Source organism: Podarcis melisellensis (genome assembly GCF_964234715.1).
Source record: "Podarcis melisellensis genome assembly, chromosome: 2".
NCBI lineage: Eukaryota > Metazoa > Chordata > Lepidosauria > Squamata > Lacertidae > Podarcis > Podarcis melisellensis.
In genome coordinates, this window is record NC_138529.1 from 54046364 (window position 1) to 54187171 (window position 140808).

The following is a 140808-nucleotide window of genomic DNA, read 5'->3' on the forward strand; positions in this document are numbered from 1 at the left end:
TATACAATAAAAGGATGGGGAACCTCTGGCCACAGATGAAAACTTCCCTATGACAATACATCTTTAAACAAAGAAAATGGTTTGTCAGGAGAAGGCTAGATAAGAACCCTTGCCCCTGACCTCTACTTTTCTGTATGCCCATTTTTGCTTTGTTTATGTAGAGGAATAGTCAATAAAACCCATGGTTTGAAATGGTGCAGAATGCATCCTACAAGCTGATCTGTGCTTTCCTTGAGCTGAGACTTTATTCTGAGTAGATCAAAGCAATACATGTATGCAGACTGTAGGCATGTTTTGAGGGGCTGGGAGCTGGGGGCACTGTCCTACAGTGGTTCCGCTCCTTCCTCCTGGGCCGTGTTCAGAAAGTGGTGGGGGGGGATGAGTGTTCAGACCCCTGGGCTCTCACTTGTGGGGTGCCTCATGGTTCTGTCCTCTCCCCCATGCTTTTCAACATTTACATGCAGCCGCTGGGAGAGATCATCAGGAGGTTTGGGCTGGGTGTTCATCCGTATGCAGATGATACCCAGCTCTACCTCTCTTTTAAATCAGAACCAGTGAAGGTGGTGAAGGTCCTGTGTGAGTGTCTGGAAGCGGTTGGAGGATGGATGGCGGCTAACAGATTGAGGTTGAATCCTGACAAGACAGAAGTACTGTTTTTGGGGGACAGGAGGCGGGCAGGTGTGGAGGATTCCCTGGTCCTGAATGGGGTAACTGTGCCCCTGAAGGACCAGGTGCGCAGCCTGGGAGTCATTTTGGACTCACAGCTGTCCATGGAGGCGCAGGTCAATTCTGTATCCAGGGCAGCTGTCTACCATCTCCACCTGGTACGCAGGCTGAGACCCTACCCGCCTGCAGGCTGTCTTGCCATAGTGGTGCATGCTCTAGTTATCTCCCGCTTGGACTACTGCAATGCACTCTACGTGGGGCTACCTCTGAAGGTGACCCGGAAACTACAACTAATCCAGAATGCGGCAGCTAGACTGGTGACTGGGGGCGGCCGCCGAGACCACATAACACCAGTCTTGAAAGACCTACATTGGCTCCCAGTATGTTTCCGAGCACAACTCAAAGTGCTGGTGCTGACCTTTAAAGCCCTAAACAGCCTCGGTCCAGTATATCTGAAGGAGCGTCTCCTCCCCCATCGTTCTGCCCGGACACTGAGGTCCAGCTCCGAGGGCCTTCTGGCGGTTCCCTCACTGCAAGAGGCCAAGTTACAGGGAACCAGGCAGAGGGCCTTCTCGGTAGTGGCGCCCGCCCTGTGGAACGCCCTCCCATCAGATGTCAAAGCGATAAACATCTACCTGACATTCAGAAGACATCTGAAGGCAGCCCTGTTCAGGGAAGTTTTTAATATGTGACATTTCAGTGTATCTTTCATCTTTGTTGGAAGCCGCCCAGAGTGGCTGGGGAGGCCCAGCCAGATGGGCGGGGTATAAATAATAAATTATTATTATTATTATTATTATTATTATTATTATTATTATTATTATTATTAAATGCTTAAGCAGCAAAAACATGAATCACTTCATTCAACAGTGCAGTTATTTTTTGGCTAGAAGACTTACATCAGGACACTTGTGATTGTATGAATATGCACCTGTCGGTTCTGCAGTGCAGTTAGAAAGCAAGTATCCAAATATCTTAGCCCTCTTGGATATGAGCCATCCTTCACATAAATGACTTAGCATTTAACTCCATAATTCATTCACCTTGATAAGGTTCATGTCCATTAACCTGATGCCGGAACAGCTTAATTTTGATGGATAATAGCTGGAAGCCCTGGGATTAAAAGAAGTGCAAGGACACAGCAGCAGCAACTTTCGCAAAGGACCAAAACTGTGCACTAAAATGCAAATGGAACTCTTGGTGCCACAGGGAAAAGGCAAAGGAAAGTGCAAGGAAGTCTTTATGAAAGGAAGATACAGTAGTAGTACAGAGGTTAACAGATTTGGAACACGGCACGAGAAACTGCTAGAACTAGTTTATGGGCCATCTACAGCTAACCAGCATATATAGTCAGGTTTTGCTACCATCTCTTTCTCTCTCTCTCTCTCTCTCTCTCTCTCTCTCACACACACACACACACCTCTTTCAAAGAACCAGGTTGCCAATTGGGTGCAAACAGAAATGTCTGTGTGCACAGGTGATTGGAACTTCTAATTAAATCCGAAAGCTGGAAAACGGTAATATCGGATTTAGTTCTGCTGTTTCCCAGCACCTCATTAACCTCAGGGCATTCCTTTCATTAGACATCTGAAGCCTGGCTATTGCTAACCTCACGTGTATACTTGACACCCAACTGGGGGGAAATGTCAACACTCCTGCCTGAAAAATAATCCCCAGTAATTGCTCCAGATGGATGAACAGGAGAGAACAGCACTGCCAGCTAAAGCTATAGGCCACAAATTATCCAAAACGGACTTAAGCCTGCCTAAGCCCATCAATTTCAATGGGTTTAAGGCTGCTTAAATCTGCGCTGGAATATGGCCATACACGGTTTTAAGGAGTTTATCCCTCCTCCAGCTCAGATGAAGAGATGAAAGATGACAAAACCTTCCTTTTAAAAAATTGATTTAATAGATTATCGGAACTAAATATCTGTTAACGATGGAAAATGGGGGTGTGGGGGGCAGGATAGTTCTCAAGCTGCTGGGCTGAAGGGGGAGGTAAGAAAGTGAGTATATTTTGTATGAATGGGGCACAGGAGGAGGGTGTTGGAGGGTAGAGGATCTTCAAGCACCTGAAGGGAAAAACCTGAAGAGGACTGCAGCAGCACAGGATGTTTGGAATGTAAAAGCTCTTGCAGAGAGGTTAACACATCCTCCCACAGCCCCAGGATAGAGAGGGCCCCTCGGTGTAATAAAGAAAAAGCTGGCTGGACATATAAATTGCAGCTCTAAAGCCCATGACAAGCTGGTAACTGAATAATGAGGATGAAGAAACAATCCGTAGAAAAGGAACACAGAGACAGAATTACTGGGTCCTATACTCAGAGAACTTCAAGCGGATTGGCATGGGGTGGGTGGGATTTCTTACAGGTCAGCTTTCTGCAGTCGGATGCACACAAAACATCCACATAAATGGAGCTGGTCCAGATATCTGTTCAGCCTATATATGGGAGGCTATCTAGGGGGAATTTAAAAAGAGGCCTCTTTTTCTCCAACTAAGCCTTAGGAGTTACATTAACCCTAAGCTTGGAATGGGTGTGTTTCCCTTACCTGCCCTTGAGGTAAGGTTACCAGACGTCCCCGTTTCCAGGGCACAGTCCTCAGATTTACAAATCAGTCCACCGACAAAACCATATCATTCCAACTTATTTCAATGACGTGTTCCCAGATTAATTGAAAGAAATCTGGTAACCTTACCTTGAGGACCAGTTGCAATGAAAGATACGGGTTGCTGACTTTTTTCTCTCAGGGCTCCCATGCCTTTAGCAGTTGCTTGGCAAACAGAAAACCAATGTCTGAACCCCCCTCTCCCCCCTCCCCCGGAAACTGTAGCAGCTGAATTGTTCTGTGTCTCATGTACCTGTTAAAGGCACAGGAGCCATTTTAGAAAACAGCTGGCAACTCACAGGGCTACTCAGTGAATGTGCACATAGGAAAACTGAATTACCTTCACATGCTATGCCTAGGTAGCCAAGTGTTTGAACTCATGTGGATGTATAATGAGTCTTCCTGCTCTTGTGAAAGTGCCTAACATGTGTACATGCGTAGGTCCCTTTTCACAAGAGTAAAAAAGCATGAATGGGTGCATGCATTCATACTGAAGGGGCAATCCATGAATGTACTTGTCCCTTACATGTGTAAACATATATTGAACTAATCATGGTTTCACAAGCAAGTTACCAACTAGTTTATGCCTTTAAGCACATATTTTGCCACGATAAAGAACAATAATAATAGTTGCATCTCAACTGATGACAGCATTAATTATTTCCTACGTTGAAAAATTCCACGTTACCTTTTCATTCCTAGCAAATCAGACCTTCAAATAGTCCACAAATAATTCTGGTGGTCTGTCAAGAGAAAATTTTGTCAGGTGCTGTATGCCAGCTAATAGACAAGCAGGTGAAGAGAAAATGTATTTTAAGCTTCCCGATAAAACGTTTTGAGGGTGGGAAAGAGATATGACTGATCATTACTGGTAACAACACCTCCACCTACAAGGTGATTCTCAGTCCAAGGAAGACACAATCTGAGGTATGGTGGTCCACATATTACAGTCGCTACACTGAGATGCTGCCTGCACAGTGGCTATTCCATTACAGTGGGTTACATACGCTTCAGGATACATACGCTTCAGGTTACAGACTCCGCTAACCCAGAAATAGTACCTCGGGTTAAGAGCTTTGCTTCAGGATGAGAACAGAAATTGTGCAGTGGCACGGCAGCAGCGGCAGGCCCCATTAGCTAAAGTGGTGCTTCAGGTTAAGAACAGTTTCAGGTTAAGAACGGACCTCCAGGACAAATTAAGTATGTAACCAGAGGTACCACTGTATATGGAAAGCATCAAGCAGTGCATGCAACAACTGTAACACCCAGGTCAGCTCCAGGAGGAACTAGAAAGGGGCTCCCTCTACTTTCCCTAGAGAAGCCCTCTATGGTTTTTTTAGGGAAATGAAGGGGAGTTCCTCATTCAGTTCCAAAGCTTCTGTTTTCTGTCACACACAATAGAGAGCTGAGGAGCTAGCAAGAGTCCACTCCCACCCACTTCATCACACCTTTTTACATTCACAGCCTACTGCCTCCCCAAAGCAGGAAGCAAGAACCTTCACATTTCTTTTTCAAGTCTTCCAGGTTTTAAGCAGACTTTGGAAGGGATGGAAACCAGTATACAGTCTCAGCTGTCAGGAGGAAAGAAAATTAAACAGGCCCAAAGACCACATGCAGAAAATCTTGGGAGGAGACAGAGTGTTGGGTCAGTGCTTGCATTCATTTTTCCTTCAGACACATTTCCTGTGGCTTGTAATATTCCCCTAATGCTACTTCTACCAGCCCAGCAATCTCCTACCACAATCTCCCAGGTTTCCTCTCATAATATCCACACACTCCTCCCAGTATTTTTCTCAATGCCTGTCAACCTTATCCCCCCAATCTGTCTTTTCTACCTGGACTCCCATGAGCTTCTTTCACTCCATCCTTCCCAACCCATCTCGTTTCCCCCCAGCCTCCCTTCTCCTCGGGGCCCTGTGCCTAAGATCCTGTTGCTCTTGCATCTGTTGATAGTCAGACCTTTATTTTCAGCCTTCCCTTCTCCATATCCATGCCTCTCCAGTGGGAACAGGCTGCAATCTGATAAGCAACACCCAAATTGTTTCAATGTAGGGTACCACACCACCAGAAAAACAGAGAGTATCTTCCAGATCTGAAAATAAAAGCAGTGATGTGCTTGGGGTTAGAGCAATGGAGGCTGGCTGGAGGGCTATGCATCAAATACACAAAATTCCCCACATCAAATAAGGAACTATGGTTCTTTTCTAATATTTCTTGATTTTATTTTTATTGATGTTATTGCTATTTGGATGCTCTGCCACTGAGCTACAGCCCTTCTCCTGCTAGTGTAGAACCCTCTCTCTCTCTCTCTCTCTCTCTCTCTCTCTCTCTCTCTCTCTCTCTCAGATCACATTTCCTCTCCCAATCTTTGCTGAAGGTGGTCCAGTCACCATTCCACTTGCAAGACAGATAGATTCATAAGAATATGGTGAAGGCAAGCATTACATTAATCAAACAAACATGTTGTGACCCCTTTTTTATATACCAAACCCATCTACCAAATCTAAACAAGGAGCCTAACATAGAAAGAGGTTTTTAAGACAGCTATGGGATTTCAGTTCTTTGGAGAACTAAATCTATGTTGCTGGATTGAGTTAGTTGATCATCTAGGAGCAGAGGCTGACTTGGGCATTATGGTACCCTGTGTGATCCCAAAACTTGGCATGCGTCCCCCCCCAGGCCCCTGGCTTCGGGAAGGAGATATGAGGGCTCTAGGACCCTGTCAGAGCCCTCATGCCTCCTTCCCAAAGCCCAGCACCCTCTGCTCAGTGCCCAGTGCATGCACACCTATCACACAGCCCTAAATCTGTCCCTACTAGGAGGATGGCCATGTTTTCTACTCTACAGAGGACAGTCCTCTGTTTGAAGTTGTCCCCTATCTGAAGGTCTGCTCTATTTAAGGAAGCCTTCTATTTTAAGGACTGTCTGCTTCAGTTTAAAGATAAAGAACCACAAGAAAGGAGGGCAGCAGCCTTGACATTGCTCACCCAGTTAGCAACTGGGCAGGTGACTAAGCAGCCACACAAGTCATCTCTACTCTTACCCACTATGGTGAGATGTATTGTATTTCTGTTTAAATTATAGGAATTATTTCTCTTGTTTGGTGAGACATTTCCTCTCTTTTTTTGCAATGTATAACTGACCAGCTGTCCTCTGATCTGAGGAAGAACACACAACTGATTCCCCTCTCCCACCCTAATCATGAAGAACTTTTCATTGTGTGTGTGTGTGTGTGTGTGTGTGTGTGTGTACATATGAGTGTTTGTGTACATATAACACTCTCCAATATGTGTATGTGTGTGCGCATGTGCGCATGTGTTTTTACACAAATGCTGCCGCTAGTTAGAGAAGAATGTAAATTTGGAGATAATAGCTTCCATGTGCCCATGTTACCGATATACAGGGAATGGCATGTTGAATAGCAGACTGCAGATCAACCTCTTTGGATTCACAGCTTTTGCCATGACATGGTTTCTGCAAAGGGAGCGATCCCTGGACGCCACAACGTTGCTCTAACAAATGCATCCCTTGTTGTGGGTGGATGAAGGTCTCCCAGGATTCAACCTACAAAACTGAACTGATAGATTTTGCAGTCCCTCCATATTAGCTTCTCTGTGCTGCATCGAAAGTGGTCAGGGGAGTGTTGCGGACATCATCATCATCATAATTTTATTATTTGTACCCCGCCCATCTGACTGGGTTGCCCCAGCCACTCTTGGTTGATGCTGATGATTTCATTATGGCAAGTAAAAAAAGCCATGAAATTTAGCAACCTGTAACCACCCGCCAACTCTCTCTTCTCTCTCTCTCTCTCTCTCTCTCTCTCTCTCTCTCTCTCTCTCTCTCTCTCTGTGTGTGTGTGTGTGTGTGTGTGTGTGTGTCTGAGTGCCTGAAGCAGCTTCTTTGATTCTTAGTGGGGTGGGGGGAGCTGAAACACAGACCCATCACAGCATTAAAACTGGACTGGCGTCCGCTGGCAAAAGGACTCCATGCAACAACAATAACAACAACACACAGAGACACATTCAAATCCCTCATCACCATAAACTCCCTAACAAAACATAAGGCCCTTGTCAAAAGCAAAGCAAATGTTGCAAGGAGCTGGTGGTAAGTGGGGGGGGGGGAGGGGGAGGAAAGGAAAGTAGTTTGTTCAGCAGATAAAATAGTATGATTGTCTCTGGACTGGGTTTATTTGACCTTCTAACTTTCAGCCAAACAACATTTTCCTATTAAAGCCTTCCTGCTCAGCAGGATTAGGGGGCCCTGAAGCCCACCCTCAGTGCCAGGGCTTGAAATCAATTCAAAGTGATTTAGGAAGCTGCTGCTGCTGCCTGAGGCTGCCATCGGGACAGGAAAGGGCCTATTAAGCGCAAGGGAGGGAAGAATTGCTTCCTCTCACATGAGAACACTGGGAGGCAGGGCAGGAATGCAAGCAGGATGCTACTTAACAAAGCCGGCTGATGGGCCTGTGTCAGTCTGACAAGGGCATGGGAGTGACACCGCTCCTTCCTATCGCAGAGGAAGAAGCCTGTGATCCTGCAATTGATTATCTCAAATGGTTCCGGCACGAAGCAGGAAGCTGCCTTTCTCTTTCTAGTCATTCTGCTTTATTCACGGCTCTCCTTGCTGGGAATTCCATACGCAGCAATGGGGGGCAAAGGGAGATCTAAATCTTAAACAGATAAAGCTAGAGTAGACCAAGCTGTGTGTTGCTTGCGTGCATGTGTTGTATGTTCTTTTGCTTTGTAGTTCAGAATATTAGGAAATATAGGAATCCTAGGAAGCTACCTTGTACCACAGTTAACACCTTGGTCCATCTAGCTCAGAATTGTCTACTCTGACTTGGCAGCTGCTCTCCAGGATTTGAGAAAGGGGTTTCTTCCTAGTCCTGCCTGGAGACACCAGAGATTGAACCTTCTGCATGCAAAGCAGATGCTCTACCTCTGAACTATGCCTCCCCCCGCCCCCCGCCGTCTGCCTCTATACTTCCAGAAAGACTGTGATAAACAGGTAATAAACTCTCTGAGCAGATTAGGGAGAAAATTGGTTTGTAGGCAGCTCAGAAAGAAGGTTTCCCAAAAGCTGAGGAGAAAGGAGGTTTGGACCTCCCCAAGGGAAGAGAAAACAGAAGACTCTAAGGTTGCCACGTGTTCTGTATAATGCAGGATTGTCTCATATTTCAATGTAGAATGCTATGTTCTGTATTGTTAACAGTTTTGTCCTGGCTTTCAGGTCTTCTCTCTCCCCCTCCCCAGTTAGGGACACCCTGTTAGGCTGCAATAGATTGTAATGGATTGCTTTGAAGTCACTTTGGCACCAGATGATGAAGAAGAAAATCTGGTACTAGTACTGGTGTGGCTTTTCTTGTGAGATCTTACCCTTCTCTCACAGTTTGCATAACTGGAGTGATGTGGGATGCCTAGCACCATCTCCAATGAGCATGAGAAATGAAATGGGATGTTAACAGCATACTCATGGTACCTTAGCCCAAATCCCCATGACCTCATCCAGCAGTTTCAAGGGAAGAAAATAGGACCCTGCGCAAACTCCATGGCACAAAGGTTAAGATGCAGAGCGGCAGTCCCTAAGCAGGACCTTTGGGGGCCAGCTGCCAGAGCACAGTGCCTCCAGTTCCCATTCCAGGCCAGTGGCCCAGAAGGATGGTCAGTGGTGAAGAAAGGCGCTGAGAGACGCAGGGGAATTAGCAGGATTGCACTCCCTCCTATCCTTCTCCTAGTTAGAGTGACCAAAGTGGTTTCAGTGCCGGACTCAGACATAAAGCCAGATTAAAACTAAGCCAGATATCAATGCCAGTTAAGAATGTCTGGACATTTATTTATTTATTTATTTATTTATTTATTTATTTATTTTGTCCAGTAGCACCTTAGAGACCAACTAAGTTTGTTCTGGGTATAAGCTTTCGTGTGCATGCACACTTCAATCGCTCACTTGAACACCGGCTCAACAACAGAAGACTTCCAAAAGATAAGATGGCAAAACGAGTCTCCAACACACATCCAGAGTCAGTTTGCAAATGCAAACAGCTTTTCTGAATGAAACAAAGCTGGTTGTGTTTGACCATGTAGTTCTGGCTGTGTATATTTCATAATGCAACATGATATCATTGATCGAGATAGTGTTAACATCCATTAATATTTGATATGCTCTCTTTGTGAGGACTCTATTTTCTATAGTATTATTATCACTTTACAAGAGGCCTGCAGTCAAATGCATGCATTTTGTGCATTAGCAACATCATCATCATTGCATATTATATTTTACTAGAGTCCCACAGAAGAAACCAGCTTATTTCAGCTCAGCATGTGACTATCCCATCTCAACTCTGCCATTCCTAACTCTATATGCCCTTCTTGCACTTTTCCTCCCCCTCTCAGACATCTAACTCTTGACCTTCATTTCTCCCTTTCATTCTTCTGATCAAGTTCTCTTCCTTCCCACACTTCCCACTTTCCCTGGCCTACTAACTTCTTAGAATGGTGAGTCCCGTCCCCCAATTCTCAAGTCTGAATGGGTTTGTAGCAAAACCCTGGCAGACCCACAATTCACAATCCAGGACCCTGTGAGCTGCAGAGCATTTTGATGTGCCACAATTCAATGATGTAGCATTGCTCTGAGGTAGGCATAGCCAAAGCAGTGTTCTCTGAGTGTGGATGGACTCCAACTCCCATCAGCCCCAGCCAGCATGGCCAATGTCCAGGGATGATAGGAACTGTGCTCCAATGGCATCTGGAGGACACTACTTTGACTATCCCTGCTCTGGTGCTTTTGGGGGAATGCCAGAATTGCAGCTTCCTACCTAACCACGGAGGGACGTAGGTGGTGCTGTGGGTTAAACCACAGAGCCTAGGACTTGCTGATCAGAAGGTCCGCGGTTCAAATCCCTGTGACGGGGTGATCTTCCGTTGCTCAGTCCCTGCTCCTACCAACCTAGCAGTTCGAAAGCATGTCAAAGTGCAAGTAGATAAATAGGTACCACAATGGCGGAAAGGTAAACGGCATTTCTGTGCGCTGCTCTGGTTCGCCAGAAGTGGCTTAGTCATGCTGGCCACATGACCCGGAAGCTGTACGCCAGCTCCCTTGGCCAATAAAGCGAGATGAGCGCTGCAACCCCAGAGTCGGTCACGACTGGACCTAATGGTCAGGGGTCCCTTTACCTTTTACCTATCCACGGTAGCTGTTCCTCAATTTATTTGAGCCATGGACACCGGGTGCTGTAGTTCCTTTCCTGGTGGGATGGGGACGGGTGGGGGGTTCATTATTGATGTCCTCTTTTTCTTTTGAAAGTACTATTTTGCTATTGCTAGAGTTAAATTTTGCCATTAAAACAGGGGGGGGGGGAGAGAACAAACAATGAAGCTAAAGTCAGTAGTTAAAGCTTCCCCCCACCCACTCAGCAACACAGGAAGAGAAAATGACACGGGCCAATTTAGAGAGGCCATTCAAGGGCCAAACTGGGGTGGGGAATTCATCACTATTTCCCCAGCTGGATCCACACAAAAAAGAAGAAAGTACTAAGCAGCAGCTGGATTTATAAACAGGAGGCTTGGCATTAAGAAGGACATTGGCTGAACTGGACTTACGTATGAGTAGACCTTACTGAAAGATGCACCCATGGGGGAAGGACATTGCGGTGTGCTATTAAGTCATGTGCAGGACATCCACTTTTTTCATTCCGCTTCCAGCTAAATGGAGAAAAGCAATGTCTCAGCAGCACTAAATGGATTCTGCCCTGGAATCGCCCTAGGGCAACATAGCCAGAGGCTCAATTACTACCATTAGGATGAATTCCCACAGTACATTGATGCATAAGCCCTTTTTCGGGCAATGGGAACTGCTCCCAACTTCGAGTGCATCCAAATAATATATCTGTAAGGCTAGGGCTTGCCGATCAGAAGGTTGGCGGTTCGAATCCCCGCGACAGGGTGAGTTCCCGTTGTACGGTCCCAGTTCCTGCCAACCTAGCAGTTCAAAAGCACGCCAAACTGCAAGTAGATAAATAGGTACCGCTCCGGTGGGAAGGTAAACGGTGTTTCTATGCTCTGCTCTGGTTCCCCAGAAGTGGCTTAGTCATGCTGGTCACATGACCCAGAAGCTGAACGCTGGCTCCCTTGGCCAATAAAGTGAGATGAGCGCCGCAACCCAAGAGTTGTCCGCAACTGGACCTAACAATCAGGGGTCCCTTTACCTTTACCTTTAAGCACACATCAATAATGGTGGTAATGTACATTTTTACATGTACACATGAAACATTTTAAAGGCCTACCTTTATGTTGTAAGGTGCAAAGGGACACAGAGTCACAGTAGCTTCCTAGCATTTGCTGGAGTGGAAAATAATTTATATTTTTGAAGTAAAGCAAGGATGAAGATCCAGAAGGGGGCAGTACAGAGGCAGTCACCAGCCTTGAAAAAGACATTTAGATTTTTTTAATATATTTTTTTTGGTACTGTCATGCTTAACATCTCAGTAAGTCAGAAGCCTTTGGATTAAGCCCAGAAGAGGGTGCTGCCGACCTCTAAGATGTTACAGCAGAGGAAAATTTATACGCTGTAAGGTTTACCACCTGCAGTACAGCTAGCTGGTACATAAATAGAAGGCTTCCTTCTCAACACCCTTTCTAAAGGAAATGCTCCACGCCCCCAGGCAAACAGCAAATCCACTAAGCAAATCTCACCAGCAAGGAAGCTAAACAGTTCTCCCATCCGATTTGGACGGCAAAGACGCAGCCCGGGAGAACTGGAAGAGGAAATGACACATGTACTTACATTTGCTGTGACAGCTTTTGCTGTAGCCTGGATGCAAACAAATCACAAGAAAAGCCACGTTTAAAAATAGCCAGCATGGGATGCCATCGCAATCAAAAGATGCTAGGTGACAGTTACTGGAAATGGACAAAGAAAGCAGATGGGGAACACCTAAGCGGGGGGGGGGGGAGTGGAAAACAGAAGCGGGAGTCAGTGCCAGTGGAAGACAGAGTAGAAAAACTCTACCCATAATTCTGAGTTAGGGGCAACCATGAGACTGAGGAGGAGGAGGAGGAGGAGGAAGAAAACTCTAAGTAAGAAGCAGGTAGGTGGGGGCTGGCTGGGCACACAGTTGACGCAGTGCCTCATTTGCCCCACTAGACCAGCCCCCACGATGGGCTCCAGATGTTGTGGCAATGCCCATCTGCCCCAGCCAGCATAGCCAATGGTCAGGAACCACAAGACATTTCCCAGATAGGGATGAGAAGGATGAAAAGCTGGTAGCCTTCCAGAGAACAGAGTTTCCTCTCTGCCAGCGGCAGAAAATCAATACACTGGAGAAAATCAAAGGCATGTTGCACACTATTTCAAAAACAGCATGTTCTCCCGTTTCCCAAACGATGAGCCAGACATGACTGTAGCTTTATACTTCAGTAGTCTCAGTCAAATCTGCCCCTTCTTCCCAGTCCACTGTGCTTCTGTAATGATAAGGGCAATGGCAAGAAGCATACCCTTCTCTGACGCAGCAGAAACCTCATTTCTCTGGGACTTCTTATTGACACACACTGTTTTGTCAGGACTGTGAGGGCCTCTCAGTGGCTTAGTCCCAAGTACATGTGCATGGCTATATTGATCAGTTGCTTCAGCGGATGAAATGGAAGGGGGAATTTTTTAGAGTTTCAGAGGAGAGCTCACAATGAGCGGGGCACAGGAACCAGCCTTGTGCCCAGTCTAGCTTGCTCAGTGCTACTGTAGGCTCTACTTTGACTGGCAATGGGTTTCTCCAAAGTTTCAGGCAGGGGATGTTCCCAGGCTTCCTTGGAGATGCCAGGTGTTCTACTGCCACTATCAGAGGCATCTTGCCACTGAATACCATTTGCTGGGAATCACAGTTGGGCAGAGTGCTCATGTGCTCAGGTTGCAGGTTCGAGCTCCGTAAGGAACAACTGCATATTCCTGCATTGTAGGGGGTTACACTAGATGATCCTCAGGGTCCTTTTCAATTCTATGATTCTATGATTTAAAGCATATGTTCTGCCTCGGAGTGCTAAACCTTTGTTTATGAAACAATACGCCCTTTCACGCTTCCTTCAACAACAGCACAAACTTATGCAAGTCTTCAAAAGCATGAGTACAATGAGAATTATTCCCATGTAACTGGTTATAGGAGTGTAGCTCGTGGATGATTTACTGCGGGAATGGGCAAATTTATTTAAATGCAAATTAACATAGATGGTTAAAAAGATAAAGGACCCCTGACAGTTAAGTCCAGTTGCAAAAGACTTTGGAGTTGTGGTGCTCATCTCGCTTCACTAGCCAAGGGAGCTGGCGTTTGTCTGCAGACAGTTTTTCCGGGTCATGTGGCCAGCATGACTAAGCCACTTCTGGTGAAACCAGAGTAGCGCACAGAAATGCCATTTACCTTACTGCCAGAATGGTACCTATTTATCTACTTGCACTTTGACGTGCTTTCGAACTGCTAGGTTGGCAGGAGCTAGGACCGAACAACAAGAACTCACCCCGTTGTGGGGATTTGAACCGCCAACCTTCTGATCGGCAAGCCCAAGGCTCTGTGGTTTAGACCACAGCGCCACCCACGTCCCAGTAATGTAGATGGTTAGTCAGTTATAATTAATCAGCTGTCAACTCTTAAAAACTATCTGCTTCATTTCAGCAAGACGGTGAGTAGACTTCTGAACTTAATAGGTATGTCCCCACAACTTAGAAGGTTGGGGGCACATGCACACTCAAACACAGAGACACACGTCAAAATGTGTCATTGGCCCAGCTGATTTGCCCCCTTCTCCTACACATCGTTTTTTCATAAAACATATCCAGTTCTCAGTCCAACTTCTTCTCATAAGAGCAATGGGGTTGTGTGAACAATGTATTTATTTCCTTGTTTGTTCCATTAATTAGCTGTTCTTCATCGGCCAGGATTGGAGAATGACATACTACATCTAAAACAACATTTTTTGGGGGGCGGGATCCTGATCCCTATGAATATCTCAGTTAGGCTGCAATCCCATACACAGCTGTGAAAAATCCCCACCGAAATCAGCGAGGTATTGCTTCTCAGTAGCCACACGTTAGATTCTGCTGTGAATGTCTAATTCAGAAACACCACCAGCTTATATTCTCTTTTATTTTAATAAGACATTTCAATTGTGCCTCATGGTCTACAGCAAATCTTCCTATAATACCTTTTCTATTCGTAGCTAGATATTATCTGTCTTAAACTCCACAGGCCAAAGTTTTCCTGAATGTCTTCAATCCCAAACATTTCCCATTTTGGTAATCCTTAGTTACACTGCTCAGGATATTATTCAACACAATGAGAGTCTCACAGGAGTGTCATTCCAGCTATGATGGATAATTACAGATGTAAAATTTTGCAAAACTTGTTTTCAGCTGAATTTGATTTATTTGAATGCAGCTACATACCAGGGAGAGAAAATAAATGTCAAACCTCAAGTTGCTAAGATCTGAGATATGAGGCAGACCTTGCATTACATCTGTGTAGCACCAGACTGTGAGAAATATATAGCACCAAATCTCTCAGGAGTCAGTTGGACTTTGGATGTTTTCTCTAACAAATGTCACTGGCAAAGGAATGTCCCACTCCACCTGGAATATTAAAATGTGTGGCTAAAGAGAGGAAGGTCTCATTCAAACCAAACACAAAACCATAGTTTAGCATTATGGGAATGAGAATGAATGAGCCTTGGGTTTATGTATTCTCCCTTCCCCTCTCTCCAGTACATTTGCGAAGAGGAATCTAGAGGCATTTGCTCCCCAAAACTAACTTGGGACAAACTGTAGATAGCTTTTAAAACTGTGGTCCAATGTCAAACCATGATTTACAGTCCTGGTTTGTTTGGGTAAATTATCATTAAAACAAACTAAGGTCCCTGGGACCTTACGTTCAGCTACGTTTTACTCACAACATACCGATTGAAATTAGTCATGTTCATTCATTTCAATGTTTCTACTCTCAATAAAACCTAGTTGGAAATAATTACAAACTGCAGGTAGTTGAAAACAGAAGTAGATGCTTTCAATTTCCTTCTGACAACTGTGCTGGAAAAAGAGATGGTATGAGGAGCATGCAAGACCAAGGTTCACCCAGGCCTGTTCCCATAGCAGGAAATTTTGATTTAATGTTATGGTTAAACTCAGCCTAAATGGCTGGCTTGTGTTTTTGTACAGTATGCACTAGAGAGACAGCTAGCAAAAATCAGTGCTACTCAAAGTGGAGGTCCAAGGACCAGGGTGCTGGTCCACAAGCCATTAGCTGTGAGTCCACAGCAACTCCACCAGGACCAAATATGGTTCTGTTCCCTGGCACATTGGGGAAAGTGAATTGCTGGGCCACCACATCAGATAGTTTGAGAAGCACTGGCATAAATGATAACACTTCTGTATTGGTTCTAATTGTTCAGGGTGCGAGGAGGAAGAATCCTGTGACAACTACATGTTCATCTGGCCTTTCCAGCCCTCAGGAGAGATGCCATACAAACAGACGAACTGCCAGTCACAGCCATTACTCTCCTCAAAAGAAACTTGGGGGTAAAGCAAGAGAGAGCAACTGCCCACGTAATCCCAACAGAGTGGGGTGGCTTTATATAATGAGTTTACCTGCTTATGACTTAATGACCGTTCCTGCGGCTCTCACTGCTTAGGGGTTTTTGTGACAGCTTGTGACAGGAAATCCTGTTTTCCGCATTAGTTGGGATATATATATACAAATAAGACATACATGCACACACTTATATGGTACCAAACACCCCAAGCATTATACACTGGAATTTCCAAGGATATGAATCTTCTGATAGCCACATCCTCTCTGACTGTGTTTCCTAATTGGGAATCTATGCAACTGGTCCTCTGGGAACAGGGCATTGACCTTCTTTCCTCCCCTCACCCTGGCTTCTCTGTAGACATCCCATGCCCATCACTGTCCAAGGAAGCAATCCACATTGGCATTCTTTGCACATACTTGCCCTAAGCCCCATTTTAAAAAATACAGTTTTAAATCATCGTCACCATCCCTATTTACATAATATTTAGAAGGCATATGGAGAGCCCAGCTGGATCAGACCAAAGTCCAGATCCATGCTCTTGGGACGTGAAGGCAGTAACACTCTCCTATTGCTTCCCTCCCCATGCCCTGCCCCACTGAATAGCTCCAAAACTTATACCTGGGGGGAAACCACCAGAACATAGGGAGCATCTAGCTCAAAAAGAATAATATAATGGTGAATCTGTACACCCCTGAACCTGGGGCAATTTGAGGAAATGCTTCTTATACATTACATTGTTGAAATCCTTAAAACAACTGTGTAAGGTTGTAAGTATTAACGTTTTAAGTATTATCGGCTGATGGAGGGAATAGGATGCAGAGATTGAGAGAAAGCAGTTGGCCTATGGTCACCAGGTGAGATCAAAACAGATGCATGCAATATCTCAACTGAGAACCTTCTGATTTATAGCACAATCTCATAGTCACTGAGTTACAGCCATGCTTGAAAGACACTCTTGTGTCTAAAAATGTAACACAGGAAGGATTCGGTCTCAATGAATCAATGAATTTTTAGCTGATCAGCCATCTGCCTTTAAACTGATCAATTCATCCATCAATTAACTTTAATTAAATGTGTATATTACCAAAACTTCAGCATGGGTGACTTTGAGATTTTAGAAAAATATAACTTCATCATTTAATAAACAAAATCTACCACTCTTTTTTAGGAGGAAAAGTCATCATTACTATTTTAAACTTTACATCCAGGTTTTCTGAACACGCGAGGGCAACATTAGCCTCAAAAATAAGTGAGGGGACCTTTAACATGCATGCTCTCCAATTAAAAATGCCCCCAAGCTTTAGGCGACTCATCTATCGATTGAACTGATAAAAGCTTGCAGCCCTGCCTGCCTTGCTTGTAGACATCCATCCTTTTAAGCCAACACAGAAAATTGGATGCAGAAAATCGGAACTAGTTCCAAAAACCCAGCCAGGCTTTTCTTGTCTGGCTCCTTTTGTTATGTACTATGGTTATTATTAAAACATATTTTATTTGTAAGCTTTATATAACACCCTTCAGCAAAGCTTCCGGGGCAGCACACCAAAAAGATAAAATGCATAGATGAAATGCAATAAATGGCAGCATATTTTTAGAAATAAAGGATTGGACAAATCTGGGAAGGGGAAGGCTGTCTGTGCTTACTAATCCTGATGCCTGTGTTCTACCTCCACTGTCAAGAAGCAAAATGCCTCTGAGTACCAGTTGCTCGAAATCACCAGGGTTGTGTGAGAGAGAGAATGCCGCTGCTCTCAGGTCTTGCCTGTGGGCTTCCCACTAGCATCTGGTTGGCCAGTGAGAGAACAGGGTGCTGGGCCACTAGCCTGATACAACAGGCTTTTCTTACCTACTTATATACCGTATTTTTCCGTGTATAAGACTAGGGTTTTTCCTAAAAAATAATGTCAAAAATTTGGGGGCATCTTATACACGGATACATCACTCCCCCTATTTTCTTAAATCGGGGTCCAAAAAAATAGGGGGCGTCTTATACACGGGGATGACTTATAGACGGGGAAATACAGTAATTTACTATGTTAAAAGCATCTTTGCTTAGTGCTGAAAGGATAGCAATGCTGGTGCCAGGCAGATCTCTTTGGGGACAGAATTCTGCAAATGGGGTACCACTACTGAGGAAACACACACTCTCACTCTCTCTGCTTGCCACTAATCTCAAATGGTGTGGCGCTTGAGTACCTCAAAGAGGGCAGGTTGGTATGGGAGCTCTCAGGTGGCTTATGTATAGGGCTTTAAAGCCAAGAACTAGTGCTTTAAATTAGCTTTGGAAACAGACTAGAAGCCAGTGAAATTATTTAAATACCAATGAGGTATGTTTCCACTGACTAGTTCCTGTAAGCAAGTCCCGTGGCTGAAGTTTGAACTAACTGCGTTTTCTAAACACTGCTCAGCTTTGTACAAAGTGTTAACAATAGCCAGCCCTAAATGTAACCAGAACATAAATAACTGTAATTGCCCTTAGATGCATTTGATTCTGGTTGGAGCACTCCTATGCCTTAAAAGCAAATGGTTTTCAGACCGTCTACCATCAGGGAATTCTCCAAACATCCACAGGTCTGTGGAGGAGCTCCCTCAACTTTGTGGTGGACACGTCGAGGAGGGCAGATTCTTAGGCCTCACCATCACCCAGCATTGAAGTAGACGGTACATTTGCCAAACTCTGTTAAATGTACCAAGAGGAACAAGCTGTGCCAATATACTTTTTGAATTCAGGCTTCCGGGCCTCACAAGTCCCCTTTCCTCTCCCCTCCGCCTGCCTTTCTCCCATTTTGATTTACGGCGTAGAAAACTCAGCATTTTCAGACTAGCAAAGTTAGTCCCATTTCCTTTCTTTTGCGGGTAAGGGGGAGGGGGAAGTCATATATCCCCAGATACCCAAGCAGTGTAAGAGGGAGGCCGCTTCTAAAAGCAGGCTCATAAATAAAACAGAATTTCAAATCCAGATCAAATTAGTGAGCTCTGTGCAAACATAAGAGGTAGTGGCTCTGTCAAATCGCTCCTAGTGCATGCAAGCTGTCATTCCCCAGTGCAACAGCCTGCCGGGCCTCGGCACTGCCTCCCTTCCAAGTTTTCATAGGAAGCACTACTCCCACCACAGCGTTTTGTATTTCAGACATATCCTAGGTCTCTTGGGGATCACAGCACTAGAGCTCTCCTCCAATTTGCCCTTCCTAAACCACTTGAATCTCATTTATCCTGCAACTGATTTAGGGTTGGGGGGTGGGGAGCTAACAATTTCTGTGGATCCATCTGGATATTATTAAAAATATGTTTTCAATGCACTGAGGCTGCTGGCAAGAGACTCGCTCCTCGCTTCCTCTGTCCTGGACATCTGAGGCTTAGGAGCTGACTCTCGCAAGGAATTTGGAATATTAGTTTATTTTTCAAAAGCAACAGTCAGTATTTTTCAGGTGTTGAGGCCTTGTGGGTTCTGTTCATCTGCCCTCCAAGGACTTCACATTTGGAGTTGCCATCTCCTGTTCTTTACCTTGCTTGGGCAGACAGCCATCTGTAACATACGCGGGTCACTAAGAACGAACGGCTACATGACACAAGGCCTGATTTGTTGCACAGGGCCATTCATTACATTCAAGTGTGCTCTTGCGGCGACCATTTACGCATTGCCAGTAAAAGAGGAAGAGCACCACCACCACCCAAAATGGATGCATAAAATCTGCAGGTGCCAACTGATATGTATAGGTGCAAATTTAGAAGTAATTGTTGTAACTGAAATAGAAATAAAATCCATCTCATCACAGCAGGAAAGACTGGGAGCAGGCAACCTATGGACCTCCCCCTAGTCTGCTAACTGTGGATGAAACGCAACAAAAACTGAGACCCTCCAAAGGAACTAGAAGTAGGAACAAAAAGCAGTGGGGTAGACAAAAGGGATATTGATTATTCTAACACGTTTCAGACTCTACTGGTCCTTCAACAGGGACATTCAGAGAAATAAGGACTCAACATTTAAATATGTTCGCTCCCTTCTTTTCTTAGGTTGTGGATGGGCAGCTTCAAGCCCCTCACCCCAACTCTCCCTTCCTATTTTTCTTTCTTTTTGAACAACACAAGATCAGGTGGACCACCCTTCATATTATGGAGGATGCCGTCAAATAGAAGAGGGTCCTTCAAATAGAGGACGTCCCTCTGCAAAAGGAGCTCCACACATGACCAGCCTGTGCATTCTCTTCCCACCCTTTGAAATTAACTAGTAGCAACCATTGTCCTTAGTGAGCAGGCCCCAAATGTCTTAACAGGGTGTGATGGAAGCAAGAGAACTGTGGAGATGACGGAAGCTCTGAAGTGGTTATCTAGTTTCTTCCCCATTCCTGCCTTTCTGTCAATGGAAGTCGGGCTCTTGCATGTCAAGCTTCTTGGAATCATGTCTTTCCATTGAGATGTCCAATTGCATTTATCTGGAAGGATAAGACAAACACATACACAAACCAGCACACAAATATTTAACTCTTTTGCACCTTGGCTGCCTAACCAATTGCTTATACATTTCACTTACTATATTCATCACCACTACAGAAAACGGCTTGAGGCATCTGGGTTTGCTTTTAGTGAATAGATGGATTATTTGCACAATAGGCATTTCTGACACTACACCTTGAACGTCCCTGCTCTCATTGCATGACCTGAACCCTACACTCTGCATGACAGTCATAGGCATTATCCTGTTATTTGGCTTAATGGTTTTGGTGCTGATGGTCTTGCCTAGGTTTAGATGTCTGGGTGCAAGGTAGCTTTCAGATCCCCTCCATTGCCACATTATGTGATCCATATGGAAACAATATCTTCAGTCTTCAAAGAATAAGCTTGCTAGCTGCCTTTTGCTGAATCAGAGGCCTTCAGAGTTGCAAGTTTCCTGCAACGTGACTGTATGCACATCAAGGGAAAACACACACTTTGCTCTGCTCTCCTTCAAAATGACTACATGGGGGGGGCTTTTCTTTATATCCTTTGTCATGTGGACTACTCACACAAAGAGGAAATTACACTTTTTATGACAGGCAGGAAGACTTTTATTATTAGTTCAGATAATAACTTCTTCCTCCACTCATGCTCACTTCTATGTTCACTTAACTCAATAGATGTCCTTTCCTTCTCCACCTTCTCTGTACAATGATTTGCAGCAACCATCAGGATAATAGAATACTGTTCTCTCCACCCCAGGCAGCTTTCAAAGATTTTAACCTCTTCTACTTATCCAATGCATCTAACTTCTAAGTAAGGCCAATAGATACATAAAATATTTTAAACTCAATGCCAGATCTGTTTGTTTTTATATTATGGATTTTTAACTAGCTTAAAAATATCCGCTACTCATCTCTTGAGTTTGCTTCGGATCTGCAAAAACTGTAACATCATTTAATTTCTTTAAGGATTGCCAGATCCACAGTTCCTTATATCTGGGATCTCCAATTTTTTACTTTTACTTTTTTAAGGCAATGTTCTGGGGAGGGACTACTAATCTCCCAGCATCCATGACTGCTGCCCTTGCTGGCTATGGACGATGAGAGTTTTAGTCTAACAACATCTGGGAACCCAGGATTGAGAAAAAGGCTGCTTTATAATAATCTTTGTTCCATCCAGCAATGAGAGTTTCACCATGAAAGATCACATACATTCAGGCATAGCAGTGGTGTTATATAAAAGCAGCAAAGAGAAAGGTTTCGTGCTATAGTTTGGATTAATATCCCTTACAAGACTTACTTTCCTTCTGAGTAAAATTTCTATTACCTCTTCATTAACATTTGGTAGAGCTACCAGGGGTTAGATAAAATGGTTTGGAAAATCAGAATCACCTTGCAGGCCACATTGTTACACTCACCTGCCCTGGATTCTGCTTCTCCACTAAAACATAGGCAGTTAACATTTGTCCAGTTCTTCAGGTTGATTATGATTACTTGGTGAGGAAAACTTTCCATAAATTCCTAACAGTACTCAGTATCAGATCATGTGGGCTTGAATTGATTGAGAGGAACCAATATTCTTTCCCCAGTTCACTTCCAATCAGTGGCATAGCGTGGGGGGTGTAGGGGGGGCCGGCCGCACCGGGCGCAACATCTGGGGGTTAGGGTTAGGGGGTGCAAATCCACTGGTTAGGGGGTGCAAATCCACGGGTTAGGGGGTGCAAATTACTTGCCTTGCCCCGGGTGCTGACAACCCACGCTACGCCACTGCTTCCAATGGCTTCCCCTTCTTTCTTTGTGTTAAACTTTGCTCATCACCTGCTCAACCAATGCAGACAAAATCACTGAACAATTCTTTTCATTGTGTGCTCTGCGAGTAATGCAACCACCCGACTGACTGTCAATCCTGCAATTGCCTCTTCCTTTCTTTTCTTTCTGACATACGAGTAGGGCTCCCTTATTGTTACTAGCATCTTTTGATAGATATATAACTCACTCTTTGGCTTTTGAATTTTCTTCCTCTAATATATGACATATCCTTCCCTGCAACATCTCCTGTATGATTTTCCTTTTTCTTTAGAACACTGAAAGACTTCTTTGCCTTGCATCTCCACTTTTCTTTGTCTTCTCCTGATGTTAGTCTGCAAGGTTGTATAATCTATACAAAACTGTCATCGCTCGTAGATCCATCCTTCTTGTAATCTCATATCCCAGGGACCTTATCCCCAAATTAACTTCAAACTGACATCTAAGCCTGTTCACTATCCTGTCAACAGTATAACTATCTCAACATATAGCATTTTTATTTATGTATCTTATTATATGTACGTATTCCATCTTTTTTCCCCTATCAAGGGATTTAAGGCTTTGTTTCTCACAGATCTTAAGGATCCCAAAATCTTATAGAGTCATAAAAAATGCTCAAGGCAGAAATGTTTAAAGCAGCTTGGGAAAATAAAAAAGATCTTTACCTGGTGCGGCATTAAAGAAACCAGATCATAGATGGCAGATGAATCTCTCTGATGAGGGCATTCCATAACCAGGGAATAGCAACTCACTGCAACTCATTTGGTGGGGGCACCCTTATTGGCAAGACTAGAAAGAGCATGGCTGGCTCAAGGAATTTTGTAGCCTGAAGCAGAGCAGCAAACAATGCTCCTAAACATGTCCCAAACCAAGGCGCATGGCACCCACAACCAGTCCAGTTATTTTGGCACCTAAAGAAGAAATTCCCACAAGAACCTCTCTCTTCCTGGCAGGGGGGAAAATGCAATAATAATAAATTACCGTATCTTTCGTTCCATAAGGTGCACCAGACCATAAGGCGCACCTAGTTTTTAGAGGGGGAAATCAAGGGAAAAATATATGCCTGATACATATAAACCACTCTTATACAACTTTAAAGTCATGGCTCTCCAAAAGAATCCTGGGAACTGCAATTTGTTAAGGGTACTGGAAACGGTAGGTCCGTTAGGGGTCTCCTAACAATTCTCAACTACAATCCCCATGATTCTTTGAGGGAAGCCATGATTGTTAAAGTGGTATAAGACTGCTTTAAATGTATGGTGTCCATATGACCTGAGGCAGTCATCTCACTGCCTAATGGTAGGATTGACAGAAAGTATATAGAACTTCTGTCTCATTCTTTCTTCTTCTTCTTTTAAAGGAAGGTAGTTGGTCCCTGTTTTAAATGCCTGCATTATGCATTGGCATTGCAGATTCAAGAATACTCCACTCTTACAAATGCTTTGAGGGGGCTGTGATTCAGAAAAGAGATTATTGCTGTATCCAGAGCACAACATCTGAAAGGTTAACAATCCACTTTGTTGTTATCTGTGCTCTGCGAAAGGCAGACTCCGTGTTGTCAACGCCATGTAAACAATCCAAATGGCATTTTCAAAGGAGATTAATCAGAAGGGAAATGCACTTGCCATCATGTCCACATCCACGTGCACAGGCTCACTGTCACTAGCAAAAAGACCACATTTGAAAAGTAATCCTTTAAAATGGCCCCATTGTATCCAAAGCAGAAGAAAATAATGAATTGTTAAAAAGCAATGCATTATTGAAGGGCCATAGCTCTGTAGTAGAGCATCCACTTTACATGCGTAAGGTCTCAGGTTCAATCCCTGGCGTCTCCAGATAGGGCTCTGAAAAACTCTTATCTGAAACCCTGGAAAGCCACTCTCAGGGATGGAGAAACCTGGCGTGCTCCTGATGGTCCCAGGGTATGGTTTGAAGGCACATTAAGCAACACCTTGCTGAAGCTAATCAGATTTGGATCTGGTGCCTGAATAGGGGACCATCTGAGAATCACATGTACACTACTTTAGGTTCCTTGACTGAAGAAAAGTGGAATTATAAATGTAAGGAAATAAAGCAATGCAACTCCACTGGTCAGGCTGGCTGGGGCTGATGAGAGTTAGTTGGGAATCCACGTTATCCAACAAAATCTGGAGGGTCCCAGTTACCCACCGCTGCTCCATGCTAAGGTTGGCCTTGGCAATGAATGTTAAAATACTAGTCTCCACTTCCCCAACTACCAAGATCTGAGTTGGGGAAATTCCAAAAGAAACTAACAGTTCATCTTGGAGGTCCTTATTGAGTGATATGAATGGTTTCAAAAAGGGGAGGAGGTGGACTGGGAGATTTAGGCTCTGACATCACCTGTGTTGTTCTTGGCCACTGCTTTATAAACCATTGCTTCCTGCTCTGCACTTTATTTATCCCACATGTTTATCTTCCAATACACTTTATCCTGAAGGATGTTAATATGCATTTCTTTCCAGGCTGTTACATCCCATTGGGATAAACCCTAAATATATCAACTATTGTTGCGTGTTTCTGACTTTAAAAAAAATGTACTGGCTTCTTTGGCCTATGCAAGAATAAAATAGATGAATCAAATGCATGAGGCAGTCTACTAACTTCTGAGTTTTGTTATCTGCTGAATTCTTCAATCCGGATTCTCTTTTTATAATTCTTCAATGGAAAAGTAGCTTGGAATCCGTTCAGGTAGTGTTTTTCAAACAACTCATGGAAAATCCTAAGGTTCCTTGGAAGCATATCAGCAATTTCTCTGGGACAAGATCAGTAATGGATTAGAGGAACGACCATAGGCTGCTGATAGCACATCCACTTTGCACGCAGAAGGTTCCCCTGGCACCTTCATGCAGGACTGGGGAAGGCCTCATTCAGAAACCCTGGAAGGCCACTGCCAGTCATAGATAGATGGCTGATAATACTACATAGATAATAGTAAGCTATATGGCAGCTTCCTATGATCCTTGATTAAGGTTACCAGATTTTTTTCAATGAATCCGGGGACACTTTTCAACTTCAATGGATTTTGTATGAGGACTGATTTGTAAATCCAGGGACTGTCCCCAGGAAACGGGGACGTCTGGTAACCTCATCCTAGATTCTCTGCAAGACTGCTGATCTTTTCCATTACAGTGCATCCCTGAGCAAGAGTGTTGGGGGGTTTTCCCAGGCACACTCTCAATTCACACAGAGCAACTGAGAAGCCCAAGAAGTCCTGGCCTACATGAACTGAGTACATGCCTAAAACATCTCTCAGAATCTTAATCACCTAAGAAGAGCCTGCTGGATCAGGCCAAAGCCCCATCAAGTCCAGGACCCTGTTCCCACAAAGGCTAACCAGAGGCCTGTAAGAAACCCATAAGCAGGATTTGAACACAAGAGCACCTTCCCTCTCATCTTGCTGCATGCTTCCTGTGCATCCCTCCTTCCTGTGCTCCAGAGGGTTTGACAGGCACATGGGAGAGGAGATGTAGTCTGGTTCTGCAGTGGTACTTGCTCTCAATAAACCTGTATAGAATTGCAGCCTAAAATATTTTTGTCTAAATTACAGATTGCAGCCTAAATTACAGAGTCAGGGAACACAACATTGGACTGGGGAAAGCAGGGTTCAAATCCCCACTCAGTTATGAGGTTCCCTTGGCCTGTCGTTCTTTCTCTGTTCAGCCTACCTCACAGGGTTCCTGTTATGATAGAGTACATGGGGGAGTGAACTGCACATAGTGCTCCTCATAACAAGAAACAGGCCGACAGTGTCATTAATTTAACTGTTGCAGACCTAATCATATTTATGAGAAAGTTACTCTCGCTGGAATCAGTGGGACTTACAAGTAAACATGCTTGTAAAGCATGCCTTGAGACTGACATCAAATAAGGGATTATTCAGAAATGATGTTAGAAGCTCAAAGAGTAAATTTCCCTTGGAAGCTAGATTACACCGTATATCCAAGGGCTGTATACTAATCCCAGGGGAGGCCACTCTCCCTTTGGTTTTTCCCTTTGTTGACATTATATCAATACCTCCTCGTGCTTTGGAAGCAGTGACCAAGAGTGCCCTGTAATGCATTCCGAGTCCCACTTGACGCTCTGGAGGCCCCACAGGCCCATATTTCAGCCAGGCCTCATTCTGCATGCGATCCAACAAATGTAGAGCCATGGGTCTGCAGCAACACTTCCTATGAGCCGTAGTATATTGCCCAGAAACTCAAAAAGAAACTAAAGCTTTGAATTTTTTTTCTTTAACTGAACAAAAATTGATCTCATGAGCTTGAAAACCACAGACATAAATTTGGGTTTGGCTAGAGTCTGTGTTTCCTTTGGGCTCTTCAGCATCCCATATGAAACAAGTTTTAAAACCATTTGCAAGGCTAGTCCAGCATATTACAAGGAGTGGCATGCGTCAGGCAGTTCAGCAAGCACATTGCTGAGATAGCTGTTCTATTCCCACTTCCACCCACCAATTGACATGTGCTTACACACCTTGCAGTTCCAGGAATGGATGCCTTATATATATTGTGGAGCTTGTCTGGAGTGCTTGTTACTCTCCAGGAACTAAAAGTGCTAGCGAGTGGCACGTGCCAGTCTTAGGTTTATCAAGAGCATTGTGTCCAAGACTCATAAAAAAGTAACACAGCTCTACCTGAGTGCTGGTAAAATCTTCTTTGGTGCGTCCTCCATCCAGTTTTGGATAGCACAAACCATGGAGGATGTATCAAAATGAAACTAACTCGGAAAAGATCTGTAAGGATGCTGTTGCCATTGAGATGAAATTTCACAGTTGGCTAAGTTGAAAAGGGAAGAAGCCATGACTAAGGACAGACGTCGTTGCCATTTAAAATACTTAAAAGCAAGAAGAAAACAGAGATCAATTACAAGTGGTCCAGAATGAGGCAACCTACATTGTTAAATACAATAGACTTCATGCTGGCTTTCTCCATTGGCTTCAGTCAGTGACGTGCGGTGAAATTTTTCATAGGGGAACAGTTAGGGCCAGAGGTGCCAGCTTGCGAGGGCAATTGCAGGAATGATGTTGCATGTGTGACATCTCGATGTCTCAACGTTGCACTCATGAGCATTGTGCCTCCCTCCCTAAGCTGGGCAGAAGCTTCCCAGGCTTCCCAGGGAAGGATGCACAAGGCTTTAATACTTTAATACTCTAATTTACAAGGAGCATTTAGAGGACTAGCCTAGTCCCCCTAGTCCACGGACCGCACACCACAGGCTTCAGTAGGTTTCTAGACCTAACTCAAAGCTCTGGTTTTGAACTTTAAAGCCTAAATGATCTAGGCTCAAGATACATCTCATATGAACCTATTAATACATTCAGATGTTCTTCAGGGTCCCTGCACTGTGTTTCCCCACCATCTGAATTAAACAAGTTTTTTACTCAGTAGATAGGACTGTCTCAGTAGCAGCACTGGGATTATGAAGTCCATTCTCCAGGGCGTTCACTCAGCTCCATCTTTGTTGTCTGTTAGACAGCAGACACCAGGCAAAAGCCATTTTATCCAAGAGATCTTTGAGAGGTATTTGACAGAAATAATGGCTCTGTTAGCTTCTTATGTTTAACTGCTATGTTTTGTTTGCATTGTTTTTGTTTCATTTTAGAATTATGAGTTTGACCAAACTGCGGGAGGCAGTGGAAGACAGGAGTGCCTGGTGGGCTCTGGTCCATGGGGTCACGAAGCGTCAGACACGACTAAATGACTAAACAACAACAATTTTCATTGAGGATTTTACAATTTGTGTTAGCTTCCTTGGGTGTTTTAATGATCAGGTGGTACATATATTTTGGGTAGGATTCACCTCACCAGCCCCCCCTCCCAGCAGCATAAATCCTGCCCAAGGATTCTGTTCATGCAGCAGGGTTTTCCTCCTCCCCCCTCTCCTCTCCTCCCCCCACCCATCAAAACTGGCTCGGGGGTGGGGTTTCGGGAGAACCACCAAGACAACACACAGAGGAGAAGGCAGATTATTCCATCCAGCAAGCTGCAATGCTTGCACAGACAGAACAACTGGATGAGTGCAATGCTGAATTTCACCCATTATAAATATTCACCAGACCCGCTGAGACAGAATAACAGCTTCAAAATTTGGAAAGCTTCATAATTCTGAAACCTGTTCAGCTTTAGAATGACTCTTCATTCTTGCGAGCTTTGAAGGAATGGCCAGAGCCTTAAATTTGGAGATGCTTTAAAATATTCTGCCTTGAGGAAAAAATTGAGCTATTTCTGCATCACAAACAGGTTAAGCAGGTTAATGGACATTCCTATTCCACAATTCTGTGAAAGGAACACTGGGTTTGCAGCACTGAAGAATCCATGGCAATTAAATTGGTATAAATCTGATGTGTTGTTTGTATAGCATAAATATGTTCTTGGTGCTTTCTTCCATGACATATGTTGGGTCACAGCAGATACCTTTTCTTGTCTGAAAGGACACTGCTATACCATTTATGTCCAATAAATGCAACATTCTATTTTTTTTAAAAAAAAGAGGAAAGGCCTGTCACATGTAGAACACATGCTTTGAATGCAGAAGGTTGCAAGTTCAAGGCCACACACACACACCCCAGTCCCCAGATAGAACTGGGAAAGACCCTGTCTGAAGACCCTGGGCTGCAAGTCAGTGTCAACAATTCTGAGCTGGATGAACTAATGGTCTGAATCAGTGTAAGGCAATTTCCTATATTCCTAGAAGGGTGCATAGGTGTCAGTAACTTGGAAGGTATATGAAAAACATACCAAGATGTTTTAACTGTTTGCCACAAAAGGAAAAACTGCTAATCCTCCCACTTTTTCTTTTAAAGAATATGTCTGCCATTTCTTTCTCCACAGCCCTGGTGGCCAATCAGCCATATGGACTGATAAACAGCTCAAGGTAGAATTTAGGTGATCATCCATTTGGGGATTGTGTGTGTGTACATGTTTTCTTCAACGCTCCCTCCCTCTAAGTTGTTCCCAGGGGATTTCCATCATTCCCTTGAAGAGGCAGCTGGCTATCATTTTACGAGGCAGGAAGCAGCAGAGGAGGAAAGAACGCAGACAAATTACCAAAGGACAAGGCAAATTAGGTGCTGTGAATACATGTGGCACTTTAAAGTGTCTCCTCTGGTTTGAGCCGTTCTTTGTGTGTAGCTTTCAGCGGAGGCACAGCCTGGGATTGCAGATGTGTGTCCAGTTATGTATATAACAAACAAACAAAAAGGTCATTTTATGCATAGTTCCAAGAAAATGTGGGGCACCTCTTCTCCAAATTCCCTAGGACTCTTCCAGATGATAGGAAAGGGCAAATGTCTGTCAGCAATAAAGACAGAGCTAAGGCAGACCTAGGTAAGCACAGGCCATCTCTCCCATGCTGGATGTGCATTGGGATACCCTCAGTTCATTTGCAGGGAGGACTGCTGTACAGTGGTACCTCGAGTTAAGAACTTAATTCATTCTAGAGGTCCGTTCTTAACCTGAAACTGTTCTTAACCTGAGGTACCACTTTAGCTAATGGGGCCTCCCGCTACTGTCACACAATTTCTGTTCTCATCCTGAAGCAAAGTTCTTAACCCAAGGTACTATTTCTGGATTAGCGAAGTCTGTAACCTGAAGCATCTGTAACCTGAGGTACCACTGTACTCAAAGGAGATCAGCTCCTCTCCCCTCACTCCCAATTTAAAGAGCTGTGTTTTCATTTTTAAACCGTGTAGTGTTCTTGCTGGAATACTCTACTGGTCAGAAGCTGGCCTCAAAGAAAGAGAAATAAAAACGAACAAAAACAAAATATCCTTTCTCATTCGTAGATCACCTTTTCACTTGAAGTTCTACTAAGCAGTGCATAAATTTTAAAACTAAATAAATAAATGCAAAACAATGCAAATGATAAGATCAGAAGAATACAATAATGGATCAAAATGGCATCGGCAAGTGTTACTGGGGTCCAGTGATATTACTGGCAGTAGCCAATACCTGCTTTTGACACACACTGCCCAACACACAGAGCTGCTGTCTGTATAGCACCCCTAGTGTGGTACTGCTAGCAGAGAGAGGGGGAATCTTATTTTCCAGGTGACAGCAATTTGCAGTTTGAGTGCCGGCAGCCTCCAGTTTGGCTCTTCCTGTGAAGGACTCTGCATTTCCTGTGCAATTAGCCATATGTCTAAAGAGGCTTCTCTCAAACGTGGAATGAGTTATGGGAAAACCAGCAAACAGCTGACACTGCTCTTCACTGTGCAGGTTTGACAATGCTTTATATTCATATAGGTGAAAGGAGCCTTCTGGTAAGAGTCTCAGTTGAAGACAGGGTTTGCAGGACTCACCATGGCTTTGGTGTCATAGCTTTGAGGGCTTTTTCTTACAATCAAGTGGTATATAAATGTTATGAAATAAAATAAATAAGTAGCTTAGATGAAGAAGAGTTTGAATTTGAAATCCCACTTTATCACTACCCGAAGGAGTCTCAAAGCGGCTAACATTCTCCTTTCCCTTCCTCCCCCACAACAAACACTCTGTGAGGTGAGTGGGGCTGAGAGACTTCAGAGAAGTGTGACTGGCCCAAGGTCACCCAGCAGCTGCATGTGGAGGAGCAGGGAATCGAACCCGGTTCACCAGATTACGAGTCCACTGCTCTTAACCACTACACCACGCTGGCTCCAGAACAAGGCACGGCTAGTTTTATGGGGGAAGGGTGGGTGGATAGTTCAGTGGCCAGGAGGACACACACTTTCCATACATCCAGTCCCAAATACATCTTGGCATTTCTCCTTAAAGGATCTGAGAGGTTCAGACTGAAATCCTCTGCCTAAGAACCTTGAAAGTTGCAGTTAGTCATAACAGAAGTACCAACCCAGATGGACTAATAGTCCATACATCTACCCAACAGCTCCTAAGCTTCAGAAGGAGTTTTTGTACATTTTTTAAAAAAGTTTCTAACCTTTGTCTGATAGATGTTTCTTACTCTTTGCTTCTCCTCACATTTCAGTTAAGTCAGCATTGCCAACAGCACATGCTTAGAATATGCAAAAGCCATCAGCACTGCTGGTATTCTTTTCTTTTTTTAATTCTGAGAAGAAATGTTTGCACGAGGCACATTTTACAGTGAGTGAGAATTTCTTTCTTAAGTTCCTGTTCCAGACTTGCCTGCCTGAGCTACAGCCCAGGAGGGAGATGATCCAGCCAAGTGGTTTGTTCAGCTACCAGGAGGAACATTTCCAAGAGGATAAAGCTACTGGACGGAAGAAGAGGAAGGAAAGGCGGCAGAGGATCTGCTTGATGTCAAGAGATCCAGCTGGAATTGGAAATGGGCGCCACTGGCTAATTCTGGGGAGAGAAGTTGCAGGCCTACAGCAACAGACTTCCTGAAGCTCCTTTGCCTGATCTCTACTAATGCAAGAGAGGAAACAAGGAATGGGCCCCTGGCACCAAGCAGGAGTGGGCAAACTTGGCCTAATTTCAAAAGACCTCTGCAAGCCATCAGTTCAAATCTCTAGCAAGATCATATCTCTGGCAGCATGCTGGGTCGAAAGGTTGGGAGGGAGAGACAGTCATTCTATACATTAAGAGTATGTCCAATGCACATGACTTTCCCCAAAGAATCCTGGGAACTGCAGTTTGCAAAGGGTGCTAGGAATTTAGTCTCTACTACAGTTCTCAAGGGTGGGATGCGGGTGGCGCTGTGGGTTAAACCACAGAGCCTAGGACTTGCCGATCGGAAGGTAGGCGGTTCAGATTCCCGAAACGGGGTGAGCTCCCGTTGCTCCGTCCCTGCTCCTGTCAACCTAGCAGTTTGAAAGCACGTCAAAGTACAAGTAGATAAATAGGTACCGCTTTGACGGGAAGGTAAACGGCGTTTCCGTGCGCTGCTCTGGTTCGCCAGAAGCGGCTTAGTCATGCTGGCCACATGACCCGAAAGCTGTACGCCGGCTCCCTCGGCCAATAAAGCGAGATGAGTGCCGCAACCCCAGAGTCGGTCATGACTGGACCTAATGGTCAGGGGTCCCTTTACCTTTACAGTTCCCAAGATTTATTTTTGGTTTTTGGAGGAAGTCATCTGCAGAAAGACCTAGATAAGGGGATGTCCCTGTCCAGTTTTGGCCACTGACAGCATGCAGCTCCCACCGGCTGCTCAAAAAGACTGCAACTCTTAACGGGGGGGGGGGGGGGGAGATTGCCTGATCCTCTTCCAAGTGTTCCTTTGTGCAGTTTGACAATACATATGGGCTAGATTCACAGCTGATGTTGCATCTATCAGGTTATCTGTAAGCTCTACACCAAGAAAGCAATCTGAGTGTCTGAACCTTTTTGCTGATCTGCAGGAATATGGCTAAAAAACCCCCACCTTCACCTTCATTCACAAGCACCAGATTCATTCATATATATATATATATATATATATATATATATATATATATATATCCTCAAAGATTTAGTGACTAGCAACATGAGCTCTCGGAAATAGAGTATTAACTCTAGGAAATCAAGAGCTGAATGAGTTATATCTCGCATGGAAATGAGTTGGATTAAAGAGGCAGGCTTGCTGCAGCTTGGTGATTGCAGCCCAAATCCTTCAATATCCTGCCGTTCATTGGTAAGGACTAGAACATCTCAGCAAAGCCAGATCTTTATAAGGTGACAAATCTGAACCGGGAGGTGCCTGGTGACAAGAGGAATAAAAGAAAAGCAAGCTAGCAAAATAGGAGACTTCAGGTGGGGGGGGGGAGGATTTCCTTTCCAAGTAATGGAGCAGCATGCGAGAAAAACATGGGTATCTTGAAAAAGGAAGCAGAAATTCCCACTGTCTACTGCCATGCCTTCTTTCTTATTACATTTTGGAAATCCCCAAAATGGCATTGTGTGCTGGGTAACATGCCAATATATATTCATTTCTTATCAGTTCTGTCATCCTAGCATTACAAAGTAGACTGTGAAGCCCAGTGTTGTTGTTTTAACCCAAAAATGCAATATTATATGTGTCTGCTAGGAAGTAAAGCCCCATTGAGTTCAATGGAACTTGTTCCCAAGATAAGGGTCTATAGCAGGCTTCCTCAACCTCAGCCCTCCAGATGTTTTGAGACTACAATTCCCATCATCCCTGACCACTGGTCCTGCTAACTAGGGATCATGGGAGTTGTAGGCCAAAAACATCTGGAGGGCCAAGGCTGAGGAAGCCTGGTCTATAGGACTGTACCCTACAACACTGGTCCTGTTTGCAGGCAGCTCATATTATTTTGAAACAGCCAACAAATCCCAGTTGAGAAACTGGCGAAAATGTGGGTAAAGATTTGAGAGCATTGCAGATATTCCTCATATTGTCCAACTTTTTCAGATAAAAAAACAGGATTATGTGTCTTCTGGGATGTGCTCCCATGTGAGTCATGTGACCTGCACCACAATCTCACCCTGATAAAACACTCTTTTGGGATGAGATTGTGGGTGAGATTGCAGCACCCAAAATGGCCACCATGATACTGAGCAACAAAACAGGATGTCCCATTTTTTTCTGGACATTTGGTGGGTACATCTTCCTTTGATTAGATTGACTTCACGTTTATTAATCTGGCCTAGTTTCTGAGTTGAGTTGGCTGCCGCAATGCTGTATGAAGTGGACCTAACAATAAATCAAAATATGTTAATTTCTCACCTCTTGTTCAATTTCAGTGGCTTTTAATATCCGTCAACTTATTTGATGAAGCCAGAAATGATGTATGTATTTTTAAAATACATTTTGGCACTGTGGTTCCCATTTATTTCCTTTCTGGAAGTCCTTCAAGCTTCTGATCAAATTCCAATCAAATACAGGTGCCTATATTTTTTTCCCGACTATGATGTAAATGCCATGTTTAACTTATATACTGTAGTTAGGGAAAATTTCCTTATGCTGTTTCACTCTAGCTGTTCCAATGCTAAGAATTGTGATAAGTGAGTTTCTTTATTGCTTTACTGGTCTTATATTGTTGTGCATGTGCTTCCTTGCCTGAAATCAAAGCAACATACAAAAATAAACTTTAAAGTGAATATAAAATAATAATAAAAACAACCTAAATGGTTCATAATAATATGCATAATAGAGCAGCTACAAACCTACCCTCTATAATAGAGCAGCTACAACTCTACCCCAACCCTACTAACAATATGTGGAAATTAAGGTCCAAGGCCTAAGTAAATAAAGGTGTTTTTGCATGACACCTAAAATTAGCATTCTGTAAATGGGGAGCCACCACTAAGAAGACTTTCCACACCTCCCTCGGAAAGGAGCACATAGAGAATTTCCTCAGATGATGAACACAGGGTATGTGTGGGTTCATGGGGGGAGAGGCAGTACTTGAGGCAGCGGCACTTTGGGGGCCCCCCAGTTTTTAAGAAGAGGGCTGAGCCCCCTAAATATCCAGTGGTGATGTCATGGCATTGTGCAACATCATGTGTGGGACGTCATGTGACATCAGTCCCCTCAATTGTGGGCAAAAGCTGGTGCTAATGCCTTGAAGTATTAGGGTCCTGGGTTGCACATATATATCATCTGAGGATCACAGGACGGTTCAAAACCAGGAGGTGTAGCTTGACAAAATGTGTCTGCACTATTCCCACCCCCACCTCCCATTCTTCATTCCTCATCCACCTTCCACTACCTTTTCCTGCTCTGAGTAAGTGTGCAGATATTTCTTGTCCTGTTTGTGTGCACTTTAAAAACACACACACACACATTACTAGGAATGTGCAAGAGTACAAGACCAAGTGTTATTAGCTTTGGGCTACAATCCTATACAGTTACCTGGGAGTAGTGATGGAAGGATTTGTCCATTTTGGTTCTCTAACTTGTTCTATTTTTCAACCTTAAATATTGTTCTCTGCATTTCTGCAGCATTTTTTCCCAAAAATCCTTAGGAAAATTCATTGGCATTTTAGTGCAAACTCTCCTAATACACACATTTTTGAATGCAGAATTTTTATTACGATATGTGGGTGCTATGAAAAATGCAGGTATGTAACAATACTGATTCTACAATAAATTCTCAACTGACAGCACAGGTCCTTGCTGAGCCATAAAGGTCACTGGGTATGGGGATGGTTTTATAGCTTAGTTCCTGGGTGGCACTGGACTTAGTTGTATCTGAATGGAGGCAGGAGTTTTCTGTTGTTGCTCTGCTCTTGTTTAACAGGCAACAAAGTTCCGACTTGGTGCTTTTTTCTGACCGGTGCTTTTATTCGGGGAGGGGGTACTCAAGGATACATAGTACCGGCACCTCTTTTTGTTGTTGTTTAAAAGTGTAGCACTTATTGTAACAACTTCATGGGGAGTACTGGCACCTATTTTTCTAGAAAAAAAAGCACTAAGCCTGACTGATATGTCCTCTCAACTTTCCATGACACAAAGTGTCCAGTCACTTCCACACAGCACTTCCGCACAGAAATTTACTGTGCACAGTACTCAGTGCTGCTCATGCATGCAGGTTTTTCACAGCATCCTCACAATGTCATCCTCATCAAATGTCATCCCACTTTCTCTCCCATTTCATCCTGATTTGCCATTACTACAGGTTTTTTGTTTTGTTACCTAGTGGATTTTCCTTAGAAATATCCCCCCCAGATTAAATGGGAAAATAATGTGGAACAGCCTTTTGGTGGCGGCTGTGCATGAGATGCACAAAGTCAACAATAAAACTGCCATGTAAAGGCGCCCTCAGTCTCTCTCATACTACTTCACATACTGTAGTTCTAAATAAGTATTTTAAAAGCCTTTACAGGGAGGGTAAGAAATTAAAAAAATGTTGGGTAAAATGTCCATAACAGAACACTGATGAGTGACAACCTTTTCCCAACTGCGCTCCCTTTTTGAAAATGACACTCAGGACCATATCCTTCCCAATATCTCTTTGACAACACCTCTAGGCAAGAAAAATCTGCCATGCAATTCTCCTAAATACGTAAAGCAGAGAAAGGCACCGCAGGTTTTTCCACACAGGCAGATAGTGATTTAAAGAGCAGACATGATTGTCAACATTGCAATCATTGCTTGTAGTCTATAATCCTGTAAAAGAAATCTTTGCTGCAGAACCAAAAACCATGGTGTGCCTGCAGTTGTTGAAGCTTATGCTCCCTAAAGTATCATTTAAGTTCCTCTCCATAAAGGATATTATGAGTAATAAGAGTAACTGCAACTGTGGCTTTAGAAAGTGTTTTTACCAGCCAGTGCTAGAAAGGATATTTTAGAGGAGGCTGTGTTGCTTAACTTGTGGTTTGCTGCCTTGGCTAGCTGGTATATAGTAAGTGCATTTTTGTTGGCATCTGGCTTCAACTCCCCATTTTAATTTATAAAAATTGAAAAAAAAAGTATATACCTGGAAGAATTCCACAGACTACAAAAAAATGTTCCTCTTGAAAACTAGTTACCAGTTAATGATAATTCCACTTTGGGCAGGAAGGAAGGGTTTAGACTTGATGTCCCAGGGTAAATCAGGAGAATGTTAATCACAGACATTTCTCTGTTACTCAAGACCAGTTTACAATGGCTTCCTATAGGAAACACTCAAATTCCATGAGAATGTTTAAGAATATTTCCTTAGAAGAATGACACATTTATTTCAGATATGTTTTAAAGTATTTTAAATGTTTTGCGGGCAAGGAAAGAGATTCATTCTGCTAAATTCCTTTAAAATAAAGTTTAATTTGTTACATTGAAATATCCTGAAGGGTGAAAGACAGCTCTTGCAAAGACAGATTATACCTCCTGATGGCTTCACACACATTATGGAGATGCAGAAGCTACTCTGCAAAAGCAAAATGTTGAGTGGTCCTGATACAGCTTTACAAAGTAAATACAAACATTAGAACACAGAATATGTTCAAAATGTAACTGCTTTTCTCCATGTAATGTACAATTCAGAGTTTTGTGTTGCATTAAACAAAGGCCAAGTACTGTACCAGTTACAATAGCAGCAATAGCACTTGGGGAGCTCTGCGTGAAAACAGCATACTAGCATAGGTGCAGAGTGCAGACCTAGGTCCAAAGGTATTATTTCCAAATCAGAGCCATTAGGTAATGCTACTTTCTGACTGCTGTTTATTGAGGGTTTGGTTGGTCCTCATGCATTCAAGTGTTTTTGCAGTGTCCACGTTCTTCAGCCCATATTTCTCACTTAATCTGCAACCTGTCTGCAATATTAAGGCCCACCTGTAAGCACCCTGAGCCCAGAAACATAGGATCTTCCTGGTTTCCCTGAGGAATATGTCTCCAACAATATGACAGCAAACTCTGAAGATCGGTTCCATCTCCAATGTTGTTGTGATAATAACAGCTAAGGGAAATCTATTTTCCTTGCCTGCCTGATGCTAAAAAACTGACTTTATAGTTTATAGATTGTGATCCTTGTTAATCATGGCAAAATAGTCAAAACAAAAAAATTTCCTTCCAGTAGCACCTTAAAGACCAACTAAGTTAGTTCTTGGTATGAGCTTTCGTGTGCATGCATACCAAGAACTAACTTAGTTGGTCTTTAAGGTGCTACTGGAAGGATTTTTTTTTGTTTTGACTATGGCAGACCAACACGGCTACCTATCTGTAAATGGCAAAATAGTGTTAGTATTGCCAGTCATGGGGATGTGGGTGGCGCTGTGGGTTAAATCACAGAGCTTAGGACTTGGCGATCAGAAGGTCAGCGGTTCAAATCCCCGCGACGGGGTGAGCTCCCATTCCTCGGTCCCTGCTCCTGCCAACCTAGCAGTTCAAAAGCACGTCAAAGTGCAAGTAGATAAATAGGTACCACTCCGGCGGGAAGGTAAACGGTGTTTCCATGCGCTGCTCTGGTTCGCCAGAAGCGGCTTAGTCATGCTGGCCACATGACCCGGAAGCTGTACGCCGGCTCCCTCGGCCAATAAAGCAAGATGAGCGCCGCAACCCCAGAGTCAGCCACGACTGGACCTAATGGTCTGGGGTCCACCTTTACTGCCAGTCATGCACTCCAAGAAACCATCTGCCTTCTACCTGAGAAACAGGGGAAACAAGTTGATAGCAATAAAGCCAGCTAACTGGCCTCCTTTCTGAAGGCATTTAGGCTTCGTTCAGATGTAATGGCCAACCACAGATTGCCACTGTGTTCATGACTTGAGCTGCAATGAACCTTGGTGTTGTGCCCTCCCTCTTTCCATTACTTTCACCTTTGTGTGTGAAGGGGAGAGATGAGATGTTTCTGTCAGTGTGTTGTGCTGCTTTGTTTGAATAAGTGAAGCTGTTAGCTCACAAACCAAGTATCAAATCAGAATGAGGCAGTTGATACGAAACCAGAATTTGTTCACAAAATAGGATCTGATCCTGGTTTGATACCCTGTGACAAAACAAGAGTTTGTACAAGTCACAATTCCACATATTTAGGCAAAACAGGAAAGTGGTTTGTTGCAAGTCAGAAGCATCTCATTTCCCCCTTTGCACATGAAAAAGTGCAATTCCAAGGCTTGCCATGGTTTAGCATTACATCTAAAAGAGGCTTGTTCATTTATTCTCCTCTTCGTAGCTGGTGAAATCTTGCTTACATCTGGTTCATGTTATAATTTCAAAAATCATGCTCTTCACTTAAAAGAAGATCTCAAAATCATGGTAGGATTGTACAGTCTCTTGTGACATAGTAGCACTAGTGCTGTTTGAACACTTACCGTAATTTCTCCTACCACCATAGGACTGTTTCTGTTCCCCAGAAATGTTTTGATAGCAGAGCAGTGATGTAAAATCCAGTACCGTATTACTAAATAAAACTTTATTGCTATGAAATATTGGTAATGTAATGTAATGTATGATATGCCAATATTTAAAGTTTTAAATGATTGCTTTTCCTTGAACAGACCAAAACAAAGTATAGCAATGCAGGAGCCAACATCTGTGTTTGGTTACTATCTAACTGGCATTATTGCATACTAATTGATCTAAATTCATCAAGTCTTGGTAAATGTGGAGTGTTATGTGCAGACTTGTATGTGCGTGTATGCATGTTTAAGTGACAGGTCCTGATGGGTGGAGATTAATGGCCAACGTGAAGAAGAAGGAGAGAAACACCAAAACCTGTATAATTTCTATAATAACCAGGGCAGCTCAAACACCCTGAGAATTTAACTGATAATAATCGCAAGAGTTAGCATACTAATTTTTAAAGTTTAGCAATCCAATCCAGTAAAACGGGCAGATGATACTGTAAAAAAATGGATGAGATAGGAAAACCAGGAAGTAAGATAATAAAATGTAAATGAGCGGGAAATTATAAAATGCATAAAGCTGCACTCCCTAAGGGAACAGCTGTGTATGCTAATCCCTCCTGGGCTGCTCCTTTTGGATCTCCCTTCCTTCCTTCCTCCGGCCCTCTCTAATAGCTCCCTTGTTCCTCATGGACAAAACTAGCCCTTTGTGGCTCCTCTCAGAACAACATTAAAAACAGGAATAGGGAAATTGTAAACAGGAGGCTTTTGGCCTAGAGGCCAAGGCACACACAGGCCTCTGAGGCCTACTTCATGCTAAGCAAAGAAACAGATCTTTGTTGCTAAAGGGATTAGGGCTGCAGGGTTTCTGAGGCACTGTTAAGGCATTCAGCTGGCCTGAAGTAGGGGCTTTGTAAAGAGATACCTCCATTATATATCTGTGAGCGGAAATCATTCGTACTCTTTATACAATCTGAGTCATGTGATATTGCTGGACTATTGAACGGCTCTGCTGTGGCAGGGTCCCCTATCTGCTGAAACGGTACATGTTTGATCAGCTAAATGGATGGCTGTATAATTAGCTGAAGTAACTTTATTTCTTTTTTTCTAAAAAAAAAGAAGGAAAGAAATAGGAGCCTCTCATTAGTTCTTAACCAATGTACTAAAGAGCAGCTTACATAGAGATAACACGGCAGACTAAATCACAGGTGATAGAAAAGTTAAGATACGGGCAGAAGACTTAATTAAAATTCATGGGACAATCTACAACAATTTTTTAATCACCATCATAAAATTTGCTGTCCAGGAACAGGACAGGACAACCAATGAACCATGCAATTATTGGGCTCCCAGGTCTTCCCGGAGTTTGATGGAGATTGCATGGCTGCAAAATAGAGAGGAGGGGAACATAAAAACAGCGGATGGCTTTTGTGGATCATTCTCATAGACTCTGTACCTGAAGTGCATTGCTAAAACATTTCCACCAATTCATTTAGTGGTTTTTTGTTTTTTTTATGCTGGAATTTGATGTGCTCTGCTTTTTGTTCTGTTATTGATATTTACTGCTTTATTTATTGTTATTATCTTTGTAAGCCACACTATAGCTTGGGCTAATAACAGGGCTGGGGAACCTGTGGTCCCCAAACTGGGAGGGGGGGGTTTGAGGCTGCGATCGAAGGGCACCTGGTATCCTTACTTCTCATGCTGCCCTCACTGAGCTGCTTTGCAAAGCCATGCAGGGCTGGCTCAGGGAGTTTGGCATCCCATTGGAGCCAATCCACAAATATCAAAACCCCAAACAATCTTCTCTTTTATTGGTTAGAAAAGTGACGGTTGCGGATTTGTGTTCAGAATCCAGGCAAAAGTTACATACTTTTAATTCTTTTGGGTGATATGCAATGTTAGTAATACTCAGAGCAGATCAGACAAAACCAATTGACTTCAGTCTGGACATGACTAATGTTGGATATCACTTATTGATTTCAGTGGGACACATGTAAGAATGCAAGAGTTAACTTTGACTGGAAGAGTTCATAGATTCTAAAATTTAAAATCTTAATCCATATTATTGTTATGGAAGAGAATATAAACTGAACAGGAAAACATTAAACCTCATTATTATTGAGCTATATGTTTCTTAACAGGAAATTTATTACTTCAATGATTGTAATAGATGTAAGTTGGTAGCATTTTTATTATTTTCTGAAAGATGTGTTTCACTTGTAGCATTGGTATTAGGAAGGGTAGACAAATCTGCCGCTTAGAGATTCCAGTTAAGTCTGTGGTATCAGTACTCAATTTTACTTTTTAAATGAATTACTGTAATCAATCCTTTATTTCAAACAGACTTTTGGACAACTTTCTATACTGGGAGTAAGTTTATTTGCAGTTTATTAGGATTTTTGTCCCCCAAGACCTCTCAGCATCCTACTCCATTCCTGTTCTTGGACTGCAAAAAAAGAAATCTCTTCCGAGGAACATGTTTGCAAAAATAATTTTCTATAATTAGAAAACATTTCGCTCAGAACACATTGTTGGAAACTGCTGAGTTAGTAAGACTCCAGGATATTTTATTCTTCTGCATTTATTGGTAATCTTGACAGCCAAGTGATTTCCACATTTATATTAGGGATGAGTGGTAAAACCTGACCAAGCGTCTGAGCAAGCCAGATATTATTAGTTTAAGTAGGTGATATATCCTCTGTTGGGGAAACTACATCCTTTACTTGCAAGGAAAAGGACTCCCTGACCTTAATATATTGCATTTTCTTTACTTAATGTTTTAAGCACCTGTGAATCATTGGATCAATCCTCCTAAGGACTTTTTTTTTTAATTAAGCAGAAAAAACCCAAACCCACAACTAATAATCTCCTATCTGTGTACAGCCCTTCCAGAAGTAGGGAAGCATTGTTAGAAGGTTAAAAAAATATGGAGGCCTTTTGGGGAAGTGGGGTGGCATAAAGGTACATATCCAAGTCCAATGTTTTGTTGTTTAAATTATACAGTATTTTAGAAATGAATTCAAAAGCAAATTGCTGGAGGATAGGGAGGGAGATGAAACCAGAGGACATTTGGTGTGGTCCTGCTCAAAACTACCCTATTCATTTGGGGCAATTTGATTACAAATCAACAAAAGTATAGTGTCCAGATCAAGGGAAGTAATAGTACCACCCTATTCTGTCTTCCTCAGACAACACCTGGAATACTCCATCCAATGCTGGGCACCACAATTAAAGAAGGATGTTGGATGCTTTAGCTGAGATTCCTGCATTGCAGGGGGTTGGACTAGATGACCCTTGGGGTCCCTTCCAATTCTACAATTCTATGAAATGGTAGGGGACACCTGGGATGATGGGCCCCTGACTGACTCCAGCTACAAAAGCTAAGGCTGCTGAATAGACTCTTTGGCTGGAATACTGTTTAAGGGGGATTGTTTTATTTTGGGGGAGGGTGTTATTTTTGTTATTGATTTTTGTTTGCTTTAAAAAAAACAGATCTTATGATTTACGTGGAAATTGTTCAGTTTGGTTGTGTATTCTCTTGGTGTTTTATTTATTGTTTATGACTACTTTTGCTATGTTGTAATTATGTATTTTTTTCACCTTGAGCATGGTTTGAACTGTGGGGGTGGTATACAAGTAAAATTATGTATGTATGTATGTATGTATGTATGTATGTATGTATGTATGAATAATAATAATAATAATAATTTATTATTTATGCCCAGCCCATCTGGCTGTATGCATGTTTAGTACTGTGTAGGATGGTAGGGCAAAGTGAGGGGAAGAATTACATATTATGGCTCTATAGCAAAAGCTGTGCTTCAGATCACAGACATGTCTAAGCAACAAAAGGAATGGCAAAACAACTAATATATGCAATAAGCAAAGAAAAATTATTAATTACTAAGGCTGATCAATTAAAGAAGTTCTTGTCTGCAGTCCTATATACACACTCACATGGCAGTACATTCCATGGAATGCCATGAGGCTTACTTCTAAGCAAACACATATAGGATTGCACTATTAAATCACTAAAAAGGTGCTCTGATTAATTGGACAGCAGATTCTTTAAACCTGCAGTTTTTATAAGCTTATATAGTAAAAGCATTTTTTAAATTTAGACAAGTCCCATTTTTCAATAAATGATTGTTTTGTATTAAAAAAATAAAAACTGCAGGTGGCAATGGTCACGTTGAAAGAGACATTGTCCTATCACACACAGAAGTTGGATGCCTGCTGTATAGCATGTGTGCATAATCTTCTTTCCCATGTGCAAGTTTATGCAAATTTAATAGGCAGATGCAGTAAATTAATTGGCTAAAACTCAAATGATTCAAGAAACTAATGTTTGTTTAATTGCAGCCTTTGTCACTCTCATGCCCTCCACATCTGTGCTGTCTAGGGCTGATAGGAATTGCAGTCCCAAATATCTGGAGGGTTGATGAAGCTGTATAACCCTGCAAAGCCAATTTCATGGGTATGGGCTCATGCAGGGGGGAAGAAAGAAGAAAAAGTTTTGTTGTGTTATGCAGGGCTCGCACTGATAAGGCTCATTTGGAAAAAGGCTGGCAATAAATGAATATGTAATACTGCAGATTATCAGCTGACCTGCCAAAGGCAGAATAGAAATGTATTAAATAAGTTTTATGCTCACTATCTCCCTCCCGTGTAAATCAAGTTCTGGGAACCTTCACAGTCTCTCCTATATATTATAAATGGATCAGTTAGTTAAGTATTTCTATGGTTTTACTTGATGGAGGAGGTAGCTGCCCCACTGCCTCCCCCCATTGGCTACGCCTATGCCTGTTGCCAGTTAGCTGAAACATCATGGAGATGGCTTGCCTGCCCCCCGTATTGAAATCTCTACATGCAAAAAAAAACCCAGTTGGGGTGGGAGGGCGAGAGAGAGAAAGCAACCCTGTTTTCCTTGCATTGATTATACATGAACAGAAAGCCCTTTGCTGTGAACACTTTTGATTTTTGGCATTGAAAGTGTTACAGAAAACACACCATCAAGATCCTTTGAGGCTTTAATTTTCTTTTCTTCCTCCCCATCTTCCTTTGATTTTTTTTCATCCCCTCCTTTCTTAATGTCCTTTGAACTTTTAAAAAGGCACTTTGAAGACATGTCATAAAACAGTTTTTAAATTCATGATCTTCCCTTTGATGATCTTTCTATTTCATCTGAACTGCAACCTCAACAGGATGTGAAAACCAGAAGAGCTGAAAGCTGATACCAACAGAAGAGGAAGAAAAAGGACAAAAACAATAATAATAAAAATCTTGACCACCTTATTTGTCAATAAGGAGCTTACAACCCTTATTTTTTCTCTCTCCAGCTTTTGGGGGAACAGAATTTGCACGGCCTTTTTCTGATCACAAAAGTTATCTTATGATAAATCGGGCCGTGACAGTCCACTATTGCCTTCTCCCTCCGCGGTCTCAAGCAGAGGGCCTCCCCAGCCTTACATAAGATCTTTTTAATTGGAGATTAAACCTAGGACCTTTCACACAAAACATGCATTTAATCACCACTAAGCTCTGCTCAGAAGCTCAACACATAGGACCTAAAAAATGTGTAGGACCTAACATACAGGATTGAAAATGTTTCTCTGAAGCAGGTAGGTGGATGTGGGAGATTACTAACATGATAACATATGAAGTAACTGCATGTGACAGTAAGAGCTGTAACTGGATCTCTTGCTTTCTTTTAAAGAAGTTTAATGACAGGAGGGCAAGAAGAGGAAATATTATCAGAACCACAGCACTAGAGAAAGGGGGTTTAATTGATCAACTTTATTGATTACAGAAAGTGACTTGGGTGCATAGGCTCTGGTTTGACTAGCTCCCCGCCATGCAGGTAGCAGTGACCAGGGCACCAGCATAGGTCAGCCAAGGGTGAACACCTGGATAAGCGGAAAGCCGGGCATGGGCTCACTCCGCCACCCAAATATCCCCCTGGACTCAGGCACGGGCACAACCCCCTCACAGTGGTTGACCAAACCATTGAGTCCCTGGATTCCTGTAATGGAATACCCTTCACATAGGGATGGCGAGAGCATCCTCCCATCCCTATCACCTGAACCAGAGCCTACCTGCAACCTTACAAGTTGTGACAATTTGCTACGCGGCAGGTGAAACCCAAATGGCAACAGCCAATCAGCCAAGTGGGGGAAATTCCTGCCATGCCCCTGTCCCAACGACAGACGACACATGACGGCATAGTAAGGTCAAGCGCAACAAGCCCTAAAAGTAGGGAGAGGTGGGCGGGTGTTCTGAATGCACGAGCCGAAAGAGGAAGCTCTGAGTCACGTGCATGGGCATAAATAGGTCCCTCGAACCATTTGGATTGCTTCCCATTGGCCAGATTGTACCCAGCTTCAAGGGACCTACCAATCAGGTGTTGTGGCTTACCAAATGTACCCACCCGCAACACAGGGTGTTGGTTGTCCAGGTCTCACCACAATACGTGCCCTCTTTAAGGGAGGACCCGATATCCCACTGTCACATATTCTTTGATCCAAAGAGTCAATATGGTATAGTGGTTAGAATATCGGTCTAAGATGTGTGAGAACAGGGTTCAAATCTCCCCACTCAGCGATGAAACTCACAAAGTTACCTTGGGCCAGTCACTCTCTCTCAGCCTAACCTACTTAACCGGGTTGTTGTGGGGATTAAATGACCAAGGGGAAAAAGATCACCAGCTTGAGCCTCTTGAAGGAAAGGTGGGATATGAATGAAATAAATAAGTATCCTACCAAAATATGGCTATTCTAGGACAACCAGTTTGACTGGTACAGTTCATGTGTTTAGAATTTCCATTGCCTTCAGAACAGGTAGAAATTCAGCCAGTGGAGCTTTCTCCAGCATGGAGATGGTAGTTTGAGTGGGAAAACTTCATTTCTTAAACTTTCTTGCCTGTCATTCAGTTTTGACCCAGCTTTTAAAAGAGAAGAAACACAAGATCATCTATTCTACACACTCTAGTCTGGAGCACACCATTTCATAGAGTCTTTAATTTATTAAATTCTGGAGGTGGGGCTTAAATATTTGCCACATGCACTTACTTAAAGAAATGTGTTGTTCACTAGCATGACAATATTATGTTGGTAATTGGTACACTGAGAAAACCGGTGCACATTAGCCAGCCCAGCAATAAGTGGCAGATGTTATGCAGGTTAAAATGCCTGAGAAATGTTTATGTGTTTTCCCAGTGTTTGCACATTCAGGGACCAGAAGATGAATTCTTGGACCTTTAACTGTTGTGTATACCCAGTCCAAAGCACTGCCTGCCAAAGCCTTCTCCTCAGTCTCAGCCTATTGATTCCATGGGTCTACTCTTGAGTATAGAAACATCCTTTCTATCTTTTATTTTATGACCGGAGTGGGAAACTCAGTAACAACAGCAGCAAAACCAGAGAACAATTTTAAAAGCTCATGAATTATTCTGCTAGATAACTGGGGTAAGCAAAAGTTCATGTACCTTCAACTCCATGTTATAAATCAGATTTATAAAAGTATGCGCTAAATTGAAAGCCTGATATTAAAAAATAATTATACTTTTGGATGACATCAGGGTTGTTGGGGTTTTTTCTTTTTCTTTTTTTCCTTTAATTTATGAAGCACTGACATCCTAGATACAAGATGTTCTGAAAAATCATGAACACTAGCAACTTTTTCAAGATTTACATCTGGGTCCTATGAACAGTAAAAGTGGGTGGGGGCTCATTTTCCTGTGCCTTTTTGGAACTCATGTTCAGCACATGGTATTTGTGCTATGGTAGTTGTGCACAGATCTATCTTGTGCCCCATGCCTTTAACATTTACATGAAGCTGCTAAGAGAGGTCATTCAAGGATGTGGGGCGAAATATCATCAGGACGCTGGCAACACCCACCTCTATCTCTCTTCTAGGATTCGGGTGAGGCAGAGGAAGTGCTGACCTGGTCAGCGCCTGGAATTGGCAATGAGCTGGGTTACCAAAGGTTGCACCACTGTGGCCAAGCGATCCTTGTTCAGAAACGTACACATCTGGCATACAAGCCAAAGCTGGGGAAAAGCACTGCCTTCAGTGAGTGTGCAGCTAAGAATCCTCCCAAGCTACAAAGACCAAACCAGGGGTATGCTGTGCTCTATACACTGAGCAGTTGGACAGTAAGCAGAGTAGTACACCAACAGCATCCCCATTCAATGTCCCAGCAACATATGCAGGTCCTCCCAGGCCCATCCCCAAGACAAAGGTGCTTCCAGGTGAGTAAGATTGTCATCCTAGGAACCACCATCCCTTGCCCTGTGTCCCCAGCCCATGTTGATGCTGCACGGAGTACTCTGAGGGGCAAATCTAGGTCAGACCTACTCTGCCCAGCCTGCCACTTCCTCGAGCAGGAAAAGATCAATGATAGTATCAATTAGCAAAATGAAGAATCAGAGTCCCTCATAAGCTTGAGAGCACCAAACAGCATCACATGGGTAGCACTTCATCAAGCACCCAGAAGCCCCACCCCATCTCTTACTTAGGGTAGTGTGGGCATGACACACACACACACACTTAACATGTTATTCTGTTTTATTTTTGTATTTTATCATGTTTTTGTAAACTTACCCTCGAAACATCACTGAAGGTCTGCATATAAATCTTGAATAGGAATACGCAAATACCTGCACGTACCCTGCTTAAACAGCCTAATGTTATCAAGGCAGGTTACAGTGTAAAACAGAAAAATGTACCATCATTCCATACTCTGACACAGCTCATAAATCTAGTTTAACAAAGCACAGAGCATTAATTGGGAGCCCTTACTTTTATCTGAGAACAATGAAACTTTTAATTTCTTCCTAGCATCTTACAATTCCTTTTCTGCTTACGATGAGTCTGTTTCCTTTTTAGCTACTGTGAAACATAGAACTGCTTTTCAGAGTCTAAACCAAGCTTAACTGAGACCAACATCCCTTTTTCATTGTTTTCAGTCCGTGCCTTCCCAAATCCACCCACCTCCCCATCTGTCATTGAGCTATGGCTTTCAGCGTACTACTGTCAGTCTAATTTAGATTGAAAGCATCTCTCAGTGGGGCATCTTCCCCCATACATTTTAACTTCCCTCCTTGGTTGCCAAGCACAATAAAAGGTGCAATAGAAGTAATAGATAAAATAATCATGAGGAGGAAGTGGCAACAGCATGCTTGGTGAAAAGGATGCAGTAGCCAGGTGGGAAATTATATAATAATTACAGGAAAGCTTCCCCATCTGTAATGACTGAGCATTTCACATTGTCTCGTTTCCTAGCAACCAAAGAAGATGCAGAATGCTGGTGGGGTCGACTAGCATTATGAATGGGTGAAACATACCTGGGTGGCGTAGGCACGAAACCATCCCCATTGTGTCTGGCCCAAATGTCAGGCCTGTCACAAAGTTAACCATGCCACCTGATCAGGAGAGAACAGGTAATCCTGTTTTTGGTTAGAACCATTAATAATAATAAGAATTTTATTAATTATACCCTGCCCATTTGGCTGGGTTTCCAGTGACTTTTCCAGTAAAGTCATTGACCTTCATCTTCATTTTTGGAGTCCAGTCCTACGCTTGTTTACTCAGAAGCAAGCCCACAGAGTTCAACAAGTTTTACAAGTACGTGGGCATAGAGACTGAAAAGAAACTTGCAGCCTGAAGGACTTGGTCTCTATATTATGTGATGTGCATAAAAGCAGCCCATAGTGCTTAAGTGAAATGTGTGACCGTACATCACTAACTGCAGACCACCCTCCGTATTTTATAAAGACCAAATGCAATTAAAGTTGCCACTTTTATTTCTGGCAAGGCTCCTGTACCTTTAACAGCTGCATGGCAAGTATAAATTCAGCAGCCAACGCTTTTCCCATGACTGCATCTCCAAGTCAGGAAAAGCTTCATTCAGCTGCTGAATCTCTGATGGTTATGCAGCTGTTAAATGGCACAGGAACCCTGCCAGAATTCTTTTTAAAAAAAACAGAAAGAAAGAAAAATTGCAATCCTAAACACCACAGTGATGAAGTCAATAGCAGTACAGGCTCACACTCCCATCTAATCATGCTTCCTGCCTGATGCTCCAGATAGGGCAGTCTTCCCATGACACACAAGGGTCTAATTAGACAACATTTCCAAATAGAGCTTGCTGTTCTCTTTTGGCAAAGAGCCTGTGCCTTTAACCTCTTACAACAGGCACAAATTAACAGAAGCCCTTCCCCAGTACAAGCACTTCATCTTCCTGCTGAGAAAGGCTGGATTTCTACCTGTCAACATGTGGCTGACACGGCAGGGAAAGGAAACAATTTCATAATCAACTAGCAATCCAAAGCCAGCCTTACCACTAGGCAGAAGGAGCCAGTACAGTGGTACCTTGGTTCTCGAACTTAATCCGTTCTGGGAGTCTGTTCGACTCCCGAAACGGTTCGAAAACAAAAGGCGTGGCTTCCGATTGGCTGCAGGAGCTTCCTGCACTCAATTGGAAGCTGCAGAAGCCGCGTCAGACGTTCGGCTTCCGAAAAACGTTCGCAAACACTCACTTCCAGGTTTGCAGTGTCCAGGAGCCAATTTGTTCGAGAGCCAAGGTATCACTGTAGATGCTGGGGGAATCAGCACCCAGGCCAATAAGCTTGCTTGCTGGCCTTGGCTGTCTGGTTGTCCCTCCAGTCCTGACTGTCTTCTTCCAACACGTCACTTATGGTGCCACTGGGAAAGGCCCCTGACTCATTGAACAAGCAAAGAGGCCTGTCTGGGCCTCACACTCCAGCAGCCATCTTGCTTGTGAATGTGTTGCTCTGCTCAGCCAATGCATGCTGGTGCTGCCACCACTACACTGTGCTGTTTGTTTAAGCAGATACTGAGCAGGCACCAAGTGGAGCGGTGACAAGATGATAGAGGACAGAGCTCTCTGTGTGTCATATGACCCCCTAAATTAGCCTGCTGCCCTCAGGTGTGGTGGAGGGTGCTGCCCCAATGCTGATGCAGCTGCCAGTATGGCCAAATGCCTTCTGCATATCGTCAAAAGTAGAAAAAGGCCTTGGTTCAGCCCTGGTTAAGACATCAAAGTACCCTAAGTGAGGCAACCATCATTGAACATGGGCGCTTCTACTGAATATCAAAGGGTGCTTCTGAACTTCTTGACCAGGCAGAATGAGAAATCAAAATCAAAAGAGCCTGGTGGAAATATTTCATACCCACTCTTCATCTAAAGATTCCAGGATAGTGTGCAAAAGTGTGAATAAAGTTAGTCACAACGCCATATAAAAACCATGTACACCAACAAGCAAACACCAACAACAAACATAAAACACACATCAAGAGAAGAGACAGACTAAAAAAAGATTTAAAACTAAATAGTAAGGCGATTCCAACTGCACAAATAATCTAAAATGTTTGGCTCTTCACCTGGCTCTGTAATGTTGGTGCTACATATGTCTCTTTAGTGAGGACATTCCAGAGTTGGGTACACCACCACAGAAAAGTCTCTTTCCTTTTTTGAATGCATGACATATCCTTGCTAAAGGACTTGAGGAAGAGACTCTACAGCAATTCTTAATACATGGGCAGACCTTGAACATTCACACCGAAGGATGCTAATTATCTCATGAAGCACATAATCCACATCATTTTCTTGGTCTCCCCCATTCCTTCCTGTTAGGGAAATGAAACTCATTAATAAAAACTATGATTACATATACAGAATTGCTGAATTCTAGTTGTCCATTTATTTAAAATTGCTTAATTGTTCCTCCATAACCACAAGTGTATTTGACCCAATGGGGCTCACCCAGGAGAACTTATTGTGTCCCCAATGTCATTGACAAGAGAACAATGGTGCGATCTTCTCCTTGTGGCATTTGGGCCATCCAGAATTGAAGGGGAGTGCTGATACTCTCTGCCATAGTTCCGCCATTCAGCAGCAAGTGTCTACTGACACACCTCTTTCCACCGCGCAGCTCCTGATACAGAAGCTAATTCACATTTCCAGTAAAAGACTTGTGTTTATTTAAATAAAATAACACAGTAATTGTCACTGCAGTTGAAAGAACTAAAGTTAGAAACACATTCCTCTGATTACTGCACTTCCTGGCACCTGCCTCTCACAGAGATTTGTTCTGGCACAGAGGAATGAAAACAAAGCAAAACACAAAACTGACTTGATAAATGAGAGGGATATAAAAGGAGGGGGAGGTGATTTGTGACTCTCACCAAAGATACAGAGAGAAGAGAAGAAGGCGGTTGTTGTTTCAGGTGTCCTCCTGGGAAACTGTTTTCTTAGAAACAGGAAAGACCTCATGCTCCTCAGATGCCTTTGGATGTCAACAGGGAGGGGGGAAACCAGCATACCATCTTTGTCTCCTATCCCCATCCTATTGTATTTCTTGAAGTCACTGCAGTTCAAGGGAGAACAGATCTACGGAGAGAGGGAGGGGTGAGAGGTAATCATCCCACTTCTAGAGGTTAAAAGAATTTTCTCTGTTGTTTATGTTCTTCCAGCTACTGAAAAACTGGAGTTGCCACTACAGTGGTACCTCGGGTTAAGAACTTAATTCATTCTGGAGGTCTGTTCTTAACCTGAAACTGTTCTTAACCTGAATACCACTTTAGCTAATGGGGCCTCCCGCTGCCGCCGCGCCACTGGAGCACGATTTCTGTTCTCATCCTGAGGTAAAGTTCTTAACCCGAGGTACTATTTCTGGGTTAGTGAAGTCTGTAACCTGAAGCGTATGTAACCTGAAGCGTATGTAACCCGAGGTACCACTGTATTCCTTTATAGGATCTGCAGGCTGTTCCTATGCAGATTTGCTAGGGTGATCACTTACACAACACAAAAACACACATACACACAGAGAGCCTAGATCTGCATAAAATTTGCATAGGCCAATTTATGGCTTGGATCCAATTCACTGGCACTCTAGAGGAAACCAGCATAAGAGCTTTCCCCTCTGGTAAGCAAAAATGCTTGCGCGGATGGGATGATCAGAAGAGCATGGCGTTGAATTCTTCCCTGCATAGATGGAAATTTAGAAATAGTCACTACTGAAATAGTAATGCAGCACATCTCACCATGGTGGGGAGACTGTGGACTCGGCTACACTGGCAAAGAAAAAGTGCTTTGTATATGCGTTGTTTATGCATTCTAATACTGTGACACCAGATGGCGCTGTGGATGTCCGTTTTTGCTAACCCGATTTCTCATACAAAGTTTAAAACGAGTTTAACTGAAACGCTTCTTTGAGGTGTCTAGATCCAACCTGTGACTAGGTAGACCTTGTGTGCTTGCTCAGTCCACTGTCCACTGTTGCAAACCACTTTGAAGATGTCAAATGGAAAGCAGGTTATAAACATTCATAAACAAGTAAAATAATTAGGAATGTAAACTTTCATGAATTACTTGTACATCCCGTTTTTATCCAGGTTTACTCAGAACTGTTCACTTAATTTCAATATGACCTACTCTAGAGCAAGTGTGCTTAAAGGTAAAGGGTAAAGGGACCCCTGACCATTAGGTCCAGTCATGGATGACTCTGAGGTTGCGGCGCTCATCTCGCTTTATTGGCCGAGGGAGCCAGCGTACAGCTTCCGGGTCATGTGGCCAGCATGACTAAGCCGCTTCTGGCGAACCAGAGCAGCACATGGAAACGCTCTTTACCTTCCTGCCAGAGCAGTACCTATTTATCTACTTGTACTTTTTGGCGTGCTTTTGAACTGCTAGGTTGGCAGGAGCAGGGACCGAGCAACAGGAGTTCACCCCATCGCAGGGATTCGAACTGCCGACCTTCCGATCAGCAAGCCCTAGGTTTAGACCACAGCACCACCCGTGTCCGTATTACATTTCTCAGCAAAATTTCAAGGCCCTCATTTTGGAGAAGCTATCAGCATATGTCTCTGTTCCACATTTACAAATAAGGGCAAAAATCATTGTTGGTGCTTTTCAATGCATTTTTTAATTCAATCAAAAGTGACAAACATCTTGAAACAAGCCAGCAGTTTTTAAAAAGCCTCTTCCCACTCTATAATTCTATTATCTGTTCTATTATCTATCAGATACAAGAAGTCAAAACTCTTATCTTTTATCTGGTTTTCCTTCCATTTCCTTTCCTTTTGGAAAGACAAAAATGTCACTCTGCTCCTACAAGCCAAAAATCTGGCCTCCCTACCCTTGCCTTCAGCAATCTTCTGAATGTGATGCAAAAATTCCACTCAGGTCCACCTCAATTCATTTTGCTTGGGGAAAAAATTCCTCTCTCCCACATCTATGTGCAGGACCTGATTCCTTGATGCAGGTTCCGGGAGAAACAACTTCAGCCCAGATAGGACATTCCTGGACCAGGACTATGAACCTTTTGTGCACTTGTTGTTTCAGGTGTCCAGTATCACTGCCCCCATTTGGGACAGGAAGTGTCCCATGTCACACTGTTTTGTCCTCTTGTAGCCTGATATCAAAGGATCAGCTAGCCAGTTCCTGTGATCAGTAGATGGGGGTTTGGTTACTCTCCCATCTCATCCCACCCCCCACCCCCGGCTGTTACGACTGCGAATGTGCCTGGCTGCCAAACATGGAACAAGACAAGGCTTTATTTAAGAGCCTTCCTTCATTTTCTTGAGAGAGGGGGGAAGGAATACAAATCTTTCCATTAAAACTCTAAGCCCAGCTTTGAAGCCCATCCAGTGAAGGAATGATAAGACTGTGCAGTGTAAGGAATGCACAATTCATACTTTCTTCCTTAAATCAACGTCAGTAACATCAGTGCACATGCGTAATTTAATTTTCTTCACTCTATGCTCTTCAGAGGCATGCAAGCTCACTGCACCCCATCCCTTTAAAATCTCCTGGTACGTTTTCATTGTGGCCAAGAAGCAGATGTCTGAATAATAATAATAATAATAATAATAATAATAATAATAATAATAATAATAAATGAATGGGCAAAACAGCCCATGATTGGTGTTCACTAAAAGCTAAAGGCATACTGGAAAGGTTTTCTATCCCCTGCCCAGTATGAAAAGCCACTTGGAACAAGGAGAGTCTAAGCCAGCAGAGCCCACAGTAGAGAAATAGAACTATCCTCCATGAACCTTCAAGACAGGGCCTTGGGAAAAGCCAGAAGATTGCCTTGCCAGGTCTCCAGCAGGATGGGAGCTCAACATCATGCCCAGTCTGTCTCCTTCATGGATTGGTGGAGAGGAATTGGGAAGTTCCTACCTAGCAGGTTCTTGCACTCTGGCTCTTGTGCATTCACTATAAGCTCCCCATTCAATCCACGTAGGAGTAGGGCTTGGAAACACAAAATGCTCCCACAACACTGTAGCTCAGAGTCATGACGACATGTACGTTTTACACCACCGAATCTACCAATGGGTGGTCCACTTTTCAAAAATAATAACAATGGAAGAAATCCAGTGGCAAAATTTCCAAAATCTCACTGCTTCACCAGTGAAATGTGCAAAAGTAAAGAAGGCTCTCACCAACATTTTTAAAAAGCTACTGATGACAAGAATGAGGCTCCCCCCTCCCTAACTGAACACACTGTGTGAGAGTATCTCCCAAAACTGGCTCTGGGTGGCATCAGGAACAGTACATGGAGGGGAGATCTTTCTGTTAGGCAAGGTGATAAGATTGCCCAGACTGAACATTTGTCACAGCATAACACTGAAGCTATTTTACAAAATAATAACCTGTCTCAGAGCCACTTCCGTCATTATGATTTCCTACCAAAATATCAATCTCCATGTAAAAAGGGTGGGGGGGGGGTGTGCTCTGAAATCTCTCGAACTGCAGCCTGAATGTTATTATTATTATTATTATTTGCAAGCATAATGACTTGGAAGTAGACACAGGGAAAGACAAAGAACACATATTTTTTTCCTGTATGGGGAGATGATCACCACTGAGGAAATTGTCATCTTGGTCGTGGCCTCCACTGGTATGAAGGTCAGAATTGCCTGAGGAAATTACTCTAGCAAGTTTAGCATTCAGTGGAGGAACTAGATGCAAGCGCTTCACAGAGCAGAGAGAGTCAGTCTCAAGAATGTGCTGATGCAATTAGGTCAAGTCAGTGACTGTGGCCCATTTTAAAAATAGGCCACTCTTGTCTTTTTTACAAAAAAAACACCTTCCATTTTTTTCGTTGTACAGTGGCGCTCAAAAAGAACAGGAAGCCATACGGCAGGGTTGTCGTCACCAGCAGAATCCTCATGCACATTTTTGGGGTCTCACCACCAGCTCTGGCCAAACCAGTTTCACAAGAGTTTGTGAAGGACAGGGGACATTTTGCAGGATGAGGTCCCCAGGCCCTCAGCCAACTGAGCTATATAAAAAAGGGGGCGAGACCACTCACACTGTCATACACACATATGTCTCCGTTCATACATGTGTGTGTGTGTACACACAAACACAAAGCTATCGGATTTGAAAAATAATAACTGGAGCTTCTCTCAAATTTAATTGCAGGCCTGGGCAGGGTGCCGTTTGATCTTCATGGAGATTGCAGTGAATGGCAGGATTCATTCTTCCCTCCTGAGCTGTAGTCGTCACAAAGATCACTGAGAATTCCTGATCGGGCATTTTGGACTCGGCTGGCCTTTAGTGTGGCAGACCTTGCCCTGTGGAACTCCTTGCCAAGAAACAAAAACTCCATGCAGCAAGAAACAAAAGCAGGCTTCCCTCAAAATGAGCTAAAGGAAAGAAATGCTTATTACTGAAGAAATAAATATCAATAATGGTCCTCAAGTAGAAACTAATGCAAGGCCAAAAACATCACAAAACTCTGATTCCGGAAAGAATGTCACTTCACTCATGCTTTGGCAAAACAACTATGTCCATCTTTAAAATTAATAGTTTGAATTCCCTCTTTTTTTAAAAAAAAAATATAATAATAAATAAATCTGACAAACCCTATATTGAACAGAATGTACCAACAAGAGTCGATGTTCAACACACACAGCAAGCGAAAGGGTAATCCAATTCTACATAGCTGAAAATAGTACCAGGAACTTTATAATTATAGGATGGATTTCCTTGGTTGCAAGCCCGGCAAAAGTTTTCAGTGCTGGTCCAGCTGCTACGTTTCCACCATGATTTCTCACAGCACTAATCCAGCCAGCCTCAAACTACTGCAAACTCCCCTGCCTGTGTGTACAGATGCAAGGCCTGAGACATTTCCCTTTGAGTTGCCAGTTTGTCACTAGCCCAGTGTCTGTAATCCAGTCTTCAGCCCGTTTTTCTTTGCTAGTGAGAAAAACGGCACCAGCTCAAACTGCCTGGATCAAACTCTGACATTTGGTAAGGCTGAATTTATTGGAAGCCTCTTGCCCCAGCATACTGCTGAGCACACAGCATGAACAGGGAAAAACCACATGGTGGACAGGAAAGCAAAGCAAGTTGCTCTTTGGAATTTAAAGCCCACTTAAATTCCTGATTCCTGCCCCCCTTCCCTTTTGCACTTTGTGCAGCTGTTTCATTTAACACCCTGAGAATTAGTCATCCTGCTTTTGCTTCACTCCCCCCTCCCTGCTCCACCTCCCTGCACCCATCGTCCATAGCGATGATAGCCAGGTGCAGGCAAAAACCGCTCTGGAGTCTGTCAGCTGTACAAATGCGGCCATATGGGCCAAGCTGGGATCTGGGTTAGTCTTCAGAAGGCAAGCGCACCACAAAAGGACCTTAGGTCAAGTTAAAAGTGGCATAAACATCTGGGACTCCTGAGCAAAGAGCTGCGAGTAAAAATACATATATCTGTCAGCCTGAAACAACACTCCTGTAGCTCTGTGTACAAAACCTTGAGAAAACTGTGTCAGCGCTGCTTCAAGGGTCAGATGTAATCAGTAGTGTTTTAAAGAGACAGCACCCAGTGCTCTTTCGCAGGCAGGAGAAGGATGCCGGCAGAGATTGATTAACTAAACGGCAACCTCTGTACCAAGGCTGAACTCCGACGTACACTAGGGCCCAAAATGCACATGGTAATATATACCTATGGAATAAAAGCTTGCTGTTTGGCAGGGGTAGAGTTTGGAATTAAGATATCAGCTTGGGGAGGAGATGCTTAACCCTTCCTGCTTGTTGCTTCTCTACTCTCAATTACTCTGCACCAAAGCAAAGAAAAGAAAAGAAAAGAAAAGCTAATGCTATTCTAGGCTGCATCACAGAATTATAATTCCAGATCAAGGGAAGTAATAGTACCACTCTATTCCGCCTTGGTTGGACCACCCCTGGTGTGCTGTATCCTGTTCTGGGCACCACAATTTAAGGAGGATATTGACAAGCTGGAACGTGTGCAGAGGAGGGGCTAAGATGATCAAGGGTCTGGAAACCAAACCGTATGAGAAACGGCTGAGAGAGTTAGTTACATTTAGCCTGGTAAAGAGGAAACTAGGAAGAGATATGATAGCCATCTTCCAGTATCTAAAGGGCTATCACATGGAAGATGAGTTTTCTGCTGTTCTGGACAGCAGGACTCGTATCAATGAATTCGTGTTACAAGGAGATTCCCACAAAACATGAGGAAGAACTTTCTGACAGTTAGAGCTGTTTGACAATGAAATGGACTCCCTCGGGAGGTTGAGGACTTTCCCTCCTTGGAGGTTTCTAAGCAAAGGTTGGATGGCCATCTGTCATGGATGCTTTAGTTGAGGCTCCTGCATTGTAGGGGGTTGGATTAGATGACCCTTGAAGTCCCTTCCAGCTCTATGATACTATGAAGCTATTCCCCACACACATACACACAAATGCTCTTGCATCGTGTAGCTTGGCCCTCATGTGGCAGGACACAGAACACACTGACATGTTTCCAAGAAATCACCCATAGGGCTGGGGTTTTAGGAGATAGCCTCAGTGAAGGGATGTTTAAACAAAAGGCATTGGTGCAAGGTGGGGGAAGATAAGGTGTCTAAAATTATGCAAGGTTTGGAGAAAGTGGCGAAGGAGGCATTTTTCTTTCTCTCTCATAATACTAGAACTCCGGGTCATCCAGTGAAGATGAAGGATTCAGGACAGACAAAATACTTCACACAGCACATAGTTAAACCATGGAATTTACTCCCACAACATCCATGGCCACCAACATGGAGAGCTTTAAAAGAAGATTAGAAAAATCCATGGAGGATAAGGCTATCATTACTAGCCATGCCGTCCATTGTCCAAGGCAGTATGACTCTGAATACCAGTTGCTGTAGACTGCAACTGGGAAGAGAAGAGTTGCACTCAGGTCTTGCTTGCAGGTTTCCCACAGGCATCTGATTGGCAGCTGTGGGAACAGAATGCTGAACTAGATAAACTTTTGTTCTGATCCAGCAGGAATCATCCTAAGTTCTTATCCAAGTAAACAACAACCTCAGACATCTTTTCGGCACTAGGTCAAGACGTTCTTCTACTCCCAGGCGTTTGTTGGGATCAGGCAGCTGCTTTTATGCCTCTTTTGAGCACAGATTATCTCTGTTGTTTTGTCTGGTTGTGATACTAAGAGGTTGTTGATACTGTTTTGTACTGCTGCCTTGTTTTAACTTTTGTCTGTTTTAATCTGCTGTAAGATGCCTTGAGTCGCTTTGAGACATAGGAGTTTAAGAACTCTAATAAACTAAGCTGTAGAGAGGAATGATGACTCATGGAGAAATCCAGGACGCCACAAATATGTCTCTGCTGTGTGTGTGTGTGTGTGTGTGTGTGTGTGTGTGTGTGTGTGTTTAATGCACCAAATAAAAAGGAACATGCAGAATAGTGGACCTTCTTCCACACCATCCACAACAAATGAATTCCTGCTATGCAAATAGCCCTGAAAGGGTTGAAGTGGCTGTTGTTGGACAGAGGACACTAGCCTAAACTTTAAAAAGTGTATGTATGTCTTGGGGGGGAGGAGAGGTGGGTGGATAGTGATGGAATGCTGTGTGTGAATGAAACAATGAGGGTGAAAGGTATGTGAGAAAGAGAGAATGAATGGGGGACTGGAGTGCATGCTTGTGTGTGTGTGAATAGTTGTATGGATTGTGTGTGAATAAGAAGGAAAGAGTGTGGGATGATTCCCACCCTTCTCCCATCTTTCACTTGCTCAGCTCATGTTTGGATCTGGCCCCACCCAGTACCAGCACACAAACCTGAGGGGGAAAAGTATTACCCACCCCTTGTCTAATGGGGCCCACTTGTCTTTTACACAACGGGTTCTTTTTATCAAGTCCGATATTAACAATGTAATACCAAAACATTTCCCAGATGAATGAAGGAAATAAACTGACAGAAGAGGGACCAAGAACCTTGATGCTTTTTGTGAGATACCGTTCCTCTCACACAAGGCTGCTGTGACCAAATATTTGGAAATTTCTACAAGGCTCCTGAGCATTTCCCAGACAAATTATCTCATTAGCTTATGTTTGACATCACATAAACCTTGAATACACTCTTTTCTTTTGTGAACTTGAGCACTTACTGTAGCATCTTATATGGAAAGCACCAAAGACTGAAATATTCTACTGGGGAAAAAGTCTGATCACGTGTCAAAGAATATTCTTCTTCAAGGATACAGTTCTAAATACAATTACAATCCCCGCCAGGGGTGGAAGGCTCTGTTGATTTCAGCCTTCTTAGTTTCTCACTTTTCCTGTCTTAAATTCAGTTCTCAATATTCTTGCAGCAATTTGTGAATCTTTAAAACCTCGTTAAAATTCTTCAGCGTTTTAGTGTGAATTTATCCCAATAAGCATATTTCTGAATGCAGTTTTGACTAATGTACACATTTATGCAAACTCCATTGGCTCTGGGTGGGGTCAGGAGAACCCTGGAACAGTGCATGGGGCAGGGAGAGGAGTGGGGGGAATCTTTCCTTCTGGCAAGCTGGAATGCTTGCATAGATGGAATGAGTGGAAGAGCCCAATGTTGGGGGGGCACTAGGGGCGCATTGGAAGATGGCCGACAATAACATCTCTCCGACCCACACGAGGTAATTAAGAGGCTGTGATGGGAGTAAGCAGCCTCCCCCCCCCCAAGCGAGTGGGGGGGACTGCCCATTGCCTGCTGTGCCCTATACCACCCCCGAATTCGAGGGGGTGGGGGCACTAGGCAGAAAGCCCTGGTGTGGACTTCGGCACTCCTGGACGCTGTCTCTGATTCGCGCCTCTAGCTGCAGCAACTTCAAAAGAAACAATTAGGAGGAAGCTAATGCACATATTTCAAGGAAGAAAGGGAGTAAAGACTGCTAATTGAAGAGATCTCTGAGAAAGAAGACGGGTCGGATAAACAGGAATAAATCATGAGAAGACACACCAAGGCTCGGTATGTCAGCAACGGGACTGGTTGGGGGGGGACTTTCCTTTCTTTTCTCTATGTGATTAACCAAGAATCCCCCACCACAAGTCAGAAATGCCGCTTAAATTACCTAAGCTGATGATTTAAGACTGTGTGGAGGTAATTTTCTAACCAAAAGCATGTTTTAAGGAGATTGTGGAAGGTATAAGAGCTTTGGGATGACGCAGTAAAAAACAGCGTCACCATTTTGGCAAGTTCTTTCAAAAGACTTATGTCTGGGAGGAGGAATGGATCTGTTTTCATATTGTGGGCGAGCCTCCTCAGAGGGACTAAAGAAGGCGACAGATTTGCGAAGATTAATGAGGGAAAGAGTGTTTTTATTTATGGAAGTGATGATATATGGAAACCATCTCAATATGGTGATCGGACGAACGGAAAAATTCACACAGGATTATAATCGGTGTTTACCTGCTTAAGGAGATTATCAGAAGAGATCATAAAGAAAGAAGAAAAATATATAAATAAGATGAGATGTGGGAACAGCAAGATAGGACTGGATAGAATTATGAACATTATTTGGACAGATTTGTGGATATTAACGCAACAGCAAGAAGATGATTGGAATCTCCTTCGGAACTTGAAATATGGGTCCCCCCAACAACAAAATTAAAACTCGGCTTTGTAATTCGGAATTTATGTGATGTGATTTGATTTGATTTGATTGGTCGGTTAATAAAAATTATTTTTTTTAAAAAAAAAGGAAGAGCCCAATGTTGAATTCCACCCATTCTATCTGTGACCTGTGTGCCTGCTAAGTCTTCTCTTCAGGTGAAAGCAACTGGCAGCCAATTCCTGCTGTCCCTCCTTGCGGTTCTTTCTTTTTAAACTAGCCTTCAGCCAGACAGCCCTTCAATAACAGCTGTCCTCTGACAGCCCTCAAAATAGAGCACTGTCCACTGTCAAGTAGAACACAGGGCCACCAAGGTACACTGTAGAAATGGTCATGTCCACCTCTTTGATGGGCCTTCAGTTGGCCCGGACATAGTTGGCCCACCCCATCAGAGGTCAACGAGATATGCAACTATAGCAACCTTTAGGAGATATCTGAAGGCAGCCCTGTGTAGGGAAGGTTTTTTTTAAAAAAAATGATTAATGATTTATTATGTTTTTATATATATTGGAAGCAGCCCACAGTGGCTGGGGCAACCCAGTCAGATGGACGGGGTACAAATAATTTTATTATTATTATTATTATTATTATTATTATTATTATTAGAGAGTTAGCCTGAGCACCCCAGATATGCATGTTTGAAAGATGGATGTGTACTGCACAGAGAGAGAGCATAGAGCGAGAGAATGTGCCCAGTACCAAAGACAACAGGAATGTAAACATGCCTTAGGTCTGATTATGGAAAGTGCTTTGGCAGAGTGAAAACTGTGGCACAAAGAACTACTCTCTAGATATTCCAAGCTATGGCCTTCATTCAATATAGCATTTACAACTAGACAGTACGGTCCAGCTCTTTCCTTAAAAGGTGACTTCCTCAGTTTGGCAGGCATCAGGCCGGCAATAAAATGACCTTATGTCCGAGGACAGTGTCGAATTTAATAAGCAGCTGAAGAAGAAATCTCCCTCTCCCTCTCATATCCCTTGCCTATGCGCAGTCCTTTTACGGATTCCCTTCTGCTTTGTCTGAGAGCAAAGGCAACTTTTCTCCGCTTGAAACGAAATGCTACTGAAGCAAGCCCCACTGCGCTCTCTTGGCAGGCAACCAAACAGGCAGCAGCCTGAGAGCAACACATCACCCGCCCCCCGCCCCTCAGCCTTCATCACATCAGCGAAGTTAAATTATTTTAGAATGTGCAGAAAACAGGTGGGTAAAAAAGAAGGCATTGCCATCAAGACCGAGAAGCAAGAGGACTAGATAAGTAAAATGTGCAATTAAAGAAAAAGAGAGTTATATGCAGCTCAGGCAACATTGTTTTTGAAGGTAGCTTCTCCCTGGCTATTTGCTTTTCATGAGAAGACTCGTTGTTTCCTTGCTTTTCAGCTGTTCCAGCTTAGGCTGGGCCATTCTTTCCCTTTCCTTTCCTTTTTTGTTCAGCATTCACAGTGCTCCTTGTTCTGATCTGCTATCCATAACATTTGGTTCCAGACCACGTGGCACACTGACTCCCAAAAGACTGCCTCGAAAACTGAATAAAATGCTTTTCGTTTACACTTTCATTTATGTCAAGCCATTCAAAAGGGCTTGTTTTCACATCTTACCAAGCTCCCGTGAGAATTAATTCCAAGTATGGATAATTCTCTCTCTATTTTTTGTGTAGGGGGAGAAACCAGCTTTTTTTCAGGTGATCCTTTGAATGCAACCATCAGGTACCCAAACGGTGACAGAATGTGCTTATCGATACCGAGTAATTCCTTGTAATAAGCACCTTTTAAAAGTATCACAGCGTTCCACACCAGTTCGCCATTTGCCCTCTAATTTTCAGCAGAGAACAGATTTAATGCTGGAGAACAAAGGCTTCCCTAACAATGGACTGTTCCCATTGTTAGCAGGTGGAAAAGGAGAAAACTGGCAATTATAGTATTAAAACATTGTGAGGCGCTCCTGGAATGAACTAAAAACAAACCCCTTCATCGTGACAAAATAGTTGCCCTCTGCAATCATGCCCACTTCTAAAACGTTGTATTAAAGTTTTTCCATTAATGCTTTGCTATTAGCCATGGACCAGCTCATGCCAGAACAGTGGATCAGGTTTCAGATTCTGCTCAGGTTGGATTCAGACTTCCATGCCATTCATGTGATTACAATTATTACCGCACAGCCCGGTTTCTTGAACTTTTCCACCTGTGGAGCCACATAAGTCAAATGTAATCTGGTTTACAGAGCTGCCACTTCCAAGTTATTCTCACACAGTGATGTTTTCTTTCAAAGGCACCACTGCGTGGTAAATATCAATAATTACAGCAACAGGGCAAACTATGGACAAAACATCAAGTTTAAGATATACCAAGGATCAACTTTACTAGGTAGGCCCATGTTAGGAGGAAAAGTCACTTTGTGAGGCCCCATGTGCACTATATGTTTAAAGCACTATCATCCCACATTGAACAATCATGGCTTCCCTCCAAGAATCACAGGAACTGTAGTTTAAGGATGCTGAGAGTTGTTAGGAGACCTCACTTCTCCTCACAGGGGTGCACTTAGTTTAACAATCAATCCCTGTTCCCAAGGAACTTGAGTGCAAATAGAGAGAAGGAAGGAAGGAAGGAAGGAAGGAAGGAAGGAAGGAAGGAAGGAAGGAAGGAAGGAAGGAAGGAAGGAATAAGACTGACAATTTTAAAGGTAAAATAGGTACATTCCATGTAAAACTTTACCGCTCGGTTCTGGAGATCTACAAAGCCTCCTGCAATGCTATGGTTTTATGATTGGAGCAAGGTTGTTGTTTACTTCTGAGTAAACATGTTTATTTCCAACAACATGTTCAGAGCATGTTGGTTGTCTGGAACATAGAGTCCAGCATGCAGTCATTATCACTAATTTCTTGCATACATTACTGTACTCTGAGAGAAGACAGTTCGCCCTGGTGGGAAAAGTCTCCTCTTTGATAGTGATTTCAAACTGCTTCATTGCTTCCAGCACCTAAGACAGAACTAGAGCACCTGCTGCAACCTCTGCATATTAGCTATGCTAATTCAGTGGTGAATGTGCTTTGCAGAAATAGCATATGTTGCTTGGATAGAGGACTCGTGGGTAGGGGAATTGTAGCCACATCCAGGCAAGAACCAAGGACTCCGGATTATGCGGGGTCAAGAGCCACACAAGAGGAATTAAATTGAAAACTGAAGGAAGAACAAGAGGTCCCAGAGTGAGAAAAGACCAGAAGCAAGCTCCAGCCCTCTCCAAGATCAATAGCATTAATTTGTGCTCGGCACAAATGTTTATTACACCGCAGATATTTGGACTGCGGCCTCACTGCCACAGGATGCAAGCGAAGCCAAGGATGTAGTGAGAGTCAAAGGTGGATTGGATATCAATACATTTGCCAAAGAAAGCTGAAAGTAAGGATTTTAAGGAAGGGTAGTAAACATGAATGACTCGTGATCTGTCAATCTATTCTCCAAATTCTAGGGACTGGATGTTATTCGATGCATGAAGACTATCTTACGACTTATTGCTGTAGAAAGGCTGGTTTCTCCTCTCTACCAGAATCCAGACTAGGTGGGTCATATGTAACCTCCTAAGACTATACTTTAGAAAGAAGAAAATGAAAAGTCATGTAACTCGTTGACTCCGTAATCCATGTTTTATGTAACTTGTGGTCATATTTTTTTAAAAAGGAAGAAAAGCTAGCCCCGGAAAAAAATCCTATATAAAGAAACAGTAAACCACAAAAGAACCCTCTTGTACTCTTTGATACTCCCTGCAGAGAGTAAACCTTGAAGCATTCATTAAAAACCTTAATCCAGTTCAAAAATGGCTTTTGAGTAGTTTCAGAGAAGTGACTTTAAAGAACCCCTTTCCTCTCCTGCTCAGACAGGCATTCCATTCATATGCAGACCCTGGACAAGACCAAAACTAGCCATCCTCACTGAGTTCAAAATTTGTTCCAAATGGTCACCACATCTATAGTTTTATCCAGGGGTCAGCAAACTTTTTCAACAGGGGGCCGGTCCACTGTCCTTCAGACCTTGTGGGAGGCTGGACTATATTTTTTGAGGGGAGATGAATTCCTGTGCCCCACAAATAACCCAGAGATGTATTTTAAATAAATAGACATGTACTCATGTAGCGCGGTGGGTAAAACCTCAGTGCCTAGTATGGTCGGCGGTTCAAATCCCCGCGGCGGGGTGAGCTCCCGTCTTTCGGTCCCAGCTCCTGCCCACCTAGCAGTTCGAAAGCACCCCTAAGTGCAAGTAGATAAATAGGTACCGCTTTATAGCGGGAAGGTAAACAGCGTTTCCGTGTGCTGTGCTGGTGCTGGCTCGCCAGAGCAGCTTCGTCACGCTGACCACGTGACCCGGAGGTTTCTTCGGACAACGCTGGCTCCCGGCCTCTTAAGTGAGATGAGCGCATAACCCTAGAGTCGGACACGACTGGCCCGTACGGGCAGGGGTACCTTGACCTTTTACTCATGTAAAAACACACTGATTCCTGGACCATCCGCGGGCAATCCAGCCCCCGGGCCTTAGTTTGCCTACCCATGGTTTTATCCTCTTGCTGGATTAAAAAAAAAAGTTCCTCTAAAGGACTCTGGTACCGGAACACATACAAACTATGGAATTCCTTCTCTAAGCTCCATGGCTTGTCTACACCATGGAAGAAGAAGTTTTGGTAACCAAAGTTTTAATTTCATTTTATTTATTCCATTTTTATCCTGCTCTTCCTCCCAAAGGAGCCCCCGTGGCAAACACCAAAAAGCAAAACAATAACTATGCCCAAAGATTTCTAGATTCCTGCCACTCTGTATCTGAGGTTATTTACAAAGTTGGACATTAGGCTCAGATCCTCATAGATGTACGAATTATTTCTGGAGAGAATTACAGAAAACAATTATAATCAAACTTTCTTTTTTCTCTCTGCTCTTGGGCTCAGCCCCTTGTTTCCTACTTTAATTCCTCTTCACCTTCTCTCCCTTATTTTCTTCATGTAACATGCTCTAGACCGGTTATCCCCAGCCTGCTGCCTTTGCAGGTGCTTAGACTGCAACTCCTTTCAGTCCCAGCCAGAGTGCTTCCTATCACAAAGTGGGAGTTACAGTCCAAAGCCTCTGAAGGGAACCAGGTTGTGGAAGGCTCCTCTAGACTGAAAAGCTGCATGGAGAAAATGCACTGAATTACTTGCTCTCTGCACAACACCCTGCTGCTGCAGGTGCATGATCAAATATTTTTAAAGGTCCTTCTGACAATCTTAGTGCAGCACCTTTGATAGGAAGCAGCACAGTTACTAGCAATTGCAGTTTGTGGTCAGGCACTCCCTAATCCCACTTTCAAAATTAACCCCAAGTACAACAGAGGCGACTACTTATATTGAAAACACACACACAACTCAGTTGAGTCAAGCAATTGCCACACACACACCCCCTCTTGCATATTTGCTTCCTTTATTCAAGGACTCAAGTGTTAGCAGAAGCTGGTAATACCTCAAAGTAACACTTCATGACAGGAAGGACGTAGATTGCCAATTAACACCCACTGCCTAAGGCAGTTTCTTTGCCTAGTGCTGACTGATAGAAACAGCTGTGATAAAGTGATAAAATGCAAGGTCTTCCTTTTCCAGTTGAGGCAAGAAGAGGATCTCAGCTGCACACTCCCATTCATCCCAGTTGAATGCAACAGCCTACATGGGACTACATGTCCTCACTCAATAACCTAGATTATAGTAGAACCACTGGATGAGAAATGGACACACACACACACACAAACACACACACACCCCAGAAGGGGCAGTGTTGCTCATCCTCAGCATCCACCTACATCCTAGAAGCACAATAGGACAGCATGATCACAAAAATTGTTGTCAGGATTTTATTCCTACACTCAAAAGGTTTTTTTTAATAAATACTGTATTTGTGAAGGTGCCATTGAGAACTTGGGGACTAGTCCACCTGCTAGATGTTGACCTGTGCATCCGCCATGCCACCTAGCCAGTGTCCCATCAATGTCAGTCTGGTGGAGACCTATGTCAGTACATGTACAGAGGCACAGATTCCTCAGCGAGCATTGCCCATATACATTATCTCTCAGCCTTATCACTAGGAGGTAGTTCATTGTGTGCCAGTCCCATGGCAGAGCATCCAAACAGTGGCGGCTCATGGGGCAGGTGATCCATAGAGCTGCCCTCCTAACACTGTGAACCGCCCTGAGACCTCCGGGTATAGGGCAGTTTATAAATTCATAAAATTAAATAAAATAACACTGGTGGTGCTGTTATTTACCTAGATAGGACTTGGCTGAGGGCAGGGCAACAGCTATTCTGTGCATTCCATGGCCGGATTGCAACCAGAAATTTTGTGGAATAGCTGTATTATAACTAATGTGAAAAATTTTAAGTGACTGGAAAAATTCCAGGCGTTCCTAAGGCAATCAAAGGTGCAAAACTGCTTACCTAAAACTCACCCGATTTTCTTTTTCAACATCCTGCTGTTTCTACCTAGAAAATTACACCAGGAACTGATTAGTGTATAGCTTTTAGATTAAACGTGTAGTACAGTACTTGAAAATGTCTACATTAATTTGCAAGAAAGGGAAAATAAACTGAATTATTGAAGAAGAAGAAAAACAGTGAGTTGTGCCACTTTGAAAGAATAAACAGAATCCAAATATTCACAGACTGTACCTGAAAAAACCTACAGTGTCATCCATGCTATTTCATTTCCATATACTATATCCTATATTGTTCATTTGCCTTCAGGAGGCAATTTCCTATGTCACCCTTCTGTGCAATTTGTTTCAATCGCTCATTATTTTCCTTGGCTCCGAATCAGCTGTGAGGTCACCTAGGAGTACCAGGGAGATGCTGGAGACTGTTTGGCTGGCTCAGTCTTTTTTGAGCAACTCAGAAATGCAGCTTCCTTGCTTAGTGCTGATTCGGCCCTAGTTCAATCCCCTGGAATTACAGCACAGTCCTATGAAGTAAGTCCCACTTAGTTCAATGAGACTTACTCTCAGGTAAATGTACACAAGATTGCAGGCTAATAACTTTTGCTATGTAGTAGTATCTGCAGCCCTGAAGATAAGGGCTGCAATTTCCTAGGGACTATAGCACAGCAATAAATGAATAGTCTTACTCAAGGTAGAAACAACTTTACATTGACTTTGGATCTTTAAAAGATGCTTGAATCTGAATTCTGCAGCTCAAGAGATTTGGGTTTAATTTTACTTATAAGTGTCTTATTAGGGCTGCCATCCAATTAAAGAAACCTTGATTATGTTAATTAAGAATGCTCTCTTTGGGGGAAAAGCACACTTTGCTTTCAAATAATATGGGCATATGTCATAACCAGAATTATTTGTGGCTGAGGGTGGGGGGAGGCATTTCTTCCTGTGAGAGAAAGGGGCATGGCTTTTCTAAGAGGTACCTGCCACCTGCAATTTTGTAAGTGTGATATTAAACGCATTGTAAAAGTTGATTGCAAGGTCCACACCTCTGTAGTTTCATCAGTGCTCTCAATGCATATCACCCATAGGGCACATGTAACACATGAAGTTTACATTCGCATACTGTATATCATTGGAGGGTCTGAATTCTTTTTAAAAAGAAGTCTGAGCACACTGTTTCATAGCCAGGTAAAGGAGGCCTCTTGGCTCGAGCTTCATAAATAGACACACAGTACATTGAAAGCACATTGTTTTCCCCACAGAATCCTGAGAACTGCAGTTTGTGAAGGGCACCGGGGACTGGAGCTCTGTGAAGGTACACTATGGTTCTCAGGATTATTGGGGGGAAATAATGTGCTTTAAACATATGGTGTTTACGCAGCCTTGGATGGCAATGTTAAACCATGCATCCCGACAGTAAGTGCCTACATTTTGAACTCTGTAGGCTTACTTTTGAACAGACAGGCATATGTGTGCACTTTATCTTGGTCTGTGCAGAGGCAGACTAAATAGTAAGTGTGGCGGGCGGGGAGAACTACATGCCCTACAGATGATAAAGCACCAATAGAGGATAAATAAAAGCAGCTTAAAGGCTTGTGGAAAACAGGTGCTCTATTGCTCCATCCTCACCCCAACACCATCAATCAACAACATTATAATTAGGTGCACAGAGCGCTTCTGGCCTAATTTTCACACCCAACTGGGCTGTTGGAAAAGAGAGGAAAGTGTTTGTACTTTCATGCCACCTGCAAGCCCCACAATCCCTCAGGAAGGTTTCAGGCAGGGCGATTTTACCACTTCCATTGACACATTTATTAAGTTAACCATCAGTAAATGTTTCTGGATCAAATCTTTTTGCAAGCAGCACAGTTCTAGGAAGGCAATCTATTGTCTGACCTCTGAAAATGTTCAAAAATGGAGGAGATGGATGCCTAACTCTGACTGCTGCTGCTTGCCTGTATTGTCTCTGTAGAGCATCTGCATAGCTATACAGCCACTTCCATGCCCTTATAAGAAGATTCAAAAGAAAAGTGTTTTATGGTAAGGCACAAAATGCTTTCACTCACCGTCCTCTGACGACTCCACCATTGTAACCATTTAAGAAAGATAAGCTTTTCTTTATTTATTTCAAGTGACGTTGACATATTCCATCACTGGCCCTGGCAAGTTCAGGGAAACTCTTAGTAAGATGGCAGGGAGGAGGGGGAGAAGCCTCCTGGCTGCCTCCTGCATATTACTCTGGCTGCTCTGCATTCTCCTCTCCCCTAGTTGCTCTGCTGCCCTCCACCCTGCCCACTTTGCCAGGTTGGGGGGGGGAAGCATTCACTAAAAAAAAAAAAGCAAACAGATTTAGTGGGTTGTGCAGTGAATTGCCACTTTCATATCCTCAGAGTGTCTCTGGACCCCACATGGCTTGTGTGATGCTAGGAAGTGGACACCACACCTGTTTCCTGCCGCTATTGGCCCCATCATCTGTTGCTGCTCATTTGGGGAGGGGTGGGCTCCTGGACCCGGGCTCTGAAATCTAGCCCTAACAGAACCACTGAATGTAATCCCAAAACCTCTCCTTTGGCTACAAATCAGGCAATAGACATTGTGAGGATTTTTCTTTTGTCCACAGCAAATTATGAGTGCACAGCATTATTCAACATTGGGATGCATAGCCATCAAGGAGGACCTTTCAACCTTGGGGCTTCAAGTCTATGTCTACAGACCTTATCGTAACTAAAGACTATGCACAAACCTTCCGAAGGTGAGCGAATGTCACTGCTCGGCAGCGGTTCCCCTAAAGATTCATCCACATTGCCTTCTCCCATAGCTATCGTCTTAAGCAGCTGCTTACAGTATATCTGTAATCAGAGCAGCCCCTGGGCTTAGTTAGCAATAAAGAAAGGAGTCCTGTGACAGCACAGGCAATGGGCTTGACAATACACCAGAGATCACGTCTTCTCCAAATTGGTCCGCAGCGCAGATATAGCTCATCATTTCTCATTTCCTGTCCAGTGCAGGGATTTCCTCTTTCTCATATTCTGCTTTGGGAAGTTTGATGCCAGCATCACCCACGTTGATTCAACTGTTTGCAACTATTTTTAATGGGGACAAGAAGAAGCTTTCAGAAATATTTCCTGTTCTGCAAATGGCACATTTCAATTCATCCTGAAAATATCACTGTGTTTCATGTGCGTTTGGTTGGGTTTTTATGACAAAGTAGGCATATGATTTATATCCTTTTCCTTCTTCTCATTTCTCCCCCACCCTCCCATTTGACAATTGTCACACTATGGTGAGCGTTTCATATTATTGATTCAAAAGGTACATATGTTAGCAGTGTTGAAACAAAGCAAAATATCCCTTTGTAGGTTAGCTAGGCAGGCCATTTTTACCAATGGTCTTATACAGTGACAAGAGTCTTGTATCCCAGGACCTCCATACACACTAACAAGGTTTGCACCCTGGAAAGGTTACTTTGGTGCTACTAATGCAGAGGTTTGACTTCAGCCCTGGAGGCACACCCCATTGTCTCTCGAGATAAACAGATGCCAACAACAAACAGTGGCTACCAACCAAATTTCCCTGTGGCCCACTTGAAAATTGCTGAGGGTCTTGGGAACCACTTAATGATTTTTCTGCCTGTTGTCATGATTGTACTGTACTGTGCTACATGCTGTACGATTTTTAGTTGTATTTTTACAGATGCACAGCGGGCCACCTGAATGAAGAAATATATGTTATGTCCCACAGAAGAACTTACGGTCTGCAAATAAAAACATCCTGAAGATCCCAGGTCACAGAGAGGTTAGGCTGGCCAGGGCTTTCTCGGCCGCGGCTCCAATCTGGTGGAACGCTCTGTCACAAGAGACTAGGGCCCTGGGGGACCTGACATCTTTCCGCAGGGCCTGTAAGACAGAGCTGTTCCACCAGGCCTTTGGTCAGGGCGCAGCCTGACCCCCTCCTCTGGCAATCTGCACAGAATTTTGTTTAATGGTTGCCATAAATTTGATTTTAATTAATTTTTATAATGAAAGGTTTTTAGAATGTTGGATTATTTTGATTGTTGTTAGCCGCCCTGAGCCCAGCTTCGGCTGGGGAGGGCGGGGTATAAATAAAATTTATTATTATTATTATTATTATTATTATTATTATTATTATTATATAGACTTCATTCTGATTTGCAGGGGATTTGTCAGCAAGGCTGTGGTTTAAGCACACTTCTATGTAAAACAGTTGTAATGGTATCAACTGGGCTTACTCCTAAAGTTAAACCTACAAGCATTGGCAAGTGTGTGTGTGTGTGTGTGAGAGAGAGAGAGAGAGAGAGAGAGAGAGAGAGAGAGAGAGAGAGAGAGAGAGAGAGAGACTGGAAGAGCTTGAATCCACATACTCCCAACTTTAACTGGATCAGGCTGTATATAACACAAAGATCCAGATGTGAATTATAACACCACATCCAGATGTGAATTACGGAATATTTCAACCTATCAATCCATCCATATTCCAGGGACATAGTTGCTTGCTGTATCTCATTTGTCACGGAGAAAGCCATAACCCGTGGTAACGAGAAGCTAAGAGCACAACCCCTTAAAATATAGGGACATCTGGCAGGCGACCGCGGTGTGCCGTTTAGAAAGCTGCAATTAAGCAGAGAGAGAGGCCTCTAATGATAAGAACTCTATAGGGTCAGATTTGTTTTTTAAAGAATTCGGAGCGGAAGGGGTTGGTTTGGACTCCCGCGCGATTTCCTGCAGTCTTGCCGGCTCGCAAACGGATTAAGGATGAGCAAATATGACGGGTAAATAATGCAACTCATTCGCGAAGGGGAGACAAAGTTACACAATGAACTCATGGCGCGCCTTCCCCCCTCTCTCTCCCCTCCTCCCAGCCCCCCACCCCGGGACGGGTTGTTCTGGATTTGCAGGGTAGGTGTTACAGCTGTAAACCAATTCTCACCCGGCCAAGCAAGCGGGAACTGCGGACTGCTAAGCAAACTCTGCTTAAATTGAAAAGACAAAAGGCGGGTGGGGAAGGGAGGGGTGGTGGAGGAGAGAAATCGTGATGCTGAAATGAAGAAGGGAGAAAGAGAATCCGAGGTGGAAAGCCATTTGCGCAGGAGAGATTCCCCCTTATGGAAACTGCAGCAGCTCCTTTGCTGCGGGGGTGGAAGAGGAGGAGGAGGAGGAGGCGGAAGCGAGGGAGGCAGACAGTGGGGATGTTTAGAGGAAATTTACAATCATTTCCTCTCTGTGGTTTGGTTACAAATCAACAACATCCTGTTCTTTTGTGAGGCTCAAAGGCGTCTGCCAGACGGATGGCCTCGCTCCCTTAAAGCAATCGCAGCGGCGGCAGCCAAAGCACCGGCCCGCCTTGGGCGCTGCAGAATAACACAGAAATCTCGCTCCGATCGCGGGCTTCCTTTCCTCCCGCGGCACACCTGCCCGCCCGGTGGCCAACAGAGGACGCGGGGAGCGGGGCGCTGGGGCAGCCAAGTCCCCCGTTGCTCGGGGCCCCGCCCAGGGGGACCCGCGGAACCTCCGCCTCCCCGGACGCGCGCGCCTACAGGGCCTGGGCGAGTGGGGAGTCGTGGAAAGGTCTCCCCGAATGCGCTAGGCCCAGGGATCTTTCGCCTGCAGCCCTAAAGATGCACGCTAGAGAGGATGTCCCCTCCGGACTTGCCCTAAGGAAGCATGCCATTAGGGGGATTAGCGCTCTGCTTGGTTATGGAGATGAGGAGTCCCCAGGATATTTACCCAGGAAGTAAGGCCTGCCGCAGTTAAAGCTGCACAGGGCTGCAGAGCGAAAAAATGGAGCTCAGGAGACCCCGAGTGGAATACCTTCATTAAACAAAACGACCGCAGAATGTGGAGAGAGAGTTTAAGTTCAAACAGAGCAGTTTCCTTCTCGCCTCTGGCTAGTTCCCCAGGCTGGTCCTATGCAGGTTTAGTAGGAAGTGAACGCCACCCGAAATGGATCGGGATACTATCATCTTTCATCTAGATCCAACCAACCCCTTAACTTGTGCAACATGTTGCTTGAGGAAAAGTTCCGGAGAATCCAAAAGCTCATTTTTGTGGCTTTTTGCATTGTCCTGATAAATGCATTGCCCAGCTTTGGAGGGGAACCCCCCCCCAAAACCCCAGCCCCCCCCCATGGGCCGAACTGGCTACCTTTGTATTTTTTAACATCCTGACTCTATGCATCTGCTTTGTGTACAAATAAATTTGTTTGGATCAGTGGGGTTTTATCCCTAGTCACTGCATTGTTGAATGCAGGTAAATTCTCTTGAATTCAGTGGACCTTAATTTGGAGTAAACATGGCTAAATATTGGAGTATTCCCATCTGTAAACATGAATCCTCATGAATCCTTCCAGTTAACCCAAATCAATGTGTGACTCCCCCAACCCCTCAAATACTGCTATAATCTTGTGCAAACAGCACACATCTTTTTCAAAAACCTCCAGTCAGGTAAACTTATTTTCCAGGTTGCCTAAGGTCAGACTGAATTATATATTATCCTGATTAACCTTGATCCTAAGCATAGTTACTTGAAAGAAGACCTCATTGATTTTGTGGAATTTACTACCAAGTGAGTGTTCTCTGGATAGCAACTTTACTGCCCAATCCTAACCACATTTACTTTGGAATACAATATCTCTTGTTTTCCATTCTTACTCCCAGTCTTAATCTATTTTTTAAATGTTGGAAAAATCCAGCAGAGTTTTACAACTCGAAGGGGGGGGGGGACTCTGTTAACTGCAATGGATTCAGACTGCACTATATCAAATTTCTTTATCATATTTTTTTAAAAAAACAGTACTTTTTAAAAGGCCTTTTTACATCTGCATACCCACTTGGCTAATTGCAAATCATAGACAATTATTTCCAATAAAATGGCCGAATTATAAAGTCTTAGCATCAAATGTACTTTCCCGCCCCGCCGCCCGGCATCGGGACGATGCCCCGAAGCCGGGCGGCGGGGGGAGGCTTTCCCGCCCCACCGCCGGGCTTCGGGACATGGTTCCGACGCCAGGCGGCGGGGGGAGGCTTTCCCGCCCCGCCGCCGGGCTTCGGGACATGGTTCCGACGCCAGGCGGCGGGGGGAGGCTTTCTCGCCCCGTCGCCCGGCATCGGGACGATGCCCCGATGCCGGGCGGCGGGGGGAGGCTTCAAAAGCCGTCCGGTTAGGCAGGCAGGGGGGGCGAAAAGTCCCCAAGGCGGGCGGGGGGGGGGGCAAAAGTCTTTGCCCCCCCTGCCTGCCTTCAAAAGCCGTCCGGGATAGCGGGAAGCGCTTCCCTGCTATCCCGGACCGCTTTTAAAATGCTGGCGGTGGGGAGCAAAGCCTTTCGCCCCCGCCGGCCTTCCTGGACCTCTTCTGAAGTCCGGAGGGGGGAAAAAGGCTTTGCTCCCCACCGCCAGCATTTAAAAAAAGGTCCCCGAGATTTCCCTATGGGCTTTCGTCTTGCGATGCAAGCCCATAGGGAAAATCGTCTAGCGAAGCGTCGCAAAACCCGAAAAACCCTTTCGTCTTGCGGGTTTTTCGTCTTGCGAGGCATTCGTCTTGCGGGGCACCACTGTATAAGTAGTTGCTTTGTAGTTAAATCTGTTCCCTTCTGCTTCTGTGTTTTCCAACCTAAAGGACTCAGTGGTAACATGCAAGAGCAAAAAAAGCAAAATGCAGTAGGAAAATTAAAGAATACGAGTCCCAAGTTGAAATGTTACCCTTGGACTGAACTTTTTCCTCCTCGCCTCATCATACTAAGAGTTCACCCGCTGAAATTGACTGGTGGTAGATTCAGGGTAGAGAAAGTGGGGTACTTCTTCTGGTAAGAAAGGCAAAGGGATTTAAAAGCTCTTTCTGCAGCTGGAAAACCTGGTGCGGAAAAAGCTTTTAAAGTCCTACGCCTTGCTTAGCAGTCTTTAGGAAGGTCGTGCGAGACTCCCAAGATCTCATTCACTCAGTGTGCTGGCTTCAATCAGGTAGGGGTCTTGGGGAGCGGTTCCAGGGATCTTCCTGACTTTACATGATATTGCCTTTGCACATGGATCCCTGGAATGTAACCCCCGTGTAAGTTTTGAGCCTACTATATTTCTATCTCTTAGTCGTGCAGATTCTTAATGGCCAGGGTTAAGCCAGGTTGGCACCTCCAAAAGATAAAAGTCCGCCCCTTGGGGAATATTTTAGACATCATGAAAAGCTAAGTATTCTCTATTATCAGATCTCTAATATCTGCGAAAGAGATTATCAATGGCTGGGATCCAAAGAGCCTATTACATTTATAACCAAAGGAGCATTGAATTATTATTTTTTGTAAGAGCAGCTTACAAAAAATGGGTAATTGCTCTTGAGGCCAAAGGAGCTGAACTGGAGAAGCAGGGTGAGTCAGGGTAGAGGATGAAATCTTCATAGGTGTGATAACGATGTCTCACTCCCAGGGTGACAACTCCCTCATGTCATGGACAATTAGGATTTCAGGGAAAGAATGGATCACTTTGCAGAAAAGGGAAAAGATCCCTTAGAAGGGACCCATTCCTTGGGGATGAAAAAATATCCTCCCATGGTAGTGGGTGACTTGGATATTAGGTACATAGATTGCTGGTTCTACAGGGCTTCCTGGTGACTTGCCTGCCTGGTGTGAATCTTGCAGATGTTATGCATCATCTAGAGCTGGGATCGAAAATAAAACTGTCAATAAACAGGATAGGGCGGTGTATAGATTCAATTAATAATAAGGATGATGATGATGCAAATCTATGTTGCGACTACACTGGGAATACTGTAGTTTATGTCTAGCAGAGCTATAATTCCCAGTATCCATTCCCAATATTATTTGGAGGGATGCCATGACTGTCAAATGGTCTATAAGGGGGACTTAAATGTATGGTGTGGATGTGACTATGGCTGGGCTGGCTGCAGTTTGTGGCCCTTCACCAGTACACTTCCAGTTTCTGGTTTCACAGCCTTAGTTCAAAAATCAATGGTAGAAAAGGAGAAAGTATGCAAACTAATGTGTACTTGCCCAGAAATCTGTGTGATTGGCTTATCCAACGCCCAGAGGCCAGCTAGATGTGGCTATATATATCTTGCAGGCCCTCCTTACTAGTAGCAATATTGATTGCTGCTTTCCAGAAGCTTTAACCCCCCCACACACTTACACATGCAATTCCACTTCCTCAATTGTGTTGAAGTGTTTACTAAGGAATGATAATTGACTGAAACTTATTCCTGCCTTTTCGTTGTTTTATACTAGCTCCTGAAAACTCCAGTGAAAAGAGATAATTATCTCTCACAGGAATCTTAAGAACTCATTAGAAACAGCCGACTTGTTCCAGGTGTTGAGTTCTGTTCTGCGGAATAAGAGCAGTAACTTTCTTTACATGTAATATACAGTAACAGGACCCTGGTCCTACGAATTTACATCCTGCGTGAGGGAAGGGAACCTCTCTTTCTTTTTCTTTTGTCCAAGGGTTACATTCTTGTGGGGGTAAGATTTTGTAGGCCACATACCATTGGTAGACAGAGCTATAGGCAAATGTGAGAGGAACAATGGTTGTGACTCATTTGTACAGAGGTTTCTACACATATACAACTCCATCCAGGCAAACTAGAAGCATCATCACAGATCAAGGACACTTTCCAGCTCAGCAAAAGCACTTAAGGTTGAGATAGAGCAGGGCTGCTAAGGGGTGTGGATTAGGGAAAGGGCTGTGGCTTGGACCAGAGTCCTAAGGGCCAGATTAAGAGGCTTGGAAGACCACATTTTGCAGCAGGGATTGAGGTTCCCCACTCCCCATCCTATAGAACCCACACATTGTGTGGCTTATGCACCACTCAAATTGCTCAAGGCGATTTAAAATCAGTTTTGTTTTTACACCTTGTGGCCATTAAGACTTAGTGTGATCCTACGCACATGTGCTCAGAATGTAAGTCCCATTGAGTTCAATGGAACTTACTCCCAGACCAATGTGCATACAGTGGTACCTTGGTTCTCAAACTTAATCCGTTCCGGAAGTCCCTTCCAAAACCAAAGCATTCTAAAACCAAGGCGCACTTTCCTATAGAAAGTAATGCAAAATGGATTAATCCATTCCAAACTTTTAAAAACAACCTAAAACAGCAATTTTACATGAATTTTACTATCTAAGGAGACCATTGATCCATAAAATGAAAGCAATAAACAATGTACTGCGGTCACAAATCAATCAATCAGTAGCTGAACTGGGTTCCACACAGCCACAAAAACAACAAAAAATTGCAAAATAAAGAGCAAAAACAGACAGACCTCAGCGTAACACTCAAAACGGAAGTGTGGTACTCAAAACGGAAGTGAGGCACACAAATCGGGAGTGTAACACTCAAAACAGAGTACATGTGGCTTCCAAAAAAAGTTCGCAAACTTATTTACTTACATCCAGGTCTGCAGTGCTTGGGTTCCAAGTTGCTTAAGTACCAAGGTGTTTGAGAACCAAAGTACTACTGTAATAGGACTGCATCCAGAGGTGTGTCTGCCAGGGAGATGCCCTTGCTCCTATCTGGAAATGATAGTCCAAAGCACCAGAAATGTTGCTCGGCAAAGTATGTGTCTTGGATGGTAAGACCCCATGGCAACAGCAGATTTCACTGCCCCACATCTGAGAAAATAAGAAGAGGCTGGCTGACTCAGACCAAAGATCTACTAGTCCAGCAACCTGTTCCCACAGAAGCCAGTGAGAAGTGTGCAAGTTGATCTTGCAGTCACTACTTTCAGACGCGTGCCAATAGGACTGGCTCAAAGAGAAGTCCCGGTGCATATAAATGTCTTGCTGGACAGACTACATGAAGACTTTTCATCCCCATCATGTATGTCATGTGGATGCTCCTCAAACCAATGCTTCCAAATTTACCAGCTCAAGAGGTTTATGGATAATGGTGGCAAAAATTATTTTGCTTTGAGACCTGTAATTCAGTAGAAGAGAGTGCTAAATAGAACAGGTAACACAATATGTTGTGGGAACTAGATAAGCTAATACAAAAGGATGGGCTTTCCCACTGGATAGTTCTCAGAGACACAAATTCTTGCTGTAGGGTTGTAAGGGATGGGACCCTTTCCTATCTCGTGACGGCCCAGGAGCATTGAGTATAATTGCCAAGTACAAGTCATACGTGAAGGAGCCACCATCTCATCTGGGTCATTTTACCAGCTGGATTTATTATGTCAAAGGCCACTCATTCAAAGTAAGGGTGCCTCTATTAAGATACCAGTGGTCCTAGATGACTCAGGAGGAGTCAGAAGTAAAAAAATACTGATTTAGGAGGTTGAACTGGTGGTACTGCTATCTACACAGAAAACTTCTACTACATTGTTTAGATTGCTATCAACATATTCCTCAGTCAGCACTGCACTACCTTCCTTTCCCATTAGATGCAAAGGAAATACACCAGAGAAATTGCATTGTGGAATCGAGCCCATGGAATTTCCATCTCTGCACAAAGGTCTGATCTAACAAATTTGTGTCTGCAAATCAGTGTGTGTGTGTGTGTGTGTGTGTGTGTGTGTGTGTGTGTGTGTGTGGATTCTAACAAACAATCTCAGTCCACTAGATATTAGTCTCAGCTGTACTCCAAGGAATGTTTTATTATTATTATTATTTTGAGACGGAGACATGAGACATATTGACAGAGCCTGACACCAAGTGCTGGTGCCTCTTTTTTTGCTGCCCGAGTCTGCTGTTTTCTGCTTTTATCAAAATATGGGTACCAGCACCTTATTTTTAACAACAACAAAAAAGCACTGCATATTGGTATGAAAATACATATATCAGAAGTCATTAGATTGTCTATCAAACATTTATCATTGTTCGGCTAACAAAATAGTTCTCACTGGGATTGTGTTAATTCATTTTTAATGTTGTGATTGTATGATGTGCATTTGTCTGAATTTTCCTGTTGAGCCCATTTTTGTATAAAGTGGCATATAAATTTGTTAATTAAATTAATACCACCACCACCGGGACTGCCTGTTTCCAATTTCATGACAGAGAGAGAGAAATTAGGAAGCCCATGCCTTGGAAACACTGTTATGGAAAGCAAATGGTGAAGTTTGTAAATATCTGCTTAATTTATTCTGTTGACAGAATCTGGATTTTTTTTCAATTGGCAAGTGGGGAGGCGAGGGAGTACAGGGTCTATGGCACCTAGGATTGCCATATTTCAAAAAGTGAAAATCCAGACACAAAAACACACACATCAAAATGAAACTTTTGAGCTATTTTTAAGGGAAATTGCCAAAAACGGCACCATCAACATGGGTTGCCATGCATCTGGGTTTCTCTGGACATTTCCACCCAGACACTGCTATGTCTGGGAAATTCCATACGTATGGCAACCCTAATGGCACCTTTAACCTCCCTGCGATGCACACAATTAACAAAAAATAATATAATGCAGTTTATAAACCAATGCAGCACTAGAATGAAGTGTAGAAATGTAAGGCTATGTACACATTAGTGGCTTAAAACACAGTGAGGCTGTTTCCCCCTCCTGCTTTTCAAGTTGCATTTTTATGTTGCTGTTTACAACAGAGAGAGGGCATAAGTGTTTTTAACCCAATGCACATTGCCCAGTTTGTTTTTCCCCAGCTGTCACACACCCACACCATTTCTATTGCACAAAGCTGGCATCATCACATGTGCACCAGATGTCTCAAGTACACACCTCAACTTAACCGTGGCTTACATTTTCAAATCAAATGGCAGCTGGCTGGAGGGGAAATGCAGTATTTCTCAAGGACCTACAGAATACATAGGGATTGTGGCTAAGGTCATGTGGGTCATGTGTACTCTGCTCGAAACACCAGCAGTGGGAATACACTGCACCTGGAGCAAAGGGTTGTGTGCGCACAGCCTAAATCAGACTCTTGCACTGTGGAGGTGTGGAAATGCACGGGTGGAGTGGGGACACAGCATGTTCCTGGCCTCCATGTGCTCAAGGTGTTGTTTCTGCACAGGGACCTGTGTGAGTCCTACGCTGCAGAGGGAGGAGGAGGCAGTACAGTCATACCTCATGTTACATTTGCTTCATGATACATTTTTTGAGGTTGTGTCCTGCGGCAACCCGGAAGTACCCGAAAGGGTTACTTCCGGGTTTCGCTGCTTGTGCATGCGCAGACCCGCAAAATGATGTCACGTGCAAGTGCAGTAGCGGCGAATCGCAACCCACGTGTGATGTGCCACTGCAGGTTGCGTTCTGCTCATGTTGCGAACGGGCCTCCGGAATGGATCCCGTTCGCAACCAGAGGTACCACTGTATCAGGAAACAAGCAGAGAAGGCAGTGAGCTCTGCTTGCAGGCACAGATCTGCCACGCCTCCTAGCTATCTTGAGCCCTCTACCTGAGACAACAACCTCACTGGGCCTCATGGGCTGGCTGGCCTTGAATATGAAGGCACATTCTCCTCTGATTTTGTTAAATGTGAAGAAGTATGTTAACAGCAATATATCTCCTTTCAAGACCAGAACCAGCCATTCACTCTAAAACTGTACAATACAAAGCTGCCATCAAAACAGGATGGTGAAAAGTCTGCCCAATAAGATCAGGGATAAAGAACCAGCATCCCTTCAGACATTGTTGGACAACAGTTTCCATCATCGCTGACCTTTGGCCTCTATGGCTGGGGCTGATGGGAGTTGGAGTCCAACAAGATCTGGAGGGTACTAGGCTCCCTATCCCTGCAATCCCTCTAAAGATGCCTTCGCTCCATTATATAACTGCAATACTTAAACACTGACTGCTAGAGAAACGCTCGCAAAACTTGGCCAAACCAGCAGTTGAGCAATTCCTCCCATCAGAGTGTTGTTTGGCCGAAGGATGGGGAAGACAATTTGCAGAGAGGATCAGAGGCCAGAGACAAATTCTGGAAGGAGGGAGAGGAAATGGGGCAGATAGTGGAAATCTGATGCAGTTCATCTTGCCCGTAAACCGTGGTGGTGGGTGGATAAGAGTCTGTTTCCCAATTCCGGGAGTTATTTTGGCACAGCAAGGTTCACATTCCAACTTCTGATGAAGAGTATGAGATAAAGGAAAACGTACTGAGCGCATGTTTATCTCTAGGCAAAGTCCAAGAAAAGAAGTGCCAAGGGAAGGAAGGAAATTAAGCACACAGCTGATGTTGGTTATGCAAAAAAAAAGGTATCAGACATGAGTAATACATGGAGGATACAAGGACCAGGTGTTTAAGTGAGGCAGGAGGAAAAACCCACAAGTTTCATCTACGTACATGAGTGTGAAACAAATACCAACTTGTCATAAGCTAAATGTGGGAAACCGAAACACTGTGACCTCCCAGGAGACCCTCAAGGCTTGGTCCACACATTATGATAAAGAGGAGGAAGTGCTCTGCTTAGCTGTTCAGACAATGCTACACCATATCAGAGGCACATTTCCAGGCTCAAAGGTCACAGGGGTTACTACTGTGCTGCCATGATCCAGAATTTCCCAATTCGTACGTTACCTTGACTTATGACAGAATCCATTTGGTAAGGACATAAGAAGAGCCTGCTGGATCAAGCCAGTAGCCCATCTATAGGGTCAAGCATCACAGGAGCCAACAAGATGCCTGGAGAAAACCTGCAAGCAGTATTTGAGCACAAGAACCCTCTCCCCTCCAGTGTTTTCAAGCAACTGGCAATGACAGAAAGCTGCTGGGAGTGGGAAGACAGTGTGTGCCAATAGGCTTTCTCTCATTGAATTGTGAAACTGAATCGGGCACAAAGTCCTGTGGTTCAGACTGCCACAACAACAACCACAGTTTGCTGGAGATCTCTGAGGACTTCCAGAAGGTCAGTATTCTTGGGTGGGAATCTATCACATACCCTTTCTGAGTGTTTATCATCATCATCATCATCATCATTATCAACATCATTGCCCTCCACATTTGTCCCAAGACAATGTACAAAATATAACAAAGACAGCCTAAAATATAATTAAAAGATTATAAAAACAGCTTTTTTAAAATTGCAGAACATTACACCCCACTCCATTAGCCGTAAGTATATTAAGGCTGCTATCCTGTGCACACTTTCCTAGGAGTAACCATCATTTGACACAGTCAGACTCAATTTCCTTGCAGACATGCATTGGATTGGGCTGGAAACCTGAGACTGCTTTTTAAGTTTTTGTTTTCTAAAAAAGAGATTCATGACACCCTTTATCCCACATGCTTCTCAGTAAAAACAGTATTTCCTTCCCACATCAGCTATGGGAAAGTCCTGGTTCTATTAGTGGCACCAGGGCTGACACAGAAGCTAGATCTCCCCAGAGAAGGCTGGTGATCTTCATAGGGATAAAGGAGAAGCAACTACATCACTAGGTTTCATTCAGGTTTGGTCTACTTGTTATATCTGGTCTACATGGAACTGTCCATTTGGGCAATGTACAGTAAGTCGTCAATGAAATTAGTTAACAAGGATACACACACACACACACACACACACAAACACACAGGTTAACGCTATATGTGAGTTCAGCCCCGTGTGGTAGAGGGGTAATGGGTGTTTTTCCTTTTTCTTTGTGTATTACAAAAAACCAAATTTTTTTTTAAGAGAGAGAGAGAGAGAGAGAGAGAGAGAGAGAGAGAGAGAGAGAGAGAGAGAGAGAGTTAGTTCAGCCCAGTTGGCATAGAGGCAATCCAAATTCAGAGATCCACTTTCTTCCTTATTTGCTACAACCAGGGAGCAGTTATTACAAATCTGCCCTCCTGTAAATAGGAGAGGGAGGTTTGTGGGGGAGTTAAGGAAACAGTACAGTATTCCTTTTCTCCCATGCATTTTGCCTTTGAGTTCTCTCTCTCTCTCTCACACACACACACACACACACGCACGCACGCACACACACACGAACCCCTTAATTGCTTTGCTGCCTGAAATTCCTCCAGGCTGATTACGGCGAGATGGATTTTCAGCTATGGTATTTTAGCCTTGGTGTGTGTGTGTGTTTAATACTATGTCCGAACAGTTGGCTTTTGCCTATATGCAGAGAAGCCACTGCGCTGGATTGGTAGGCTGAAAAACGTCCGGAACACGCGCCTGACAGGAAAAAGCCATGACATAAAACTAGGGAATTCTAGTTCGGTCCCCCTCTGCACCCCGGGGAAATAAACAGGGCCAGGATGAGGACCCCAGCAGAACGGGCCGTCTTCTCCCCGCTTTCCTTCCTTCGAACCAACACCCAGCAATGCTGCACTTGAGCGGGCGGACTCAGGCGGCCCCGAGGTCGCCCTTGGTTGTCCCCGGCCGGCAGCAGGCTGCCCTTTACAGCCCCAAACTCCGGGGCTAGCGAGCCTGGCAAGGGAGGCACGCCCGCCTAGCAGCTGCCAGAAGCAGCCGGCATGGGCTCGGAAAAAGCGCACGGAGCCTGGCGCTTTTACGCATCCCCAGCACCCGCTCCTTTGCTGGCCATCGGGGCGGGAGACGCGCCAGGGAGCCTCCGGCTGCAGCCAAGAGAGAAATCACGTCCTTCCCGCACGCCCGAGCTTCCCTTTCTTTGGCTCGGTTACTGTACATCCACTCCCCACTCCACCTCCCCCCCCCCTTTCTGCTGCAGTTCTGCTTTACCTTGAAGCCCAAGGCTGGGGCGGGGGTGTGGTGCATGCGCAGCTGGCTGCAGCTGCCTCCTTTCATTCATTAAAAAAAAGGCAGCCCCAGCCTACCGTCCATCCTTAACTTGCAACTAGTTCCCTTCCGGCCCCCCATTCATGAATGAGAGCGGAGCATGCGCTTTGGCCCTGCAATGCTCACCCATTCATAGAATTGAGAGAACGGGCATGCGCAGACGAGAGCCTTTCCCTCCCATTCATAAAATAGCCATTTTCCCAGGCAGCAGTTGTTGCAATAGCGAGGCGAAGCGGAGGGGGAAGCGACGGCTGCTGCTGACAGCGCAGCACTTGTAAGTCGCTCCCGGAGAAGCCAGGGGTGCTCCGTGCCAAACTGCCCCCCTTGCACGCACAGCTCGCGAACTGTCTCGGATTTAGGATTAACTCGCCTGTTGAGAGATGATCTTGGCTGGATTATTTCAAGTAAGTAAGGAATTTCATCTTTGTGGATTTAAATGCACAGGGTGAACGAGGGGGGAAATAATAATGCCCCGTAGAGGAAACATTTTGCTCCCTTTCCTGGTTGACTTTTCCTGACCTTCTGCGAGGAAGGCGTGTGTCGCTCAGCCAAAACCGACCCACGTATCTCTCTCTCTTTTTTCTTTTTTAAAAATAAAGCCAAGTATCTCATATATATGTATATGAATGATATCTGTGATCTGATGATGATGATTGTACAATTTGGCTTGGCCATCGCCTGCTCTTCCCGTTGCCATCTGCATTTGGACATTTAGATAAGGTATGAGTGGACGTTGTGATCCGTCTTAGAATTCTCTTTTTATTAAATAAAAATAAAAACCTTCTAGCCGCCCCCGCTTTCCCGGTTGAGTTTGTCCCTTGCTCGTGTGTGCCAGAGTGGTGGCGAGGGAACCTTTCGCTGGGCCAGGGCTGGCGGAGCCCACGCGCCCCCGGCTTGACAAACGCAGCTGCCCCTGAGCGCCTTGCCGAAGGCGCTCTTCGCCTCCTTCCTCCTGCGCCTCTGCCTCGCCGGGCTGCGCAGTGGCTCCGGAGCCTCGTCTCTCTCTCTCTCTCTCTCTCCATAATAGGGCACTTTAGAAAGGCGAGCCGCTGGAGTGTCGGCTCCTGGCTGCCTGACCTTTGCTCCCTCGCGTTTTATTTCATGCAACAGCCCTGCAACGACGACTACGCCTCTCTTCCTCCCACCCCACTCCCCACCGATTTGTTTTTGCTATATTAAAGCCTCACTTCACCTTTCTGTCCATCTTGTGATGTTGAACTTGGAGAGAAACGGGGGGTCAGATCTGGAATAAAACTGCGCAGGTTGGGTGCGCCAAGGGGCTCTCTCCTGGACTTGTGCGCAGCGAACCCGGACTGTGTGTGTGCATGTGGAGGGGAGAAAGGGAGTATGAAGAAATAAAATAGCGCCTGGCTCTCTTGCTCAGGGCCTTCTCCACCTATGGCGTAGTACAGATCTATAGGCGAGGCTGGCGCTTGTGCTGGAAGCAGCCGTGGCGTCACAGCGCCTGGCAAACCGAGAGGAGCCTAGAACCCCTCGCAGATTCTGGCCACCCAGGACCTGGAAGGCAGCAGCCCTGGTTGCTAGCGAGGAGGGCGAGCCGGCCCGGAGATTGTAGAGCTTGTCAGTGGGCGTGCAGAAGGGCATCACCGGGATGAATGCTACAGGGAGGGAGGAGAGGGGAGGAAATCAATCTCTTCTCCTCTCTTCTCCCCCTCCCCACCTCATTTTTTTTTCTTGAGAGGAGAGCATGCAATGCATTGCAAGGGAGAGCCTGACGCGCCTGCAACCCAACCTTCCCATCGGGCCTGAAATGTCAATGTCAAAATCTCCTCTTGCTAAACTGAGTTGGGGGGGGGGAATAAAGGACTGTTTGCTCAGCTGATTTCCGCTCTGAGGTGATTTTGCTAGGGAGCCTCTTTTTAGTATCTCCGAAGGATTTCGACAGAGAAAATAATTCGCAAGGGAAAGCCAGCTGTTTGCAGAGATTTCCAAGTGGCCTCTCCTTCCTCTCCCCCTCAGCCTTAATCAGCATGTTCAATATTTAACATAGCTTCCTTGATGTGTTTAAAGGTAGTGTCAGCTTGTGGACCGAATGGCCATGATCTCCACCACTGGCTTCCTTTTCACCAACCCACTTGTCTTCCAAACGCGCGCACACACACACACACACACACACACACACACTCATATGTATATGAATGGTAAAAATGGGTGTCTGGCGAGGGAGAGGCAGTTCTCAAGTTCTTGGAACCCTTCTGAGGATGTCTCCATTTGATAAATGTGCTGCTTTCTACAGCCTGCTGTGTCCCATTCATACTAGGAGCCCTAGTTTGATATTGCCACGTTAAATAAAAGCACCTTTTAAAAGGAATGTCTCCTTCGCTGGAAGAAAAAACCAAACCTGTGGCTAATCTTTGAAAGCATAAAAAACAAAAGTGTTTCTATTGAGTAATGACTAACTCTGTTTATGCAGGATGATGTTATCTTCGGAAGCCTGTTAGCATCGGGCTTCATAAAATGGCAGCAAGGAGCCTTTTTTTCTCCCATTACAATATCTAGTTTTGCTCAAGTCTGGCTCAAATTGAGCATAAAATTCATTAGAGGTATTGAGAGCACCATTTACCAGGCCTGCATTCTTGTTAGATTTGCCTCTCGCTTTTGACAGTTGGGAGTGTGGAGGTTGTGGAAACCTTAAAAGGCTGCTGGAGGTTTGATCCCAAACACACTTACTCAGAAGTAAGAACCACTGAGTTCAATGTGCCTGGTAAGCGTGCTTAGGATTGTGTACTTAGCACAGTCTCCTGTACTTTGGCATCTCAATAATTAAAAGTTTAAACAAAACGAAACCTCAGAGATGTTTGCCAATGTGAAATCAGGTATTGCTTGGTGTGTATATTAGAGGCCAAAAAAAAAAGAGTTCCCAGAGATTTGGATATCCTGCCAAAAAAAGGTCTAGCCCTGTTTGAGCTGAAATAATGCACAGTTGGCCATGATTCTCCAAAAGAGTTGTTCAGTCACTTCAGGATTTCACAATCGCCAGCAACCATTTGATGTCTTGCATTGAGCACTCAGGTGCCTTTTCTCAAGGACCTCATCCTTCTGGTCTTGCTTATTTAGTTTCTCTGCAAGAAGCCAAGGCTGCTGGGGCACAAGGAACCACTCGATTCCCTTGATTTAGCAGGGCTTGGAAAGTGCAAAAATGGTTGATGAAGAAATCTGATACTAGTTTGCTTTACTGTAGGGTGTTGTTTAGACCTGGTAAAATACGTGGGATTGGAAGCAAATCTTTTAATGCACACCTGCTGATATGTTTCAAGAAAGTGCTTTAATGTAGCTCTATAGTCTTTTTAACATTCTGGGACGTTTTGTGAAGGTGGATGCTCTATTTTCCTCCCAACCTCCCTTCCCTTATCCTATAGTGCAGTGTCCCCCAACCTTGTGCCTCCAGCTGTTTTTGGACTACAATTCCCATCATCCCTTGCCACTGGTCTTGCTAGTCAGGGATGATGGGAGTTGTAGTTCAAAAACAGCTGGAGGCACAAGGTTGGGAAACACTGCTATAGTGCTTACATGTAATTTGAGTCTTGTTAGCAGTGGCTCCTTTCCTACTGCTGGCCTGGTCAGTTCCTGAGAATCTGCTGCTTCCTTCCAGTGGAAGGTGAGCTGGGAAATCCTTCTGATGCCCTTTAGGGTTTTCCTGCTGTGTGGTTCAGTTTTCTCCCCTTTTTATAGTCGTGTTTCAGCTTTCAAGCTCCTGTCCTCACAGTTGGAACTAGTAAAGCTATAAGCATCACCAGACAACACATCACAGTGTAGTTCCAGGTAGACTTTTTGGTCCGATTCAGCAGGGGCCATCTCCTCCTTAAAGGTGCATTCCCCCTGGCAACTGGAAAAACAATAACTGCATGCAGCAGTATAACTCATCAGAGTTGGGAGGGATCTTGAAGGTCATCCAGCCTTACCCCCTGCTCTGTGCAGCCTGCAACTACAGCAGCTCTGACAGTTGACCTTCCTTAAAAACCTCCAGAAAAGGAGAGTCCACCACTACCAGAGGCAATCAGCTCTTGGCAAGAGGACATTTCTCCTAAGCTTTCACCAAAATCTCTTCCTATTACCATTTCCATTCTAGTACTGCCGTCTGGGTTAGCAGAGTCTCCTCCATCTTCCACATGCCAGCCCTCCAGGGATATAGAAATGGCTATCATGTCTCCCCTTAATCTTCTCTTTCCCCAGGCTAACTAGATCCAGCTCTCCAACTGTTCCTCATAGGACCACACAAAGTGCTGTGCAATGCAGGGAGATGGGATGTGCTTGGAAACCCAGCTGACCTTCAAGCTGGGCCCTTCTGCTTTGCTTCCAGAAGGTTTACCTGCTCAGGCACAGAAGGGAGACTACAGTCATGACCCTATCAAGAATTGTGGCTTATTGGAGTGACACCTGTTTGGTTGTGTGTGCGGGTTTTTTTAAAAAAATGAACTCGCCACAGCATCTTTCTAGTTTGATTTTTCTCTGCAGCATGACAATTGCTTGACCCCTCTTGACAGGTAAGCTGTCTTCTGTTTTCATGACCGCACAAACAATTTGCACCCTGCATTTACTCAGAAAAGCAAAGAGCTTCTCTTCAGATTCTTTCCCTGTTGCCTTGCTCCTTTCCAGAAGTCCTTTTGTTCAAGAGGAATGAATACTTTCTTATTCCCTCTCGATTGCTGCCAGGCTTCTCTGGGACATTCAGCAAGAGTAGTTAAAAGTTCCACAGCTATTGTATGTTTGCTCCGTTCTTTTTGGGGGACAACTTACAAGTTCTCCAAGCTTCCCACGATTTACATTGCTTTACATTCATAGGTACAGTGCACTCTGTTCCGAGGGCACAGTCCAACCACACTCAACGGGACTTGGAAGCCCTTAGCTGAATCATGCCTGCATGTGGTGTTCGAAATATAATTCTTGGCTAGTATCCCGCGAAATATGCTAGCTTCTTGCTATAGTTCGCTGTAAGGGGTGACCAAGATGGAAAAGCGTAGATAGGATGATGAGCCCGTGTGGTGTAGAGCTTAGAGCACTGGGCTAGAAAGACCCAGGTTCTAATCTGCACCCAGCAATGTCCTTCACATTGGGTCACTCACTGTCTCTGCATAATCTACCTCACAGGGTTGTTGTGAAGGTTAAACAGAGTGGGGGGGGGAGTGCCATGTATGCCATCTTGAGCTTCTTGGAGGAAAGGTGGGATATAAATGGAGATAATACTACTACTACTACTACTAATAATAATAATAATAACAACAATAATAATAATTAGACAGTCCACTCCTTTTATTATGAATATGCAATAATGTCTCCTGGGCTTCTGGAAGAGGTCAAAGGGCTGGTTTCCAAAGAAATCAATCTTCTATGTGAATGTACACTCATTTTAGACTATAAATCTAATGTCCCCCGCCATTCAATTAGCTCTCCTATCTGCTTGGAAATGAATCCCATTCTGTTGCACGCTATTTACCCCCAAGTATGGGTGCAAGGAAGTGCAGCCTTATTTCAGTACTTTGACCTTCCTGGAAGAAAAAAGGTGGTAAGAAGAAATCCAGGGCAGTCCCATAACAGTTTATACGGTGTTCAGAGTCCCATTTTGGTGACCTGTTGAACGGAAGGCAACTGCGTGGAGCGGGTGGACTGATGCGTTCCTGGAGGAAGGTTCTTAATTCAAAAATCCATCTCAGACCATGGAGTGCTCCATCCATTCTGAGATGTTATCACAGCCTGATCTGCCTGAGATGTTCTCATTTGTACTTCCCCTGGCATAAGAGTGGGTGAATTTCCTCGTAATCTCTGGGCTTTGGTGCTCTCTGCCATGACTTAGAATTATACAACTCTAGAGTTGGAAGGGATCCCAAGGATCATCTAGTGTAGTATAACATAAGATTAACCCTGCTGGATCAGGCCATTGTAGGCCCATCTAGTCCAGCAGCATCCTGTTCTCACAGTGGCTCATGGGAAACCTAGCTGGGCCTGAGCACAAGAGCAGGCGCCACTCCTATAGTCTCCAGCAACTGGTTTTCAGAAGCATTGCTGCCTCCAAGCATAGAGGCAGATTTCCATACATACAGAGCCATCCGTAGCCTTGGGACGACAGTCCTTTTTACAGTATTTCAGTAGGCATCTCAAAGCAGTGCATAGCCTACTAGCTACCACTGTTGCACACTCAGTGTGTCTCAATAGTACACATATGCAGAAGACCCACGGAAATGAATCAAGACTCCAGGGCAGTGTGCCTGGTGGGTTCCACCATCTTTGTAAGTTTACTATTGTCAGCCCCCCTCCCCTTTCCCCCCTTTTGTGGGCTGTCTGTCTGCAGAGGCTTCTTTATTTATTCCTAGCTCTCTTTCAGGGAACTCAAGGCATCAACACAGTCTCTCCCATTTTATCCTCACAACAGCCTTGTGGAGTAGATTCAGCTGAGAAGTAACAACTAGCCCAAGGTCACTCACTGAGATTCATGGCTGAGTGCTTATCTGAACCCAGGTCTCCCGTGTCCTAGTGCTACGTTGACGCTTGGCTAATGTTCCATTTGTAGTTTTAAACTTTTTAAAATTTAAAGCATCCCCCCCCCCAACCTCACCCATAGCAGCTTATGGAATATCAAGAAGAAGACAGACTTACAATTTAAATGGCATGTCACAAAAGGAAAAGGGGTTCGGAGGGAGGAAAAAAACAGACTTAGGGACTAGTCCTTCTTTGTGAAGTTTTTGGAATGACCTGCTGGAACAGAAAGAGCTCAAGGAGAGGAGGTGCTGAAATTTGCTGGTTTATCAGGTGAGCTGGTGCAACGCTTGCATCCCTGTAGCCTGACCAGATGGCTGCTGCTAAGTGACAATTGAGGGAGGAGCCTGACATGTCAGTAGTGGTGGAACCCACTATCCTTCTGTTCTTATTGCAGCCTGTATTCATAGGCCTGGGAGCACCAAATACTGTAGCATTCTTGAAGCTAAGGAGGTGTGAACTAGACCCCTGACTGTATGGGGGTGGGGGAGATACCTCATGTAAGTCTTTCTAAAGGAAGTATAGGGTTAATAATGAAAAGGACTATGGATTCTATCCTCTCACCCCACCCCACCCTGCCGCACCTTATAGGCTAATGAAGAGTTACGTGTTTTAATCAGAATATATTGTTGGCTCCCCCTGAACCAAGGATTTTATTGGATGTATAGAACACAGGAAAAATACAAACAACTAATCTTCCCCCATCCCTATTTCTTCAGAGAATATATTATTGGCTTTGGTGCAATTTGGAGAGGATTTAGGTCATTTGCAACTGACAAACCTAATATAGTAAAAGATCCTGCTTTGTTTCCTTCCTATGACACAGTAAATCTTCAGGCCATCAAATCACGTTTTTCAGCAAGAAAATGTGGGTAAAATGGGAAAGCAAGGATTTTAAACAGTTAAGAGATTACTTGAAGTGATCTTCCAACTCCTCCAAGTGCTACAGGTTTTGCGGGAGGAAATCCAAACAGGCAGCTCTGTTCAAAAAATAACAACTACATGTATTATTAAATGTATTTTCCACTTATACAGTCGTACCTTGGTTTTCGAACAGAATGCATTCCAGAAGTCCGTTCAACTTCCAAAACCTTCAGAAACAAAGGCATGGCTTCCGACTGGCTGCAGGAGTGTCCTGCAGCCAATCAGAAGTCACAGAAGTCATGCCGGACGTTCAGCTTCCAAGGCAAAGTTTGCAAACCGGAACACCTACTTCCAGGTTTGCGACATTCGAGTTCCAAGTTGTTCATGAACTAAGCCATTTGAAAACCAAGGTACGACTTTATAACTAAGCAGTTTACAACTATGAAATCAATATATAATTAAAATACACAACAACAATTATACCGGGTCACTAAAACATCCTTAATTAAGTTATACAACAAAACAAGCAATTAAAAAGCATGCCAGTCATAGTGGATATATTCTCACAAGGCATTTTGTTTTTGTTCTTTATTTGTTGTAACTGGTCTAATTCTGTTCTTTAAAGTTTATTTTTTAAGGAAAAAACATGGCCATTAAAACAGTTAAAACCAAAACCAAAAAACAGTTAAAGTAACAGAATCATTTCTGGACTCCTGTTTATAGTGCTACCTGTACTTCATTTCATTTCTTAGGGACAGGATCCTTTCTCTTTCTTCTAGGTGTACTAGGATTCCATTTTCAATCAAGTTTCATTTTAAATCAGTGAGACTTACATTGGAATACTTAAGGGCAGACAGATGTGGTCTGAAACTCTTCTAGAATCTTGGGTCGCATTTCAAAAGGGGGCAAGCTTTGAACCTGAGCTCAGGCTGAAGCTGAGTATGTGCTTGATTGAAATCCTGAGGTGAAAAAGTAAGTATAGATAGCAGTGGCAAAGTCTGGAGAAGTGACTCAAGGTGCTAATGATTTAGATGGTGGCTGGTGTACTCTGTCCTTTCTTGCCCCATTGCACTGACAAACAATCCATTGACAACCCCTAAAGCAAGTTTGAAACATGGAATCCAAGGGCTAGTGATTTAAAAATAGGTGGCCATGTGGTCCCTTGCAATAGCTATGCCATCCCTAAATATGCCAGCTGCAGGAGCGGATCAGAAGTGAAGTGCTTGTGATTTTAGTCCCATGCACCTTCATACTGCACACTCACCTTTAAACCATAGTTAGGTTTAACAGTGGTCTAAAGGGATGTGTATACAAATAGATCTTTATAAAGCCTTTAATATACCACTGTACTGTATGGCCCTGTTGAAGAACTCTTTTAAAACATTTCACTAGTTCTCAACTTGTGCTCTATACCTTTCAGTGTCGGAGACCTATGTGCCTAGCAGGGACGCAGTTTTGTCTCCCGCATCACACACAGAGCCCAAGATCTCTGCCAGACCTTGCAAGGTGACCTAAAACACTCAGAACCTGCAAGCGATGTTAAATCTGCTTCCTCTGACTTACCAGATCAGCAAACAAATGTTTAGCTAGCAATAATGCAGTTTACAGTATGCCAGGATTTAGAATTCCTGAATAAAGCTGGGGGCTTCCAGCTGAGCTGAAACATGCAGGTGGTGAAAATGTCTAGTTTGTACTTTATATTGGAAAAGCTTATTCCACCTACATGAACATTTTATTTATCTTTTTTATTATCTTTAAAGGAGGACCTGTAATTTGCACCTTCTATCTTATGCATCCCTTTCTGTCTTTGATGTTTCCCCACGTCAGGCATGAACTGTTAGTGCCCATCTTAACACTAGATCATTGCACTCAATGTCCTGAAAGTATCTGATGTAGTTGCATCTCTTGAAGCTAAGCTGGTGCAGAATGTTCTTGAATGGGAAAAGAACGCATGACTGACACCCCAAAACCACTCAGGTCAGTTTGGAGAATTGAGTGGAATTCAGATGCAGCCTCATAAAACAATGCATTACATTTAAAATTTGAGTTGAAATGACACACCTTGTGGACAAATTTCAAGGATCTACGCAGAAAGTTGCCGAGCAAATGGAAAGACTTAATTTTAAGAAAATGGATGTATATTTGTTGCGTAGGGAGTAATTTGCAATTTTTTTCGTTGTGCATAAGGTCTGCAATGCTTCTTAGTTCAGGGCCATTTCAAATGTGCAAGAATAGCATGAAGTTCAGTTCTCCAGAGTGCTGGTGGAGAATTGTATGTCTGAACATTCAGTGCTTTAAAAAAAGCAGGACAAGATCTCTGCACGCAGAAAGCTAGCAAGTCAGGAAGAAGGCAAGGAGAAATGCACTCTGAGCTTTCCAAGTGAAGCAGAAAAAGGTTTTAGCGGGAAACATTCAAATGCATATTCTCCCTCTTGCCTTCTAAAGTGATATATTCTAGAATGAAGAATGACACATAGTTGCTGCATATTTGAAATTTAGTTACAGATGACTGTTCTGAAAACCCAGTGTGCTGAGGTGGTGGTGAATAGATCTAACTAATTCAATATCTTGTCAGCCAGAGCTCTATTTGTAGTTCACCTATACATTTTGTTTCAAAAGCTATAAAATAAAATATATGTTTTCTGTCCCAGTTGAGGTTATACGCTCAACCTTTAAAATCTGGGCTGGTGATTCCATCAACACCGAAATAAAGGGAACTGGTGGGCTTGCTTAACCTCACTCCTTTTATATATTTCTGTCAGCATTTGTACCATCAACAATCAAGGCTGAAAACTAGCTCCTCAATGAAAAAAAAATCATGTTTCTAAGCTGCATAGCATAGTTCCCTGAGTTCTATTATGGCTAATACATTCTAACCTTCAGCAAATACTGCTGACATTGGGCCTTTGAGCAAAAAGAAAATGCAAATTTCCCTGAATCCATGCTTATTGATAGGTTTTGGTTGTGTGTGTATGTTTTTAGATCTAGCATATTTTTTACAGGTTTCAAAAATTCCTAACTTTAAAAGATTAATTGACAACAAATGGGGTGGTGGTTGTTTTTTTTTAAAGGATAATAATAATAATAATAATAATAATAATAATAATAATGGGTGCTTGACTTTTCCTCAAAATATTGTTAAAATCTGACATTGGCATGAAGGTCAATGCCGCCAGAAGTCTAGAGATAACGTCTCTCTTGTTCTTGGACTTGCACAGCACGTGTTGTTACCAAGCCTCCAGTATAGTGAGAACTAACCCAGAAAATTAAAGTACAATATGTCCTGGCCATGGATGGAGGTTCCTCAGCTCAGTTTCATTTTAAACCTCTGCTCTGGCCCCATCTCAGAGTTGAGGAACCCTGCAGTCTAGAAGACTCCACCAAGTCACGCTGCTGTCGTGCAGGATTATTGTTCCTCACAGAAGCTCATGAAAATTACCATATTTTTTGCTCTATAAGACTCATTTTTTCCCTCCTAAAAAGTAAGGAGAAATGTGTGTGCGTCTTATGGAGCGAATGCAGGCTGCGCAGCGATCCCAGAAGCCAGAGCAGCAAAAGGGATTGCTGCTTTCACTGCGCAGCGATCCCTCTTGCTGTTCTGGCTTCTGGGATTGAGAATATTTTTTTTCTTGTTTTTCTCCTCCAAAAACTAGGTGCATCTTGTGGTCTGGTGCGTCTTATAGAGCGAAAAATACGGTAATTTTATTCTTAGGGTTTTTTCTCATATTCACACCGGTATGTCGCAAAGGACTCCTCCAGATGTCCTTTTAATTGCACATTCATGAGGATTTGTGCTCCTGATGCACCTTCAAAAGTGTCAGGGTGGTCCCACGGTGTGGTTCCAGTCCGTGCGTACCTTGCAGCATCTTGCTGAAATCCCGTAACTCTTTATACAGCAAAGGTTCTGGCTTATTTTTGCTCCACATTTGTTGCACTGTAAACCCTCCAGAGAGCAAGAATGTGCGGAGGAATCACAATCACCAGTCTGGAGGGCCCCTAAATTTGTAGCAGTTGTACTTGTTGATGATTAGCTAAGAATGTCATCTGTGCTTATTGCTGCTACTGCAACAGCATGGCCACCATTCTGTAGAGAGGCATAAAATTCCCTATCCAGGACCAAACTCAGGAGAAACTGGTTCTGCCTGTTTGTGGTAGAAACCTATTATGCTCAGCACTGATTGGCCAGTGCTTGCAGCATCACAAACCCACCAACCGTGGGGCCTTGTTTTGGGTAGCTCTTTAAAATGTACTTTCTTCTTTTATAAAATAAAAAGGGCCAAATAAATGTTTAAATAAATTAATCCTACTATAATTTAAAAACAAAATAGCTGGAAAGCCTGGCTGAGGATTTTGGGAGAAGGGGCGAGGTAGACAATTGCAATCAGCATTATAATTGCTGAAAAGCACATCTGCTCCAATGCATTTTGAAATGGAGAAGGGGGCAAAGGAGGAAGGCTGACTCCACAAGCCAAAAAAAGATGAGCTCTGTTTTTTAAAATTTATTGTTTAACAGGGATAGGCAACCTAAGGCCCGGGGGCCTGATGCGGCCCAATCGCCTTCTCAATCCGGCCTGTGGACAGTCCGGGAATCAGCGTGTTTTTACATAAGTAGAATGTGTCCTTTTATTTAAAATGCATCTCTGGGTTATTTGTGGGGCATAGGAATTCGTTCACCCCCCCCCCAAAAAAAATATAGTCTGCCTCCCCCCACAAGGTCTGAGGGACAGTGGACTGGCCCACGGCTAAAAAGGTTGCTAACCCCTGGTTTAACTCTATGGATTGTGAGCCAAAATCTAGCCAAAGTAAAGCACTGCAAGTCCCACTGATTTCATGGGGAAGAGTGTTTAAGCACATGCTTTCCTATCTAAAATAAATGAGATTTTAAAAGCATAGGGCTGCAATCCTAGATGCATGTGAGGCCCATTGAACCCCATGGGATTTATTTCTGAGTAGATTGCATATAGGATTTCACTGTTACTCTAAATGTGCTGTGTGTCTGTGTCTATATTTGGTCTTTTGAGTTATTTTTTTCTTTGTGCGTTACTTATGATGAGGCGCACTGTGCCAGTCCTCACATTTTTCTCTGGGTTTCTGAAGCTCTAGTTTTCCTCCTCTAATTGTCTCTCTCTCAGTCCTTCTACGGATTTCAACAGTCTCTCCTCTCACCCTTAGCTAGGAATGGTTTTGGTCGGCTGCTTCTTTAAATTGTTCTTTTAAAAATATAATTAATAAATGATATAAAGGTCACAGTGAGGAAGTGGCAGCTCCACCAGAAAACAATGTGTACTCTCTAAATTTGAACCAAGCCATTTCCGCTCTTTGATTTAAGTTTAGTTGCTTCCTGTGGTTTCATGTCCTGCACTCCAGTTGAATCTCTGGATGGGCTCCAGTATAAATTGCACTCTTCCAATGAAATTAGAGACTAGCAATAGATGGGTCAGCTAGTAAACAGCATTTAAACCAAATACTATGCTGCTTGGTGTTTGGATGAAAAATAGTCTGAATATTTGAAAGGATTTTATGCCCTCTACTCCAATTTTCAGCTAGGTCACTAAACTTTGTTTTCATCCATCCTCTCTGAAGTTAGTTTTTGCCTTCTGTTACTTTTCTAGCCCTACGTCGGGGACTAGTAATAATGATTTTAGAAATTGAAACTAAGAAATCTGCTTTTAAGACATTTGTATTCTGGTTATGTTATTACTGGGAAGAGAAAGGTGAAAATGCAGAAAGTGTTGGCAGTTCAAAAACTTAATGCTAAATCACAGCTTACAAAACCTGCACTCCCTTATGCACCACTCCCTGCTTCTCCTTCAGCACAGTCACAAGTAGGAGACCAGAAGCTTTTGCTCTTATTTTAGATTTACCATACTTTAGCTTTCGGGCTTCATGCAATCTCAGCTATGCCTTGTTGAAACAAGCCAACTTCAAACCATTGTTTATGAAGCTAACTTGCTTCAACAAAGCATAGTTAAAGCTAATCTCAGTTTAGGGTTTGGACATAGCAGTAAATTGTGGATAATCTATAATGGAAGTGGAAGTTTCCAATATGTGTTGGAGGAAAGGAGGGACAATATTGCGTGAAGATGCAGCTGTGTCCTAGTCAAGAATTTACCGATCTGAAAGTAATGGATGCTTGAGGAATGTAAGTACCCGTTATATAATTGCTCCAAATCTGTGCACCGTTCTGACTCTTAAGGGCAAATGGGCCAGAGCCGAAGTAAAAACGAGTTGCAAAATTGCTTATTGCTTCTGATCATTTGTTATACTTAAGTGAATATTTGGGGTAAGAGTTCATATGTGATTTCCACATATCAGAAGAAATGTTGAAAACTGCTGCTGTAAGCATTAGAGTGGTGTGTGTGTTCTTAGTTTTCTTTCCTGAGTGGATTAATAACCAACCTTTCTAACCCTAATGTTCAGGATGAGTGTATTTCATGATAAGATGGCAAAGCCTGACCAGGCTTTTAGGGGAATTATTTTATTTCATAGTTCACAAATTAAAGGTCGTCATCCCCCCATTTTGTATGGGTGCATATTTTAAATATCTGCTTTTAATTTGTTGGTCTGAAACTATTGGCTCTCCAGGTAAAGAACGGAAAGAGTGTGACACCATCTAATTCTAGGCATGTGCAAAGACCCCCCAACAGGTCTGAGTGTTCCTCTTTCTCCATGACTAGTTAGGCAGTTCAATCCCTGAAGTGGGGGAAAGTGGGTAGATAATGCTGTGTTGTTTAAAGCTAGTGTTTATAAACCCAGTTCCAGCAATGGGCAAGACTGAACAGTGTTCAGAATGAACATGTGGCCTCTTTATGGACGGTCACTAGGCTTTTTGCTGGATTGGTTGCCTTGGTGTGTTTGTGTGCATGAGTGATTTGAACGAGGGGGGGGAGAGACTTCACAAAGATAAGTAGTACATATCTAAAAGCAGGTGTATTCACTTATTTAAGATATTTCTGTACTGTTTTTCAGGTGGCCCTCACAAAATGGTTTACATGAAATGCTTGCAACAATAGGCATAAAAGTTCAGTAACATTCCATTTTTTGCCACGGCAGCAAACCCCAGGAGTGTCACTTGAGCTCTCGCAGCCATCCCTCCCAGAATGCCTCGCTCTGAGGAAGGACCTCCATGGCCCTTCTTGAAAAACGGGAGGAAGTGATGGAGGAAGAGAGCCTTGCTGGGCAGGTGGTGGCAGTCGCAGCAGGGCCCTCTAGCGGAAGGCCTGGCCTTGCCCTTTGTGGTGGCAAGCATCGCTTGGAGTGCCACCACAATACACGTACCATGGTCTATGTTACGATCGCTTCCACAGGGATGGCACTACAAAGAGTTACACTGCAACTGGCTCTTTGACCAGTGCTGGCATGGGAACAGCTGAAGCAATTAGGCTTCGTTGGAACTGTGACAGCAACAGCTAATGTCTGAACTCTTCCCCCCCTTCCTTCCTTTCTCCCTTTCCCTCAATCTCTTTCAGGACACTTAAAAGCTGCGTTTCTCGGTGCTGAAGGACAGCCTGAGCAATGGAGCCTCGGACGCCTCACAGCATTACTGGGGTTCCCAATTCCACCGTGGTGGTCCAGCCTCTCCTGGACAGCCGCATCCCCTATGGCAGGCTACAGCATCCTCTGACCATCCTGCCGATTGACCAAATGAAGACCACGCACCTGGAGAACGACTACATAGACAACCCCACCCTGGCCCAGCTGGCTGCTCAGAAACATCCCCGGGGCCACCACGAGCCCGCCCACCCCCCGCGATGTGAGCAGGACATCACCCACCCGTGGATCTCTTTCAGTGGGCGGCCCAGTTCCATCAGCAGTAGCAGCAGCACATCTTCGGATCAGAGGCTCTTGGATCACATGGTTCCAGCCCCGGTAGCAGACCAGTCCTCCCCGAGGGCTGTCCGGATACAGCCCAAGGCGATTAATTGCAAGCCCTTGGACCTGAAGGGACCTGCTTCTCAGGAGATGGACAAGCACTTTTTGCTGTGCGAAGCCTGTGGGAAATGCAAATGCAAGGAGTGCGCCCTGCCCAGGACTTTGCCCTCCTGCTGGGTGTGCAACCAGGAGTGCCTGTGCTCGGCTCAGAACCTGGTCAACTACTCCACCTGCATGTGTCTGGTGAAGGGCGTCTTCTACCACTGTACCAACGAGGACGACGAAGGCTCTTGCGCAGACCACCCCTGCTCCTGCTCGCATTCGAACTGCTGCGCTCGCTGGTCTTTCATGAGCGCCCTCTCTCTGGTCCTGCCTTGCTTGCTGTGCTACCTGCCGGCCACCGGCTGCGTGAAGCTGTCGCAGCGATGCTACGACCAAGTGAGTCGGCCTGGATGCCGGTGCAAAAACACAAACAGTGTGATTTGCAAAGCATCACCTGAAGGGAAAGTTGGCAGCAGGCCAGGGAAGCCATTTTGATCTCTGGAGTGAGGAGGAGGGGCGGGTGGGGGTGAGAAGTGCCGAAAAACAACAGGAAAGGGAGTTTCATAACCTGCGTTGCGAGTGTAACGTGTCAGCCTTTTGCTTTCAACAAACGAAGGGAAATGTCTCTTTCCAGGAACTGAAGCTTTGGGATTACTTTGGGATTATTCAGGGGGTTGTGGAAGTGGTGATCTGTACTTATTATGCAGTAGGGATCTGAAGGATCTTTCTGAATATTTTTTTTTGCAAAGGCAGAAATCTACTAGATAGGGCAATCTGAAGACTGCTTCTGTTCATTTCTTAGTCTTAGCTGCTTGCTAAGTCTACATACCACAAGAATAATTAACAGATGGGATTGGCAGGTACATCAACAGCTGAAACAGGGTTCTTATTCCTAGAAGGTGATATCCATTTCAGCCCCCTCCCCCACACTACTCCAACCTTTTATTTATTACCTGCAGACCATTGGCAATCGAGAGTTAATGTTCTCAACACTTTAATAGGGACCCTGCCCAACCCCTCAATATTCCCCCCCCCCTTTAAGGCAGTTATTGAAAAAGATCCTTCTATCCATTCCCTAAGACCTTTTCAGTCAGCCTCCATGGGCCAAAATGATAGAACTTAATAGGCAGAAATAGGCAAATGCTACTTTTTTAGAGCATTGAGAGGATGTTGTCATTAGCTGATTGATGCATATCAAGCTACAGTTGAGGCACAGATGAAAAAGTGGGCAACCCCACCAGTTTCCTCCTCTTAAGGCCATTTTTTTCTTTGTTGCTCTCTCTCTTTTTAGTTGGCTTCATTGAGTGTATACAAAGAATGCATCTTGCCTAGGGACATGATCTGTCCCTCATTTAACATCAGTTGGATGCTATTGGTGTGTGTGGCCCCCCCACCTGAATGATTTTGTCAGCAACAGGAAGATCTCTGACCTGCAATCACTGATGTGGAGATAATCCACTGCCTTCAGTAAGGCTACTCTTTGAGGTTTTGATTCTTAAAGTGCGCTGGCAGCCCTGGCAGCTAAAATGCTGTTCTCTGAGCAAAGCTTCCAGTAACAGGAGTGCTTGAGAGATGAGGCCCCTTTTCAGCCACGTGTTTCAGATACATTTGGTTCTGAGCACACATTTAACACCAATAAATTACTTTGCCCAATCAAACGGCACATTCAGGGTATCGCACCATGAGATCTTGCTAAGGCAAAAAAAGAAAAGAAAAAAAGAGAAAAGCTTTGAAGGCACCAATATCATAAACCCTTCAATGTCAAATTGTGGCAGCCCTCTTCTCCTTGAAATAAACTATGTTCAGCTTAATTGAGCTACACATAAGTACTTACAGCATATGAGCCTAAACCAGCCTTTGGCAACCTGGTGCCCTCCAGATGTTGACTGGGATTGATGGGTGTTGTGTTCCAACAACATGTGGAGGGAACCAGGTTGGTGAAAGCTAAGCTAAGCAATCACTTTATCCCTACATTACCCTTCTTCCACCTTGCACTCACAGGGCCAATGCAAACTGAGCACAATTCATTTGCATATATGTGGGATGGGTTCACACACACACACACACACACACACACACACACACACACAGTGTATCAGTGCAACCCCAAGCTCACATGAAAGGTGGATTTGGTTTTGGCCAAATGACATTTGCTCAGTATTTAAATTCTCACTTTTATTGCTGCTGCTCAACTTTTGTCTCCTGTAAAATAACATTATCTTAGTAAATACAGAGGAATTTCTTTTAAAAAGGAAAAGAATAAGTCTATTTTAGCATTAAGTACTTTTAGAGGAGCACGTGGAAGCTTAGAGGTGAATATTTGTTACAAACTTCCCATGATTTTCAGTAGCCAACAGTTTTCCGCCTCATCTATACACTCAAGGTTAGGGTTATTGCACGAGGGACTGTTAAATTCCTGTTGGGAAGAGAACAGAAGCACCTCTATTCAAGACCAGTGTTCCATTCCCTTAAAGTGGATTGATCCTATTCTATCGACAGCCACAAGGTGCTAAACAGAAAACAGTTCACCAATATAATAAATCAAACTGAGTGGGTATTTGTTGCATGCAAAAAGCTGAACTTATGTCTCTGCTGGTTTTATTTTTCAACTTGGAATTCCTGTACTGGAGTGATTGTGTGAAAACTGCCTTGTTTTAATTAGGCAAGCAGTAGGCAAAACCACACTGTCATTCTCCAAGCAAATCAGATTTCTCATTTGAAATGAAACACATACTATACTGACAGTAGCAAACCATCGTCCCCCCCCCCATTTTGCTTTTACTCATTGGGGGTTGACTTCATTTTTTGAGAACTGTATATATTTATTGATTGGGAAATATTTTTAATCTTCCTTTTTATATTTATAATATGCTGGCTATGTATATAGTGTTTCACAGAAAAAGGGATGCTACACATACGTTGTCAAGATACTGATTTGTATAGTTTAGCCTTGCCAAGAACACACTGGGCACATCCACTGGGAGCATCTGCCCATAGAAGTGAATGGGAGAGGCATCAAGAATGGCTTTGGTGCCACTCCCATCCATTTCAATGGAGAGCGTTTCATAAGTTCCTGTTGGGTTGCGCACAGTATGTTGTACATATATATTCTTGCACAAACTTGAGGGAACCATGCAATGGGGGAGTGGGGGAAAAGAAAGAGAAACTTAGCCAAAATACTGTTGAATGTATAAACCGCCGTAGCTTTTCAAGGGATGGTAAACCAGACTCACAGAGTATAAGCAAGCTGGGCATCCAGCCTCATACACAACACTCTCGGTTAATTATATGCTTTATTGTATCTTATGCTCCTGTTAATGTGGGACAGCCCTGATCAGGCAACTACAGATTCTAGCTGGCTTGGCTGTCCATAGCAAGTAAGCAAACTGGTGGATCAGCACTTTGCCAATTTATATATGTACATACCCACCCGGAACATTTCTATATTTCTTATACAATGTTGTTGTGTTGTTGTTGTTGTTGTTGTTGTTTTTTAAAAAAATGAAACCAGGCCTTTAATTTTTACTGTACATAGCTCTGAACCACTGAAATTTCTACATGGGCTACCCCCCACCCCCCATTTTAAACCTGTCAAGGCCAATCTGATGTAAGTGGATCAATGTGCTCTAAAAGGCTGTGAAAGGAAAGCCTACACAAATGTAGCAGAATGAAGCTCGTTGTATTGTCCAGGCCCCCCTCCGGTGTAGCAGTCAGTCAGCATGTTTCTCCGACTCTTTCCTCGAGGCCTAGCAACAAAGTTGACAAGTTTCATACTGAGCATTGAAAGGTTTCCGGATTAGACCAGCCCAAAAGCCTGGACAACATTACACTGTTCCTTTTAGATGGACTTGGCTGCTGTGGTAGCAAAGGATCCCTCCCTCTTAAGCCAACACACTTTTCCTTTTACTTTTTTTAAAGGCCATATTCCACTTTTAAGGTACACACACACACACACACACACACACACACACACACACACCTTTTGACATTGCCTCCAGGTTCAAAACACTAAGTATTCAAAAGGTTGGATAATATGGCTGCATACATTTGAAACTGAGTGAATGCTGCACTGGCTGCACCCCCCCCCCAGGGTCAAAACTTATCAGAAAATGAACCATCTTTCTTTTTAATTGTCCCAGCAGGTCAGGCTGGATCCTGGGGATGACCCCATCACTCAAGCGTTGTTGATCTTGTTGTTGTTTTGCCTTCATGAAAACTCTTTCTCATTGCTTTAGCAAAGTAAAATATCTATTTCCTCTTCTGACCCTAGTAAATGTCTGTCTTGCAGCACTGTGCATGTTTAGGTTTATTTTTGTTCAGTTTTGCAGAAAACAGTCAAGGTTCTTCTTTACTTCTTCCATCAACTGAAAAAAAAATATTGCCACAAACGTTTTCCTTTGTATAGAATATTTATTTTGAAGCTCTATTTTAATAGTATTTATTTTAGAAGTCGTCTATTGTAAGAGTTCTTCTGTTTGTGAAGAAAAAAACAAGTTAAACTGAATGTACTGATCTAGAAATTATATATAAAATATATATTGTTAAATATACAAAGGTCCTGTGACTTCTTTCTTGAAATATTTTTTGACTCTCAGTGGTGAAATGGCACATACTGGGCCATGGGTGGCAAGAGATATTCCCTGGAGACTTATGGCCAGAATTCCTAATGTCATAGAACACTTATTTGTTTATAAACTAACTTGGTTTTGAAACTAAGAAGCAGCACGTCAAAGGGTACCTGCCGATTTGAATTCCCAACAAGGCATAGCCCAAAGTGTGTGCTCTGACATCACCCACCTATCTGAGCAATCTCAGTTGGAATACAACCACTGTGGAGCTGGTTATCTGAGGCGAACGATAAAATAGCACAAGAAATGGGCAAGAAGAGAAATCTTATGGGAGAACAGGCTGAGTTAAATGGCTGAGGTTTGGGGTGAGGAGAGCACAACACTCAATAAAGACTCATAGCGGCTCATTTTGAGCCAGGTGTATGGCATAGGTCAGGGGTAGGCAACCTAAGGCCTGGGGGCCAGATGTGGCCCAATCGCCTTCTCAATCCGGCCCACGGATGGTTCGGGAATCAGGGTGTTTTTACATGAGTAGAATGTGTGCTTTTATTTAAAATGCATCTCTGGGTTATTTGTGGGGCATAGGAATTCATTTATTTATTTTATTCAAAATATAGTCCGGCCCAGCACATGGTTTGAGGGACGGTGGCCCACATCTGAAAAAGGTTGCTGACCCCTGGCATAGGACAAGAAAGGCCACTATTAATGTCCCTTTAAACTACATGGTAGTCTTTAACATTTCCGTTCAATATTCCCTACGAGACAAGCCATACTATCTTTGTATATGTTCACATAGATAAATGATGATGGCTAGAATTCAGCATCATATGAAAGAGATTGTTACATCAGCACCTGCATATCTGCTTGACAGATGGAACTATTTCTCCCCACCCCTTGTGCTGTTCTGGGGTTTTCCCCCTGATACTTCCAAGCAGATTTGGGGGGGCAGCAAGGGGAGAATGGGGAAAGCCCCATTGGGCTAGAGGGACTCATCGTGCTGGCTTTTGCTTGTAGAACAACTGAACTGAATCCAGCCCATAATCCAAAAAGGAGTAGGTAAGCACATAGATTGCATCAGAAGAGGATGCTTACAATAGATCAATGACTGGTAAGTTGAACTCTATCATGTATTTGGTTAGAACGCTTTTTTCAAAAACTGCTTGGGCCCATGCAATGTGTTTGTTTCCTTTGCAAAAGTAATTGTGGTGCTGTTGCAATTTTAGTACTGTGGCCAGTGCTTTTCAACAAAATCAGCCACTTCACAAGTTTATTAGCATTGGTAATAAACACTATGATGTCTGTATTATTCCCCTGTAAGAGGACTTGGCCTACCATCACTTCTGTGCTTTTTTACCCAAAGTACATGTGCCCATATATGTAATCTAAACAATGTTTCCAAAACTCGTTCGTTATGCCCTCTAATACATGTCAAAAAAAATTTTTTAAGGTCATAATAATTGAGAATGTGGGGAGAGAGGAAGAGAAACCCTTCTGAAATATCTCTCACTTTCTGAATCAATTAAATGAATGGCCGTGTTCTCTGTTATGGTTGTGTTGAGACACCAATTTCCAAACTCCACCTTTTTTATTTTAAAAATGGCCACCACCATTTCCACCTGGTAAATAAAATAGTAAATAGTCCCATGAAGCCTTGTTTTAATAGACAGGACACATTACTCTTGCATGCTGCCCCTACTGCACACACCACCAAAATACTAAAGAATATGGAAGATTTAAACTGAATCTAGTGCAACCTTCCCATTTGAGAGCATTAAATATTTGTGAACGGCTTCCTCAGAGACTGATGTAACTGCTCAGCTGCCGCATCCACTGATCCCTGAAGATAGTGGTCAGGATGTTTTGTGAGTAAAACATTTCCAGTCAGGTTTTTTTTTTTTTAATATTTTTTATTAAGGATTTTCTTGTTTTACAGAAGTGTAGTGCCTCGTATTTTTTTTTCTTCTTCTTCCACGTAGCGTTTTTACAAATCTGTTTCATTTGTTGAGGCATTAGGGGGAGAAGAAAAAAGAAAGAAAAAAGAAAGGGGGTGGAGAGAGGGAAGATGGATGGGAGTGGGGTCGGGTGGCGGTGTTTCTATTATGCTTAATGTATGTAGAGTTTGGTGTCAGCGTGCTTGCGTTGTTCACTTGTGTTTCTTTGGTGGTGAGAGAGGTTGGGGTTGGCCTAGGGTGTGATTGTTTGCTTGTGATTGGCTGTGGTGATCTTTGTTTTCGTGTGTGAGTGAGGTGGGTGGGTGTTTTGGATCAGGTTAGCCATATTGATTTGTATGCTGTTGGTGGATTATTGTCATTGTCCTGTTGGGCTGTGTATGTGATAAAGGGGAGCCATACCGGGGTGAAGGCGTCTTCTTCTGTTTGTCCCCGTGTCAGTTTCAGTTTATTAGTTAATTTTTCTAGTAGGGCTGTTTCCCATACTATTTGGAACCATTGGTCCATGCTTACTCCATTCCAGTCAGGTTTTTAAAATGGGTCTCAGCATCTCTCCAATCAACCGAGTAGCAGGACATCCTCTTCCATTTAAACCTGCCCAAGTTTCTTCTGCCTTACTGGATGTTGAGAGAAGCTTCTAGGAAATCACCTTGGGATCCATTTGCATCCCTCTAAAGTGAACAAAAGAGTTCCAACACCTTTAAAAAGGAACGTTCCAAGCAAGCACAACAGGGTTACATCAAATTGGGTGGAGGAGAAAATAACTAGTATGCACATGGGGCAGGTACCCTTTCACCCGAATCTACGGTAATTCTCATCATCCTTTCTGGAGAAAATAGTAAGACAGAAAATGCCAGAAGCTAAAGAACAGGAGGAAAGGAGTCATAACGACAAATCATTAGAAACATTACAGAAGCCAGCAGGAAAAATACCTTTTGGAAAATACTCTTATGAGTTTATCTTTGCTGTTTGAAAACAAAAACACCTCAAACTCTGGAAGAAAAAGATGCTATACTTTTTCATTCTTTTTTATTATTACATTTATAGTCCACTATTCATCCAAGAAGCTCATGGTGGTATACATGTTTCTCCCTCTTCCCATTTTAGCCTCACAATAACACTGTGAGGTAGGTTTGGCTGAGAGATGGTGACTGGACCGAGGTCGCCCAGTGAGCTTCATAGCGAAGTGGGGATTTGAACCCTGGTCTCCCAGGTCCTAGTCCAACAATCTATCCATTACACTTATGCTACAGTATTTTAAAAATCACTTCTTTTAAAATAAGCCCCTAAATGGCTGTTCCTCTACATCTATTTGTAATATTGCAGAGAGCAAAATAACAAACAAGAATCACAGAATTCCATTTCTTGTCAACAAGAGAGAACAAATCCACACATTTTGTCCTCCACAAATGGACCATACTGTTATTTATATGTTGCAAAGGTGTCCTTCTGTTTCTCAGAGAGCTCTGAACTGCATTTTAGCCTCACACAGCAAGCAGCCCACTCAGGCCAGTTAAGCAGAAAGGCGAACCACCAAGCCTTGCAGCTGAATGCTGCTTGGAACCAAAGCATTCCACACCACCACATCCAGTGCTATGCTATAACTGACCATCTTAAACGAGAAATGCTAATAACGCTAGAGGCATCCATTAAATTCAGGCTTATTTGCAGAAACAACTGATGCTCTCTTGTAGTGAAGGAACCAAGCAGGGCACCCAAAAATCTCAAACATCTGGACTGTCTGGGTATATTCTGAGGCGATTCCCACCCACCTCTGCAGCCTTCCCAGCTTTTCAGCTTTCTCCCTAACGCTCCCACCTCCACGTTACCATATCAAAACCGTAGGACATGCCCTCACACCAAACTCATCTAGAAAGAAGTTTGAAATGTACAGTCATGACAAATGGGATTAATATAAGCCAACAATTTCGTGACAGGGGCCGGAGGAGAAGCCCTAGGCCGCTTTGCCCCCTCTTTCCCACTTTCTCTCCCCCCCCCCCCCAGCAGTTTCTTATTCTCCCACTTTAATAAAACAATATCTACGTGGCCCGAGGCAGGTGCGATTTTCATAATTTATGGGTTTCGGAGACAGGAAGAGAGCTCCGGAGTTTTATTGTGCTTTGCTCACTAAATGGCATTCCGATTGTCTACATATCATTCTTTCAGGCTCTGCTATCTGGCAGGCGTACAGGCCCTTTTGGAACCCACCTGTCCCTGCTGCCCTCAGGCAAGGGATAATTATGAATACATCTGTATGTGCTAAGCAGGAGATGAATGAAAAATTCTCCTCATTTCCCCATGTCATTAGAAAAAAAACTTCCTGCATTGACACCTCTATTAGCACTCAGCAACTACAGGCTTGAAAGAAACCTCCCTCCGATTCTTCCATTTATAAAAATAAGGAAATCTGCCTTCCCATCCCTAGCTTCTCTCCTTGCGTTGCTCCATGTGGACATATGCAAATCCATCCCAGCAATTCCCAGCTTCTCCATTGAAAGTCTTGAGATGCCATTTATATTATTAGGAGAGTGACTCAGTTCTGTTACAAAACCTGGGGTGAGGCTGCAATCCTTTGCGCACTAAATTGGAAGATGGCATGTAGTGAACAGTGCAGTCGTGTGTGTATGCAAGTCCCATTGCATCCAGTGGGAATTACCCCGCAGTATGTGTGTATAGGATTTCAGCCTTACATTGCAATCCAACCTATGTCTATCAGTGCGTGTCGCTGGATCTTAATCCCGGTTAAGTGCAGGACAGCAGCCTCAACCACAAATTCACTTCAAACAAACAGAAGTTACATTGTGAATGATCAATTTAGGAAATTAATTTTTTTTAATCAAAATCAGATTTTGAAATTCATCAACAGGTGCACAGAGCTCCTGCTTGTACAGTATGAAAATAACATTGCCAGCTAAATATGTAAACCTGAATCCCGCTGAAGGTTTCTCATGTTAAAGTTTCAGAAACTTTTGAAATATGTGAACTTTCTTCTTGCTACCATTGGACTACTGCCAATTGAATCTTGTTGCTGCTTTCCTGAGATAGCTATTAAGCTAATAATGTCTCAACCAAGTTTAAACCATTTATTTGTTTGTTTGTTTAAAAACAAACCTGCAACTGTGCATTGTAGAAAGCCTAACAGGCAGCTGTCCCACAAAAGTAGGGTGATGGTAAAAGAGTGAAGAAATAAATGTACATGCTAATACTCTCTCCCCTCAGCCTCAATCATATTTTTAAAAGCTGATGGTGGAGAGGTTTGTTCCCTGAAAAACAGAGGGAAACATTTCCCCTTACAAAAATGAACCAGAATGTTTTTTAAAATGTAAGATTAATTCAAGACAAAATACCAGCCGCATGCACCAGTGGCCCATATTCACAGAAGAAGATAAATTTTATGGGGCCAGGTAGGTGTAGGTCATAATCTCATTTTAGAAATACCCCTGCAATATGCCAAGAACTGTGGCATAAGTTGTGACTGGTATCAATAGGAGCAGAAAATCTCTTTCAAGGTTGGCCTCATAAAGTTTTATTCAGTAAAGTTTTATTAGCTCTCAGCTTTAGAAAGTTACCACATCTGGTCACATCTGCATCTAATTTAAGTTAGTTTTAATCAAAGCGGCCCTTTCATTTAGCAACTTCCAGGATGAACAATCAATATATCCCAATGCCATAACTGAATCTGCAAGAGTTGTCATTGCCTTGTAACAAAAACATAAGGCAGGCATAGCAGCACAGTTTTCTTGGACCCATTCAAAGATTGTTAATTACTAGGATGAGATCTTGACAGAAATTAAAACAAACAAACATTATTGGATGCCGATGACCAAAAGACCCTTGGCTTGTATTATTTGCATACTGTAAAGAACTGATACCTCAAGAAGAACTAGAAATAATTATTCCTCCATTAACTGACTAGCCATCTGTCAAGAATGGGAGAGGCCAGACCCAGCCCCCACTATAGACGAATGGTTAATAATGAGAATCTATATGGTTAAGTTGATGAATTTTTTTAGGGTTGGAGAAAGAAAGCAACAGGAGAAAAACTATGTTGAGAAATGCAACCTGCTTATATTATATTGGAATAACAAGGCACAGGGCACAATTAATCCGTACCCATTATTAGGGGAAATATAGACAAAATGAATGCAAAGAAGCATAATGTCATTGTACAGTGTAGGACAATTATTAAAGGTAAAGGATCAATGGATGATTTATCAGTGGTGAGCAATGATTCATTTTCAGTCAACAGCCTGCTTACTACTACTACTACTACTACTACTTGCATTATCTATTAAAGGGAGGCAAATGTTGAAATAAGGTAAGCTACAGGCTATGTAGTATGGTTATTTTTAATATGTCAAATGTTAAATGCAAATATGTTAATAATGACAACAGCAGCAAAATAAAATCAGCTTCCCTTTGCAACTGGGAACATTTTGTACTCCAGTGTTTTATACTAGGTGAGGCATTCAACTCCTGCCTTGCCCTGGAGCAAGCTTCCCCGGATAAGGTCGCTGTGAGTGATGACTTTTGCTCACTTTCGTACCCCCATCCCAAGTGTGTCAGGTTCTGAATGACAAGCCAAACCCATGAATGAAAAGAGTGGGCAAAACTGCAGCACAGGAAGCTTTCAATTAGCTTGGATTGAGTTTCATAGCTCGACTAACGTTTTTCTACAACATCAGCTTCCTGACTCAGCATTTCCTCTGTAAATAATTTATAGCCGAAAGAGCAAATGCCAGAATCCTGGCAGGGAGTGGAAGGAGGGGGACACAGTTAATGCTAGAAGGTAAGGAAGAGAGTCATTCTTCATGCTGGGCGCTGATGATGGCCTCCTCTCAGACAATGCAAGAGGGCCAATATATGTCACACAGAAAAAGAACCCAACCTTCCAGGAGCATCACCCAAATGGCTTGCCGAGAGATAAATTGCCCTTGCATTTTGCTTTACTTCCTAATGACAATAACCTCCTGCATGACACAGGGAATTGCCAAGCCTCTCCTGCCCCAAAGGGACCATAAAACTTTACAGATTTCAGTCAAATCATCTGGAGTAACAGCTACTGCTGAAGGCAAGCACCAATTGCTGCATTAAAAAGCAAATGTTTCTTCTTGTAAAACAAGTAAATCGTAAGTGTGGTGTGTGTGTGTGTGTGTGTGTGTGTGTGTTTTAAAGGTCAAGGCAGAATGTTCTAAAAAGGAATGCCAGTTGAAAAGTTTAGTTTACAGTTGCTTCTTTGCAAATTCAGATTAATGTAAGCAGAATCACTGGCTTCCGTTGATCAAGTCATCCTATACTATTTGTACACAGGCAAACTAATATCAGTGTACTGGAAGAAGCAAAGATCACCAGTGTTGAAGCAACGATTCTTCAACATCAACTATGTTGGACTGGTCATGTTGTGCGGATGCCTGATGATCATCTTCCAAAGCAACTATATTCTGAACTGAAAAATGGAAAGCTTAATGCTGGTGTTCAACAAAAGAGGTTTAAAGACTTTCTCAAGGCAAATCTTTAAAAATATAGCATAAACACTGACAATTGGGAAACACTGGCCTGCAAACTCTCCAATTGGAGAACAGCCTTTACCAAAGGTTTCATGGACTTTAAAGACCCTCAAACTCAGGACGAAGGGGAGAAATGTGCTAAGAGGAAGGCACACCTGGCAAACCCTCACCGTGATCAACTCCTGCCCTGAAACCTATGTCCCCACTGTGGAAGGATGTGTGGATCCAGAATTGGCCTCCACAGTCACTTACAGACTCACTGTTTAGACCGTGTTTATGGAAGATAATCTTACTCGGCTACAAATGGTTGCCAAAGAATACTATTTCCTTGATAGACTGCAGTAGATACTATAAATTTCACAATAGTATTAGAAGAAAAGGACACTACCAATGAACACTCCTGCTAACCTCCTGTTTCTGAACACGTTTTTGAACACACCCAGTGTACATCTTTAAGACAGGCCAGTTCTTTGAGGTGCTTTCCTTTTGTTGTAGTTGAAATTCTGACCCTTGCCATACCCACCCATTCAGCTCCTCAGTGTTTTGATATCTCAGGATAATGCATCGTTAGCATATAAAGCCAGGTACTCAGAAACAGATATGCTCAGAATTAGTAGAATACTGGAAAGGTTTTGTCACTGTGCAGTACCAGTCAGACAGTTGACTAGCTTCCTTTTTTAAAAAATACATAAATTAGTATATGTTTTAGATTATATTTTCAATGGTGGCAAGTGTTAGGGCCCTTGCACTGAATTTTTTTGCATCATTGGTGTTGGGCTACTGCCAGGAGAGAGGTCCACCTCCTACCATACTTTGTCCCTCCTCTGTTGTGACATGCTGCACATCATTAGCACATGAAAGTTGGGTTCCCCCAAAGCAGCAGGTATACTTTGACAAAGCCTGGGCCACTTCCACTTCAGATCAGATTCTGGCTGTGAGTCATAAACTGCCAACGGAAGCCTATGGACAGAGACAATTGCAGGAACCTGACAGCACCAAGATCTGTGCATTCCATGGGAAGTGCAATTTTTAACTCTTCCAACCCGTCTGGCTGAGAGGAAGTGGGCAATAAATAACAACGTAGCTGCGATGGAAAGGAAATAAGCTATTTATGTATATGTATTTTAAAAAAAAAAAAATGGATGAAATTGCTTCTTAATGATGTAAAATACCCTGGTAAGTGAGCAGTGAGATGTTTGAACACATACAAACCTCTTCAGTAAGTACCTCAGAGACGTTGTGTACCCTGTTGTAGCAGGAAGCTGAAGGGGGAGTCTTGTGAACTAGGGGACCGTACTTAACACTCTTCTTGCAGACATGAAGGCCTGGGGATGCAACCAAATCCAGCTGTTGTTCAGATCTTCTGACCCAGAACCGCAGCAATAGTACTGATTCCAAGGAACTACTGTGCATCAACATGAGGCCAGCACATGACAACAAAAGCATCAGCATGGGGGGGCCTATAAATAACAAAGGGAGCAGACTTTATTTGCACAGCAAATTAGCATCATATAAATGGCAGCAGGAGTTCTTCCTAATGCCACATGATCCTTCCTTCCTTCCTTCCTTCCTTCCTTCCTTCCTTCCTTCCTTCCTTCCTTCCTTCCTTCCTTCCTTCCTTTCCAGTGAACAAAATACAAAGTTTTTCACAATATGGAGAGCATTTCTGAGCATGAAAATGAGAGGGTCAAACAGCCAGAGGATAAGACCCGACAGGAGTGCCAACTTGAATAAAATATTGGGGGCACAGGTAAGCTCCGCCCTGCATAATAGATCACATTATGTGGCACACACACACACCATTTGAATAGCAATGCCCATCAACTTTTGGGGGCAGCCCCCTCAATTATTTTTTTGAGGGGGCAAAGGCGCCTCAGCCCCTAGGGGTTGGGTCCTACTGGGAACAGAATTTCAAGGCAACTGCCTTTTAAAGCTTGTGGTCTTTGGGCAATGCATTACCATCATCACATGGTCAGAGAAAAATCACAGGTATAGTCAACTTCGTAGACAATCATCATGAGATTGTTCTTAGCTACAAGAATTAGCAGTTGCTTTCTTAATAGTGGTTGTCTCCACTTAGCTCTCTGTGAAGCTGCTCAATGCTCAACAGGTTTGAGGTTGGGGTTTTTTTGTTTGCTTGTTTTTACAATCTAGCAGTGTATAAATGTTAGGAAATTAATTAATTTCCATTGGGTGAGATATGTCTGAAGCAGTAGTGTAAGGGTAGATTTTTGAAATGCATAAGCTGTGGGGAGATAGTTGTTGTTTAATTTGACCTAAAAATCTTGGCACCTTGTTTTAAACATTTTAACTGTTAGTGGTATTTTATTTGATCCTGCTGCAAACTGCCCTGAGTTCCTATGGGAAGAAGGGTGGTTTTTGAAATATAATAAGCAAACAATGCCGTACTTCTGTCCTTCTGTCCCTGAGTCAAGATACTTGGCTCCTTTTCTTACATACCCCAGTGCGATCCTAGTGTTATGATACAGCTTTTACATTCTGAGATGGGGGAGGAGGATAGCACTCCCACTGGTTTTCTTTTGACATGCCTTGTTGTAAAGGTGAGGTGTGCATTCCATCTTCCATGCTGGAGAAGGGCTTCCTTGTGTAAGAGTCCAAATCTACATTCACTGCACAGCCTGAATTTTCCAGTGCATGAATGGATCCCAACCTCCAAAATAGCAACCGTCTAGAAGAAACCTGACAACACAGGGAGGGCAACAAGATTCCCACCCCGATATAGACTATGCAAGGGCACTGGCCAATAAGAAAACTGTATACTGTATATATTTAGTATCTATTTCGGGTTTGCTGTGATCACAAATACATATGGGAGGGTTAACATTTGCAAAAGGTCACAAATGAATAATGTAGGCATGTGGGTGAGGGGTGGAGATGGAGTTATGCTACTCATCACTAGCCATGTATAGGACACTTTCCACTAGGACAAGGTGACCTTGACACTCACCCAGCCAAAATCACTATAACAAGCAGGGAGGGCAGGCCAACTGCAGGCAAGGGTGCAGAAGCTGCATTTTCTCACGATGAAATGCTGCTTTTTGTTTTGTTTTTAATATTTTAATTGATTTTTACAAATAATTTCCAAAAATCATATAACATACTTTCTTATCTTATACAATGTTTTGAACTTCCATCAACCACATTTATCACTTAATCTACATTTCTTAATTTCTCTATTACTTTTAATTGTCCTTAACTAATAACTCTCTTCATAATCTTCTCTGCAATGTTCCACATAATCCTCCTTACAAAACTTCTTGCAGTCCTACTAGCGTAATCTGTTTATTACAATTGCTTTTCAAATAGTTCAAATATTGACTCCAGTCCTCTGAGAATCTCTGGTCCCACAGGTTTCAGATCCTTCCTGTGAAATGCGGCTTTTTGAGGGTTGAGAAAATGCAGTGTCCCCTCAAGAGAAGAACTGGCTGGGGGGGGAGGGGGAGATCAAGCGAGCAACAGATGAGTGTTTATTGTCAGAGGTGCCATTTAGGAAGCACAGGGGGAGTCTGTCATATGATATAATGCTCCCGTAGCAAGTAAATCTCTCGCCAGTTCATAGGTTTAAAACACAGGGTAACTGTTGCTGTAAATCACATGAACAGCTGCATATGATGGCAGCAGACCCATGTCTGAATTTGGATCACACCTAAATACCAACAAAGTGGTGGCATGAGAGAAGGTTAAGCAGTGGATGAGAGGGGGTTCTGAATTCTTTGCCTGCTCAGTATTTTTACCTTCACAATAATTCTCCACAGGCTGCCTTTCCTCCAGCAGAACTGAATCCTGGTCTTGAAACCCACTCTTAAACCACTTTAACAGTCTTTACTTCCCCCAAAGAAACCTGGCCACAGACTTAGAGCCTTCGAAAAAGCATGTTAGCAAAGCCAGACTCCGTTACACCAGCCATGGGCCCAGCTCTGGAGGAGCAGGGTAATTTAGATGCTGTCATGCATGTGATGGAAAAGTGACCCACAGTCAGTGTGTCAGGATGTGGTGTAGTTAGAAACCTCCCTCGTTTCCACCCAGAGCTTTATTTTATTTTATTTTCATTGCCAGTGAATAGAGAACAGCCTTGACGCAGTCGACAACATTTCCCATGTGTGGGAACCACACACAACGTTGTCCTGACAAAATGAAGACATGGTCTAAAGTACACAAACATGCTCAAAAGAAGGAAAACCATGGCATTAAGGATAATAAACAACAAAGAGAGACCAGTGCTTATGAGTCATCAAGATCTTCCTGCCTCATCTTATAAACTGTGGGAATCCACAGTGGTACATCCTCTCCTTAAACCACCGAGGTGCTATTTTCCGCACATACCAAGTAATAGAAACCTGAAGGATGGGGCATGAGTGCTTTTGCAGAGGAGGAGAAGGGAAAAATAACCGTATCTTGGTTCTTTCCTCCCTCCCCTTTCCTTAAATGGGAAACCAAGTCAGGAGGCCAAAAGACTGCATGGCACATAAATAGCATCAACTTCCCCAGCCAGATGGGTAAGATCACAGTGTTCTTCCATCCCAGCGCAGTTTTCCAACAGCAAAGGGCTGAACAATAGGAAGGACATGAAATGCGAGGAAAGATTAAAGAGCTTGGGACATGTAGCCTTTGTCATAGCTTAGCATTCAACCATTGTTTATTGCGGAAAAACAGTTTCATCATCCATTACATCACTGAAGATAAGCACAAATGCTTAACCCTTTACAGTGAGGCCCCACCACCCAACTCTTGTGCTTTATTTTGTTTCAAGATAGTGAGGAAATGAATTCAAGTGGACTCTTGACACTTCCAACAGTGCCACTGCTTGGCAGTGCAGCCACTGCCAAGATTTCATGTCATTTTTGATGAAAAAGCAATCCTAGATGAGAGCTGTATGCAGCTATTGGATCAGGGATGGGGAATCTGTGGCCCTCAAAATGCCATTGGGCTATACATTGCTCTTCCGCTGTCTTTATTTCTGCTGGCTGATTTTATACTGCTCTTTGATATTGTGGTGTTTTCAAATTTCTGCTTTAATGTTTTTGTTTAAGTTCATTTGATCGTACAATCAACTTTGTGCAAGCTGCTCCAAGGAAGCTGTTGAAGGATTGGGTATAAATCCCTTACGTAAACACAATATAAATAAATATTTCCCTCTGTCCATTCAGAAAGAATTTTGTACACTGTTAAGTCCTGGTAGTCAAAATAATACGATGGCAACAATGTCCCCTCAAACAACTTCTGAATATTACACATTTTGAAGGAAATAAAAGAGTTGAAACCCCTGAAATGTCAACCGTAAGTGATATAATTTAATGTTTTCACTAACCATGCTTGAGCAGCTCCTTTCAACACCAATAACACCTCCCTTGTTCTTTAGGCCTGAAACAGCCATGAAGCCAAGAGGCAATGCCTAGCACTTCTAAACGCAAAGTTAAATGAGAGATGACAGGCTGTGATAATGGCAGAGACCTTGTTAGTGACTGGGATTCAACCATCAGTTAAACATTCCAATGTCTAATGCAGGTTGTCCCCTCACCACACACACACACACACACACACACACACCCTCCCTCCAACTATGCAGTATCAGATCCTTAGAAAGGTGTGGAAGTCTGTGTATGAGGGAGAGGACAAAGAGGTTCATTTGCTGTCCTACTGTTATTTCACTAATTGCTTCAACAAATATTTTTCTACACATTCCAAACCAACTCAAATTCAGCCCTACATACATGTTCTAAGAACAAAAGCTCTGGCCCACTTCCCTTATTATTTTTCAAAGATATTGATATGCCTGTCCACGTTTTAGATTTGTACAAGTGTTAATGTTGGAATGATGTAATTGGATTTCCTGACCTACTTATCAGTGCAAAGCACTATATGTATGGCTAACAATGTAATTTTATGAGCATTTCATAGCACATGAAAATCTTAGGGTTAATTTTAAAGCAATCTTTCAAAGCTGTCCAAAAAATATTTCAGGATTGATATCATATTAGGATCAATTGTTTGATAACGTTTCTAGAACCAGCAGTGCCTCTCAGCTGGATCCAGCTGCCATTTTAATTTCACACAGTGGTTATGTCCAGCAAACATGCTTCTTAGAACTGGCTCTACGGAGTAATCAATGTCAATGGAAGAGTCAATGCCAATAATTGCAATCATTTCTGCTCTACCAAAGACCTTTTTGGACAATCGTGCCATAAACTCTAAATACACTTTGGCAACTGCCTAGGCATTGGAAAGCATGCAGTAACTAGAATTTGGCCTAGATATTGCTCCATTATCCCATCACCCAGTGATGTGATGGGCACCCCCAATATGTGCCTTTGTGATCCTCCTGTTTGTATCACTGTCTTGCTGTTCAATAAACACACAGGGATGGAAGACAAGAGAAGGGAAATGGCATTTCCCCAGCATTTTTAATGGATGAAGCCCAATACCATAATTCTCTGTGCAAGTCACCACATAAAATAAAAATTAAATACAGGTCACCAAAGCTGTTTTATGACTGTATTTTTAACATTGTTCCAGTGTTAACAGCAATTGCCATATAAAAGAGTTTGACAGAAAGAGAGAGAAAACCAGTCGATGGAATAAGTAAAAATAAGCACAATAAAAGCAGTGGATCAAGACTCAAGATTTTAAGATTGCAAATTTGAAAGGTCAAGGAGAATAAAAATGTCTTCACCTGGTGCCAAATGACCATAAAGAAGGTGCCAGGTAAGCTTCCCTGAGGAAGGCAGTCCACAGCTAGGGTGCCACCACTGAGAAGTCTCTGTCCCTGGTAGTCACCCACTTCATTTCACTTGGAAGGGACATCTGGGACAGAGCCTCTGAAGAGGACCCTTAAGGTTTGGGCAGGTATATCCAGAAGGTGGAGATCTTCCAGGTCTTTAAGGGTTTTCAAGGTCAAAACCAGCATTTTTAACTGGGTCCGGAGCAGGCTAGGACCATTATGTACTTTGCTGCAGCAGTACTGGAAAAGTGCACTTTTTCTGCAACTGATGTGGCATATACATAGTGGAAAGATTTCCTGATTTCCTGCAGTAAGTGCTTATTTCTTGCATAATAAAACCAGGAAGGGTTCAAAGGCACCAAGAGCCACTCAGTTGTGGGAACGCTCAGGAGGGCCCATAGCTCAGTGGTAGAACATCTGCTTTAAATGCAGAAAATCCAGGTTCAATGCCCAGAACCTCCAGGCAGGGCTGAGAAAGATCCCTTCCCTGAAACCCTGGGTTTAGACAACATAGTCCAACAGTCTAACCCCATATAAGGCAGCTCCCCTTGTTCCACTTAATAGCTATGCATTTTGTATTTATGTCTTCTTCTTTCCATTTGTAGGGGAAGTAGGTGGTTTGGGTATATCAAGAGGATGTTTTCCAAATGTCTGCCAACATAATTTACTGCTAAGTAGAAGGCCAGCTGGAATGTGCAGGAGAGAACAGAAAGGAGGTGGTTGACAAACACAAGAAAGAATGTTAACTAAGCCCAACCTGACCACTGAGTACACAGACAGCATTGCCCCAGGCAGGAAACTATTGTCAGCCAATGAAGAACCACACCCACCCAAGTTACATGGACAGCCTGTGTCTGAGCACAGGAAACTCTCCTTAAGATCTGAAATGAAGAGGATGTCATTATCTCACAACGGAATGTCTGCTTCATTCTTCAGTGGTTAGTACATGAGTCGAAAGCCAAGGTGCCTGTAAATCTTATTGTTGGATAGACTAGGGGCCGCCTGCTATTTGTCCTTAAGTATTTTGGTTGGCTGAATGTTATCAGTTTCTGGCTTCCCCTAAGCTCTTCAGATCCGATCTCATCCTGATATTTTTGGGTATCTCAGGCAGGGGTGGCAAACCCCTGACATGCTCTTCCGAAAGCATTTTTTTTCCTTGCCTCCCCCGCAAGACCCCACCACTTTAGGAACCAGTGGCAAAAAGAAGAAACATAAAACAGCAGAATCTTGTAAATATATATATATCACGGCACAAGGTTTCATGGGCTCAAACCCCCTTTCTCACATGCAAGAAGTGGCACCTATGTCTCTGATTAAGTGGGTTCGACCCCACAAAAATGTATACATAATGAATTTGTTAAGTCTTTATGGTGCCACACAAGACTCTTTGTTAGCTCTGCTGCAAACCTCTCTGCCCAACCCTGATGGGGATGCAAATTGCCTCCTCCCTGTTTATCAGATCGGTCAATGGATGAGTGGAAAGGGGGCAATATATGGGAATATATATGAAGTAGATATGGGGAACCTTTTTGGCCTGGTGGGCCAGATCTTTAACTCATCCAGCCACAGGGCAAGCATCTGGCAGCATAAGGATTCTTTAGATTATAAAGAACTGGCTTTATGAGGGATTGAAACAACAAAGAGTTGTTGTTAAATATGATTATTTGAGTGGACCCAAGAGCAGGAAAGATTGTGCTACTAGATACCACAAGCGCAGGGGAAGCAGAAGGAACTGGTCACAAGAAACAACACCTTGAAGATGCACATGAATACTAGGCCTAGTCTATTTATTCTTTTGTCCTCCTGCAGCCTGAGTGACATGCTTGCCCAGATGCAAAGTCGATGTAAAACACTCCTGTTGTGATATGGCTGGTTTTTACTAGGGTTGGGCTGTGGGGGTTTCCGCAGTATGAGTGCCTGAACAAGGTGGAGCAGAATGAGTCACAGGAAGCAGCTCACCTAACCGGCAGAAGCTGTAGCTGTTAAGTGACATAGTTGCCATATATCATCCTACCTGCATTATCAGAAAACAAATCTGTCCCAGTCTAGGAGATCTGATTAACATAAACAAATTATCACTGAAAGATTTAAGTAGCTCATTCAGTTGAGAAACACAGAGTGATGACTAAGCTGTTAGTTTGGTCACAACTTCCCATTTCCAACCTGGTGTCCTCCAAATATTTTGTGCTACAGCTTCCAGCCACACCAGTCAGCCAATGGTCAGGGATGATGGGAGCTGTGATACAATGATGTCTTGAAAGCATCAGTCAGAGAATCAGATACTAGGCTATAGTACCACATCAGTTAAACATACCCACCAAAATCAATGTTCTAGATTATGGATTATTTCAGAAGACGTCCACTACATTTTGCAAGCTGTGTACTGTACTTGGTGACTGCTGCAGTTCCCCCCACTGTTGTGTTTGTTGAAAGTCTTCCTGCCTGAACAAAACCCATTTCAATAACGTGGAAGATTTAAATGGGAATTGTCAGAGGGATCCAGGACCAGAAACTCAGTTTGAAGAGCATCTAATAAGATTGGGCCCTGCAATTGCCAATAGGTGATAATAAATAAACATATGAAACAGGCAACTTCCATCACTGATGCCTCCTGTGGAAGCCCTGTAAAAATGAAAGGGAGCTCCACAAATCCGTAATTGTACACTGGCACAGCTCCCTATAGTTTGAACTGAGCTAACTAGGGAAGAAGGACTTCCCAGTGGGCTGTGTGCCAGACAGGGATAACCAACACAATACTCAGGTGAAAAGGAACCAGAATAACATTAAATTCTGCTCTCCGCCTTGAGGCAGGAGAGCTATATACACATCATGCCTTCACAAATTGTGCAGTGGCCACTCAGAAGAAAGGCCCATTGAGTTTCTCATTTTGCTCATGTAAGCATTTTACAGGATTGCAACCTGACATATTCTGTGGGCCAATCTTTTCCACACAGTGTGCCCAAGAGAAGCCGTGTGTGTGTGTGTGTGTGTGTGTGTGTGTGTGTGTGTGTGTGTGTGTGTGTGATGCAAGACATTTGCGGATATTTCCACCACTACCCTAAAATCACTCCCATTACAGTGACAGCTGGAAATGCATTGCCACAAAAATCGCCACTGAGAAGCTGCAGCTGGAAACTCAACTCACATGCTCCATTGTCCATGCAAATGCATTCCCAGGGACAACTGGGGTTATGAATATCTGAATGCCCTAAATATTCCAAATCACTAAAACACTGCTAAGTCTGTTCTAAATAATGCAAGTTCCCTGGTTATGTGAGTTTTATTAAGTGTAATCTGCTTTTAAGTAGTAGACAGTGTAGTAGTTAGCTGAGTCCAATGTTTCAAAGTCTTCCTATGTATTCATATTGCCCTAAAGGCAAGTACATGGCACCGTCAAATCCAGCCTCTGCTTATTCAGTTAGACTGCTACTTTCCTAAAGCATCTGAGGCTTAACTGGAAGGTCTTTCATCTTGGCCTATGCTGACAAGTGCAATCCCACTTAAGTCTATGAAATAGATAAGATTCCAGCCTCAGGTGTAACGGCTATACCGTGACCACATCCGCAACTATGAGTTGCACGTGCAATGAACTCCAATAAGCTATTTTTGAACAAACGCCTTGGGTGCCATAGAAAGGGATCGAAAAATCACAAGTAACAATTTGGCTGTATTGGCGCATAGCACTAAGTCATGGTTTGTTCAGCAAACCATGAATCATTTCACAGATGAGCAAACAAGTCGTAGGTTTCTCCTCCAAAACTTTATCTATTTTCCAGCTGCTCTTGCCTTGCACATTTGTAGCTTGATAAGTGTCTGCTTAAGCAAGACTGTTGTGTCAGATATAACTCTAAACCATAGTTAAAACAAGCTGTGGTTTATAATCCAAACCAATATGGCCTCACATCATGGGTTTTGTGTTTTGTTTTTTGCAGAAAACAAACCAAGGTTCAAATAAACCATAGTTAAACTATTGGATCAGCATTAAGTGCAAACAAGGCTGTTAAACCACTTATGCATTCTTGAAGGTTCATTGCTGAATGTTAACATTTCTCACTAATTTTATTTATAAGGGCCGAAGCTCATCTGCACAGTACATGCCTTGCTTGCATTAAGGCCAGGTTCAAACCCCAGCATCCCTAGGTGGGGCAAGGAAAAACTTGTCTCTGAAATGCTGGAGAGCCACTGCCAGTCCGTGTTGGCAATACTGAGCTAGCCAAACCAGTCGTCTGGGCTCAGTGCAAGGTAGCTTCCTATGTCCTTGCTCTGGGAATGCCAAATGCCCACTGAAGAACAGGATGCACATCTTAGGGAACAAATCAATAACCACAGAGAACAGTTCCTTACGACTGTTCTCCGCATAAGCGCTCCATTCTCAGCCCTTTGTAAACCTTCTGAAAGGAAAACTGACTGAAAACTCAGAGCAGTCAGAACAGCACAGACTATGAGCCCAACCGGCAAAGAGCTCTATAGCAACGGATTCAAGGAAAAGCAGAAACGCCTACTCTCGCCGTCACCACAATGGCAAAGGAGAAACCACTTTACACATGCATTAGACCATTTTACCAATGTAATCAAACTTGAACTTGTGACCCTCAAGGCATGTCATAGTGTTTTCAAGTAGGCGGGCACTGTGTGCATAGGGGGATTTTGTTTTGTTTTTGGAAACAGGGAGAGCCAGTGTGGCATGGTGGTTAGAGTGTTGGACTGGGCCTGAGAGACCAGGGTTCAAATCCCCACTCAGCCATGAAGCTCACTGGGTGACCTTGGGCCAGTCACCAGCTCTCAGCCTAACCTACCTCACAGTGTTGCTGTGGGAATTATTAAAAAAACCCAGAAAAACAGGCTAAAACCTAAAGTCCTGCTGAAGTCCGTGGGGGGTACCCTTGAACAAACATATCTATGATTACACTGAAAAAGTGCAAAAGAGATAATCAAGGAGAAGGCGGGGGGAAAATCAAAATGTTTGGACCAGCCAAGAGTAGCTCATCACTAGCCTTTTCCGCAGGGCATGAGATTGTTCCTGACTTATCTGTCAATATGTTTCACTTGTGGTACAACTCGGGTACCTCCAGGATCCTAGCCTTAGATCTGACAGTAGAAGGGAGCATGGGTAGAAGAAACAGTTCAGAGCAAAAGAAGAATTAATTATGGCAGTGTACACACCATGCATCCTTCTCCCAAAAGATCTTGGGGACTGTAGTATACCCCTCACAGAGTTACAATTCCTAGCATGCTTTACAAACTACAAAATGTATGTGTTGTCCACAGCCATAGGATCATAGGTAAGTATCTCAGTTCAGGCATGGGCATTAAAAAAAAAATACAAATATGCATTTCTTTTAATGGTGCTTTTAAGGGGCAGAGTGCAAGCTCTCGTTACCAGGTTCTAAAAAAAACCAAGCAGACACACTCTAAAACAGGACTAGTTAATCCAAAACGAGAGTGGAGCAATCCTCTGACCTTTGTGGTTAGATGCACTGCATGGCTTCTCCAGCCCACAGAGAATCTCCAGTCGTCTATGCAGGAAATAAAAGCCAGGAGGAGAGAAAGTCTCCAAAGAGCCATAGAAGTTGAGGCGAAGGCTTCTTGAATGGCAAAAAGCAACCACATGCCTGGACAAGGATCCTCTCATATTTGGTGCGGTAGCATTATGTAAGTAGGTCAGGTGGGCAACTCACATGAGATCAGACTTGATTACCTGTTTACAGAGGTTGAACAAAAGGAGAAAGGAAATATATAGACCCACCCTGCTGGTTCTGTCTTCCTATCTCCCTTTAGTTTCATCCACATTCCTTCCGCCATGTAGACAATATTCCCTTTTGCAGTGACGTTGGATGGGGATCTCTTTAAAGTCAAGTCAAGAAGAATATGAAACTTAAGAGTGGATTTTCCAGCAGAGAATATTGGTTGACGAGATCAATATTGTTACACATACCCGAACTTCTGAGAGATTTCAGGTGTGGTTCCCTTCCGCTAGTTCCATGGGTTGGTTTCCTTGAAATGAAGGTCACATAAAACTGATGTCATTTTTGTTCTACATGGTTCTATTAACTCAAACATGGAGTAAGGTGGAAGGCTCACAGCATTAACAAATTAGTACCATTAACAACTTTAGCAGTCACCTTGTGGTGCGGAATTCCACCTGACAGCTATAAAATCACAGAAGTGGGAGAGGGACCCCAAAAACCAATTCAGTCCATCTCGTTTTACTGTTCCGCCTTCCAAAGAGGTCTTGACTCCCCATACCATGTAAAAACAGCAACAACAAACAGTAAAACAACAGGTCCTGTAAGACACACACACACAGAGTACAGCAATACAAGATGGAAACATACATGACCGAAAGCACAGTTAAGGTTCGGGAACTGTGCATCTTCTGTCGTTCCTTGCCCCAGATGTAAGAAGGAGCCTAGAATGTGTGCTCAGAGACACACGATTAGAAGTAACGATCATGAAAGAAAAGGAATGGCGGGGTGTTTCCTGGTGTCGCTCATTACCATCAATCCAAGCAGAGGCTCCGAGGTACTTGGTTCTAACGGAGCTTTAAAATAAGAGTTGAAAAAGCAAGCAGCACCGTCCATCTCATGTCACTATCTGCATAAGCCTTCACGTAAGGAGGTGATGGTTGACAGCAGCCTAGCAGTGCTCCTTATAAAAATTCCAACTGTGCAGAGCAGCAGCCAAAACCAAACGCTATTTAGAATGAGAAAAATGTTTGCTTTGTTTTACTGGGATTCAGGCTACTTTCCCCAAACCTTCAGCTGGAAAGGAATGGAGAGGGTCGTGTTTTTCATGCAAACAGAACCTCCCTATCTATGTTTATCTATCCAGAACCATAGACTTGGAGAGTTGGAAGGGACCCAGAGGGTCATCTAGTCCAGTTTTCCCCAACCTTTGGTCTCCAGCTGTTTTTGGAATACAACTCCCATCATCCCTAAGCTAGCAAGACCAGTGTCAGGAATGATGGGAATTGTAGTCCGAAATCAGCTGGAGACCCAACGTTGGGAAACACTCAGTGGCGTAGCGTGGGTTGTCAGCACCCGGGGCAAGGCAAGTAATTTGCGCCCCCTAACTTGTGGATTTGCGCCCCCTAACCCCCAGGTGTTGCACCCGGTGCGGCCGGCCCCCCCTGCACCCCCCACGCTACGCCACTGGAAACACTGATCTAGTCCAACCTGCTGCAATGCAGGAAAATAACCAGAGACACATTTGAAAACTTGTTTTATTGTTAGGTTTTTGGTTTCTTTAAGTTTATTATTGTTATTCTTTATAAAAGTGTCTATAGAGCGCCCCACCAAACTAACTCCAGGCAGCACAAAGAAGTGAGAGCTAGTTACAGGAAGTAAAAATTGGCTTCTGTTCTGTAACACAGAAGAAGCCAGTAGCTCAGCTTGAAACCACTTCCTTTACCTAGTCACAATGCTCCAAGGAATTTCCACACTCTGGCATGACTTCCATTTCTAATCCTGGGGGGAAAGAAATACATTATCAGAACATTCTGCTGTCGTCTCAGCCTCACGGACTGTTTGGTCTGGCGTTCTTCAACTAAGCTAAAGGATCATGGTTTCCCCAGGGCAGGGATGGGGGAAACCCTTAACCAACCTACCCACCACCAAAAAAACCCCAAACAAAACAGAAGAACAGAGGAAAGGTTAATGGCACTTTACAAGTGGCCTGAGCTGCAGTTGTAAATTTATACCAGCTCCTTAGGGCTGCCACTTTTCTCCTCTCTCTGTGCCATTAATCTCAGCATTCTGGCCCCACGTGTATCTGCATTTTGTAGAGCCAGGGAAGGAGCTGGAAAGGGCATCCATAGTGATCCGAGGGCTGGAGCCACTCTCCAATGAGAAAAGGTTGCAGTGTTTGGGGATAGCAAAATTAGAAGAAAAAATGTGAGTAAGGGGGGACATGGTAGAGGTTCATAGAAATATGTTATGTGGATAAAGTTGGATAGAGATCTATTGGTCTCCCTCTCTCAAGAATCCAGTGAAGCTGACTGACAGCCAATTCAAGACAGACAAACGTTAATATTAATTTACGGAAGGCAGTTTAACAATACTACAGGATAGTGCAACGGCCACTAGCTATGATGTTTTTGTCTCATGGAGGACTACCAGTATTACAGCTATATGCAAGCTCCAAGTTTAGAGGCTTTTTGACTCTGAATACCAGATGTGGTATCTCCCACAATGGTGGGAGAGGGCTATTATCCTCCCATCTAGCTTGTGGATTTCCCAGGTGTATCTGGCTGAAAGCTGTGTGAGCAAGATGGTGGACTGAATAGGCGTTCTTATGTACTTATCCCTGACAGTCACCTTATCCTATAATTTCTTGGTGTCAAGAGCAGAGACTTATATAATATGGCAAGCCTATGGCCAGAATATTGTTTCCTGTTCACTCTCTAGCATCTCCAGGGAGTAAAGGCACCAATCTGTCACTCTGGAGAGCCACTGCTGCCAGTCAAAGGAGACAGGACTGAGCAGGATGGACCAATGGTTTCATTTGGCCCAAGGTATCCTATGCTTCCCTCTGGTTTCAGGTGCACATACATTAGCATTCCACCTTGGCCACTAGTACCCTTCTCTCATCAAGGGCACCAACTGCTGCTTGCCTGCACAGGCTACTGACACACCTTTAGGAGGTTGTCAACACCTTGTCTCATAGTCTGTTTCTCTGGTGCCTTGTTCATTTTTTCCATGGTAAGGAAATATTTTGCAGGTGGGACTTCTCCTAACAATGATGGGATCACTGGGATGAGCGAAGGCACACCTGCCCAAACCTTCTTTGGTAAGAAGTTGGCAACCACTGCCCTACGCCCCTGTTTTCCAGGTGTAAGGCTAAGAAAGAGGACGTGTTTTCAAGCAACAGTCATCTCCTGCTGCGCACAGATGCTAAAACATTCCTCATTCACCGAAATGATCCCTATGCATGGCCAACTACCTCAGTGAGATCATGGGTGAAATCGGAGGATGCTGCTTCTGAGGACATGATGGATACAGGTAAAGGGAGTAAAATCTAATCCAAATATTTACATCCTTCTGTATTAATAATTAGCCAAATGAAGCAAATGGCATATGAATTGATTGCCCAGCATGCCTGCTGAACTATTCAGCATGCACATTCCTGTTTAAGTCTGAGTTCAGTCTCGATTGATGTATAGGATCATAGAATTGCAAGGGACCATGAGTGTCATCTAGTCCAACCACCTGCAATGCAGGTATCTTTTGCCCTACATGGGACTCAAACACATGACCCTGAAATTAAGAGTTTCATGGTTTATCTCATGCTTCTAGAGGGGATACTGATTTTGTAGTCAGTCTGCCCCTTGCATTAGGTAAGATTGCACAACATAATTTGCTTTCCTGGCTATGACCTCCTTTGGCCAGGAACACACACACATTTCTCCTCAAGCACATTACTGAAACTGGGCCTACATTCGAGTAGTGTCACTCAGATGGGGAAACTGGGACATCCATCCTGGGCAAAGAATGAGAGATCATGTAATCCACTGACAATTATTAAAGAAGCATTAAACCATGCAATGTTTGCTTTCAGCTTGTAATCATTTGGCATGTTGTCCAGGGGACTGGTGGAAAGCCATCTATGATGAGCAGATCAGACACATTGGTGCCCAACTGCACATTATGCACAGAACCTATTATGCATAGGTTGGAAATGGGACACATCATGGGCCTAGTCGCGAGGGCAGGAAGGGGCAACTGCCCCCTAAATCAATAAAAATAAAAATACATAGCAAACTGAGGTTTTGCCCCCCCTAACAAAAGTCTACGCTCATGGGACACGTGATTCCGACTAGCTAGTGCTGATTCAACATTGCATATGAATGTATTGGAGATTATTCCACTTTGTCTGAGTTCACTGAGATTTTTCTCCACCAGCTGAGTGTTGTGACAGTGACCTGTTCCCCACTGCCAGTAATTATGCTGCCATGACTAGATACCATGATTATATTGAGATCATAATGCACTCTTTCCACTAACGTCCACTATGGGTAACAGCACAGGCCTCCTCCAGAATGGTGCTTTTTTGTGGGTGTATTCTGCAATGTGAATGTATTCTAGACTGCACATCATTTTGCTTTACTAGTTGTTCTGCTATGTTCTCCAGCATCATCTCCTTATTGCCATCCAGAGGAGCCCTCTTGTGCTCTAGTGCAACTAAAGCAGGCTAAAAGCAAACAAACCAGGACATTTGTGGTATAAAAAGTTATAGGATTTCAGCAGTAAGTTGTGGGACACACACTGATTAGAAATGAAGCAGCATACTTGCCCTGAAACCTTTGCAGATGCAAATGGTATTGAAAGTCGGAGAGCGTACAACCACCCCAATACCACCAGGAGCACAAATCATCATGAATGTACCATATATCTGGAGAAGCCCACAGACAAGGTTTCCTGGATTCTCACTTCCTGCCACTAGCTTGATGACCTGCTTATTCCTTCTCTCTCCCCACTCCATCTCCTACCTCTTTTATCTTTTTACAAGTCATAACATACATTCCAAGACCCTCCCTGTGATGGGCCACTATCATGGAGAATGAACATACTCTTCCTTTTGACAATTCCTTTTGAGATGAGAAACGGCGGGGAAACACAGCTCCGCGGCAACTTTCCCAGTCCCGCTGATGGCTCCCCAGTGTATTGGATCTCCTGTTTTTTTGGTAACAATACGCAGTTCTATTAGCCAGGGATTCTTTGGGCTGTTTATTTTCCATCTGCCCTTATGTTCCCCCACAAAATCCAGGCCGGCCTCTGTTTTAAGTTTAGGCTTCGAAGATGTAAGCGCAGCAGATGAGCAAGCGCATGAAGCCAAGCGGAAACAACACAAGTGAAAACAAACACCATATGTTTGGGGGGGGTGCCTTCTTTCCTCCCAAGAAGTGGAAGGCTAGGACTGGTTCAGACAAACGCCTGGGGACGTCACGGGATGATTGCACGAAGTAACAAAAGCAGCATGTCTGAATGGACCACTGGGTGATGGGAGAGTTCCAGCTGCAAAGGCGCAAGATGGCACATGATGCTGCCTTTACTGAGCAATGAGCAACCCTCACATGAACCAGCCATGTGAAACAGTCTGATGTTTTGATTGTGTTGACAAGGCTTCACAGAAATCTCACGGAAGCTGGCAAGAAAGATGCTTGCTTCTAACAGTTCTGAAATAAGGGATTGGCTCTGCTGTTGGACAGACTGAGGCTCAGATGCTTGGGTGGGGGTAGGGGTGGCACCCATTAGTCATTCCACCTGAGCCCTCTCCCCATACCATTGTATGGCCTGTCCTAGGCCGCCCTCCCACCTCATAACTAGCCTGATGCCCTCAGATGCAACAGGAGATATCTCACCATTGCTAGTATTGAAGTAAGATTCTGCTGTGAAGTAAGATTCTGCAGATGAAGGGGTGAGGGAGCCTTCACCTCAGGCAATATAATGTCTTGGACCAGCCCTGATGTCTCTTAGTCACATATTGTCAGAAGCAGGTGCCAGGAGCAGGTCAGCAATAACTCACACGGCTTCAGTGAAGTTAACTCTTTAGTCAAACAAACAAGATAGCTCAGGAGGCCAGGCCTAGAGAACACATCAACTTTCCTGGTAGAACCTGCCCCTATGAGACAGTTGCAAGGACTGAAGGTCCCCACATTCCCACAGCTCCCTAAGTCTCCTCCTCCCCTGGTCCCTTCCCCAGCAATCTGAGGCTCCTTGTCTGTCTTAGCTCCTCCCTCTTCATACCTCTTTGGGTTCTGGGAGACCAGGGGGAAGGGTAGCTGGTAGGAGCAGAAGCCGGAGACAGCCAGGCTTTCTCTCTAGTCTGATGTATCTCTGCCTGTTGCCCACCCCACTTCTCTCCTTCCTCCTCTTTTGCCTCTGCTTCTGCCACAGACTCTTCCTGCTCACCAAACTTTGTTACGTTTCAGCTTCCAACCCCTCCTCCTCATCCTCCCAGTCTGCTCCCTCTTCTCCCTCTGACTACTTGTCATCATCCTACTACCAACCCCCTGGCATGAGCCTTCTTCCCTTGAGGGTTCCCCAGCTGATGCCTCCTACCACTCCTCTGGATCCAGACAGTCCATGACAGCTATGCAGCAATGCTGCTCCTAGGACCCTATCATATGCATTTCCCACAATCCCCTAAAGTGAGATTCCATCAGAGACATGGTGGGTTATTAGAACAGTGCCTGGTTCTAATCAGAGCACTGCAGCCGGGTGAACCACAGTGGACCCACCAGTGCAGGAAGGGTCTCACTGGAGGGCAATTGGCCAGTGGCTCATTCAGACCTGAAGCCAGGTGGCTGGTTGCTTGCTCAAAGGCAGCCAGAGAGGTTGTGGCCAATGTGGGGTTTCAGAATCAGGTCTTTGCTGTCTGTGATGGGTGACAGTTCATTCACCAGACCCAACTGCAACTGTGTGCAGAAATGCAGACAATCACTTTTTGGGGGAGGGCGGTGATGCACAAGAAACACAAAACAGCCCCGAGGTTGAGAGAATTTCTGTGTCAAACTAGTGTAGGGAAAATATTGCTATAAAATTAGTGAACACTTCTGGACGCATGCTGTTCTTCCCATCTGGTGGTTATTCACGCCAAAATGGAAAGAAAGACGGAAATAATGCTTCCCCCCCCCCCCCATTTAAAAATCCTAATTTAATTCCAGCGATAGCTTGCATAAATGCACCATAACAGCTGCATGCGGTCTATGTTGCTAAATAATGCTTAATGGCTTCCATATTTGCTTACAGTTTCCATGTTCCCCACGGTCAGCAGTTTGTATCCATTATTCACATGCGGAGAGGAAAGGGGGAAATAGAGAACTCTAATGCTTCTGCAAATGCTTTTGTCTCTCAGGGTATATTGCAGTTACAATGTACAGGTAGAGCTTCTTGTAGCCAAGTGCTGGTCTGGGTAATAGCTCTAGGCAAGAGAACAGAAAGGAAATGCAATTTTTCTTTTGCTTGGAGCAGTACTGTAACCTGGAAATGCAGACAACCTTCCAATTTTAGGACTGAGTGCCATAAAGCCAACTCGGTCCTGTGCTGCCTGCTCACGGGGGAAAACATAACACATGGCCCATCATGTTGGATGAGATCATCTGCAGAAGCTCTGCTTCAGGTCCCCAAGTACCAGGGAAGTCTGCTGAAGGGGGATTGGAGTCAAACTTTTCTTGGATGTTGTGCTGCAGCTGTGGAATGCCCTCCCTGGAGGAGCCCAGTTTATGACATCATAAACCACTGTAGAGAAATGGGAAATGGCACATTATTTCTATATTTACAAGCTGAGCCTAGGGTATTGTGGTAGGTATCAATCCAAACTGATATGCCTTCCAGTTCAGGGTTCCTCAAAGGTTATCCACAGACACTGAAAGCCAAAAGTCCTATCAGCACTTCCTGGTCATAGCCAGCTTGGACTCTGGAGAGTTTCCAAGAAGGAAGGGAAAAATAAGGCCACTCTTGGAGCAGTGTGAACTCTGGCATACAGGTGAGATACCTGAGAAAGTCAATCTGGGAGACTGTTCAGAGTATTCTCATAGTACCAGTTTGGGCCAACCAGCCAGTCTCTGCCACTCTAAAGTGCTACAGATCTTCACATAGTTTTAATTTGCACAGAATTGGGACTGAATGGATCAGCACGAAAATATGTTGAACACTGTGAGTGCCAGTGCTACTGTATGTTAGACTTCTGGGAGCGAGACAGGAGCAGTGGCATACAGATATTAAATCAAGCCAACACCACTGGAAAAGTATTGTGCATGAAAATTCTGTCTGTGATAGAAGGTGGCTCTTTCCAACATGCAAATCCCCATCACTTGATATTACAGTCATCAAGTGATAGCAACAGAGACAAAATGGGTTGTGTGCAATGAAGTCTTCTGCCTGCGCAATGGGAATTCCTTTCCCTCGCCTTGCACCCCTCTCCCAATTTGATCTGGAGGAGATTTGGAGGGATGCAGGAGGCACACAAGGACAGAAGAGGGAGAGGGAGACAACTGAGCAGGCGGAAGTCCTTGTGCTAACAGGGCAGCTTCACTGGCTCCAACCCAATGTAAATACATTGATGCTTTTATCTATCCACTTTCACACACAGGCAAAAGTTAAGAAATGTTGCAGACTCAGTGACCTGATTCTATTTTACAGCTTGCTCGTTTCACACACAGATTTGTACCCCTCAGTTTCCAGCACATGCATAACAATGTTTTAATGAGGTTGTTCTGTTGCAAGGGTTCTCAAACTCTGATCCGTAGATCACCAGTGGTCTGCAAGCTCCATTCAGGGATCTACTATGTGTTTGTGAATTTGTGGCACATCCACCCCATTAAATGTTGGTATTGATTTTTACTTCCATTTTTATTACCTCTTTTATTTCTTATATTGCATTTAACTATATTACAATTTGAATTTCATTGAATTCAAGTTACTGTACAATAAAATACAATATAGACGAAATACAAGAAGAAATAAAAAGACAAGTAAAAGTCATATGGCATCTAACATAGCACATTGCCATCGCTATAACATGCAGAAAAATCATCGTGTTCCACCAAGGCCCTCATTTTCAGGGGGTTGGGAGGGGGGAAGTTTGAGAACCACTGTTCTAGTGTGCAGTTTATTTGTAGATGCTCATATTTTAAGGCATATATAATTGGTTTTTATACTTGTAAGCCACTTAGAAACCTAGTTTGGCATTAAGCGATATAGAGAGAGAGAGAAATGGCTGAGGAACATTCTGTTGGTTAGGAGAAAAATATGCATTTGTTTTATGGTTTTATTCCTTTGTTCAATTTGCTGTAAAAGAGATAATGCATAGATGAATGAGGAGTGAATCTGGCCACCACAAGAATGACTCATGCTGGACTGTTTTTAAATTTAAACCTGGAACAGCAATTTTCTGTTGGGACAGATTTCAACTGTCATATTGTTGAGACGCTGTCTAAATGCTACATTTGCTAAGTTATTATTCTGAAGAATAATGGTTGGCATGTTGCCATGTGTAAATGTAGTCGGTCACATGGCATATGATGTGTAATATGGTAGCTATTTTTTTCCAGGACGTTCTAAAGAAAGAACAGCCTGTGGCCATCTTGCAATGTCCTTTCTTTCACCAAGAACTCAGGTTTTAACATTCTAGATGAAACCTCTGAAGCTGTTTCATCCTTAACCTAAGGTTACCAGATTTTTCCAATGAATCCGGGGACACTTTTCAAGTCCAATGGATTTTGTATGGGGACTGATGTGTAAATCCGGAGACTGTCCCCGGGAAACAGGGACGTCTGGTAACCTTACCTTAACCAATATGCCACCATTACAAGTTTAAAATCCAATCTTCGGTTCCTTACTATGTGACACGTGGTTTCCTGTTTGGGGGTTTGTTTTGCTTCAAATGCATTAAGGAAATCAGTGTTCTTCTGTGGTTACAATGCAATATTTTAAATATATCCTTACATTGGTGGTTTTCAACCAGTGTGCTGTGGCACCCTGGGGTGCCTTGAATGATGGTCAGGGGTGCAACACTGGCCTCTGTCCCTCTTTCCTTCCCTCCCTCCGCTGATGCCCTCTTGCCACTCTGCCTCCCAAAGGCTTGCACAGCTGTTTATTGCAGCAGCCCTGGCTACGAGCTCCCCAGGAAAATGGTCCTCTTGGGCTGTGTTTCCCAGGTCCCTGTGGGGCAGTGTGAGAAGGCAGCTCTCTTTGGGGCAGAAGGGCAGCTCAGAGACCAGGGGCGGCAGCTGTGGCTGCCCAGAGGACTCCCAAGGAGAGGGGAGAAGAGAGGAGGCTGAGGGAACACTCCACAAGGGAGGGTGTTCAAAAAAGGGTGAGAGGCTGCCAGCTCTGCAGACAAGGGGTGACATAACTGGGCTCCTGAGCCCCACAGGGCTGCCGCAGAAAGAATGTAATTTGTCAAGGGAGCCATGGACTCAAAAAGGTTGAAAATCTCTGCCTTACATTATTTCATGGGGGGGGGGGGATAAGACAACAAATCAGGCACAGGCAAAAAAATTCAAATGCCCAGATCAGCTGTGAAATTCCATGTTAGGGATAATTAGGAAAGGGGTTGAAAACAGAACTTGCAATGGCATAGTTTATGGTGCGACTCTGTATTGTTCTGGCTCCCTCACCTAAAGAAAGGATATTGCGCTTTTGGAAAAGGTTTCACAAAGAGCAACCATAATGAACAAGGTTCAGGGGATGCAGCAAATTCCATCATAACATATTCCAACATGTTGATATTTTTTGTTTAGGAAAATAAAGCATGGGACGTAAGAAAGGGGGCATGACAGAAATGTATATGTTTTTTGCATGGTATGGAAGAAGTGGATTGCTCTCCCATAATCCTTGAACCTGGAACCATCCAATGAAACCGAATATTGGAAGATTCAGAACAGACAAATGAAAGTACTTCTTCACAGTTCATATTTAAACTCTGGAACCCACTCCCAGAATATGTAGTGATGGGCACCAACTTGGAGGGTTTTGAAAGAGGAACCTCGGCAATCTGCCTTGCAAAAATCTATGATGATTTTATATGGTATTTGGAAATATTTGGTATTTGGAAAATGCTTGAAAGGTTTTTGTGTGGGATGCAGCTTCAAGTCACGTTAGGTGTGCACCTGAACAGTTGCTATGGGTGCCAGAGTGGTGTTCAGTTTCAGAATTTGTGGCTGACAGTACTGACAGGAAGGATTATCATGCTTTTCATGAAGAGGAGGCTCCAACTATATTGCAAATGGCTGTTTAAAGTCCCTTCAGCTTAACATACAAACATAAGAAAAGACTGGCTGAATCAGGCCAAAAGCCCACCTAGACCAGCATCCTGTTCTCACAGTGATGCCTTTGGGAAGCTGGCAAACAGGATGTGAGTGCAACAGCTCTCTCTTCATCTGTGATCCCCAGGAAATGGTATTAAGAGGCATACTGCTAATGATGGAGGCAGAACATAGCCATTATGACTGTTAGCCATTGATAGATTGGTCCTCCATGAACTTGTCCAATTCTCTTTTAAAGCCACCCAACTTGGTTTCTCTCACTGCCTCGTGTGGGAGTTTATTCCATAGTTTAACTATGCAGTATGTGGCATATATCTGTACAGTGGTACCTCGGGTTAAGTACTTAAATCATTCTGGAGGTCCGTTCTTAACCTGAAGCTGTTCTTAACCTGAAGCACCACTTTAGCTAATGGGGGCTCCCACTGCCGCTGCGCCGGAGCACGATTTCTGTTCTCATCCTGAAGCAAAGTTCTTAACCCGAGGTAACCTGAAGCACTATTTTTGGGTTAGCGGAGTCTGTAACCTGAAGCGTATGTAACCTGAAGAGTATGTAACCCGAGGTACCACTGTATCTTGATTTTCCAACCAGGAGCTCAAGCTCGTACACATTTTCTCCCCTTCATATTTGAAACAGACCTGTGAGGTAGGCTGTGTTAAGTTAATATATGTACATAAGAGCAGCAGTTCCTGTCAGTAAATTGCTTGAGGAGAGGAGACAGGGGGCCCAAGCCACAGAAAGTGTGCCATGCCCAGGAAACCCTCTTGACATCCCTGCCACGGGCAGCCTCACATAAGTGTTTTCATTTGGCCCTGCTTCGGTTCTCCTTCTGCATAAAACCAACTACTGAAGATACCTTATTCTGGCATTAGAATTGCCAAGCGCTCCTTTGGGTAGTGGCACAAATTGCTTCAAACACAAAGGAACACAAATCTTAAAAAGAGGGAAGGAGGCATCTTGCAGGAAGTTCATTTTCCTCTCCTGGAACATCCTAATGCACCCAGCCAAATATTCTTGGCTGTACATGCTTATTGTTTCAAATAAGCATGAGGTAATTCATAGTAAATTCAGGAAGTTTGTGGCCATAAAGCACTCCTTCCTCTAGATCTCCGGCAGCTGGATAGGGATTGGGTAATGAATTGTTCTTGTCTGATAAATATCTCGGCTACACAACAAGCAAGGACAATGCGGGCTGCCAAAACAAGAAGACGAGCAAAACCCAGTTGTGAATGACATGTCCGTGTGCGCTTCGTGTCACCTTACTTTGCCAGAATCTCAGCTATGAGTCAACAGCAAGCGAGTTTTGAAAACCAAATAAATCCAAAATGGGCACTACTTGCTCATTCCTGCTCCGTGGGAGCAATTATTTAGATACTTCTTCTTCAGCAGACCGTACTCAGGAAAAAGGAGGCACATGGAAATGAACGCAGATGGATCCAGGCATGTGTGCACTGGAGGAAAACGACGACAACAGAATGAGAACAAAAACAATGAAGGGGGGAACATCCGTAACTCTAAGCGGAATTTCTTTTTCCAGTTCTGAAGAGAAATTCTTTAGCAGTGACATCACATTCACACCAATGGTCCCTAGTTACCACCCCCATTTTTTAAGTAGATGCCCCTGTTAAACTGAGTTTCTTTTCTTTGTTGTTTTTTTCCCTTTTGGGAAGAGTTTGGGGCTGCCTTTCCACTATTTTGTTCGTTGCTAAAGTTGTCTTTCTTCAGGTTTCAGCTCATTCCCTTCAGGTTTCTAAAAAGCCCAAAACCAAATGCCATGAGACGCCTTTCACACAACAAGCGATTTATTTTTTAATTTAATTGAAACAAATTAAATTATGTAATTTTGCTGGCTCAGTTCTGTGTTATTTTTGTGCTTCTGGAATTTGTTAAACAGATTGGATATTGTTAACTTATGTTACAGGCTCTGCTTTTATTACTGTCAGCTGCCTTGGGTCTCCTTGGAGAAATAGATGGCGCAGAAATGTTCAGAGTAAAATAAATAATAAATGGAATTAAAGCAAATAGAATTAAAAGGCTTTAAAAATGTTAATAGCAGGTGTATGTGTGTGATCAAAATCTGGATCCTGGAGGAAGGGAGGGGGCTTTAATCGTCCATTCCCTGCTGTGGGGTGGTGCTATTGAAAGAAAAACTGTCAGTGGCACAAATGGGCACTTAACTTCTGCAAGTAGCAGCTGGTGTGGGTCCCCAGTCTGGATCAAGTCCACCGCGGGAGGCAAAGAAGGATCACAAAATCCTGATCAGGACTGGTGGGGCTGTGTCTGCTATTTACTTTTGGAAAACCACCCATGCAATTGCTAATTGTGCCAATGGCATCTCATTTAGTTTAACCCTGCACGTCGGAGTAGGAGTGGGATACTTTCTGACTGCACTACACCAAGGGTGTAATTCTGCTCATGGCTGGCCTCCATGGGAATCAAGCAGGCTACGTACCTATATGTGCAGCTTGCCATTTCACATACTACACTTAGGCAAAGTTCATGCTGAACTTTTATTTCGGGCAGCTGAGGACGACTCAGAAACTTCAGTTGATCCAAAATATAACAGACAGGTTACTGCCTGGGGTTCCTTGTAGATCGCTTATAATCCCTGTGTTAAAACAGCTTCCCCAGTCACCAGTTCATTTCTGGGTCCAATTCAAGGTGCTGACGTTAATGGTTAAGTAGCCCCAGCCCCCCAAGATCCACAAAACCTCCTCCTTCCCTACAGACCCTCTTGGGTGTTAAGATTGGTAACATTGGAAGGTATGGCACAATATCCCAGGCTTTACATTGCTATGGCTGCAGTTCTTGAATGATTTATTAACAGAGTTGGCCCATCTTTGAAATGAGAGGCAGTAAACTGGAGCGCAGGAGCCAGTGTGAATGTACCTGTTAGATCTAAAGCCATTTTTGTTATGAATGCAGTCCTTTGAAATTTGTTTTGGTAGGACATTTGAGTTCACAAAGGCTTGCACAACATTGCACAATCTTTCTCTCCCCCCCCCCCGCTCCCCACCCCATTGAAAGCTGTCACGAATCCAACCTCCCACTTGAAGGCAGAACTGTTGAGCAACCACATGAGAAAAGAATGTTCTACGGGTCCCATTCACAAATTTCCTCCTTGTGTTATTTGAAAATATCGCTGCCAGTTCAAACAGCTAGATATAGAGCATGTAGTCATCTGTGTGCTGTGGCGGGGACATATCTAATGCGCAAGACCATAGGGATGATCAAGATTGCAGGACAAAACAAACAGGCCCATGAGATCATTATTCCAATTCATAAAGTTTACAGTCTCAAAACACAAAACAAGCAAGCTAACTTTTTCTAACTGTCATATCAGTATTTCAGAAGGGTAAATAAATCTCCTCACAGTGTGACACACACAAAAAAGAACGTGATTTTCTTTCTTTCGTCTTTGGTTTTGACAGGGATGTTCCGGTAACCATTCATCCCTGCTTTTACAGTAATTATCTTGCTTGCACTCAGCAATGCTGTAGTGCTCTGTCAGGGAAGACATTTAACCATCTCTCTATAAAAAAAAGTGTTAATGAATAACTCACAATGCAGTCCTATCCTCAACTTACGTCCATTGGGCAAGGATAGGATTGGTGGTGGTACCCAAAGATATGACAGCTGATGCACATCAGAGCAGCACTGGAGGTACCTAAGCCTTACACCAGTTAACCTTACACTGGTTATGGGGGTGCAGGATAGCCCATTTGATACAGCCAGTTCTGTCCTCCAACAGAAGGGCACAGGGAAGGGGCTCTAAAGTAGTGGACCCCAGCATCTACCTGAGACCATTGTCCAACTTTGCCTAATGGAAGGGGACACACACATACTTCAGGCATTATGCCCTACCAGCAATGGGGAAGGTAAGGACAAGTGCACTTGTTTCATACAACCACATTGTCCCATCACAGTGTATAAAACAGAGGTCTTTCAAATTATGTACAGTGTGGGGAAAGTCCCCCGTCCCCCCCGCCTCCCATGATATTAGAACTCAGCGTCATCCAACACAATTGAATACTGGAGGTTTCAGAATGGATAAAAGATACTTTTGCACACTGTGCATAGATACGGGCACCAACTTGGGTGGTTTTAAAAGAACATTAGATGAATTCATTGAGGATGAGGCCATCAATGGCTACTAGCAATGATGGCTATATATTGATTGAGCAATGAATCTGTGCACATATCCTGCTTGTGGACTTCTCATGAGCATTCTTTGCCATTCTTTGGACTAGATGGGCCTTTGGTTTGATCCTGCAGGTCTTATGTTCTTATCTCTATACAGTGGTAACTCGGGTTACATATGCTTCAGGTTACATACGCTTCAGGTTACAGACTCCGCTAACCCAAAAATAGTGCTTCAGGTTAAGAACTTTGCTTCAGGGTGAGAACAGAAATCGGGCTCCGGCGGCACGGCGGCAGCGGGAGGCCCCATTAGCTAAAGTGGTGCTTCAGGTTAAGAACAGTTTCAGGTTAAGAACGGACCTCGGGAACAAATTAAGTTCTTAACCCGAGGTACCACTGCATTACACCAATTATCTCTGTGCTAGCAGTGAAACCTCATAGCTGGGTTGTGATGCCCTTCCATAGAAAGTGATAGGATTATCAACATATGCAATGCCTTGGTTACAATGAAATTTAGTCATGACTAACTTTAGCTAGATTGGCCCAAATACTAGCATAGTTTGAGCCATTTCAGATGTGTTCCTTGAGTGTAAAATTTGCATACCAATTTTGATTTTTGAGAAATGATGACCCAGTGACAACTCACCTTTTACTGGGAACCCAACCATTCCCTGCTAAGGCTGTTCCTCCATTGCAGGAATACAAATATACTGGATTCCATTCAACTCAAAGGACATCAATTAATTCTAACGCAATAGGAATTCTAGTTTCCAAGTGTCTCTCGGCATTTAAAAGTGCATCCCATTGCTATCCTCAGATGTAGGTACTTTATCTGTGGTTACCATGAAACCTTCCATGCACCTGTCCCTGAGAGGTTTTAGAAACTTCTGAAATACATTAATGATAACAACCTAGTTGGCAAATATGCCCAGTCACTTTGCATGGTCAATGTGAAAGTACATCACTCACCTTTCGAGGGATCATTTGATGTGGTTTCTGCCTTCCATGCTGTGTCCAAGCAACCACAGAATGCCTATGTCGTTGCCACAAAAATGGACTTTGTATACAAATGGATAATGCTTGAATGCTCCCTGTGGTTGTAAGGTTGTGTAGACTCATTTCTCGTCATCTGAAAGCAGAGGACCCTCAACTCAGTGATGATTTTCACACAAAGGTCTTTTTTGCATGCTATTTTGTAAGGAAATAGTGTGTGACAACCATTACAGGTTGCCTCAAGTTGGCTTAACACATACAGAAAAATTACTGGATCATCACAGAACTGTGATGGTGCACAGTAATGCACCAAACAAATGAGAGCACTCTCTTTTCTCCTCCCAGCTGACATTATGAGCAATTAATTGAAGGCATGGAAGGACTTGACTTGTGGTTCTCACCCTTGAATGGTCAAAGAGAATAGGGTCACCATAGGTGCCTAATGAAGATGGCATAAAGTGTTTTGCAAGGGATTCCCTTTATGTTATGTTTGACCCAGGAAGACTGGGGAATGCAGGCTGTGTGCTAATTGTTATGGGATAAAAAGGAAGCTGTAAGAAAATATTCTCATTTTTTAACAGCAGGATGGATTTGCCAAGCTGCAAAGAGCTAGTATGCTTTCTAGAAATGTACGATGCAGGGCCAATTTTTCTAACCTTCTAGTATTCCATGGTACCTGGGGAAAGACAACAGGAGCATTTGGTCTAGAAGCTAAATTGCTGGGTGTAACCTAAAGCAGTTCTCAGATCATTCTGAAACAAACAGAAGATAAGATAACATTTTTATTCTGTAGCGTGCCACCCTTTTACAGTGGGTTATGAAAGCAAGTCTAGGCTATATGTCATCCCTTTGTACGCTTTCTTTCAATGCATACAAAGCTTACCAAACAGACTCTGCAAGGCAATAATCAAAATAATGGTTTCTCAGTCTATGAGAGCTGAGCTACCTCTGTTGTCAACACCCTTCAGTAACACAGAATCTAAGGCAACAAGTATTCATATAACGATATCTGATGGATGGCTGAGCAGTTAAGAGAAATAGATTGCATATACGGCTATCACATCTGGTGTGTTTCTGCAATAGTGTTGCAGAAGCACAGGATTCAATACACAGAACAGAATTCAACATCCTGAGAATTT

The 140808-nt window shown here is 43.6% G+C and overlaps 1 protein-coding gene and 1 long non-coding RNA gene across 4 annotated transcripts; one reads left to right on the forward strand and one right to left on the reverse strand.

The window, feature by feature from the left end:
• Positions 1-50804: 50804 nt before the first annotated feature.
• LOC309364095 lies at positions 50805-83806 on the reverse strand. 3 transcript variants are annotated; one of them, XR_014165726.1, is made up of 4 exons: positions 69843-69890; positions 69166-69258; positions 67107-67151; positions 50805-51174 (listed from the first exon to the last, which is right to left on the reverse strand). It is a non-coding gene; the product is annotated as an uncharacterized lncRNA (long non-coding RNA). The 3 variants fall into 3 exon arrangements; XR_014165725.1 differs by lacking the exons at positions 69166-69258; positions 69843-69890 and adding an exon at positions 83681-83806; XR_014165727.1 differs by lacking the exon at positions 69166-69258 and having other exon boundaries at positions 69843-69879.
• Positions 83807-83968: 162 nt separating this feature from the next.
• Positions 83969-102492, forward strand: SPRY4 (sprouty RTK signaling antagonist 4). Its single transcript, XM_081900823.1, has 2 exons — positions 83969-84141; positions 98563-102492. Exon 2 carries the CDS (start codon positions 98609-98611, stop codon positions 99500-99502), a length of 894 nt encoding a protein of 297 aa, XP_081756949.1. The 5' UTR covers positions 83969-84141; positions 98563-98608; the 3' UTR covers positions 99503-102492.
• Positions 102493-140808: the final 38316 nt, after the last annotated feature.

Bases quoted from the DNA above. Each gene is read 5' to 3' on its own strand.
- SPRY4 (XM_081900823.1), top strand. From the start codon at position 98,609: ATGGAGCCTCGGACGCCTCACAGCATTACTGGGGTTCCCAATTCCACC.